The sequence below is a fragment of the Sinohyriopsis cumingii genome, chromosome 15, assembly GCF_028554795.1.
Source record: "Sinohyriopsis cumingii isolate HCF-2022 chromosome 15, ASM2855479v2, whole genome shotgun sequence".
Taxonomy (NCBI): Eukaryota; Metazoa; Mollusca; class Bivalvia; order Unionida; family Unionidae; genus Sinohyriopsis; species Sinohyriopsis cumingii.
This window is the reverse complement of record NC_142975.1, coordinates 75,469,778-75,602,443: the sequence shown is the minus strand read 5'-3', so window position 1 is coordinate 75,602,443 and position 132,666 is coordinate 75,469,778. Positions and strand designations below refer to the sequence as shown.

General features: G+C 35.1%; 2 protein-coding genes across 2 annotated transcripts; both read right to left on the bottom strand.

The window, feature by feature from the left end:
* Positions 1–51,162: 51,162 nt before the first annotated feature.
* LOC149782093 (uncharacterized) lies at positions 51,163–93,792 on the bottom strand. Its single transcript, XM_089935062.1, has 7 exons — positions 93,526–93,792; positions 80,259–80,773; positions 76,451–76,545; positions 75,971–76,111; positions 74,880–75,161; positions 62,251–62,485; positions 51,163–60,543 (listed from the first exon to the last, which is right to left on the bottom strand). The coding sequence occupies exons 1-7, from the start codon at positions 93,609–93,611 to the stop codon at positions 58,004–58,006; spliced, it is 3,894 nt and encodes a 1,297-aa protein (XP_089791188.1). The 5' UTR covers positions 93,612–93,792; the 3' UTR covers positions 51,163–58,003.
* Positions 93,793–102,775: 8,983 nt separating this feature from the next.
* Positions 102,776–128,717, bottom strand: LOC149782092 (uncharacterized). The gene is made up of 8 exons (XM_089933527.1): positions 128,606–128,717; positions 124,852–124,999; positions 124,056–124,149; positions 122,587–122,705; positions 114,799–114,941; positions 114,425–114,470; positions 110,681–110,832; positions 102,776–106,685 (listed from the first exon to the last, which is right to left on the bottom strand). The coding sequence occupies exons 1-8, from the start codon at positions 128,614–128,616 to the stop codon at positions 106,565–106,567; spliced, it is 834 nt and encodes a 277-aa protein (XP_089789653.1). The 5' UTR covers positions 128,617–128,717; the 3' UTR covers positions 102,776–106,564.
* Between the last annotated feature and the right edge of the window lie 3,949 nt (positions 128,718–132,666).

Below are 132,666 nucleotides of genomic sequence, written 5' to 3'. Positions count from 1 at the left end.
CGAACGAACAGTGACGAAACAAAAGACTAAGACAAGCAAAGAGCATACTTTTAGATATGGTACATTACAGCCAACGCACTTCTTGTTGCGTGACAATTTCTCGGATCCTATATAAAACTATGTACTATTCATGTGTTTTGATTTAGCCAGCCATTATCAAATTGATTTTCATAACCACATACGCGGCAAATCCAATGTTTGATTGCTATGAAACTAGTATCGTTACATGCCCTCATTTCTTGTTCATATTTTTTAATGTGTTTTAAATTTCACATTAATAGGACTTATATCACAATTTTATGGTAGGTTATGTTATGCTTTTTATGTAAACATGTATAAACTAGTAAATTGTCCTTTGGAATATACAGTATGGCAACGTGTTAATTACTTGGTATGTATACCACTATGTCGGCTATTGCTGCGCGTCAGGTAAAACTGCGCAAACGATACGTCATTTTTTGTTCATGAGGCTGTATGCAGAGGCCAATGTCTTATCAGTTTAATTGATATAACTTGGGGTGTGTTTATTCCTGCTACATTTAATCTTATTAGGTCTCCGAGTAAGCAAGTCCGACTTGCCTTATTTATATATTAATTTTTAAAAATTTGTGTGTTATATGAAAAAATACATTTTGAAATATGCTCCACAAAATTGTCTTTGTGTATTAAACACATTTCTGCCACTATCCAGCATCCCATACTCTTCTTCCAATAGCTTAATAAGTTTAGAAAACGATCAACGAAAGCCGGAAATGATTTGACACGCCATTCTCGCATGTTTCTTTGCATTTAGACCATTATCGCGCATAATTCATGATAGTTACACTAAAACTATACAGCTTTTTCATCTGCTGGGTTACGCAAATCTCACACATCCCAGAACTTAAGCTAATAAGAAAAATGTAATTATTAATAACCACAATATAATAATCAACTTAAAAAATCAATGTTAGTATGTGTTTATTATTATTAGCTGAAGCATTAAACTAGTATATGAATTGCAATACACGCTGTTAATATTAAATTTTGTTACTTTACGAACTGTCACCAAAAAGCGCAGGTTCCAGCTTCCTTTAGTTTGATGTTGTAGCACTTGCAGAAAAGAAAGTACATCTTAATTTATTATATAACTAATATTAAATGTCACAGATACGAATTATACATACACAACTAATATACACTATGGTATATACAATATAACTGAAGTGCGTTTCGGTGTTTCTATTGTGTTCCGGCGTTTCGGTGCGTTCCGGTGTTTCTATGCACCCGTTGATTACAAATAAAATAGCTGGACCTACCTTTGTTCACAGGTACTCGACGCGAGCTTAATGTTGAGAAGAAAGAAAAAACATTAACCTAAAGTATAAAATCATACATACTGACAAAATACCTTAGATTAACCCATGAACCGTTCTGACATAGGACCCTCTCTATCATTATATATAAGAGAGAAGGTACGGAACTTCCAAATACTTCATTCCAACCATGACCCTCGATTTCCTTCTGCTATTTCCATTTTTTAAGGCACACGACCACACTGTATGGCTTGTTTTACTCATGAGATATTTTCCTATTCATCAAGCCATTATTGACTTTTCTGCGTTGTACCAAACTGAAGTTAAGGGCTCTGAAACGTGCGATTTTCGCGAATATTTACTCTGAGACAAGTCCGAGCTCATGTGATAATAAGGATAACCTTTTGAGCCAGTCATATTTCAGCGTTGACGTGTGTGCCGCATAGTTTATCTATTTTGAAAATAATGGAGTCGCATGTATACAATGTCTGTGCAGGGAAAAAGACAATGTCTAATTATTGCATGGAACAGGATTCCTAAAGTTGAATTGAGTTAATGGTAAGTAAAAACTTACTTTTGCATCTACCACTGTTCTGTCTTTCAAGAAGGGATGCATCTTAGAGTTGTAAACATAGTACCTGTAGCTCTTTTCACCGGTTTTCACATGTGCACGCACAGTTGTATTCTAATCTAGCAAAAGCGTTTTCTTGGTCAAAAAGTACCATAGCACCTCTCTGACCTGTTTCAATCATGTAATCAATTACTGCTCTTATATTTAGAATGTTGTTTTGAATATCGCTACCCTTTCCACCACAAGTTTGATATATGTTTATGATTTTCCCTATTCCCTTTTTTACTCGATTCGCTAAGATCCTACTTAAAATTTTGTAATCCAGATTTAGGAGGGAGATGGGCCTCCAGTTTTTAAGATCTTCTTTGTCTCCCTTCCCTTTGTACATAATAGTTATAATACCCTCCCTCATAGTTTTTTTTTATTGTATCATTTTGTAAGAAAATATTGTTGTATAGTATTTCTAGGATCGGCGATAACTCACCTTGGAATCTTTGACAGAATTCCTCGGTGAGTCCATCTCCACCTGGCGCTTTTTCTTTAGCTAATTGTTTAATTGTTGTATTAATTTCTTCTGTCGAGATGAGATCGCCACATATGTCCCTTTGTTCTGTTGATATCATCTCGCACGGTGGGTATCTATCTACGGTATTGTTCTCAATTTGTTGCGTAGTTTATAGGTCTTTGTAATACTGTAGGACACATTCCATAACGTCATTCTTTTCTCTTAGTTCTTCAGTGTTATCATTTTTATTTTCCAGTTTCTTTCACACACACACCACTTTCCTTATTTCCTCCCATTTTGTATAATCCTTCAGCTCTTTTATATAATTGTGTGAATTTTCCTGCTCTAATGCTCCTTCCTTTATTTTCCTCTTCTATTTCTTTCAACCTTTTTTAATATTTCTGTTTTTCCTCTGTATTAGTTTGTTCTAATTGTGACTTAATTATCTGTTTTCCATACTGATTAATTATTTCCTTCTTCTTGAATAGGCAATTGCGTTTTCTTTAATGACATATTTGAATTTATCCCATTCTTCAATTATGTTTACATGTTTGAATCTGAAATTTGTTATATCCCTCTTTGTCATTTCTATATATTCTCTTTCTTTTTGGTATTTTATTGTTAATCTTCCATATCCCTTTCCCCCACTGACTCCCTTTTTTAATTAATACTTCTAATATTATTGTATTGTGGTCCGATATTTTAAATTTTAATATTTCCGCTTTTTTGTATTGGTTTTTTTCCCCGTAATTTGTGACGAAAAATGTATCTAACCTGCTTACTTTGTATCCATATTAATATGTGTATTCCGTTCTTAAAAGATTTATTCTTCTATATAAACCTACTAGTTTATTCTTAGATATTAAATTTTCCATCTCTTTTTTAATTTTTATGTCGTTTGGAGTAAACTACCCCGTTCTATCTATACTTTCTCCCACCCAATTAAAGTCACCTCCTATAATTAAATTATCGATAGAAAAGTTATTTAAATATTTATCTAAGTTTTCTATAAAATCTCTTCTTTTGTTCCTTTTCACAAGGACGTAAATATTTATTAGATGAGTTTTCTCAAACGATATATGTTTCATCCTTCCTCTAAAATCTATCCCTTCGTCCTTTTTTTCCCACGTCCAGTTCCGTTTATTTTTAATTATTACTGCTAAACACACACACCCCCACATCATCTTGTACAAAGTCATTTAGTTCTCTTTCTATCGTACTTTGCATTTCTTTGGTTAGTTTATTGTGAGTTTTTTGTAAAAATATTATATTTTATTCAGTTAGTTTTATCAAGTTCTTAACTTTATCATCATTTATCCCATTTGTATTTACGGAAGCTGTACGGAAGTTCATACCCTCCATTTTCCTTCCAACCAGTTTGCCGAATTGCTTTATACTTTTTTTCCGTTTTGTTTATAGTTATATTCAAGAATTATCTTTTAAGTTTGAGGGCACTGACCCTCTAAATTGATTTAGCTTATCTGGTAGTTCATTTGTGGTTTCTGGTTCAGATCCCAACTCTTTCTCAGTTTCACTATCTGATTCCGGCTCCTGTTCCATTTCACTGTCCATTCCCGTTTCCACGTCTGTTGTTTTGTCCGTTCCAATTTGTTCGATTTTCTTCATTTTCTGTTTAATAGTCGGTGTTTCTTTTTTCACTGATGTATTTTCAGGAGGTTTTGTCCTCTCCCAGAACTGAGTCAGAAAGTGTATAGTGCTGGTGTTCCACATGGTGCAAGTTTTGGTCCAATTGCTCTTGAGAAACCAAAACTAAATTTGGTATATCTTGCTTAATTATGGACATTTTCAAAACAGTAAAAACCTAATTGTAATTCATGATAAGGCCTGTCAGACAATATGTTTGAAATTTAAACATATTGATAAATTAAATTTTAATGGAAATTTAAATAAACAAAAAAATTAAAAACAAAATATTATTGAAAATTAAATTTGCATACAAGTTTTAAAATTCAGTTTGACAAATCTTAAGCAGCAAAGATTACTAATGAATGGTGTTTAAAACAAATTGTAGTGTGGGTCTGTACAACTGATTAAATTTTACCCAGGGTTGTTGAAGCAAGATAGCTCATAGTGATTTTGACAGCAAATTGCAATGTGCTTGTCCAGATGCATATAGGTGTACACACTAAAGAAATAATGACAGGTGCTATGATCCAATTTATTGTGTCAGGTACTTAGGCAGTTGTTTATATAACTAATAGCGCACTCAAATTTCAAATTCTGATGGGACCACTACCACGTTTTTATAGCAAAAATGATACTCCATTTCAATGTCGATAGCTACAAAAGGCGACAATGTGATAGAAAAATACAGCTTCTAGGTGAGGCTCTACCTTACTGAATAATGGTGCTGATCTCTCTCGTGAAGACCTAAGCCATGTCTTTGAGGTGCTATATATCAGTTTGGTAATATGAACTAATACTGGTCACTTATGGCAGTACACTGCACATGTCCTTATGAAACCTTGCTATAGCCACCGGACAGCTCGAGGGCTTCCAAGCTGATCCAGCTCTAACACTTTGTTCCAGATACCAGGCTAGAACTGTACGTCAAGGAGTGCAGACCTACCTTTGTCTCTAACCGAAAGCACAGCACAGTACAATGCCGCCTAAACAAGCAAGAAGGATATAGTTCAAAAGACGCAAAAGTAATTATTGCTGGATTACCAGTAATTACCATATTACGTGATTTATTTTCCTTCCTGCACTTTTGTCACCTTTTTCATTTTTCATATTTTTTCATATTTTTTGTATGCATTTTTCGTCAAATTTGTATTTTTGAAATTTACTTGGTTGATTTGTCAGTTTGTCTGCTGACAAATTAGAATCTGGTGATACATTTACAGTGATAGTAGAAACTGGGAATTCTCTCATCGTGATTTGCAACTTAGTTGTTAAAATAGTGTCAGATCATACTTGTACACACAAATACACAGGGAATACTACTCAGTATAAATAGAAGTACCAACTGAGGGTATTAGGCCTAACCATCCTAGTGGAACGAAGCTACAAAAAATTACTTCGCTACCAGATTTGAGGGTAGTGATGGATGTCAAAAACTAGTGGCATACCACCCCCAGGGATACCGAGCTATTGATTTTGGGGATGTAACAAATTGCCCCAAGCAATCAGAAAAACTGATGACCTTAAAAACCTTAGGAGCCCCAATAGAGGACATATATGGGCTACAAAATGCAGGGCGAAACAAGTACGTCTTGTACCCAAAAAGTATGATACCCCTGTAATAAAAGACGCAGAGATTGAAGTGATGGGGATAAAAGCCAAAGTAGACAGAACAGAAACAATTATAAGGGAAGTAGAACCTAAGGTGGTTGATGTTAGTGTCACCGTCTTGCCCCTTGAGATAGATACAAAGGAAATTGTTACAAAAATAGAACACAAACAAAACACTAAAGTCAGAGCGCATAGAATGACTACAGTTTGGGGTTTAGAAAAATAAAATCCGGGGTCAGAGTTTTAACTATTTTGAAAGAGGACGCAAAGAAGATCCCTACATTTTTCTATGTGATGGGTTTCCTCTTACGCACATGGTACAGAGGATGTGAAAATGATAGAATTTGCCCAAGGTGTAAACAGGTGGGGCATGATCCAAGAAATTTTAAAAATCCAGTAGTGGCCGCTACTTATGCCAGTAAAGTAGCCAACATAGTATAGACCGCAGATCAAGAAATCCCTACTGCAGATCGAAACCTACAAACTCAAGTAGGTCAGTTGATTGGTCAAGTTAGGATAGAAAATGAAACACAAGATCAAAATGGAAAGGAAAGGGAGCCAGGCTTAGAAGAAGAGAACGAGTCAAGTGCCTCAATGGTTGAAACTAGCAAGCCAAGTATAAACCTAATGGGGATCAAAGGGGATGAGAATTCTCAACATGAGCAAGGGTGGAGGGACTACCTTAGTCCGAATAAGACTGGGAGTGCCCCTACGCCAATAAGAGGAGGGCACATTGCCATAAGAAACAGGTTTAAAATCCTGGAGGAAGAAGGTTCAATAGTTCAATTTGGTAATGAGCAAGAATCAGAAATTAAGCCACTGTCAGATACCCCATTGACCTCAACCCCTAGTTTAAAAAAAGAAAAATAGATCCAAATCAAGTTCATCACAGATAAGTGAGGACACGAAAGTGTAGTTTGATACAGCGCACGACAAAAACGTGGCACATATGTTACAACACAAAAAAGAGACAAGAAAAAGACGAAGAGAGCGAAGACAAACATACAAAGGAGGAAGAAGAAACGGGCGAGAGCGACGAAGATGACGGAATGGAAACGGAAACAGGACTGGAGACAGTGGAAACGACGATGATATGGATAAAATAGACTCAGACAAGACGGACACAAATGAAACAAATGAAAATAATACAAATGAAGAAACGGGAGGGGGGGGGGCCAGTGCCCCCAAAAATCACTGAATAAATGCCCTTTAAAAGATAAATAAAGAATAAAATAGAACCTACTAATAAAGTAAAAATGCGGCGACCTGGTGGACAGAAGGAAAAATATGGAGGGAAAAAACTTCCGTATAATTTCAACAAACCTAAAAGGAGCAAGCAGGGAAAAAATTAGTAAACTAAAAAATGTAGGGAATTATGATATACTATTTGTACAAGAATCACACAACAATTTATAAAAGAATTGGCAACTTTTGTGAAGAAGAACTTAATGGAGTGTTAATCCTTAGTGAGTATAAAGGGGAATGTAACAAGATAACCGGGTGGGATATTTCGGATTAACAACAGAACACGTTTTGACGACACAGATATATGGTTTAATGTGGCGATTTATATGAATAGTGGATGATGAAGATGTGTGCGTATTTATAATCCAAATATTGGATCTATTTAACATAAAAAACGCACAGTTTCAAAGATGAAAAAAATATACAAATAAATTTAGTTCAGTAACCCTAAAATACAGGATAAATGATTTCACAAATGATTCAATAATGGAAAGATGAATATAGTTCACTCAAATAGTAAACAATGTAAGCGTTTACACATAGTAAAAAAAATGTATTCGCTCAGGTAGCGAAATTATGTCACTAAACAAGAACGGATATACAATCTATCCTTCCAGTCCTGAATAATACACTGGGTCTTACTAACCCAAAATTAGCATACAGCTAAAAATACATGTGTGGAGATGCACTCCGTCACCCGTGCACCATATCCGCTCCACAGCTCCTCGGAATCAATTTCACAACCACTATAGACTCCGGACCCTCGGAATACTATGATCACTTGAAACATTAGACCCTCCGGACACTTGAAATATTAGACCCTCCGGACCCCCTGGTCTTTTGACGGCTCTACAGGTGGGTCACCTTAGTCCCTCTGGACACTCCGGACGCTAGACATTAGACGCTCCGGCACCTTAAACGCTCCGGACACACGGACGTTTCTACCCTCGGACAACACCGGACACCCCGGATATTCCTACCATCAAAACCCCACTCACACTCAGCTGAAAATATACCCGATACAGTGTACTACACTTGATACAGACATAACGTAAGGACGTTATACATGGTAAAAAAGATTATATTATTATGGCAATTACAAAACAGAGGTTCAATAGTAAACCTAATCCTGCTTGATAAGACAATAGTAAACAATTCTTTTAAAAATGTAGCTTTACATTACCAATATAAGTCCTGCACTACGTCGCAACAAGAATAAAAAATGCACGCATCATGGTATGTAAAGAAAACTATAACAAACATGCAAAGGCAAATATGGTAATACACTAGTTATCACTTAAAACCCAAAAATTACCTACCCCTACAGCTGGAGTTGTGCGAATCCTTTTAGCAGGCCGCTTGCTGACAAAACCATTACTATTGTAAAGGTCCTTTACATGTAGTAACGTATTTATACCTTTAGAATTTTCGTTATTCTTTATCAAAAGCACCTTGCACGTGTGGCACAGGACGAATCGTACTCACGATTTCGAAATACATAGACCATATTATAATCACCCTGGGGTATCGTTGTACAGAGAAAAGAAACGAAACCCGAGTACATGTATTTAATTAACAACATTTACACCATTCCGTGACAGGGAAGACAAAAGAGGAGGAGTAGCTACCTTAATTAAAAATAAAAAAGGAATAAATTGGGAGAGGATATATGAAGGAACAAATCTTGCGGGAAGGATGCTACACATCCTAACAAAAAATATTCACTACATAAATATATATATATGCCGCAAACAAATACAAGAAAAAAAGTTTTATAGATAACCTTTTTAAGTTCCTAAAAAAATTCTCAGTCGAAAACATTTTTTTTTTTTTTGGTGGGGGGGGGGACTTCAACTGGGTGGGGGATGAAATTGATTGGGTAGGGAAACTAACAACTATTGACACTAGATTTAAACCGGTAATGGAACACTTTTTGAGCAAACACACACTAGTAGATGTGTACAGAAGACTGGATATACTAAAAAGGGAGTTTACTTTTGAGTATAAAGGAGATAAAGGTAGTAGACTGGACAAGTTTTACTGTAACAACTTTGATAATAAAGTACATGTAAAAGCAGGAATCAAGAACATAAAAGTGTCTGATCACAAATTAATTTATCTAGAAATAATTGAAAAAGAAAACCATAAATGAGGAAAAGGTCGTGGAAAATGAACAACAAAATTTTAGAAGAAAAAGAATTTGTAGAGGAAATAAAAGCAATTATAAAAGACTTTACCAATAAAGGAAATAAGGATATTATTATTAAAATATTTTTAAAAAGAAAGCCATCAGATACTCGTCTATAAGGAGAGAAAAACAAAAAATGATGAAAGAATTTATAAAAAGAAGACTAGAGAAAAATCTAATTGAAGATGAGAAACAAAAACTAAATGATAGACTAAACATAATCCTAAATGAGGACAAGAATGGGAGATAAATTAGAGCGGGAAAATTTACAAAAATATATGAAAAGGCAGAAGGGCTATATAAAAGAGAAGAATTAAGGAAAGGAGAGAAGGGGAAAAACATGTAGAAATTTTAGGGATGGGGAGAGAATAATATCTGGGGAATCATAAATTTTAGATTACATCAGGGAATTTTATAGTAACCTGTACAAATCACAAGAAATCGAAGAAGATATTATAGACAATTATTTAGACGGAAAACATAAACTCCTATGTGATGATTTGATCTCCACACAAAAAATTAAACAGACTATAAACCAACTATCTAAGAAGAAATCCCCAAGTAGTGACGGACTAACTGCGGAATTCTATCAAAAATTCCAAAGTGAGTTGTCGCCCATTCTAGAATGGTTATATAATAACATACACTTACGAAATGAAACAATGACTAAATGAAAGAGGGAGGGAATCATTACATCAATGTACAAAGGGAAGGGGGAGAAGCAGAATTTAAAAAATTGGAGACCCATCTCCCTCCTAAATATAGATTATAAAATTTAAGTAAAGTTCTAGCTAATAGAGTTAAAAAAGGAAAGGGTAAAATAATTAATTATAATCAGACATGCGGGGCGGAAGGTAGAGACATACAAAATAATATTCTAAGCATAGGAACCATTATTGATTACTTACAAGAAAAGGTGCTATGGTAACTTTCTGACCAAGAAAATGCCTTTGACAGATTGGAACAAAACTATGTACAAAAGTACCAGAGAAATTTGGTTTTGGAAAAAATTTCAAAACGTGGACTAAAATCCTGCACAAAGAAATCACTGCAAAAGTACAGGTAAATGGCGCTACCACAGGAGAATTTGACATTAAAATATCGGTGAGGCAAGGTTGCCCACTATCAATGCTATTATACGTAATAGCAATTGAAATTCTGAGCATAAAAATAAGGATAAGCAAAAGTATAGATGGTATCCAATTCCCAAATATAAGGGAAAATATAAAAATGCTCCAACACGCTTATTATTGTACAAACTTCATAAGAGACCCAAACTCATTTAAGCACCTCTAAAAGGAATATGAGAAATTCGGTAAAGCATCAGGGTAAAAAAAAAATATCAACCATGATAAAACTGAAATATCAAAAATCGGCAACTGGCGGGGGAATCACCCCTGACTATCCCCGCTTTTAATAAAAGATCGAGTGAAAGCATTAGGGATTTTTGAGGTAAAAGGACAGGAACAAGAAAACTGCAAAAATATAGGAAACAAAGTAGAAAAGAATGTAGATATCTGGGCGCTTACGCCACTTTGTCTAATGGAGCGAGCCCAAGTGACCAAAACTTATATCCATGCGAACATTAATTTTATTTTAAAATCCATAGATATAAACAACAAAAAACTATATAAAATAGACAACAATATTATAAACTATATATGGAATTTTAAGACACGCTATGTCAATAAAAACACACTGTATAGAGCAAAGGAAAGGGATGGGGGCCTAGGATTATCGAACCCGATATTAATTAAATGTGTAAATTGTATAAATAGATTTTAAAAATTAAGCTCAGAACCAAATTCGGCCTAGGACGGGTTATACATATACTGGTTTGGGTTTACAATGCGAAATAGGGTATATATCTATAAGAATAATAAACTAATGAAAAAGCTGGAAATACCAAACAAATTTAAGTATATTAAAGACTTTTTAATTAAATACAGGTATGAGAGGGAACTATGGGAACAAGATGAAAAACTGATCTATAAATGGTTAAGGGAACAAAATACAAAATGGTGGAGCGAGAAAATATACATATAAATTTGGATAGAGCATGGGGGCACTGGGCAAAACTAGGTTCCCTAAAAACTCAAAACCTCTGCTTCAAATACATGCACAATGCGTGGTTGACAGGAGAGGTGGCAATACGACGGCATATGATCAGAGTATCGCCAAAATGTCAACTGTGTAAAAAAAAAGAACCCTTTTCTAAAATACATACAATGGTGCTATGTGAAAAGACGCAAAAGTATAGGATAGAAGTCATTTTGGAAATAAAAATAAGAGAAAGCTACCGGAGGAACCATATACTCTATCTAGATGGAAATTTTGATTTTAAAAAAACTTATATAAAATAACAAATTACATAACGGCTACTATGATGGCCTGTGGGCAGGTTGTCACAATAGGTCGATAGTGTGCCAGGGCTACCTAACAGGGGAGGGGGTGGGAAAGAGACACTGGTATAGCGCCCAAGTAGGGGCGCTACGCAAATGCGGACCAGGGCCACGATCCCACCTATCTACCCTGGAGGGAACAAAGAAAATATAAGTGCCATAAACAAAAATTAAATATTAGCATAGAAACGAAAGTCTCTCTTCAAGCTAAACTATAATATAATATAATATATAATTTAATGAATACTCTATTAAGTAATACTTTCCTTACTTCTCCATTTCCACTAAAGAGTGATGGGACAGGGCACCTATGTGGGATTAGTACGAGGTAATGACGTGTGAGGCTATATCACATGGCGCCACGCGAAGTGGACCGGCCCATGAAAGACCTAAGAAAAACATCCCACATAGAACACAAACATACACATACAAACATAACATAAATAGAGCGATTAGGAACCCTTTCTAACCCTTCTAACTTTATGTATTTCCTCTGAACAACTATACAGCTCCCGTACTATATAGTTAAATAAAAAGAATTTGGAACATTTTTGCTAATAACCTAAATTAAGAGCGGGCGAAACTCAAGTCTGGTGATATACGACTAAATAAAAAAAGTATGGACCCATCTCACTTTAAGAACAAATTATACGAGGAGTGACACACGTGATGACACACATAAAACAATAGGTTTTCTTTTTCTAATCATAATTAATGCACCACTCACTCGTCGAAATTCGAAATTATACTTATATTCTATATAATAATAATATAGGTCAGTATGACAACTTGGGTGATTGAAGAATACTGCTGTCCGGACACGAAAACTATATATAGCACTCACACAATATAGCAAAACACACATAGCAAACATGGGACTTAGGAGACCTCTAGCAAAGGTCACAAATAAATTCTAGGAAGGGATTTCGAATAAGGTGAAGGAAACCTAGCTCGGATGAACAACCCTATAGAAAACACTAGGAAACTATAAATACCCCATCAAAAATTTAATCAGAGAAATTTTGGATCGAAATTATTTAAATATAACAAACAACACACATTCGGGGGATACATTTATACATAAAACACTTTTGGGGGGCGTTGGAAATTGAAGGGAGGGGCATATGTCTGGTGACCCACCCCCACCCCCGTCCAAAAAGAAAAGAACTGAAAAGATGTAACATGTTTCACTTAATTCTAGAAAACAGTAAGATGTAGGTAAATAAAGTTAAAATGTGTTAGATATGGTGATTTCAAAATAACATTACGGTTGCAAGCATGGGAAAAAAATATTACACTTGACAGAGAGACACTCAGAAATGTGAAGCAATTGCCATGTATTAAAGTGATAAATTCATCCTAAAAATATATGAGGTTTCTAGAAGCATATTTAGCCATTTACAGGTTAAATAACTAATCAGGTAGACTATGTATCACAAAGTTTAAGGCAACGTTCTAACGGAGAGGTTTGATCATTGGTGCAAACATTAGTACATACCAGTATAGAGGAAAGTCAAGTGACAATGTACTAAATTAAAATATATTACTTTCAGCAATATTATTCATGAGGAAAATAACAATTCTGGATATTGCAAGTGAATACAGCCAAATGTGGCTACACAGATCAATTATAGTACACGTACCAATAGATCCTATATCATCAACTAAATGTGAAAGTCTGATCTCCAAAACTTGTAAACAACGATGTGGGACATCTACAATGTACTTGTTAAGATCAAATGTGCAAACATAATTCAAATGATCTGTTTGAACATTTATAGTATATTTTTAACAGTGTTGGTTACTAATTATTAAGCTCGATGATTCAGTGGAATCAGATATCAGTTCATGCTACAATGCCACACTCTGTCAAAGTACTAAATTGAAATATGTTACCATACATAGGCATAGTCATGATGAAAATAACATTTTGGGATATTTTCAATGCACACAGCCAGAAATGTGCCTAACAGATTCACTATAGGTACACTGTACAATGTCAGCCTATATGATTTACTGAACGTGAACTTTTGATCCCAGACATTCTAAAATATAATGGATCTTTTTTCATGTGGGATTGTAACCATGTTAAGATCAGTTGTACAAAGTATAATTCAAATAATCTGTTTGAATATTTCTTATGTAAGCTTTCGAGTGTCAGTTAATAAATATTATTAGCAATAAATAAAGCATAAAGCAAGATGGATCATTAAAATTCCCATAATATAATATGTGCCATAATGCCGCACTACAGAAATCAATATCTTAACCAAACTGAACAATAAAATGGAATGCACTTTGCCTTCAACTTGCATAATTTTGCTGTTTTCTTACATCTAAGGGTAAATATACCTGGGGAAAGTATATTTTATCCCTTTGACTTGTATTTCATTCTCTGACAGTTTAAAATGTTTCAGTAGAGAACTTGATCAGGTTCTAGTATAAAGTTTTCATCTCTGTCCTCTCACTAAATACCCTATAACTATGTTTATAAACAATTAATGAAGGCTATACAAGCTGATATGTGTTAATCTGGAAGTCACCCCATCATAAACACATAAATTAATTGCTTGGACCCCTAATAAATAATTTGAATGACCAATACAAAATAGAATTTTGTTTTCAAGTATCTTAAATTTATTTTAAGGTCTCATTTTGACTTACAAAGATATTTTCTATGACAAAATTTGACAAATATTCATCATTGGAACTTGTATATGGTGTGGGAATACATACATACATTTAAATTAATTATATGTATTACCATATATTTTAATTCCTTTATTTATATCCATATGAATACTTGTACGATTAAGTCCATTGTAAATGTGTGTCCACACCCTGGTCCATGCAAAATATTGCCAGTCATGAAAACAATGCTTGCTCTGTATTTCTCCTGTTTTCTTGAAAGAATCACATTTATTTTCAGAAAATTGTATCTTGCTATCCCTCTTGTATTCCTCCATTGTTGATGTATATTCCTCATTAAAGAATAGATATACATGTCCAATCATCATAAAAATAAGGAAAGGTGACACAATTTTGCAAGAATTAATAGAAGTACAACAAAACTCTCAGGTTATGTAATCCAACCCCCAACTCCAAATTTTAAATTAGTCTTGGCAGAATTTCCTGCATTTGAAACAAATGCAAACTATTAGTTATTCATTCAAAGCTGCTGGAAGTGATTTAGTATAAAAAGAGTTATTGCCCTTTTAGCTGACAGAACTGTCAACAGCTGCAGGAATGACAATTCTGATGCATATTTCACAAATGGGCAATAACTTTAAATGACTTGCAATAAGTTGTTTCTGTTATAGTAACAATTATGGTTTGCAAACCAGGCAAAAAGACATAGAATGTACATTATTTTACATTTGTAAACCAGACCAAATGCGACAAAACATACATCATCACATGGACACTTTGTAGGTTCAATGCCATTTTTCAGCACATGGTTGGCTATACATGGTGGCCAGTATACTTGGTGGAGGAAGATATGGGCAAAACTCTAGGAAGAACCACCGACCCATGAGAACAAATGGGCAAGCTTTCTCACATACCGATGTTGATCAAGCTGAGATTGAAATTCATGCAAGGCATGTGCATGATATGTAAATGCAAGTGCTTTAGAACATCCAGTCACCTGAGGTCCCTTTTATGGATACAAATGTTTGTTGTTACAAATGGTGTTTATAATTATTCATTATAGTTAAATATACTTTTATTACATCACAAAGTAATGAAAATATTTTTTTAATGATTTAGGAACGTACATACATTATTATAAATTAATTACTAGAGCATACTGCTGATATGTAAGTGCTGATAAAATTAGACAGAGGTAAATCAAACCAGCTGATTACTGACATATACAACACACAACAAGTTATCATAGTAAAACAAACCACATGATTATTGATATATACATCACAGATCAAGTTATCATAACAAAATAAACTAGCTGATTATTGATATATACATCACAGTTATTACAGTTTACAAGGGACTATTCAGAAATAAAAAAACTGTGATTATGGGAAAAGATATCGTATTACTTTCGTCTGTGCATTAAAACATCAGCGACCTGTACATTACCTGGATTTCTAGGTGGATTGACGGAATTTCCATACAGGTATTTAAAAATAATAATGTATATACTCATTTATAAGTTGAGTCAAACTGCAAACTGTACAGAGCTAGATTTGCAGTTGTATCATGTGCTGGCAATCTGGGTCTATGAAGTTTGTTAGAATTAATCCGTAGAACAAACAACATAGACCCTAATCTGCCTGTGCAGTACAAGATAGCAGATCAGGGTCTATGTTGTTTGTAGTTGGACTTCACTAGTAAGCTAATATATATGGTAATTGAAACTTTTTTTATTCATCTACCCATGATAGTAAATCTTAATCATCAAATGCATTCATCAAGAAAATTACCTTAAATCATGTTACAATGTAAGTCAACAAATTCCACATAAAATACAATGATGAGTAAATCAGTATCAAAAACGAAGAATTTCAAGTCTGAATCTATGGTGTTATTTCTTATCAAGCACTGAACTGAGAAAAAATCTTGAGGGCCCCGAGTGGCCGAGTGATCTAAAGCGCTCTCCGTTACGGATCATTTCCATCTCAGCTCTGTCTGCATGGGTTCGAGTCTCTGATTCAGCCACCATTAATACTGACCGCCATATATAGCCTATTTTTTGCTAAAAAATGGCATTAAACCCTACAACAACAACAACAAAAACTCTTTAAATAAATTTTAAAAAGATGTCTAACAATAATTTTCCAGCATATTAATTTGCTTACATTATGATATGTGCTGCAATACTGAGGTCACATACATATTGTAATACATATCTTGCTCTAATTTATATATTACAATCCTCTTGTAGACCGTTCTGATGGCCTAGTGGTTAGAGTGTCCACCTCAGATGCAGGAGGTTGCAGGTTCGAACCCCGGCAAAGTCATACCGAAGACTTATAAAAAATGGTACTACCGGCTGTCTCACTAGGCGCTCATCATTAAAAGGCTAGTGTTAGGACTGGTAGGCCTGGTGTCAGGATAATGTGACTGGGTGAGACATCATGCTACATGTCTGTGGCATGACTGCCCTGTGTTAGACACCGCTATATGTTGCCACACAGCAGACATCATAGCGATGTGACTGATAAATTGTCAAAAACTATCTTATAAATCTAAATCACACATACAATCTTTTTGAAACTGAAAATGAGCCTTATATCAACACTACAATTCGTTAATACTAGCAAATGTTCTCCAAAAATTTGATTGCATTATATTCCAGTGTTAAAGCTGTTCATAACATCACAAAGCTATAAAAAAATGACACTTGATTCTGCACAGCAGGGAAAATAAAAACCAATCGTTTAGCAAATCTAATATTCGGAATTCATTTCTTGGGTATCTTTTGGGAGGTTTTGCAAAACACAGACATGTTTTGGGGTACCATAATGAGTTTAGTCCAACAACAAACAATATAAAGCCTGATCTGCCATTGCATAATTCACTGACAGATTAGGATTTATGCTGATTGCTCTACTGATTGCTCCAGCAAACTGTAAAGACTCATATCTGCTGGCACGTGATATGATGGTAGATCTGGATCTATGCAGTTTACAGTTGGACTCAACTTATAAACAAGTATAGATATGGTACTTATATTTGTGGATTGGGGGAAGGGTGGTGTCCTATTATTTTCAAAGCAGGATCTTTCTTCATTGGGTCTTTGAATTTGTAGTTTCTAGCAACTTCATAACCCACAAAATCAATACCACAAAGATAATAATTAATTTATATACTTTCCAAGCAACTTTCAAACATTTCATAAAGTCATGGTACCCAATTTCTATATGTGTTTATATACGTACTGTAATGATGTAATTGTGATTTTAAAATATAAAGACGTCATCCATTTCTTTCAAAATATTTTGTGCCTGAAGAAGCGTACAGTAAATGTGAAACTAGCTGCACATAATTATCAGCGTTTCTGTTGTTATTTTATCCCAATTCCCAATATATGTATTGTGATATATGAGAGTTGGAATGATATGATATATAAAAACTACCATAACGATAATGATATGTGATACACTCATTTCTCATATTATTGTGGATCCCCACATCTTATGGTAATTATTTCTGTTCTAAAACGATCATCATTTCATTTGCTGATTGTTTATAGCTGAAGTTGTATTATTAAACAGTGTTTGATCTGAACTAATAATCAAGTTTCTCAGTAATGTTTCCTTTTCAGGTACATTTATAACAAAAAGAAAAACCAAAAACAACAAGAGAAAAGGTTACAAAAATGTACTTTCCCCTTCTCTTTACTCCCATCCAAATACAAGGTCATTTCACATCAGAGGTTGAATCATGACCAATTTAGCTGAATGAATTTTACTAGCTGATTATGGATTCTTGCGCTGCAACCCTAGTCACATGTTTGCCCTTGTTTACAAAAGAATGGAAGACATAAAAGTGTCACTGAGCTGTAACATTCAAGTAGTCCTTGAATGCTGTAATTGTTGATGATATTTTATATTGTCATAATTGATACAGTGTGACCCCGCTATAACGCGCTCCGTTATAACACGAATTGTGCACACAAAAAATATCCTTCTTAAAAAGTACGACAAAAACGTAACAAGTTTATTATCATTCTGGGGAAGAGATCGCGTATGAATAATACAAGACAATCGTGGCTTGGCTACTCAAAATTTATGTATTTTTGTCGTACACGAAAAAGCATTTTTTTTCCTTCTTAAAAGTACCAAAAATGATGCATAAAATGTTTATTCTGGGATCTCGTAGGCATTTGCCAATGTCACAAACTTTTGTTTTTCCTTGTTGGCTGCAAAACATACCATGTGGTGATTTTTTCTTGCGATATTGTTGGCTGATTAAACTTTTATATACAACCATTGGTTTGGAGTGCAGAAATTCAGAAGCCCTATGAATGGAAGCCGCAAACTGGATATAAAATGCACTGAAATGTATTTAATGTTACATAAACAAATTCTTTGTCCACATTGACAAGCCATCTAAACAGTGCATCGTTGTATTGTTTTATCATAATCCGCTTATCTTGACATCTAGCATGAGTTCTGTATGTTGTGAAATATCCACTTTTTTGTTGTTGACATTTCTGGTAAAGGAGATCAACCAGATGAGGCATTGTCTTGTAATTTATCTTTCATCGGATTTTCGGCTGCTCGCTAGTAATTAATATATGTACAAAGACTGACATTTGTATATTGTTGGTAAGTAAAATTCCTCTTCTTTTCACTCAGAATTAAATCCTTCAAAACACTCACATTTTCTGTAATAATCCTTGTCATCGGAACACCTGCGTCTCTACCGTCCGTTGACCCTTGGTTAATTTTCAGACACATGCGCGGAAGGCAGCATCACACTGCTACCACAAATGTAAAAAAAAAAACATACATCTTATTGGATTCCTCAATAGGCATCGAGGGGCAGTAACTACAATAGTCCAAACAACGGCAAATTCCTTTTTAAACATGTACCAAGATAAAATAGTTTGCTGAAATTTCAAAGGAAACAGATTACCTCTGAAGCACCGATTGTTATGAGGAGAAAAAAACGTACTCAGAAAATGGAAAAAATACCAGTCTCAACCATGCAATACAGTTATTTGAATAACACAATAAGAAATGGGCATTTGGTTGGTTCTCCAAAGCTGTGCTTTAGCGGTGACTTCAATAGCGCATGCAGCTTCGTCAAAGAAAGCCGACTATAATCTTTCAATAAAAACAAAGAACTATTCTTCAAAGGAAGTCAGTACCAAACTTAAATAAAAGTGATGGAATGTGATAGATTTTTGCATTTTCCAACATGACTGGAACATGTTAACTGTGCTGTGAAAGTTTCCTTTTGTAGGGAAAAAGTCTATGCTTACGAACGCTACCAACGGCGGCTTAAAATGCAAACTAACTTTTACCGACTTGGAACGTACGGAAAAGTAAATGTGCTTTGCCATTCATTACGTGACTGTGATATGTTTTTCTACTGAATTCAGACCAATATGACCTGTTACAAAATTACTGAATATTTTACAGGAGTGTGTGTGCATATTTTCGATGGAATCCTTGTGGATTCAATGTCTATGATGAGGTTTGCGGGTGAGTACACGGTGTTGACACTCTATTCATGCTATACATTACACATTAATATATAAACAGGATTCACGTATATGTACCAATTCATGGTTCTCTAAATAAAGTAAACTATTATATATGATGTCTTCTCTGTTTTCACTACAGATGTATTTCTCATTTAATATGCGTCAATTTAAGATAGTAACTCTCCCGATGAAGCACATACTTTACCGCCCGTATTTATTACCTACACCCACCCCACAATATTTTTGGGGTACATTTTCTTCAGCTAACTGACCTGGTTGCTTATAACACAGTTCGGTCTATAACGCGGTCAGGTTCTATGGCTCCCAACTACCATGTTATAGCGGGGTCACACTGTAATATGCCAAAACAAATTATACATATATTATATATATATAATTCATATTAATACACAGTCAAACTGAAACGAAAATATATAATAGGCAATTAAATCTAACATAATTTAATATTTAACAACAAAGAGAAGAGAAAAAAGCATGAAAATGGATAACTTATGAAACATCATGATATGTGCATTTAGAAAATACAGGATTTATCCCTTAACAGCATGATCTTAGCAGAAATGAAGATTCTATCATATACAGAAATTTAAAGAGGACAAAAATTTTAAAAATTTGTAAATAGAAAACATTTAGCTACTGGAAAGAAACAACATCTATTTAAAAAATGTGTATGTTGACAAATAATAGAAATATATTTAAGAACCGAAGACAAGAGAGTTTATTACTTGTCAGCAGATAATTTTAAAATGACATCTTATCCCACTGGATAAGTATGATATATTGCTATAAAAAGATTGAGTACAGTGGACTGAACTTTCTTTCAGGCGCCTCCATTACCTTCCTGAAGCCTAACTGGACATAAAACTTCATCGATTCATAAAGACTGTAGTGTATTTAATTATATGTATACTTTGACATTTATTGGCATTCCTAATTTTCTACAGATGAGTATGCATTGTGTATCATTCATGACATACTTGGCTCCTGTATAGTGATTATATAATTTTCAACCAGAAAATCTGATTCTAGTTTTAGATGGTGGTAGATATTGAATGTTCCAATGAACATTATTCTTCACGAAATTATCGTCATATTCAACATGTACTGTACACAAAATTTGTTCATTTGCTGTTTTCATTTTAAAAAATGCCCTGTCAAGTTATCAGCTGATGGCCAGGTAACAACTTGTATTTTCAGGATAGGATGCATCGTGACTTATACTCTTCGGGAAGGTCACTTTCCACAAATGCTGAATGTTCTGGCAATTTGGGAATCCCATCCAAGATCTGTAGATTTGGCACCATACTAAAACCCCTGCTGATAGATTGTATATTTTATTAGATAACAAGTACAGTGATCCCCCTTGAAAGGGCCCCCTCTCTTGAGAGAGGCCACCCCTTTTAAGGCTATTTTATCAGACACCAACAATGTACATTTTATTCATTTTTAATCCATCATAAAATGCAGCTTCTAAAAAATAGGCAACTTTTCACAACCAAATTGTCAGCATAGTAAGCCAAACGAAACTCTTACCAAGAAATTTCGTTTTTCTTGAGATACACCTTTAATTAGCTAAATCATAAGAACTTTCAAAGTGAACTTAATTTAAAAGACTTCAGCTCTAACATTAATCTACATTATCTGGCCTTAATCTATGGTGTGGCTGGATGTACAGATAGATATGCAAAAGATACAGAGGTAATTGGTTTATTGAGCTTCCACTATGGTGCGCTTGACAAAAATTCAAGAATAATTGCCTCCCCTGAAGCAAATGTCATCTTGCAACCATAACCTTTGCATTATGGCCCATCATGTTGTGCTTATGTAATAATATTCAACTTGTATAAACAGAAGAAAGTGGACATATTTAACCTCTATGTAGCTTGTAGCAATCTCCAGTTACAACTGCAGATACTAATTATCATGCATAATTTTTTTTTTATTCCTGACACCATTGATGTACCCATGTAAAAGTGGTACTGGGAGAAGGGGTGTATGTCATGATATTATATCTGAATCATGAAATGAATTGGTTGAGGGGTTAGAGAAACAGTAGTGCTGTTTCCATTTTAATTTTTGACCCCATGGCCCCAACCAATGCTCTGCACAATTAACAAATTACTCAGATTATTAAGTAAAGTAAATTTGTGTACTCCACAGATGGAGCTTCAGCTGCAAATCAAATACTCATAATATAGATTATTAATATTCAAGTAGTAAACTCAATCTGGACTGTGTGCTGGCCATTTGACCAAATGTTTGAATTTTGAAAAAGATTTTCCCTCTACAACATGTTCATGTGCCTACACAAAGACATAAAAACTTGAACCAAACCAAACAAGTATTAAACAGTCTCATAAACTTCTAATTTCTAATTTTCTTTATCAAAACCTTTAATGCAATTTCCAGCATAAAATGGTAATATTTTTTTTCAGAGACACTCAGGTGTCCAGGATGATGCCAGACCCTTAAAACTAGAGTCCCTCAAACATACTGATGCTCACTTGGCCGAAAAGAATTTCCAGGAATCCAAGACAGTTCTAATTTTTCTGTTCTTTTTACATTTTATAACTGTTGAGTATTCAAACCATCTCGTTATAACTCTTAAGTATTCAAACCATCTCATATGTTCTTGAGAAACTCCAATATACTAAATCTGGCAAAGAAATATTTGTTTACAATTTTCAAGTTAACATATTCATACGATACATGTTAGTGCATGACACAATTCTCTATCATTGCCTTTGACCCTGAATCTGATATCACGGATAGAAGATCAATGTACTTATCTCAGTGTCAAGATATACCACATGCTAAGTTTTCTTAAATATATAATTAAATTTAAAAGAGTTAAATGAGGAAAAAAACAATAACTCTTTAACTAAGTAGCATCATTAAAATGGATACCTCAGATATATTCACAACTGGATTAGGGCCATTTCATTCAAACATACATCGTATCCAAAGATGGCAGAAGTCTAAAAATATACCATGGTACTCTGATTACTCTAAGAGTCCTTGTGAAAAAGATAAAAAAAAATTCTTACACTACATCTATAGGAGACTACTCCAGATTGAAAGCGCTTTTTCTCTGTGTATGAATTTTTCCTAGAAGTGCTCCTAGATAAAATTCCATTAATAAAATGAAAGCTGTCTTAAAGACCGCAAATATTAAGCCAGGAAAGATATTTAAAAAAACCTGAGCCAAAACCTTGGACCTTAAAATCAATATCAGCATGCTGACTTTTACCTTGTTCATGGAATGTAACTACATTCACTTGCATCTGTACAAGTCAATGTGTTCATTAGTTCAGTAAGTACATAAATGCGAACATCTACCTATGACTTGAACCCAAGGTCATTTAGGATTGGTTTCAAACCTCTTTCACAAAAGAGTGGATATGTTGAGTGGATATGTTGCTGGTCAGTGGATAAGTTGATTTATTGAAAACCCTATGTTAATACAATCAACCGTGCTAAAGTAGCAGCCATGTCAAGTTTTTCAGCGTAAACGTAGCAGCCATTTCTTTTATTGGATCGGCATTATTTTAACATAAAAATAAACTTTATCTTGCAAGACAGAAGAGGTTTTCTTTTTGAAGAAAATAGGAGAAGTAAGTGTTAAGAAATTTTTCAAATACTAGATCACATTAGTGTGATTTTCATCAGAACTAATTACATACAGTGAGATTATAATTTCTAGTGAAAATCCAATGCTGATACAACTATATATTCAAGAAAAGTAGTGAAAATGAGATTTTCAAGACGGTCATGTTGAAGTCTGATTAGCACCATTTTTATTTAGTTAAAACATGATATCATAAAAAGTCATTGTGTGAAAACCCAAAAGTGTTATTACCATAATTTAAGAAGAAGTAGGAATAACAAGGTTTTCAAAATGGCTACTATAGTGTTGTATTCATGGGGTTGTAACTGTTGCTTTCATTATCATCATCTTTATTATTATTATTATTATTATTATTATTATTTTGAACACCAGAGTTACCTCCACCACCACCACTATAATTATCATCTACATCTTCATCATGATCATCATCACATAACATTTAATAAGTTACCATGGAAACGAGAATGAACCCAGATCTGCCGGGTCATTGTGGGTCAGATTTAACTCCTCCACTCTAATGAGCTGTTTCAGAATTCTCTTGAAGTTGGATTTTTGGTAGCCATGTGACAAATCTTGGTATGGAAAATTGGCAAACTGTGGGCAAAAACAATTATACAGTAAGTACGTACACATTAAACATCATGTACAATTAAACAATTTTGATATTTGGTACACCCTGTTGTGCAATACCTTGAAATTTGTTTAACTGTAATATTCTATTCTGTCACATGACAAAGTAATATTAACCTAAATGGGTAAGATGAACAGTATAGTCGTGTTATGTGTATGTCTTTATATCGTTTTACTGCATGTCAACACAATACTGCCCTATATGGTACCATTTAAATAATTCTCAAAAATTAAGGATAAAGAATTGGAAAAAATTAAGTCATGTTAAATGAAACATTGTTTCCTTTTTCATAATCTTCTTAAATGTACAATTGTCTATTTTTATACATATTTGCAAATAAAAGCTCACAGATGAGGTGTGAAGGAAATAAAGAACTAACATTTTTTTCTAGGAGATCTTTGTTATAAATATGTATTGTTATTTCCCCAATAAATTAAAGGAAATAAAATAATTGTTTTTGATTTTAAAATCTACAATTTTCCTAAGGGAATTTTAAAAAATACCGAACTATCATTATTCTAATCCTTTTTAGAGGCAATATACAAATTCACATTCTCTCACATTCAAAATGATTAAATTGATTTTTTTCATTCTTAATTACATAAAAAAACTGATACATTAATGTGCAAAACCAACTATTACTTTCTTCTCTCGCAAATTAACAGTATATGACATATTTACATCTTATGATACGAACAGGCTTTTAAATGTATCATTATAAGATGTCTCATATCTATTAAGACTTATAATATCTATTTTGATGTATCATATCATTTAGATTTGTCATATCGATTTAGATATATCATATATATTTAGATTTATCATATATATTTTGATGTATCTTATCTATTTAGATTTATCGTATCTATTTAGATTTATCATATCTATTTTGATGTATCATATCTATTTAGATTTATCATATCTATTTTGATGTATCGTATCTATTTAGATTTATCATATCTATTTAGATGTATCGTATCTATTTAGATTTATCATATCTACTCAGATGTATCATATCATGCCAGATTAAGGCCTTTCAGGACTGTAAGCATTGAAAATATTATGTTGCCCCCGCCCCCCCCCCCCCCCCCCATCAAAACGTGAAACACAAAAGAACAAATATTAAAAGCTAAAACGGTGGAAAAATACCAGTGTTACCATCATTCCAAATCAAAATACTCGCACATGCAGATCGAAATGGTCATACATATTTAATTCAGATTTAACATCAACAATTAGATTTTTTTCTGGTGCGCCTGTTGGGTTTGTGCTCTAAGCACATGGTTAGTGTGCTTGATGGGTAATCTGACAATAATGTGCCTTCACAAATCAATGGAGATAGGATAGGAAAGGTTAGCAACCATGGACGTTTGACTGAAAGACGAAGCTAACAGTCTTTCATTTTGTTTGGAGACCTGAAATATGGTCAATAACTGAACATTATGACCTTCTACATACACTAATGAGTGACACATGCAGTGTAAAAATTATACAGTTTGCTTCCTGAAAAAGGGAAATTTATGTAGAAGCTGTTGCATTACAAGTCGTTATTACAAACAATAATCTCCAATATAATTAAAAATTATCAGTTATTTACTGTAATGTATGCTATTTGGTTCATTTCTTCTCAATCACCTTGACAGTTGCCCATTTTTCCAAGTTATTTCTGTGTTTCGTCTTTTCGCTGCCTTCTTTGCAGTGATGAATGGATGTGCCATCTTCATTCACCATATCAAACTCTGTATCTTCTTCACCTGAGGAGAAACAAAAATGATTATAAACTGTAACACTAGTAAGAAAACCTTAACTATAATGTCTTCTAATAAAAATTACTTCCAGTTTTTGGAAAAGGATTTACCCGTGTTGTATAATTATATATATATATATATATATATATATATATATATATATATATATATATATATATATATATATATATATATATATATATATATATATATATATATATATATATATATATTAATATATATTAGAGTCATTAAGAAATTAATGGTTTTTCACATGCTCTTGCCGATCTCTGGAAGAACTGGGTATTTTTTTTTGTTTACTGACACCTGCAGAACCTTGACAGCTGTTCAGAAAGAAAAGCAGGACAATTTCCATGTCTGTTCCTTTATGTATTACTTAATGTCCAGTATCTTGCAGTCACGTCCTTCTCCTCTTTTATCAATAGCATTGGAATGCATATTCCTCTAATCTTCTTCAAAAAACAGTAAACAACTTCATGGTGGAACATTACTCTGTGTCTTTAACAACATAGTTTCGACATGAAAGCAGATAGAAATAGTACCGGTGTGACAGACAAGCAAATTAAGTGGCTTGGATGTTTGACCTCACACTCATTAAGACTACATTTAAATAGCATATATAATTTATAATTTATAATAACGATCTCTGTTTGGATGACGTACATATTAGGTCAGTTTTTTGCAGTCCATTGCTGTGTCTGTTAACTTCATTCCTCTTTCCAGGTTTAGTAGATCAAAAGCCCGCAATTCCTTAGGGAAATATTCCAGAAATTCCCTAAAGGGTTCATAAATTGCCTCTGAGATGTTATATGGGTTCTATGGTGTGTAAAAGTGACAACCTATTTTGGTGGATTATACACTTTTCTCACTCACATGGATTTGGTTCAGTTACTTAATAGTCACGTAGTTGCTGCTGAGACAATGGTTTCTCTTAGATAAACTATTGTCACGTGTAAATATATTGTCCCGTGTCACACATTCATGTATCAATGAATTGATGGTATTATTTGTTACACTATTATACACACCTATTGTATATTTTTAGACACAAAATACAAGGAGTGAAATGCATTTGTTACAATTTTGTGCTCAAACAGTTTCGAAAAATCTGGTGGTATTAACATGTTACGTTACTTGCTGCTATCATCTACAATACTTAATACTTAAATCAGTAATTGGTCGGTGATCACCGTTGAGCATTTTTAATTATTTTCATTGTTTGTTGCCTTTCTCTATCATTATATGGTATTTATATCTATACTGAATAAATTACATCGGTCAGTAATCGAGTTAAGGGTCTACCTGACTAGAGACATTTATTTTGTAAACAAGGTAATGCATAGCTAATATTCCGCTATGATTATAGATTAAATATTCAGAGCATTGGAGCTAAAAATGTTTATTTGTATGTGAGTTTAGGACATTGGGAGTTTACTTGGAAATTCATGTTCTTGTTGATAACTTAAAATATTCTAGAAGCAAGTTGTTTCCTAATTTTATGGGAAATCGAACTACATCCTGATTCTGTTATTACGTCGAGGCTTTTATATTAATGATGTTGACCTCCAAATTATCTGACTCAAACCTTAACGCTCGAGGTAAAATTAGTCTTCTTATTGCGTTCAGCTTTGTTTTTAAAGAAAATTTAAATTATGCACTGGAATTACAAAGTGCTCATTCATACTTCTTTAACTAAATCACCATTTTGGGATCGTTGTGAACTCATTCAACGATATTTTGGATTGTATCATTGGGATACATCAAGACTTTTGGAACATTAGCTTATTTGAGGCTATTTGCACATCAGCACCTTCAAAATTTTAATTTATTCGAAAAACCACTGAAATTCATTAGGAATTCTGTTGATTTCGACTTGTGATATAACTATTATGACTATTTGGGATTTAATTCACAATAATTGAATCTTTTTCCCAATTTTCACTTTTGTATTCTACGAAACAAATTATTTGTCTAATGTTACTAAACTTGTTGGTTTTCGCTCTTTTCTGTTACTTTGTTAAAGACTATATATTCGTAATATCATGGACTTGCATTATAAACTCATTCAGATATTTTTTCAGTTTAGGGTCATACTTAGGTTTGTGCATTAGCGGTTTAAGCCTTAATTTGTTATTGAACGTTTTCTGAAATCAGAACTCCAAAGTAATTGTAACATTAATTTGTCTTTAAAAACAGAAATAAATAGATAAGTAAATAAATTCATAAATAAAATTTCTTCCGTTATTTTTGGCAAAATACGTTTTTGCATTGCTTGTTTCATTACACACTCGTCATGTTTGTTTGTCAGATTCCGTGTTCAAATTTAGTTACAATAACTATTTACTAAACATACTGTCTTGTGAAATTCATTGATGAAATTATCTTATGTCAGCCATTTACTATATATCCTGGGATGCAGGAGTAATGGTCTGGAGTGATTGATTGCACTATTTTACATCGACTGTCTAGTTTTAGTAACATTTTACTGTTTATTCCATGAGCGGTGGAAGTGTCTACGTGTGGTGAAGACGCGTGCACATGTAGAAATGGTATGCAATAATTGGCTTGAATCCAATCCAATTTTAATTTTATTGACGTAAGCGTACAAGTGCTCCAAAATGTAAATGTGGATATTTTTATAGTGAATATCTACGCACTGTTTGTTGTCCAAGATAGCACACGCAGCAAATCATTTTTATTGTCTTGAAATAGTTATTTCAGTTAGCCAGTGCGTACGACACAAGCGCGAATTGCCGATCTCTTTGCATAACAGCATAGTAATTTTACAAAATATTAACATTCGGTCTATATGAATTGAATGAGATGTCTGTGCTAATTTCTCCCTATTATCTTTCTTGATAATACTCCTGGTGTTTCCAACCTTTTCCTCAAAGCAAATATACGGACTCTGGTCACAATTATTACTTTGGGGTTAGTACTCACCAATGTAGTCCCAGTATTTCTTCTCTAATTTTTGTGGTGATACAAGAGTTAGATTTCGGCATTCGTGATAAACTTTAAAAGGTAATTGTATATTCTTTTTACTTTGAGCACAATGGTGTGGCTGTCTGTCTGTATTGCGGCGACAGTACACAGTTAGCAATGAGGCACTGATACTGATTCAAAAGATAAATATGTGACACTTTGCAAGTTTTCTTATATAGAGTTTAGCCTAAAAAATACCATATAACCTATGACAACAATTTCACCGCGAGTTCATTTTCAAGAGAATTTTAAATTAACATAATATTTATTAGGATATGGACACACTGGAAGGTTCATTACAAAGAAACAAATGTATAGACAGTGAAGGAAAAATAAATGTGATCTCAATCTTGTAAGTGCCGTATCCATCAAAATGTAAAATGGTATCACAAGCTTATTAATAAATCTGACACATGAAATTTCTATATGTTGTGTATCTTGACTTTAATAATAGAACCATGCATATATAAATTTTTTAAAAAAAAAGACATTCAGTGAATTTTTAAATGGTGGATATTTGTGAGTTCTGCCAGAGACAATATCTTTCAAGACAGAATGAGGCCTTTATTCAAAACACATCCAGACATCATTCTAGCTGATATTGTGACTATGGGTCATTTATAATATATATTTTGGTCCAAGCAGTTAAGTTATGCGTTGTTTATGATGGGGTGGCTATATGAGTACTTCCAAGGTTGTCTACTAACTCATTTTAAACTGACAAAGAATGCAAGATGTCAAAAGAAATGTTGATCAAAGGATAAATCATTATTTAACCAACTCCACCTACCGTTAGACGTACGAAAACAACAAAATTAAGTAACTTTAAAACCAAATGCTTTCCCTTTTATTGTTCTCATTGATTAAGAAATTGATTTACAAAGTGCGGCATAGTGGCATAAGCTGATATTCCGTTTCTATTTTACTTCATGTGTTATTAATTACAAATAATAATTGTTAACCTACTCTGTAAATATTGCAATGAAATCACAACTGTCCTCTTCCATGTCACGTAAGAGGTGTGATCTTCTCCATTCTGGTCTTATTAAAAAAGCTATCAGCAGCAATGATATATATATATATATATATATATATATATATATATATATATATATATATATATATATATATATATATATAATTTACTTTCTATGGTGGTGCATATTACATAAAAAATAATGAATATAATAGTAACATAAAACCAGATCATATCAGATACTAGTTACACTTCCCTCTTCTTGGCTGTCACGAGTATTGCCCTCAGCAGTCAAATGGTTTAATCAGTACGTACATCGAATGTTTAATATATGTTATTAATACAAAAACTTATCACATAACACTTTGTATATAGAAACTCTATTCATATAGAAAAGTTATGATTAAAAAAGGGTCACTTATTGTCGTATAACATAGAAGTGGCTTCCGAATGATCGACCGGCGGGCATCGAGTATAGCTTTTGTTTCCAACTGTCATAATTCCGGCCAAAACCTTGGCGCGAAACATGCATTTTAGACCTTTTCGTCTGTTGCTGAATATTTTGCATGACGAGCACGCTCCTTTGCTGAAGAGAGTTCCAAATCTATCTCCGGCGAGTCCGAAATCAAAGTTCTCGCTGCAAATTTGCTCAGTGACCATTGACATTGTGCTATGGAACAGATCAAATTCATTGACACACCCAGGACCGTACCGCATCTCAAGCTTTCTCTTTGTTTTGTAAAATTCGATTATTAATAAAATACGGGCGGTAAATGTATTATTTCATTGAAACATATATTAATATTTCCTTAAACTTGATGCAAAGATTATATAAATGATTAAAAATATTATCAGAGAAAAAAGTTTCAAGTCTTGTATCTGAACCACAAAATGAAAATATGCCGTTTTCACAATCAGGGCCTGACTTTACGCTAGAAACATGAGGTTTATGAACTTGTTCTGATTCCACCAGAACCAAAGTTATGAAAGTAAGGTCTTTGCATGTTCTTAAACATAAAATCCACCTGGGATCAAATAAGAAAAATCAACTCATTGACTACTCGACCTGTTCTACTTTGAGAGATGTATAAAATAGTTCAGAGGGCAAGCGGTAAAAATCAATTACTTTCAACGGGTGTTAATTGGAAGACGCAACAAAGACTATAGATATACAAGGCATAGCCAAATATCCGGTGTCATTTCAAAGCAAGGAGATTTAAACGTTCACAAACTCTATCTAAATTATGTTGTTTCATTTCAGCGTGTAATTACCAAAATGACATCTCAACAGATTTTGGTCAAACTGACCTATGACCTCTGCCTTCGAAACTCTCCAAAGCATAAGGAGAAAGATTGACTAACGGTGATCGAGCTGTCAATAAATGTATTCAAATTGCACCAGATAAATAAAGAATCGTTTTTATGAAGTAAGTTCAATAAATTTTAAGACTAAGTGTGAGCATCAATCAGCGTAATTCAGGAATTTGGAACGGAAACCAACTTTATGTTTGATTATATGGATAGACTGTGGATGAGTCATACGTCTAAAAGCTGCTTGAGAGGCCCCGAGTGGCCAAGTGATCTAAAGCGCTCATCGTAACAGATCGCTGACATCTGATATATATTTGCGTGGGTTTGAGTTTCGGGCGTGGCCAATGCTGGTACGTGAAAAAGCCTGCCAGTAGCTTCCCGTGGACTGGTGATTCTTCCCAGGGTTTAACCGAGTTCTTTCTTCACCATTTATACCAGCCGCCATGCATAGGTTAGCTTGTGCTGAAAAATGGCCTTACATCCAAAACAGCAACATAAAGTTGTCTAACGCTCAACTTGACACCCATTCTACCTTAACGGCATATATGTATATCCTCAATGATGTCTCATACACTATATTCATATTTTAAGATAATACTTTGTGGCAGGTTGAAATCTAATGACGCTGTAAAACTAGACACAATCTGTTTCAGACGCGTTTCAGGGACAATTAAACATGCGACGAACAATAAAGCCTAAAGGGGAATTTAACGTGGAAAGGGCTTATTGCTTCAAAAAGGATTCTTGGAGTCAGAAGGGTTTCTAGGGTCAAAAGGAAATGTATGTATGCAGAGACACATACATAAACGAACAAACACAACGACAAAGACATACATAAAACATAAATGGCAAACAAAAGTTTCTCTTCATAGATATTTGAATGGCCTTAAAAGGGTCTTTTATTTATTTGTTAGCCCAATCTTGTTTAAATAATTGGCATCTCATTGGTCTTATTGTCTCCCTTATCTTACGTCTCACGGGATCTCCATACAGAAAGACCCTGTTCAGACAATTATCTCTCAACATATATTCATCTCTTGAATAGTGCTATATCGTTAATTCTCATAATTACACAGTGCCTTTACATACATTGGGTAGTACGGGTTGAACAGCGTCCCAGAAACAGTCGTAGAAGATTCAACGTTAGTCCACATCTTGACTGTGGTTGAGAACAGATGAAACCGCGACTACTAATATCTTGGATTATAGTCGCGTGCGCCATTCGGCATATGCAACTCGTTAGTTGTACACGTTTGAGCACTTCTTAATTTCTGCGATTAACCGCTATTAGTGCAATGCAAAAAGCAACCGGAAGCAGAGGAGCCTCAAAGGCCCCGCCAAGGTCCCCGTCACAGCGACATCATCCATCGTTGTCTTCTGGTGGTGGTCAGCATCCCCGTCCTCTCTCACTCCAGGCTGTCACCAAGTACATCAGCAGCAGTGGTTTTAAAATTCATGTTTCAGATCAATGCCCAGTTCCCTGTTTAATTGGGCTGTTCCTATGATATTTGCCAAATATGTGATTGTCACATTCGATTCAAATATTTCTAAGTTGTGAATTTTCCTATCTTATGTTAGTGCTTTTAATTTCGTGTAATGTGCGTACTTAAATTTTCCGAAACGTTTGTCACATCATGTAGGCTGAAGTAGCCTTTTTTCTTATGAAATCTCAAACCGGGTGTAATATTTATCAAGTTGGAATTTAGACTAATCAGTCTTTTTCAGGGCCAGCGGCTTGTTTGTCTAAAGAGGGCTTTCGTGGGTCGGAATGAAAGCCATATGTTGTAAACTTGTGTGTGTGTGTGTGTGTGTGCTATATTTTTTGGGGTAGGGGAAGGGGTAGGTGTGTGTGCTAAATTTTGTGTGGATGCTATAGATATTTATGTTCGTGTTTCTGTTAGTTTTTACATACATTCCGACAACACACATTCAAGCATACTTTCTCGCATACATACGTGGATTGTCTTGATGGGGGAAGGATGTCGGTATTGGCCAAGATTTTGTTTCGGGATGGCAGTTCTTTTCAGACTATGAGGAGGTTTCTGTCAGGTGGTATTTTCTTTCTTCTCTTCCTTTAGGCCTTCATCTTACTTCTTGCTGTGATTGTTTGGTGCTTCTGTCCGATGTTGAATCCTTTTCCTGCTCTTCTTTATTTCAGCTCTTTTCTTCTTTTCCCGTGCCCGTTAGCGTTTTTGGTCTTCTTCTAGTCTTCTGATCTTCTTTAGTACTGTCGTGCTTGATATGAAATGTCTGTGTCTAGGAGGGGTTGTTGTTTAATTTCCCCCTTGATCACATGGCTAGTTAAATGTTATTATGTTTAATTTAGCTTTTATCGCTTTTTGTTTTGTTATTTTATTTACAGGCTTAAAATGTTTTGTTAAGACATATCTTTGCCGAATACTCGAGTCGCTAAAACTCGTCAAAGACATCTGATCTTATTTATTCCTTAAATTTAGGTATGTTAGCCTGTCTACTAGTTATGTTAAGTTTGGACATATTTTGTTTCGATTATTTTTCTAGCATGTGGATAGAGTAATTTATGTGATGTTATTTTCAGACTAAATCTAATTTGATAAGACAGATATCTCTGCCGAATACTCGGGTCGCTAAGACATGTCAAAGACATCTGATCTTACTGTTCCTTATATTTAGTTTGTTAGCCTGTCTCCTAGTTGTAAATAATTGAATGGTATTTATTTAGAGTGGCAGGTAATTATATTTTTTAGTTCAGTTTTTTGGTGTACTGGTTTCAACTTTGTGCAAGACATATCTATATTTCTAGTAGTACCTTAAGCTAAATTTGTCCCCTTTTGCCTGTTTTGTTAATGAACACCAGTATGTTGTTATAGGTCTTTACTATGTTATTTGTTGTGTTCGATATTTCAATTAGTCTAGAAGTAGTTTTTCCAATTATTTTTCTCTGGTATTACAAAGTGCTCAATAATATTCTTGGACAGGGCTATTAACTTGGAATTATAGTGAATTCAAACAAGGATATATTGGTTTATATTATTGTGATTCATCGAAAGACTGTCGGCACATCATAACACTTCAGGCACTTCTTACTTTACATGTCGAGACTACAGGAACATCAATGATGTAATGTATTTAGGAGATGTTTCTATGATATATCAATTTGTATTATTTCTTATTTCGATCAAAGCGGTTGTATATCTTCACTCATCCGTATTTTTGTAGAAAATTGAATGAGCATGAAACTCTAAAGTTCAATAAAGAAATATAACACAGCGTGTGAGTGCGTTTGTATTTGGTGTAAACCGAGGAAGTTCATGAGATTACACACTAACGTACCGAAGACACACATCCAACCGAGGACGTGCTCTGTTGGAAAAATGGAAAAAGCTGGCTTCTCCCAACTATTTTAGTCTAGAATAACGGAAAATACTGATTTGTAGGAAGGTCCCCCTCTTTGTACTTGTTCTCGTTTATGGGGTGTATCTTTCTTCCAAAGCTGGCGACACTATGTCCTCGATTGCCCGGTGGAAAACTTATAGAGATATCTCTGCTATCAAATTACACATTGCGAAAACGTACTATTTCCCGTTAGATCCGTTTATAAGATACCAACTACTTAGCTGAACTTTACGAAGATAAGCTGGTGCATATAACAGTCCTGGTATTCTGTATTATTATATCATGCATGTGAGACTATAGTAATGGGAAACTCACGATACATTCATACCATACACGTCCAATACAGGCGAAGAAATCTACGACATGTACAAAAGAATTACATCAAAATGCTGTTGGAAATAAGCATGAATTCATTGCAGGGTTGTACCGAAATTGCTAATTATCCGACCCATCTGTGAAGTTAAAACGTCCTGTTTGTGGCAAGATTTAACACACGTGAAGCTATAGAAAAGACATCCTTGATATGCAAAATGTATTTTATGATTATTAAATGAGCTATATCCGCCCCATTTCATCATTTACCTACTTAGCATTCGAACAGGAGAGAACAGATGTGAATCAAGTGAAAAATCCCGTTAAGGTGAGATCGAAGTATCACTAACCGAGTTTGGAAGTTACATTCACAGAACTTCAGTAAATATATAGAAAGATAAATATATTATACAGAGGTCAAACATTTATCGTCAAGATGATCAGTCCCAAAATGAAACATTTAATTACAGCAAGATGTTTTTCATTATCACACTCTTAAGACCTGCGACTAAACGTGCAAGCAATCATACACTGTTGAATGCATTCAATGTTCTTTTAAATGTATATACTTGCTTCAGTTGGTGATTTAATGACTTTGCTTAACATATCATGAATTATATTTGTATCGATATTTCTGTTGTAAACGAAATCTTATTAAAACAACACTCAACATGTAAAAACAAGGCTTCAATCTATCTTGTTTTCCCAAATTTAAATAAGTTTTTAACAAACGCCAAAACGCTCAGGATGTTCTACTGGGCTATCTTGCATTTCTAACTTAACGGAACATTTATTTAGAGCTGCATTAGACTGTAATATTCTTACTGATTTTGTCTTTTTTCAGTATGTCTTATACAGAAGGCGACGCGAAAAATAAAACTGTTTAAAACTTCCAATCAGCGATACAAAACACCTTTATGTGGTACCTTGAATTAGCAACTGTATAAACTAAGTGATATGGAAAGGGAATCAAGAGAGTATTGTACCATTAAAGTATACTCTTGTTCACTCATGGCTCCAAAACAATAAAACATGATAAACTGTTTGTAAAAAGGTATTAGAAAATTATCCCCATCCAATAACTCTATACATACGTGTACTCTTATAGAACTATGTTCTTCATTTCTGCACTTACTGAACTTTAAAGCTATTTAGGATGTTTCAATTCAGTTAACATAGATGAGTTGTTGATGTTGTTATCGATGTTTTAGTCTATAAATATTCTTTGTATTGAGGTTGAGACAAAACACTTTACAGATTACAACATAAATAATATTGCATGCATCAATGATTTATTCTGCCAAAGTAACTTGAAAAATACAAAGTCTCCGTGAAATACACAATATGGGTAACACAAACATTCGTTCTTATTTTCAACATTACATCTGCACATGCCCGAGAGAGAGAGAGAGAGAGAGAGAGATGGGGGATTCGTACGCGTATTATGCAACTAAGATATTACTCTCTTTTGTCAAAAAGCGAATAGTCATTGCCGATTAGGTGAGTTTTCTGCTATGAATGCTCAACTCCAGCCAAATAGTATTGTTACAAGCCAGGGGTATTTGCTTGACCGAGAAGTGTCAAACCCTAGCGCGATTCCGCTAGTAGTCATACGTTTCCACCAAATTTCCAAGACTTCTATACAACTTCAGCTGTAAATTAGAAAGTCCGACTTGTCCATTCTATACATAAATTTTTCGCTAATCATTGCAAGACCACAGATCTCAAAACATGCCAAATATATGTCAACCGCACATCTGCATGGTTTCTCTTCATCAACTTTCCGTACCGTCAGCAGTTCACGCCATAGAAACGATACAACTATCTCCTAACACAGGGAACTATTTTTACTGCGCCACCTTAGGCCTGTCATGGTTTCAAGGCACATTCGCCAGTACAACTGCATCACATTTGCTACCATGGCGACATAAACGGTATCTGCCGAGTCCCTTCTTGTTTATTCCTTTGTGTAATTTACCGGTCTCCCACCATAAATACTGCCACTACAGTCACACCACCAATGTGTACCATTAGGTTTTAACAGAAACTATATTATTCCAGGGGCACTCATGTGGTTTTGACCTGAATTCAGTAAAAGTCAATCATGGAATCATGGAAACTCATTAACACTTCACTGCGTGATGTTTGCTCCTACTAAATGGATAATTATTTCGGGCTAAGCTATATTTCCATTGCACCGAGTTCGAATAATCAAACAAGTAATCACACAAATCTAAGAATTCCTTAAAACGGGGCGCTATAACCAAATGCGCATAGTCCAACTTTATTACAATATGATCTCCAAAGCTGTGGATTAGTCCGAAGCGTGTTATGTCGTACTAAGGTCTAATTCCAGGACAATCAGTCAATCAATAAATTCATCAGTCAGTCAAATAATAGTGTAATTGCCCTAAAGAACAGTTGTAGATGAAACCCTTATGGATGTTACAGTTACTTAATACTAATATGTGATTTGGATGTGATTTTAACATAACTTTAACAATCTTTCAGTCATATCGCTACGATGTCTGCAGTGTGGCAGTTTACAGAGATGTCGAGCAGTGGGGCATCATGCCGCAGACATGTAGCATGATGTCCTATGCAGTCACATTATTCTGACAACAGACCGACCAGTCCTAACACGAACCTCTTAATGCTGGGTGCCTAGGGAGGCACCTGTTAGTACCATTTTCATGCCTTTGTTATGACTCGGCCTTGGTTCGAACCCGCAACCTTCCGCATCCGAGGTGGACGCTCTAACCACTAGGCCACCAGAGCGGTCGTATTGGTTGTTAAGATTTGGACTAGATATGCAAAAATGTCTTCGTTTGTTATAATGTACCAATGTCCACGGTCTACGTGATTTTGTCAAATAGTGTGCGTCCTTAGTTTGCATGGATTATAAAAAATGTTTGTGTAAACGTGTGCGTCCTCGCTTGCATTGCTAAATTTCATATTCCTTAGAATTGATAATACAGTTCCCTTCTTCATATAGTATCATTTGCTATTAATTTACTGCCTCAAACTGTATTTCTTTTCGCTCTAACATCGGCAGAACAAATGTCCTCGGTACGCGGTTCAATACGCGAGTCCTCGATATCCACCAAATACAAGAATGTGCGTGGTTATGCGAGCAATCCAGACCACAGCTTCTATCGCTGCCGTGTTTGGAAACCCCTTCAAAGTGCCACTGCATTTCGAGCCCCTACATGACAATGCAATACTACCATATACGCTTTTCAGGCCACTTCGAGCTGCCATTTGACCACGGCACGGTAATTCAGAGCATTAATAAGGTGGCAAGTTTCGCCATCAGCGTTGTTTCTCTGGAGTAAGACATTGTGACCCACAGAGAACGAGCATGCATGATTAATCAGCAGTACACGGGAAATGTGACCAATAATTAGTACACAATAGTGCTGCGGAATCATTAAGACGGTGATGAATAAAAACAATAACATGTGAAACATAAGCCTGGTAAAAGTAAAGAAGATAAAAGAAGGCTATAGATTTCCTCCTCGAGGATATGATATAGCAAGGAGTCCTGCATTTGGGCGTCATGTGGACAATTTATTTATACACCCCCTTATTAACCGTCTTGGTGATGATCCAGGGCACTAAAACTTTACACACTCCACGGGTAAGGAAGACACTTCCAAAATGCGAGCAAAGGCATAACGCTGCAAGCTGGAAGGACAACCAAGGTGGCAGATGTTCTAAACATTTGCTTACACATCATCATGGATCGAAACGCTCATCATACAAAAATGGCAAATTTGTGTCGGTCATCTAGTAGCCAGCACAAGTATGATACTCACATTGGGCTAATAACAGCCATGCTGCGCCATGAGAAACGGTTAGCATGGCTGCAGTAGCAAGAGTACGTTTGGTTGCAAATTGTCCCAATTGATAATTAAGGACCACTTTTGATGTTAACAGTATTTGTGATCAATCCTACGGCTTTGTTCTGTTTGACCTGACCTGTGCACTCGATAAAAGGTTTTAAAACCCATACCCTTTTCTTCTAATCAGCAATCTCATATTTCCTTCTGTCATGCTGCATAATGAAAAGCCTTTATTTCCTCGTTTATGTCAGCCGCCACGCGGGCGTCAGTTTATGAGTCACAACTCAAAAGTTCAACGCCGTTGCCCATAATTTTCATCAGCAGACCATGTGGATACCTATCTTTTACTTATGCTAGCTCGCAGAAAACACATAATGTGGTGGCTGATCACTGGTCGAATTTGTGGGTCCTGGAACAACAAAAGTAAATATATGCCAATCTCTTTCGTTTACAGGTCTTGGGGCGATGAACAGTAAAGAGATAGCAAAGACCTTTGCCGATACGAGACTTAGTCTTGGGCTAGAATGCTTCGCTGTGGTAGTCTCTACATGGACCGTACAAAGCAGAAGTAACTTTTCTGCCTATATATAACAGTGAAAGTCTTAAGATAAATTTGAAAATAAGCATCTAAACCTCTATTCGAATATCAAGCGTGGCCATTATATTCGGTGCTAGCAATCACTGCAGTTGGTATGATTACATACAGACATGTCGTGTTTGGAAAGAAACAATCATATTACATTACAAGCATAACTGACGTTTCTTATGTTAGCAAAACCGACAAAGGATGGATGTATCATCAAAACAGAAGACGGATGTGTAAGCAGAAAAATATGAGGAAATTACACAGGTCACCAAAGACTTATCGAGGTGATAAAATAACGCCAAGCTGAGTAGCAAAAGTGGATACTGCTGACATACGCTGTTAAAATACAAAACAGCAGACGATGCTCGTAATTAAAAATCCTCCTTGTCAAGATATCACAGGAATTTCATGTGGGATGGAATAATGGGAATGTGTAGATAACCATCCAGGAGGTCTATATAGACTATCGATTCGTTAGCATTTCTGGCCTAAGCTGACTGTTTCACTTTGAAACACTCATCCTAAATAAACTGGTTGAATGGGAGAAAGATTGATAAGGCAAAAATCTCCCCCCTTAATAAAACAAGAAAATCGAGTATTGAGTGTTTCACGCCCTCTCTACTCTTAACTGGCTTAGAAGGGTGTATATCTTTTCATGTGGAACCAAAGCAAACACTACCTGAAATGCTTGCGAACCCAGACCAAACCTATCTTATGTTGTGTGGTTCCCTCTTGGCCTTGTGCTGGCGTCTGTGCTGCACCTTTTCCATCCTTTATTGGGAAATTAGAAGATCAAATATTTTCTGCATCTCCTAGAGCATCTGCAAATGGGAGAATTCTCGTGTTTGAATGCCAGCAAGGTTTTGGACGTAGATCTGGTGGGCAGAAGGCTGTAAACTGCAATTACTGCCTTCGTAAATATCCACACACATTATCTTCCATCACCTACCGACCGCTCTGGTGGCCTAAGTGGTTAGAGCATTTGCCTCAGATTCTGGAAGTCGCGGGTTCAACCCCCGGCTGAGTCGTATCAAAGACTTATATAAATGGTACTAGCAACTTCCTCGTTTGGCACTCAGCATTAAGTGGTTAGTGTTAGGACTGGCTGGCCTGGTGTCAAGACAATGTGAATGGGTGGGACATGATGCTACATGTCTGTGGCATGATGCTCCAGTGCCAGACATCACTATAAACTGCTAAACTGCAGGCACGGTAGCGATATGACTAAAATTGTTAAAACTACGCTAAAGATATAAATCACACACACATACACACACCTGCCCGGCATGGGACAGTGATGGGGACATTAATTAGGAAGATGGCAATGACACAACAGAGGTCTACTCGAACTCATTAGATTACAGTATAATTGACAGTTGATCACCCCATTTCTATTGGCGGGGTGAGACAGGACTGATTGTCCCCTTCTCTCTCGCAGAGAAGCGAATCGTAATCCCTTCTCAGAACGGCAGTGGAGTGATGAATGTCAGCACACCCTCCCTTGCCCTTTCAATAAGATAGAGGAAGTGGGGCAGGAAGGGTCTTCAGATAGTCTGCTCAGCAGTCAATAGGCACATGGAGAACTCGTGAGGAAATGAGAATGTCCAGACTCTACGCTTGCCCCCCCCCCCTCCATATGAATTGATGGGAAAGGGGAAAAAAATAAGAGATATCGATCCAGTTTCTTTCCTACAGGTGGCAGGTCAGTCTCTAATCCTGGTTGGGGAAGGGCAATATCCAGTACTGGTGGAAATAAATGCCCGGTGACTAATATTTGACTGGCCTGGTAACTGATGCTTGGTGCCTGATGCCCAGTATCTGCTGAATTTCTTGGTGCCTGGTAACAGGTGAACTGTGGTTCAACATGGTGTCAACATATGACTAAAAATTTTAAAAAAATTAAATGACTGAGACAAAAGTCAAACACAATACGAAAAAGGATAGGACTCATCCAAACGATGGCAAGACATGTAGATTAGCAGAAAGTTAGAGTGCCCAGTGAAGGATTTTGCTACATGAAGTCCAATGAAAAGAAAGACAACATACTGAATGAACAGGACTTGGATTACATTGCTTTTGTTTCATATGGCAGTTGCAAACTAGATGAGTGAAATTTACACTGGACGAGTGACTGGCACCAGACATAGAGAAATATGTCGATCAGGGTCAGGGTTTTGGAGATTCATAAGTGAATTTTGTAGGCTATTGTGTTGTAAATAAACAAGGCTCATTAGATCAATATAGAAGGTTATTTTCCATTAGGTAATAGTTGTTTATAGAAAATGCTAATTGTGACCCGAGGTAAAGCAGAGAACTATATTATCTTGTGACTGAGGATTTTACCAGTCGTGCTTTAACATCTAGTACTTTTAAGCTGCATTATGTTGTGACCAGTTTGGTCTGAAATTTATTTTCTTCAAATTATTCAAGTGATTTATTTTATCTGGAAATACACAAATGCTCTGATAAAATTCTTGGATAAAAACATTGACTGGAATTTATACTGAATTCAAACCTGAAATAATATTTCTGTGATTGAAGAAGAGACTGTTGACACATCAGTATTTCGTGGGCTATAACAGACACGACATAACCTTCAGTTTTGGATCTCTTTGGGATATGAAGTGAGTTTAACTCAGGACATTTTATTACTAGGACTTGTGTCTTTAATTTCTTGGATTATTTTTGGATTTAATTTGCAATACCTAAGTTCTTTTTTCTCATTTTTCACTTTGTATTCTATGGAAATATATTATTTGTTAAATTTTACAAACCCTGTTGTCTTCACTCTTTTCTGTTACTTGTTTTAAGAGCAGACACGTAACAGTAGCACTGAACATGTGAGGGTCATTTTTTAAGCCACACATATCACCTTGTGTTAAATGGTAGATGGGGAGTGTCAATGGCAATTTTATATAATGACAACAAAGAGTTCATGGTGTCAGTCTTATATGCTGGAGCTTTTGACTCCTTCTCTAGGTTTTATAGGGGGCCCCCGAGTTGCGGAGTGGTCTAATGCGCTCTCCATTACGGATCATTGCCATCTCAGCTCTGTCTGCGTGGGTTCAAGTCTCTGACTCAGCCAATGTGGTATGTGAGAAAGCTTACCAGTAGCTTCTCGAGGGTCGGTGGTTCTTTCCAGGGATTTCACAGGTTCTTCCTCCACCATTAATACTGTCCGCCATGTATAGCCTATCGTGTGCTATAAAATGGCGTTAAACCCTACAACAACTACAACTAAGTTTTATATTCATCTTTGATTTCTGCTCTTCACTCTTGCCATAGGGCTTTGGAGCATTTTGTATACTGTCAATTTCCTTTTGCCGAACAAAATATTGCTCATTACTAATTGGTCCCATACCAATGTATATCACTGACAGAAATAATGTTGAATATATGCTTTACACTGCAGAATACATGACCAACATTTTGGTATCAGCCCTAATGGCCAAGTCAATACAGTATATATTAATTTAAACATCATGAGGGGATTAAAATCCCAAATGAGGTTAAGCAATAATGAACACATCAGTGACTCAATCAGAAGTATTTCTAAATTCACCCAACATGGAAATATAATTCAAGGAAGATCTGAATTTATTTTTTAAATGTCTTTATTTATTCTCAATATTTATATCAGCAAATGAATGTTTTCCAACTAAATGCATTTGCTGCAAAAATTCTAACTCTTTTCAAGGGCTGCTGAGCATTTATAAGCACTTTTCCATGGTTTTTGGAGTCAACATCATATTTAAGTGCCTTTCAAAGCTACCAAATTTCAGACATTTTTCAAAACTATACAAACCTCTTATTCTCCTATTCAGCTTGGCAAATTGTCAACCCATTTGCCTGGTATCATCACTTTAAACACACATACACACACATTGCAGGTCAACAAAAGATTCTTATTACAATATACATGACATGTAAATTAAGTCATACTGTTCAAACTTTGAATATTAAAAATCCTATAGCAAATTACAGAGTTGTACAAAAGTGAAATAGATTAACTTAAAAATGTTGATATATCTACCAGATGTTGGATATGAAAGTGGTCCAAGATATAAGACAGGCATATCCTCCAAACATCAATGACATTTTCAGTGAATCGATTGTTTTTTCCCCACATTCTCTAATATTTACGTTTTAAAAAAATTAAAATTGCCAATTTCAGGAGAATAAAAATGAGTAACTCTTTATAACATCAAACTATATGTGCTTCAAGCGGTACAGATTGCTTCAAGTTCTAATATGTCACCAGCAGTTTGTTATTGTAAGTAAAATGTTCTTCAGTCGTGAACAACAAAAGATCAGGACATAAAGTATATTGATTTTTTTGAAACATTTCATCCATTAATAATTTACTAAAGCATCAATTCTTATCCTCTAAATTGTAAGATCCCCTCCCCCCAGTCTCACATTCATTCTCTGAATTATGACATGTACATCTCAAATTACTGAAAGATATTTTATGATGAACTTGAATCTGGCACTTTTCTGACCCTGTTTTCCATACTTTTAATGAAATAATCTCAGGAGGAAATATTTTCTAAATGATTGATTATCCACTATGCAATCACTCTATGAAGACTGCTATCTAACAAAGCTATCTGGTTGTCTCAAATTTCAACAGTAATTTTGTTCATCACCTGCATTGCACAAACATTAATATAATCATTAAAGAACTGCAACATGGTTTAGAAGACACTGAATAGTATCTAATATGAAATTTTAAAAAATACATTTTTTTAATTTACATTTGGTTTTGTATAAAAACAAAGAAATTATTTAGCCATGCAGCATTTCATAAAAGAGATAACATATCTCGACTGACTGCCTTTACCAATTACTTTGAAAGAAAAACAATTTTAATTAAATTTATGTTTCTACTGTTCAAAATCCAGTAAAACATATATGTTACAATAGGAATTCAATTTAGAATTTTGTATAATTTTCAAATGAAGTCTTTGAATAATCCAAGTAGCCAGGTATACGTTTGTAAACAAATGAAAAAATTACTTCCATTTGTACTATGTATATTTAAATGGAACCACCCTTAGCTAAACATGAATGGTTATTACCGAGTGTAATGAACCTTGTTCAAATCACACATAAAATATCATGTGATGTAAATTAATCAAGAAACTGAATATATCACCGAGTACCTGTAACAGGAATAACATATTGCTCATATAAATTTATTTAAGACACAATCTATTGTTATTTATACTGTTGATTCCACTGGAGCAATTAGAGCTAAAATAATATGATCTGTCATTAAACTTATGTTATCACACAGTCATATTAACTTCAGCTTCACCAAAGTTACACAATCTTGAGAACAAGCTACATACTCAAACAGGTTTTGTTTTCTTCATTTCAGTCATACTACTGGTTAAAGGTATTTCCACGTGTGAATCTTATTGTGAAAAAAAGACTTCGGAATCCATGGGTACCATGTATGTTTAAATGGAACCACCCTTAGCTAAAAGCAAATGGTTATTTCAGAGTGTAATGAATCTCATTCAAATCACACATCAAATATCACGTGATGTAAATTAATCAAGAAACAGAACATATCACTGAGTACATGTAACATGAATAAAATACTGCCCATATCAATTTATTAAGACATAACCTTTGACTCAATATAAAATTTATTTATATAATGTTTTATATCATAGAAATTAGATCTTAAATAATATGATGTGTCAGTCAAATTATACAACCACTCAGGGCTGTTCCAGTAAATCATATACCCCCCGGGGGGAAGGCACTTTCAAATTCAACCAACCCACAACAGAAGCAATTTAAAAAAATTATGATCCACCGTCAGATGTGTTTTAATCGAGAAACACTGGCCCCTACAGAAGTACATTTTTTTTACATAATTTCTGGCTATGGGTTAGTGGGCGGTAGAAGCGATTTTAATATTGGGTTGGGGACAGAAGCGATTTAAATGACAGCTGGCTGGAGGTAATCTACTGAATTAATATACATCATATAATCTACTGCATATTTTTATTTGTATTCATTCATTATAATCAGTCTTTTGTCCTTTTGTTTGTTTGTCTGTCAGCCAAGTATGTCTCTGATACTGTGAAATCACAGACTTTCGTGGTGGCTTATTATTTGTACATGTCATTGATCAGTCCCTTAATACCAACTAATTTAACATCCATGAATACAGATTTTATAATAGATATTTCTATTCTAATACAGAAATCATGAATTTGTATCCTTACTAAACTCTGTGTTTCCTAAAGTGATCAATATGTCTTGCTATTTTTCTTTGTTCTCTGGCATGCTGCTTTTGATTAGAATAATAGTTAAATCTTGTATTGCTTTAAATGTGTGGTCAGATTCTATGATTCATTGTTATTATTTTTTCCAATAAATGTTTTGGTAAACTTATATGATTTGTCAGAAAAAAAAAAACAATGATGCCTGTGGAAGTGATGTTGCATCATTTGTCTACTTTTACACTATATCATTTCTTGTAAGAACATCTTTTTCAGTTACCGATGTCTTATTTTTACGCCTTGTTGCAAGACTAATATAAAGTTATAAAAAAGTATAGCAAGTCAAACATTTGTGTATCATAGATTTAAAAAAATGGATGAAAGTCAAAGAATCATTTTTCCCAGAACACTCATAAAATCAATGTTATTGCAGTTAATTGTATTATCAACAGCATAATCATCACTGATGGCCTAGCAGTAACATTCTGCACTTTCAATCCAGTTGTCACAGGTTCCATCTCCCACTTCTAGTCTTTCATATGAGACTTATACTTATGACCTGAGGGGCTTTCATGGCAGAGTGGTATAAGATGCTTGTCATGTGATTACTTGCCTCCAATATGTAAATGAGAATGTTGCCAGTTACTTGTGGAAGGTCAGTGGTTCTACATAAGTGGTGTTTGGTGTCTCAAAAGGACTTGGATTTTCTTCTGCAGTAAAACTGGCTGCCATATACAGATTCACTTCATCCGAAAATGGTGCAAAGGCCATAATGATCTAATGAAACCCCGGAGATCTCATGTCTAAATGACTTCAGCTGTTGGAGATAAACGCAAATCAACAGAGGCTCCATGTGCCCAAGTGTACTAAGGTGCTTGCTTTTACATCACTTAAACTTAAACGTCTTACAGAGTGAGTTTGTGTCCCAGATCAACCAATTTAGGTTGGTGGTCTTTTGGGGTTCTTCCTCCACCTAATATATTGTAAAAAAAAATCACCAAAAAAACCAAAATCAAACCATACTGAATCAACCAACTAATCAACCGTGGCAACAGCAGCAAAGGTACTAGTCAATCATTTTTGCCACAGCTATACGAGTTTATAACTTTTGACTAAAGTAATTTTTGTAGACCTTAGAATATCGTCGAATATCGTCAATTATGCCTTTCTGACAGTTACCTAAAAGTCATCATCAGTAGGTGCAAATGGATTTTTCATGGTGAGCATATGAGATGGAAAGGTCTTGAGCAATTCTGCATCACACACTGCCGAAAGGTTTACATTTTAGCTCACTTATATTTTCTCTTAACAATGTTCATTGTTCCAGCTAGAACTGTTATAACTTATTCAAGATATATTCACCAATATCTGATGATATGCATCTGTAATAAATATTTGTAACAAAGTATGAGAATGCATCAATGTTTTTCAATGATGCATTTGAATTGGGCAACAACCACAATCAACAAACCAAGAAATAAAAGTATTCACTCTCTCAGGCAGAAGTAGGGTATAATCATAATCTGCCAAAAGTTTTTTAATTTTTTAAATTTGTCAAGTATTTTTTCCAACCATACTGATTCAGTGGACATATCACCAGAATGGACAGAAACAGACCAGAAGGTTAAAATCAATTTGATACAGCTTTTAAGTAGCTAAATTCATATTGGTTTCGTTAACTGTACACCCTTTATTGTCTTCCTTCTGATGAAATTTCTTACTGAAGTCAGGAAAATGTTGCACACATAAAAAAGAGACACACTTCTACTCATTATTGTTTTTATTATACTTCTCCAATCCAGCCTGTTCTTATGATCTTCTCCCCCCACATACTGTTTGTCTTGTTTATGATATGTATCTAAATTTCTCTTTCCCTACTACTAATTACTATACAAATGTTCTGTGAATATGCATATCAGTGTGAAACACAATGGGGAGACTAAATCCAAGATTGAAAACCTCTACATTTCTGGATGTATTCTGCTTGGATTCCATATTTCTGCACAAAACTCAAGAGTTCAGGACTCTGCACTAATTCAGTTCCCACTGTAAATTTGTGCAAACACCACAATATTAAAATTCAGTAACTTAAAATTTTTAGTGCTCATGATCAAATTTATATCAGTATAGACACATCTATGACGACAGCTTTTGTGAAGAAAAAAAAAACATAACAGCCGCACCATTTTCTGGATCTATACAAATTTGAAATGTGTGCTTTTAATACTGCACCAAAGAGTCAGCTGCTGATTTCAGTAACGAGTCATCCAAACTCGGGTCTGTAAAGGGATGGAAATTATGTTAATAAAACAATGTCCCTCACTTTTTTTCAGTTACAAGTAGGACAAGCTCTCAAAAGATTGTTTTTACTAAAACTCACTTTCATTATCAACCAATTCAGGGACAGTCAAACACATATATACTCTATTTTATCTTCAATGATTCTTAGTATGGTACTTGTTCTTTCACATCTATAGTAATGCGAGTCCTTGAACAACTCTCAATGGTTGTAAGCCTTTTTCGACCATGCTGAATGGACACACTGTAAGTTAATGTTCAAGCAACAGAAATACCATGGGATAACCAGAGACCAATAAAATTGAATAGTCAAGTTATCTCCTCTGCATGGATGCTGCCAGGATTTCAGGATGTATTCTAAGTCTTGTGTGTGTGTGATCTCCAATGAGGAAGTGGTGGTGGTGGAATAGCCATTGTTAAATATCTCCCTAACACTTAAATATCTGTCACTCTTTCTTACTGTTCCACTCTGTTACAGCTCTATTGAAATCAAACTTCTCGAAGAGATGTCATCTCTAGTTGTATAGCGATTATTACTGTGATGTCATTGGGCATGGTCACGTGGTTGTGGTGGGGTCTTGGTTGGGATGGCATAAAGACTATAGGCTTACTCCATATTTGACAGCTAATTATGATGTTGTCAAAAGAATTCAAAAATTTCTAGCAATTCAGTTGGACTCGGATACTTGATTCATAGTCAATGAACAGGTTCTAAAATGTATTTATTTTGGAGCTCATATGTTCCTCCATCACATTCAAGTTTTGGATATACCAAAGGTGAAATTGGTACAGTTGCATCCTAAACTACTATCGTGGCTACTTCAAATGTTATTTAATGTGAGACTTTAATGCAATAACTCGTAGCTTCATTGATTTTTGGGTTAAAAAAAATTAATTTCTTCTCAAACAACTCAATTTGGTGCAGATTACATTGTTTTCTAATGATACGGTGAGAATTCTTGATGTGTAAAAATTGCACAAGAAATGAACATTAGATCAGAAAATTACTACCACCGGGAAAATACTGATAGGAATATACAGAAATAACGATATAATTATTTAAGTAGAATATGTGGTGACAATACGAGCGCTAGTTCTACAACTTTGTGCAAAATACATCTTGTACAACTATTCTGTTGTTTCTAACAGCACTGTAATATGGCAATAATTTCTGTCAACTTTTTACTTTAGCCCATTGCTAATTAATAGTTTTAGATTTCACATCACTAAGCACATTTTACCTTTTGACAATAACACATTATTACAAATATTTAGATTGCAAGAAAATAGAAGTTACAATTTTATTAAAAGCACTGGTACCAGTAAGACTAAAGGAGATGGTAAAAAAAAAGAATCATGATGAACAGATTAGTAGTGTAGTAAAGAATCCATCTATCAGACAGACATCAAGTATTTTTTCATCAATTTCATCATCAGTTAATGATACTGCTTAAAAATCCATTTTGCAATACAAATACCAATCAATGGCTTGGAACTAAGTGCCAAAAGGTCTGCAGAAAATTTCACCATGATCAAAATATACATATGAAGAACCGAACACAAACAGGACAAATTTTTATCCATCTTGTTTTGAGTTTACACAGATCAGTCAGTCTCTTATGTTTAATGTCATTTAAATTTTGCACATAGTGAGCATGTACATCATTTGGTCATACATCTGCATGATATAAATGTTTGTCTTTCTCTTCTTTTGTTGCTCAGTGGTTCTGCCAACTTGAGATCTACACAAACTTAATTATGTTGTATGGGGATTCTCTGATGTTCCCTATGAGCATTAATCTGTTAATTGTTTCTGAATTTAATATGATCCTCCTCTTCAGTGTACAAATATTATTCTGTGCTGTGAACTTCTTTCATTGTCTGCTGTCTGAAACGCATATGCATAACTAGCTTGAACAAGTTACTGTTCTTTATGATTGTGCAATTTGTAACATCTCACGTGTATGGCCCCATGGGTATTCTCTCTTGGATATCTCTGTCCCAAAATGAAAAGTTTTGAACCAGAGGTCTCGTTAGGATTTTAAAACTAAGAGTCCATGGCTCCCATTTTGGTAAAAATATGAGTCCCATCAGGAAAAGTTGCAGTCCCCTCTCAGAAAACTATGCCAATTATAAGAACTATTGGTTGCCATAGAGTTTAATTTCTACACTTTAAAACACTGACATAGCTCTTGCTTGTCCATCAGAGTGGGTTTGAATTTTTTCGATCCAAGGAAGGTCTTATTCAAAGCACTAAGCTAGGCATCACACACTTTCTTACACTTGGCTAATGTCTCTTTCAAACTATCAGTTCTAGCAACTTTAGCCCTCTCCTGAATCTCACAATCTTCGTCAGTTTGCCGTTGAACCCCAAAATACTCATTCAAGTCTATGTCTCAACATGTCATGATTCCGAGGTCACGTGCACTGCTTATTCTGTTACACTCGGAAATGAACACGAGAATGAAAGCTAAAGTTGTTTATTTGATGTACTGTTATAAATGACCACATGTACATCTCTGGGTATTTCTGCCTCTGAATTCAAGCACTGTAAATATCAGTAGATTTTCCCACCCAGCTGCCAGTCAAAGCCTTTGATCTCGCCACTTAGCTACTGCAGCATGTTCTTTTGATGTATTCTTATAATGGTGACGATGGGGGTAGGGGGGCTTTCAAACCACTAAATTATGTCATTGTAAATATCATCACAGCTAACTGATCAACACATTTTCCCACTACATAGGCGACTGAAGCAGGACTGCCAAGTCTTTGAATTTTACCGCCCACCTAAATAAAAAAAATTGGTGTCCAAATACGCGTGATTATAAGCGTTTCCGAGACCTCTGTCAGTTTTCACTAACATGAACCCTGCCAAAGATTCACTTCCTTGAATCAGTGTTTTGCTGCCTCTTATGCCAGATTTTTCTTTTCCATAATGCTGTATTAGAGTTTTAAGTCCAACATTCCCATAGTCTGCTTGTTTAGACATGGGTATATTTAATAAATGTAACCGGTATATTGTCCATCCAACACGTACATCGGACTTGCACTCAACATCAATTTTAGGCTCAAAATCACACACTGGTATTTCCAGTGACATTTTTCCAATGCCCAACAGACCGATATACAAGAAATTCATTGTCATCATAGCTATCACCAGCCAGTATTTGCCGACGAAAACTTCGTCTGAAAACATACCGTGTTGTGATTCAACCATTTTGGTTTCCTGTGTGGCCCTTATTGGAAACACGCATTTGTAAAACTTCCACGATGAAAGTAAGGCTAAAACTCCATAAAATGCTACGTTCCAGAGCCAAAGAACGAATCAAATTTAGTTTAACAGCCATTCATGTCGAACCGAAGTATCCAGATATCTGGATGTCGCATCAAGCGCTGTGAGACAGCTGCGGCAGCGCAAATTACGTCGCGAAATGCACTTTTAAAGTTAAATTTTAAAGTTTAATAAAAATTGCATACTGCGCAAAGCACATTTTTTTTAAATCCATGGCGTTGACGTAATTTGCCGAACGCATATCACTGCTTTAAAAGTACGCGAACTCGTACAAATTACGTGCACTCGCGTGTACTGGCATCATTTTCTGACCCAATGTTTTATTCACGTTAGACCGCTAGGAGGGGGTAGATGCGATTTTAAATATATATTCGTTTATTTTTTTATCTTCTTTCTGACAACCCCACCAGCGATTTCTCATTTTGTTAGCACAACCCACAACAGAAGTGATTTTCCTAACCAACCTTCCACTGTCAGAATCAAAATAGTTCGAAACACATCCTCCTACAGAAGTTTTTTTGAAGTGCCGTCCCCGGGGGGAGGGGGGGATATATGTTTAACTGGAACAGCCCTCACTAATAGTAGCTTCAGCTTCATCAAAGTTATACAATCTTGCAAACAGAAAACATACTCAAACAGGATTTTTTTCTTCATTTCAGTTACATCACTGGTTCAAGGTAAATTCAACATGGAAATCTTATTTTATCAACTGTCATTATTATATCCCACCTAAGCATATCTGCCAACGTTTTAAACAGTGTTGGGAGGTTTTGAGACTCACAAAGTGTTTTTAAGTTTCAGGTCAAGCAACCCCAAAAGGTAATGTGATATAATTGATAAAAAGGTTATCTGCACATACAAGCCTATAGAAAATGACCTGAAATTCAAATTTGAATAGGAGAAAATAAAACGTTTTCTTTGAAGCATTAACAGACTTTCAAACTGAAATTGGTAGACTTGGGGACCGACCATTTAATTTTTGAAGAATTTTCTTTTGAAAATGGGGCCCTGAATGGCTAAGTGGTCAAGAGCATTCGCCTTTAGTGATCACTGCCATCTGTCTGTATGGGTTCAAGTCTCAGGCTCGACCAATGTCGGTATGTGAGAAAACTACCTGTAGCTTCCTGTAGGTCGGTGGTTCATACCAGGGTTTTCCTGTGTTCTTCCTCCACCAGTTATACTGGCCGCCGTGTATAAAGCATCTTGTGCTAAGAAATGGCATAAAACAAATAACTTTTAATCCAAGATTATTTTTCTTTTATCTAACGACAATGTATTTTATTAAACTAATAATGGATTGAATTAGTTCTATTTACCTATATATCAGAGGAAGAACATTTCTTTCAACCTGTGTAGAGGCCAGAATTATTTTCTTCAAAAATGGAACAGTTGCACCCCTCCCCCATTAAATGGTCTGTTCCTTAGCATTGTCAAATATCACTGCAAATACATGTAAAAAGTCAAATAATTACAATCATAGACATGAAATCGAATTAAGGCACCAAGATCCTGATATCAAAATCCACTTAACAGTGGAATAGCATCTTCACTAGGTGCATTCTTTACTGCTCTGAATAGCTCAGCTTGGGCTATAAAGGGGATGCAAGTGTTGTGGAGTGGGATTTGGAAAATGGCAGTATACAGCTTAAACTAACCATGTGTTGTACATCAAAAGAGGAAGAGAAGAACAAACTTGACAGGTTGTATGGAACTCTGACGAAAGACAATTGTTTTACTTTTCAGATTTTAAGCCAGCATGTGTATATGAAAATAAGATTATGGTGGCACAGCTTCTTCTGGCAATGAAGCCTGGAATCTATTACATTTTAAATCTTGCAACGACACTAAATGAAGATTACTATGTTTAACTATTAGCCACATGTGACGTCTAGCATCACATTAGCACTGGTGGATGGAGAAACAACCTGAAGCCATCTATTATTAACCTTACATCAAAGTAAACACATTACTAATAAATTTCTGTCAGTCAGAGTCGGGTTGTCCATTTGGGCACAAGCTCTGTGAAGAACTTTGTTGACCACAGCTTGATTTAGGTTGTCTCAGGCTTCTGGTTGCTATATTTGTTCACTCTTGTGTATGAGTCAGTTGCAATTTGAAAACATTTTTGTATATAGAGTGTTTGAGATTGATTAGATGTAATGACAATAATATAACCCAGAAATTTTTGTCTAATTTTACTCATGAGCTTGCCGACAAGTTTATAGCATCCTCATGCAAAGATATATTTCTAGGTAAAAACCTGTAACATTTATCATGTTAAATTTTATGTCTAACCTACAATCTAGACATATATTTACAGCATACAAAGTTTGTTAATGCATTATGTTATGGATTTAGTCATTATCATCACCTAGTAATCTATATGTGACTTAACTGAACATCTTTCTACTATGCATGAGTGCACAAGGGACAGCAATGTGTATTTCCATTGTGTCTGGAGCTCTATCAAATAACTCAGTATGTGTTATGAGTGAATTTCTTTTTGCTATACATCTGTTATTGTTGTTGTTGCTGCTGAATTTTATAACAGCTGTCAGGCACAGCTGAAGCTATCAAAATTAATAATTACCATCATGACAATCATAATCCATGTAGTTTTAACAATATAATAAAATAACCATCATCATATTAAGATTCCTCTTAACAACAGAAAACAATAACGATCATCATAATCCATGTCCTTTATCATTATCATACTAGAACCGTCATCATAATTCATGTCAAACAATATCATACAATAACCATCATCATAATCCATATTCCTTATCAATATCATACAATAACCATCATCATAATCCATATCCCTTATCAATATCATACAATAACCATCATGATAATCCATATCCCTTATCAATATCATACAATAACCATCATCATAATCCATGTCAAACAATATCATACAATAACCATCATCATAATCCATGTCAAATAATATCATACTAGAACCATCATAATCCATGTCAAACAATATCATACAATAACCATCATCATAATCCATGTCAAACAGTATCATACAATAACCATTATCATAATCCATGTCAAACAGTATCATACAATAACCATCATCATAATCCATGTCAAATAATATCATACTAGAACCATCATCATAATCCATGTCAAACAATATCATACAATAACCATCATCATAATTCATGTCAAACAATATCATACATTAACCATCATCATAATCCATGTCAAACAATATCCTAAGATAACCATCATCATAATCCATGTTACTTATCAATATCATACACTAACCATCTTCATAATCCATGTCAAACAATATCATACAAGAACCATCATCATAATCCATGCCCCTTATCAATATCATACAATAACCATTATCATAATCCAAGTCAAACAATATCATACAATAACCATCATCATAATCTATATCCCTTATCAATATCATACAATAACCATCATCATATTAAGATTCCTCTTAATAGAAAACAATAACAATCATCATAATCCATGTCCTTTATCATTATCATACTAGAACCATCATCATAATCCATGTCAAACAATTTCATACAATAACCATCATCATAATCCACGTCAAGCAATATCATACAATAACTATCATCATAATCCACGTCAAATATCATACAATAACCATCATAATCCACGTCAAACAATATCCTAAGATAACCATCATCATAATCCATGTTACCTATCAATATCATACAATAAACATCTTTATAATCAATGTCAAACAATATCATACAAGAACCATCATCATAATCCATGCCCCTTATCAATATAATACAATAACCATCATCATAATCCATGTCAAACAATATCATACAATATACATCATCATAATCCATGTCCCTTATCAATATCATACAAGATTGATCATCATAATTCATGTCCCTTATCAATATCATACACTAACCATCTTCATAATCCAAGTCAAACAATATCCGAAAATAACCATCATCATAAACCATGTCTCTTATCAATATCATAAAAGAACCATCATTATAATCAGTGTCCTATTAACAATATCATACAATAACCAACATCAGAAACCATATCTTCTAAAAATATCATACAATAACCACCAGGCTCCCCCATCTGTGTTTTGAGTTGGCAATTGTCTCTCTTTTTCACTGCCAACCCAAGCACTTTTTTCACCCATGGTTTAAAAACAATTCATAAACTTGATTTGTACATCTAACTGAGCTGGTTATACCCAGTACTTTGAAGTGCTTAATACATTATAAATAGTAATCAATATAATATATATAATGTTTAAAACTAAGTGTCCTCTTAAAAATATCATACAATGACATCATCATAAATAGCTTATTCATTACTATTGCATTCACAACTTTCACAGCAATCCATACCAAATTAAAAGATGAGTTTCATTCACAACTTTCACAGCAATCTGCACCAAATTACAAGAGGAGTTGCATTCACAACTTTCACAGCAATCCATACAAACTGCAAGAGGAGTTGCATTCACAACTTTCACAGCAATCCCTGCAAATTACAAGAGGAGTTGCATTCACAACTTTCACAGCAATCCATACTAAAAGATAAGTTTCATTCACAACTTTCACTGTGACAGCAATCCATACCAAATTGCAAGAGGAGTTTCATTCACAACTTTCACAGCAATCTGCACCAAATTGCAAGAAAAGTTGCATTCACAACTTTCAGAGCAATCCATACCAAAAGACAAGTTTCATTCACAACTTTCACTGTAACAGCAATCCATACCAAATTGCAAGATAAGTTGCATTCACAACTTTCACAGCAATCCATACCAAATTACAAGATGAGTTTCGTTCACAACTTTCACAGCAATCCATATCAAAAGACAAGTTTCATTCACAACTTTCACAGCAATCCATATCAAATTACAAGATGAGTTGCATTCACAACTTTCACAGCAATCCATACAAATTACAAGAGGAGTTGCAATCACAACTTTCACAGCAATCCATACAAATTGCAAGATGAGTTTCATTCACAACTTTCACAGCAATCCATACCAAAAGACAAGAGTTGCATTCACAACTTTCACAGCAATCCATACAAATTGCAAGATGAGTTGCATTCACAATTTTCACAGCAATCCATACCAAATTGCAAAACAAGTTGCATTTGCAAGATTCTGGCTTAGAGTGCACTACACTGCAGAACAAAAAATGCAATAACTCTAAAAAAAAATTGCAAGGGGACAGTAATATGGCAATATGTGCATTTTTTACTGATATCGATAATGTGTACAAAATGTATTGGCAATCCACTGTAAACCATGAAACAATCTGCAATCAATATTCCCACTGCTAAAGATCCTTCTAAAAAGGGCAGTAACTCTAAAAATATCACAATATGATTTGTTAATGTCTTGAGATGATAACCACAAGATTAATGAAATTCAACAGTCATCCATTAAAGACTGCAAGACTAGTTGTGTTTACAAGATTCAGTTTTCCACTTCAATCAGGTGCAAGACAAAAAGGGCAATAACTCTAACACAACTTGTGGAAGGAGTAATTTCTTGATATGTGCTACTTCAAATCATGACCATAATGTGCTAAAAATATTATGGCAATCAACTAAAATCTACCAGAAATGATGTGTTCATAAAATTATGTTCTACTCAACAGCAGGCCTCCCAAGTAAACCATATTCACTGATAATGGCTGATAATAATTTTTAGAAATTAGAAATAAGCCAGTTTCTTCCTTTAAACAGCCAAGCATTGATACAATCTCAGATATTCTCGATTGCATGATTTTCAAATTAGCTGCCATGGTGGCCATATTGGATGTTAAGATCATTTTTATTTAGAACTGTGTAAAGATCATTAGACGTCTTCTGGTGAATATGCCATATCAATATTTTAATCCATCTAGGAAAAGTAGCTATAACAAGCTTTTCAAACTGGCAACCATTTTGGATTTTAAGATTAGCAACATGTAGACATTATTAGATGTCTTCTGTGAATATACTACATCTATATTATCATCCATCTAGGAAGTGTAGCTATAACAAGATTCTGAAGATGGGTTGGACATCAGATTTAGCACTATTTTCATTTAGAACCAATTATACATTACATTAGGTCCTCTGATGAAAAATCAATGTCAATATAACCGTCCATCCCGAAACAACAGCAACACAGATTTTCAAGCTTGCCACTGTGTAATCTTCATACTGAATGTCTGAGCCACACAACTGATACAGGGCCAACTAGACATTGTGCGAAGTCTTTGGGTGAAAACTCAATGCTGATATGACTTTCCTTTCAGTAGGGATAGCACAACAATTTGAATGTCAGATTAGCACTATCTTCACTAAGGTCTTTTCATGAAAACCCATGTTGGTATGAAGTAGCGATAACAAGGTTTTAAGGATGGCAAATGTGGTGGCCAAACTGGATGTTCATGGAACATCATTTTCAATTGGTACCAACTAGATAACAAATATCCTTGTAAAAACCCAATGTCAATATGACTTTTCATTGTGTAGAGTAAATCAAAAATTGTCAAGATGGCTACAATATTGCCATACTGAATGTCTGAGTGGTACCATTTTCATTTCAGGCCAGCTAGACATCATAGGAAGTCTCTTTGTGAAAACCATATGTTTATACGACCATCCATTCAGGTGAAGTAGCGATATGATATTCACACAAATACAACACTAAAATAAAACTAATGAAAAACACAAATCAAGATGTTTAGAAAATATAAGCCAATGGAAAAGGTTTAACTGAACCAGTTGTGTAAATTTTCTATGAATGTGACCCCAAGGTCAAAGAATCAATTGTCTTTGGTACATAAATCATTCTTGCCAAGTATAAACTAAGTCCACTGAGTAATTTAGGAAATGAACAACTGAGCATACTGCTGCCATCAGTGCCCAAAAAGCGACTGCTGTATCACACTTTACCCTGAACATGAACTCTATAAATGTTGCAGAAACAAAGTGATTTGTCCATATGTGCATCTTCAGCAATCATATTATTTACCAAATTTCATGGCAATCCAACAAAACCTGCAAAGCTAGTTGAGCCAATGAGATTATGTGATGTCTGGGTGCACACATGAATTACTCTACATCCCCCCCAAGTCTAGTTGGGGTATAACAAAACTCCAATTTGGGGCAGTGTTGGAAGCTTTGATCTAATATTTTTGTACATTCACTTGACATTGTGACCCAAATATGCACATATTTGAGATTTTTTAGAGTCTTCAGATCAAGTACACCATCATGTATTGTGACATCTGTTAGTGTTAGACTCTCCAGATGAGTACAGCCACTGATACTGCTACACAGAGATCTACCACACTCCTCAGACATGGTTACATTTGCCATGTACAAGAAGGTCAGGCTAGTCAGGGAACTCAGGTCAAACACACCATCATGCAGATTTATGTTGTTGTTCAGGACCAGTTTATCCAGGTGAGTACAGGCACTGATACTACTACATAGTGATCTACTACACTCTTCAGACAGAATTACATTATATAGGCTAAGGTAGGTCAGGTTAGTCAGGGTACTTAGGTCAAGTACACCATGTAGCGAGCTGTAGTCCAGAGACAATATCTTCATTTGAGTACAGTCACTAATACTAGTACACATGAATCTCCTACACTCCTCAGTCATGGTTACACAGAACTCATAGATGTGGGTCAGGTTAGTCAGCATACTCAGATCAAGCTCACCATCACATAGTGTCAGGTTTGTAAGGATTAGATTCTCCAGGTGAGTACAGGTACTAATAATACTACATAGTGATCTACTAGACTCTGCTGACACGCTTGCGCCTGACACACTCAAATAGGTCAGGTTAGTCAGTGTGCTCATGTCAGGCACACCAGACACCGTTATGTCTTTTACAGACAGTCTGAGGGAAGTCAGGTTAGTCATGTCAAGTACTCCATTATACCAGATACCTATCATACGTAGAGACTTTGCAAAGCAGGATCTAAATTTGATATCAGTTTTAGAACTAATAATAATATCAGATATTTCTATAGGCGTCTGCTCATTCATTTCATTAACAAACTTCTTGTACATGTCATTCAGATTGTTAATTACTTGATCATGTGATCCTTCCCTGTACTGACTAACCAGGGTGCCCTTATCACACACCTCACATATCCTAGTGAAAGCCTTATGGGCCTGAGTAGCATTGAGACCACTGATAAAAATAAAAAGGTTCTCATATCTGCGGACATCATTTAGTGTTGCAAGAGATTTGAGAAATTTCTGGAACGCATCTTCATTCTGAACCAAATGGATGGAAGCTAAGTATTCCTGAATTGACATATGAAGAAACGTAACAGAAACATTCTTCTCCAGTGGAGAGAAGAAGTCAACTTCGGACATTATTCCACAGTCCAACAGGACCCTGAGCTTTACTACAGAATTTTCTCCAAGCTCCTTAAGCAATTCCTTCTTCTGTATCACAACAGATGGACCATTATTGACCTCTGATAGGAAATGGTAGGCTGCCTTACATGCACTGCTCAAATGTGTCTCCCAAAATATTTTTACATGCAGGCCCAAGCTTTCCTCATTTGACATGGTGACAGTAGAGTTATTTCCTGTTTTTTCAACACACCTTCTAATAAGAAAGTTAATTATCTGACTGTACAAGTCTTTGTTTTTCTCAGGAAGAGATTTTTTTCTGTACCATATGTGTGCAAGAAACAAGAGGAGAAGAGGTATACTTTTAAAGGATGCTATGATTGCTTCTTCCTTCCGGGATAAATATTTATGTGGCATCTCTCCATCCATACTACTATTCATGCCAATCACCTTTTTAACGAATTTCAGGGCATTAGTCATACTAAACCCCTGGATTTCTAAAAGCAAGTCATAATGAGATAGCGGCTTTAAACCAAGACTGGAAATTTTCCAAGGTCTCATTACCATCAAAACAGATATTCCAGGGTATAGGTCTCTCTTAAATACATGAGCTAAAAAATCAGGTGTGTGTCCAATTTCATCCAAACCATCAAATATTATCAAGATTTTTTCTGACTGATCATTCAAAAGCTTGGACAGTTTGTTTTGAATTCCATTTCTTTCCTGTTCCTCTTCTCTTTTTAAACACTGGTTGCATAGAACAGCTGTAAGTTTTGTTTCATTTGAAACTGCAGGTGAATTAATGTAAAACAAAAGATCAAACTTCATAAGAACATTTTCATCAGTTATGACATCAGAGGAGTCATGGGTTGATGGTTCTGTCACATGTGAAGAGTCACATACTGACGATCCTTTCACATCCATGCTAGTTCCAATCTTCTTGTTTTCATGTAATTTGCACCATGTATTGACAATTTTCCTACAAAATGTAGACTTCCCACTACCAGAGAGACCTGTCAAAATTGTTCTCTTTCTCCATCCAAACATTTGTTCGTATGTGGTAACTTTTTTTGCTTGCCACACTTTCTTTTCCATCCAGCTTTCTCTATTTGAGCTCCTGATAGCATGTGCATTCTCTTTGTCTTCACATTTCATCACAACCTCAGTATACAAGTATTCTAGTGGAACTACTTCTTCTTTCTCATCAATTGAAAATGGAATGACTCTGAAGGACTTGTATCTGTGCAGGAGCTCATTACGCAGACTTTCCATTTCTAAACCAGAAAAAAAGTAAAATATACTCAGAAATGTGAAATACTGAATAAATGTATCTCCATAAAATAACAACCTGACTTTAAGTTTCCTGAAGTAACAAAAATCAACTATGATCATTGAGCAACTCTATCAAATTTGTTTTATCGCAGACAGGCATTAGAAAGAAGGAATATAAAGTCAAACCTGATGTAACAGACACCTCTATATAAAGAGACATGCTTAATAAGAACAATATTTATAAACCCACATTGTTAAGTGTATATACATATTTCACTTCATAGAATGAACACTCGTTCATAACAAAGTTAAGTGCTTTTGGCACACAGGAATAGCTCAATTTCCTTATTTCATCTGACCATCGATCATTATGTGTCAATGATTGCAATCAAAAGAAAATTAATTCTTATGAACTTTAACTGAAATGTCTGTATAAGACTAGCAAGATACATGCCTCACCATAAAAAATTACCTGTACAGAAAAATGAAGCAAGGTGCAAAAGATGGACAGATAATACATTAACGCTTTATGCCTCAACTACATTTGTGGTGGCACAAAAGAAGTAAGGAGGCAATAATTCATCTTCTAATCTAAGTACCTAAAATGAAAAAGGAGTGAAAATCAGGTTGATATTCTTCAATAAGAATTTCCAAGAATCTAAAATCAGTAGCTTCTTTTTAAATGTGGAGTGCTGAAGCAGTTTGGTGGACATAACATTTGTCACTATTTTCCTTTAGGACCAACTAGACAAGTCTTTTTGATGAAAAACCCATGTTAATTTGACTATCTATACAGAAGAGGTAGACATATCAAGACTTTAAAGATGGCTCCTAAACTGGTCATACTGACCAGTCTTTCATGAAATCTACATGTTCATATATGACCACTCATCAAGAAGTAACAATGACAAGATTTCCAAGCTGGTCATCATTATGGCCATATTGAATGTTAGATCAGCACCATATTTATTCAGAACCAAATAGGCATCATAATAGGTCTTTTAGTGAAAACACAATGTTAATGCAAACATCAGTTCAAGAGGAGTAGCAATAACAAAGTTTTCAAAATGACAACTATATATGTCATCAAATCACCATCATTTTCATGCAGGACTACTCTCAGTCAGGTGCTGTGGTGTGTCCTTGGGTAAAACACACAAACAATCTACTTGTGCTGTAAAACACCAAATGAAACCAACTAGACATCATCAACAATTTTATTTTAGCAAAAATCCCAAAGTAGCAATAATACATTTTTTTTTTTAAATGGCCACCATCACAGCCTTATCGGATGTCATATCAGCACCATGTTCATGTAGGACCAACTAGGCATCATAGTCCTTTAGTAAAACTTCATGTTGATATGACCATCTGTTTAGGAGTAGTTAGAGATAGCAAAATTGTCCAAATTGTTACTGTGCTGGCCATAATGGAGGCTTAAAGGGCACTATTTTCATTTAAGACCTACTAAACCTTGGGATGAATGTGTTTGTATAATGTGTTGGCCATCCTTCAAGTTGATTTAGGAAGAGTAGCAATAACAAACTTGTGCTGAAGAACGCTACACAAAAGTCCGATGCACAAGGTTTTCCTGTCTACAAACAGTATCACTAATAATAGCCCAAAGTGAGTTAGCCAATGTGCCTGTTTATCATTGCAGTTACTATTACAGCATGCAAATCAATAACAGTTTGTACAACATGAATTACCTTCTGTGACAGTTGGATGTTTCGTATCCATCTTCACTTCAATTTCTGCAAATTTTCTTTTTATTCCTTTAATTTCTCTTCTCATATAAGTCATCTTTTTCTCAGTTTCCTGTTGTTTAGATTGAAGATTGGAAATAGTTTTCTCAATTTCTTTTATATTTTCTGAGATATTCTTGTCATCTATGTCAGGGTTGTTTGCAAGGAAAGCTTTAATCTTTTGATAAAATTCTGACAGCTGCAACAGAAAAAAAAATATTTTGTCTTAATTATAAACAAATTTATGACAATCATACATGACAAATCAGAGTTTATTATAAAGGCAAGTGGTATTGAAGATACAGCTTCCTTTCAAATGCATTTAAACTCTATCCAAATGCAAAAGTGATTTCTATGAATTGAAATTTTCATCAGCCATCTAAATGAAATCCCCGATACACATGTATTTCTTTTGTGTACCTCAAGTAACATACACATTTTGACTTTGCTGCATTGAAATCTTGAATATTTTATGTCTCCTGATGAGATAGTATTACAGACCTGCCAACCCTGATGAGTCCGTCTCAGTAAGGCAGTTGATTTTTTTCCGTAAGATTGACCACTTTTCAGTAAGGTGTAACAAAATATGAATAACTGCTATTGCAAAGCTGGAAAACGTAATTAAAACTTTGATGCATCGGCGATAAACCTTATGTTCAACTGAAACGTTTGTAAATTATGCATAGACTTTATTTACCACTAGTACAGTTGCACAAACTCTAGTTCCAAACCCTATGCAGCTCAATGGCTTGTTGCTATCTCTAAGCTTGACATAATTCTTGGAAATTCTATTCTATTTCACATGACAATGGCAATCATATCTCCTGCCATAAGTCATACTCTGATTGGCACATGATGTCCAATAAACGTAATTGTGTCCTTCCCAGCTTTTATTCACAAAAATCTAAATACTCCTTTTTATTCTTCTGTGTTGATTATTAACACTTTTCTCGATGCTTAATTTACCTTTCGTCTTAAAACATGCATCTCTTTCTGGACACCATTTTTAAAAATTCTATAATCAACAGTTTGATCATGCAGACGTTTCACATGACCAAACAGGTGCAATTAAATGCATCTGGGGTGCTGCTGTAAAGTTAGTCTGGTTCCCTGACTAATTTCACTAATTCTAAGATGAAACCCGGATCCAAATAAAACACGGATGAACCAATTATCCGGATTTTGTGGTAACGATCATTTTTCCGTAGTTTTTGCTAGTATCCCATAAGTCTGTATTTTAAGGGTAATTTTCGTAAGATGGCAAAATCATAAGAGTTGGCAGGTCTGGTATTATGAACATAATAATAATTTTTCACTAGTATTAGGGGATGACACTACACTGCAAACCCTACTTCAAAATTACATTGATCATGTGACCTTTAACCTTTCAGCCATTACTTTTAGGGTATGTTCACTGACCCATTTTAACATTAGATGCAAAGCCAATTAATGCATCTTTAATGTCACCACTTTACCATTGTCCCTGTGACCTTTAACCTTTTACAATTTCACTCTTTACTTCTGAGGAATGTTCAATGACCTTTTGTCAAATCAAATGCAAAAGCAATATGCATATTTTAGTCTCATGAGCTTTATTTTATTATTTACAACTTAAAAATTTCAGTTTGGCTAGTTCAATATTATTAAAAATATCCATGACATCATTTTATGGGATCACATTCAAAGCATGAACACAAGCAAATTTGGGATACCTGAAAAATGTATAGTAAAAGTCATTAGCATATAAAAGTAATGCGATTTTGATACAACAGTAACGAATGGCAAAACTGACATGAAAGAAATCCTTGCACTAAAATTGCTTGTGTACCAATCAAATGGCTACGTATATAGTTACACAGCTTAATAATAACCTCATTAAAATCTCAAAATGTATATAACCAAATTTAAACAAGACTTTATCCAGATAATAGGAGCCAACATAAATATCATTAGTTAGGAAGACAAACTATATCTGCAATTTCATACAGGATAATGAATGCTAAAACAGTATATAGATTTTCCTAACACTGCATATCAGCCTACATGCAGAATATCCGCAAGTGTATGATACTTGAGGCAGGGACAAGAAGAAAAGAAAGAGAAGGATTCAGTTGATAAAATTAAATAAAACAGAACAGTTTTCAATTATTTAGTGGACTGTCAGGTATTATGACAAAATAGACTATTTTCCTTGCTATTTTTAGGCTAGGCAATGTACAAAGAAAAGGAAGAATGTTCAGTATAGAGATAATGTAATTCAGTTTGATCTAATTGTTTCTAAGCGTAGGGATCATGATATCATTCCAGAGACTTGTCACTCTTTCTAAATATGAAAATTAAATTCAATGTTGTGGGCATTGCACCTTAATGGAATGCAGTATACCGTATTTGCCAGCCTATAAGATGATGCAGAGTATAAGTGAGCAAATTTGGCAAATTTTCCATCCTTCATCCATACATAAATCAATGCTGAGTATAAGACAAGGCCAGAGCAATACCTCGGATTGTGTTTTTCACTTCGTTCCACACAGCATCGCAAATTTTGTCCCATCTGTAACTAGTAACCTTTCCAGTCAAGACCATTAAATGTAGCTAAAAGTACTTAATTTCCTTCACATGAAGCATTGTAAATGTATTATCCACTTTAAGCTACATATAACGATGCTGACCCATAAATTTATTGAGTTACAGATATGATAAAACTCGGGATGCTGTGTGGAATTAAATTATAATAACTTCGGTTTCATAAATATTAAAAGTATCACTTTACCAGCAATAGGGAATTTGCATCATGAATGCTAAAATGCTTTTGGGGGGGGGGGGTGTGGTGGTGGTGGAGAAAAGATAAGAGAAAGATGGATGTATATGTATTCCATCACATTTTTCTTCTTGCACCTTGTGATCCAAATAAAGAGAGAGAAAGTTCAGCTCTTCATGAGATTTTTGTTTTTTTACCTTAAGACAGAAAGCATAATAAATGAAACAGTGTGTGTGATGTGATTTTGATTTTTGACGTAGCTTTAACAATTTTTCAGTCATGTCGCTACGATGTTTGCAATGTGCCAGTTTATAATGATGTCTAGCGCTGGGGCATCATGCCGCAGACATGTAGCATGATGTCCCACCCAGTCACATTATCCTGACACCAGGCTGACCAGTCCTAACACTAACTTCTTAATGCTGACTGCCAAGCAAGGCAGCTGTTAGTACCATTTTTGTAAGTCTCTGGTATGACTCGGCCGGGGATTGAACCCACGACCTACTGCATCTGAGGCGGACGCTCTAACCACTAGGCCACCGGAGTGGTTAATAAATGAAACAGTAAAGGCAAACTAAGAAAATACATACCATACTCCTTCAGGTTTTAAATATTCACATTAGTTATATTCATAGTCTCCATTAGGTTAAATAACAAGAATGACCATTTTGCATGCTAATTTTCTTTGCAAGTATAACGACCTCTCCATTCCCAACAAATAAGATTTTGTTTAAAGTGCATGTATTCTTCCTGAACCTAGGCAGCAATTGTTTTTAATCTTTGCTCATGCAAGATGTACTTTCAACTGCTGTCGGTTCCATTGCCAAGTTCAAAAATGTCACTGGCTGAGAAATTGACACTAGTAACCACCTGGCATTTCCTTTTATTATGTGGTACAGTATCCATAATACCCATGGGTAGCCTCATTTCCCTATTGGTAGCCTCACTAGTCTGATCTGGTCTGCCGAATCTTGAACTCAAACAGGTGTTTACTTGGAATGACTGTGGCATACGTTTTATTTGATCATTAAGTGCAAGAAGAAAATTGTGAGAGAATATGTCTTTGTCATGGTTATTCATCTTCTAACTTGTTCTAACTCACATTTATGAAATCAAATTTAAACAACATATATGAAAAGCAACATACATTATGGTGCATGCTGCTTTTGCGCAATTACATCTATGCTAATTTTTAATACTGACAATCATGTAATTGCTTAATACTCAACGTGGGATCATATATTTTTTCATACACGATCTCTTCCCCAAAATGAAATGTTTTACATATTATTTTTTGTACTCTTGGTGAATTATTTTCCATACGAAAAATACAATAAACCAATTCGGATGACATAATCCATATATAAGTCAATTCGGAGTATAAGACAAAGCAAAGATTTTCTGATAATAAAGTATTGTCTTATAGGACGGCGAATATGGTAATTTGTATGATTGTCATTGCAAGAAATAAAAGAGATGTTTATGTAATATGCTTTCATTACCTGAAAATAATCTTAATCCAAATTCATATATATTTGTTAGAAGAATATTTGTTGTTTTAGGCATTTTTTTAAATGGCAATTTTCCCAATTACACATTCCTGATTCATACATATTACTGTAGAAATTGTCTTGAAAGACCACCTCTTCTGCCATAAAATAAATGTCTCTCAATACAGGTGGTCTCTTGTAACAGGTCATAACACTATATAATCAAAACATCTGTGCATGGAGATCCTGGTCTCCCAAAACTGGTGGTTTCTCAAGACATGCTACACATTATAACAAAGGATTAAAAATGTGCAAAAGCAAATTTTTCTAGTATATTACGTTTTGCAGAGAATACTTGCAGGATCACATTAACACTGAGAATATATGACTGCTGCCTAACAAATCCAGCCTTACAAGAAGATATCATGTAAATGGCCGTAGCTCTTGCCCATTACCTCCCCTTGCCACTATTTATTGTCACTAGAGTTTAAAGGAGACCAGAAACCAATGGAAATATAGAATAATAATAACAGTACTATAGCAGAAAACCTTATTCTGAAGTATCATCTGCGACCGTAATGGCAATATTTAAATATTGGCCTATCTTCTAAGAGCTGAATTTCCGTGACCTCGTATGCAAAATTTCCACGCCTATTCGGTTACTTTCGGGATGTGATGTCATAGTAGCGACTCCAGCAGCCCAACTGGGAGTTGCCAGAGTAAAAGACAATATCGTTTTGTGTTGCTTACGGGTGTAATAGAACATTAATGAAAGCCTGTTGACATTTAAAAAAATCTTTTCCTAAAGATAAAGGCATAATGGGTACATTATTACAAACGAGTCGATTTCAAAGCAACACCATACAGCACTATGTGCTCGTTACATTTCTCAAAGGAATGTTACGAGAGGATCATGAAAAAATAGCAGCTCAAAGATACATAAATGCTAGGTCTAGACTAAAAGTTGGCACTGTTCCAGACATACCTTTGGACATTTTAAATCCTGGGAAAAGTGTTAAATGTGTGAGTTACGAAAATAGGCAGAAGGATGAGTAAGTGACCACAAAATGCAACAATCAATCCACATATCTTTTATCTAAAAACAGCAGTGCTAAAAACAAATCTGATAGCCCGACACCCTGGGTCCCTTCTGGTTTTAGTTCCAGCCCATCCTGTATTCAAAGTGAGGTGCCCGTCAGGCTTGTCAAAACAAAAATTGTTTGCCTTAGGAAACTTTGATTGCACTGGTGAAATGAGTAAATGTATTTTCAAGATGTTGACATACATGCCTTAACACGGCACAATCTAAATCAAATCACCACTGTCCTAGGCGAAATTTAGATTTGATTTTAATCAAATGGAAGCTTTGCTAAAAATAAGATTCTAAACTTGTCGTGTTTCGAGAAAACAATTTTCAGTAATCTTATAAAAATACAAAAATTTATTTAAAAAATGCATTACATACATGTAGTATGCATAAACGGTAATCTGTAATAATTGGAACTGACATAAAACTATTCCTTGGGCAGCTTAAAAAGCAGCGATTAAAAAAAAAAGAGGTCAACGTTTCACATTAACTGTCTGACAATACAATGGGGGGGGGACTATTGACCCCCCCCCCGCCCCAATGTGCGACCGCCCATTTGACGTGCCTTTTCTCCCTGTGATACGCCTTATTATTCCCCCATGACAAGCCCCTTTTGCATATTCTGGTCAGTTCTGGCTAAATTGCAAAATAGCTAAAGTTTTGATTTAAGTACGCAAACGATAAAGCCGGTGTGACTAATGAATATAATCCTTATCCTTGCATTGATCTTGTGAGAAGGACTGCCTTTCGGACATACTTCAATGAAACCATGTTCGACAGTGTGTGTATGCGTAAGCACCAGCAATTGATTACCAAATAAACGATGCCTATTTTGTTGTTACTTACGATGCCATGGACCTCATTTTAACAGTTCAAATCTGCAGTCACAAGTTACCGTACTTGTGGCAACTGTTTTACTCACGTTTTATGCACCACCTTATTTCCTAAGGTTTAAGTCTTAATGCATGTAACACTGTTTGCTGAATAAAATATTTATTCAGAATTAGGTCTTTAGGGCCACATATGCTGCATGCTATCTTTTGTTTTATTCCTTGTAATTTAATCATGATAATTAAACTTTTCATATACAGTAGAGGAATGTCAGGTGTTAACTGGCCGAGTTTCTTTGGCGGAAATGGAGATGTGATTTTGTTTGCAGAGAAAATTTCAAAGTGATCATTCATTTAAGTTAATAGGTGACAATTTTATTCTTTAAAATTATTTTAATACTATAGTACTGTTGTAGTTGTTTAAAAAATCTGAAATTTACTTGAATAAGGTTTAATCTTCACATTCTATTTACTGAAGAAGAAAAAAAGAAGAAAAAAACTTGTATGATATTAATTATTTCGCCCTGTGCCGGTTTAGACGTGTGTGCATGTGATTTGAATTTTTAACGTAGCTTTAACAATTTTTCAGTCATATCGCTACAATGTCTGCAGTGTGGCAGTTTAGACTGTGGATTGCACACGTTATGTTTAAAAATGGTTTGGGGTTGGGGTTTTCTTCTGACAAATGAAAATTGACAGACATAATGTAATAATCGGGACTTCACTGCGCAAAATTGAGAGATATTATGAGATCGGGAGGTAGATGAGGAAATACCCCCAAAATGGGGAGGTTTTTCTCCTGGCTTGAGAGTTGACAGGTATGAACTGTCCGGGCTTGTGGAATTTCATTCAGGACTTAAGTTTATTTAAGTCACCAGCCCGGGGCCTGTGCCTAACAAATTTCTTTTAGCACTTACCAGTATAGTATATAAACTATCATATCAGACTGCAGATTCAACTTTTGAATGTGCAACCCAAATGTGGTCTCCTGTCTGCCTCGCTCGCCAATGTTTATGTTTGTATTCAAGGACTGGCTAGTATAGCGTCATGGTACCACGTGATCTGTCGTCTCATCAAAACTCGGAAAAACTTGGCAATTTACGGAATCGTGGTATCTTTCACGCAATATAATCACTACCTGCTTATGATATTTAATTTATAAACATTGCAGTCGAATTAAAATCTGTAGAGAATTATATAAGTAAAAGGAAAATTTTGATTTCTAGTCTCCTTTAAGCTGAATGAATGCAAATGAGGATGCTCACATAGCGGTGGCTGGCTGAAAGGGTTTTTCAAGTAATATGATGAGTAATTATTCTCAGAGAAACATAATTTACTAGAAATCTTTGCTTTCTCCTTTGAATAGTTTCCCAGATCAAACTGAAATTAGGAAAATAGATAACAGGAGGATTGAATGCTGAGCATCCTACCTTTATCTCTTGACTCCTTCGAGGCAAGAAAGATTGGATTCCCCATGTGAATGATAACCAGCTTGCATACTCAAAGCAATACAGTTTATGGTCAGATGATGAGTGACTAATATACCTGGTTATGATGATTGCTACTGCCAAATTGCACTGGCAAATCTTGCAAAGCCTGTGCTGGTTTAACTGGGTCTTGTGGTCATCTGGAACACAGCCAGGTGACCCACAGATTCAGGTTTTGTGTCTGCGAAGCTAGATCCTGAGATAAAAGCCCAAGAAAGTTGACTGTGTGCCAACCGACAGCTTCTATGACCTCTTGGTAAAAAATATTGCACTAGAAATGTATGGCTTGTGCAGACTGCTATGATTTAATAATTGGAAATCCTCCCACTTTCCCACCTTCATGTGGAGAGGGAGTCATTTGTGGTTACCATGACTTACTTGTCTGTGTGCGTGAAGGTGAGAACAGGATTTTGCATGACCTTTGCTCTTGAATCTATTTAATAGACAATAGGGAGTGTACAGTAACTTACTGACTGCCTACAAATGGTAATCAGTTCTTTGCTACAGACCCGAATGTGTTGTTGATATTGTTATGGGGCTTAACAACATTTTTCAGCACAAGATAGGCCAGTATAACTAATGGAGTAAGAACCAGTGAAGAACTACAGACCCAAGGAAGCTGCTTGCAAGCTTTCTCATTTCTCCACATTAGACAAGCACAAGACACGAACCAGCACTGACAAAGAGATGGTAGTGATTTGTAATGTTGAACACTTTAGACCACTCCCCGCTTCAGTAATGTGATGAAGATGCCCTAACCATCCGACCTGAACGATAGTTCGGGTCAAGTGAAAGGGCATGTAATTCACTCAGCTGCATGCTGAAACAAAAGCTATTTTGTGGGTCCAGAACTGTTGAGGTGGGTAATTTGGGCTCCACCTTGACACAAAAAAGTCCCCCCCCCTTCCCCAAAACCATGTGCACACATCTACTGAAAACTTGGTGGATGAAGTTATCATTCTGTCTGAATCATCTGACCCTTTCTGGAAAGTCAGCCTGGACATTAAGTCTTACACGAATGTGCTTTACATGCATGTCGGTCAGCACCAATGTAGAAACTGCCAAACCAGCAAGCTCAGCTCAGTCAATATGGTTTCCCTGTTTGAGGTAAGTATCCACTACAGAGTTGTCCAACACAATCAAGACTGATTTTCCGCAGAGTTGGTCCTCCAGAATTGAAAGGCATTTATGATAGCCTTCATTTCAAGGATGATAACATGAAGAGGCAGTTCCCCAAGACCCACTTGAAACGATCCAGCAAAATACTGGTAAATATAATTTCCCTTTAGGGATTCTCCAGTGTATTTCCTCTCAAGAGGGGCCCCGAATGGCCGAGTGGTCTAAAGCGCTCTCCGTTACGGATCACTGCCATCTCACCTCTGTCTGCATGGGTTCGAGTCTCAGATTCAGCCAATGTGGGTATGTGAGAAATCTTGCCAGTAGCTTCTCGTGGGTCGGTGGTTCTTTCCAGGGTTTTCACGGGTTCTTCCTCCACCATTAATACTGGCCATCATGTATAGCCTATCTTGTGCTGAAAAATGGCATTAAACCCTACAACAACAACAACAACAACAACAACAAATTTCCTCTCAAGAGACAACAGTGATCACACCACTGACAGGAATGCTCATATCTTTTCATGATACCAACGTTTTGGTTGAGTGGAATGGAAAACTAGCACAACTAAACCATCTAAGTCATTTGTAATAAGTGCATATAAAGAAAGCACAGCAGGAACAAATCAACTGATGCAACAGAACTTGTTGTTGTTGTTGTTGGGTTTAACACCAATTTTCAGCACACGATACATGGCGGCCAGTATTAATGGTGGAGGAAGAACCCGGTGAAAACCCTTGAAAGAACAACCAACTCGCGAGAAGCTACTGGCAAGCTTTCTGACATACCCACACTGGCTGAATTTGAGACTCGAACTGACGCAGACAGAGGTGAGATGGCAGTGATCCATAGCGGACAGCGCTTTAGACCACTCGGCCACTCGATGCCCCAACTGATGCAATGAATAACACAGGAAGTTACATGAACTCTCTCAAATTCATATCCTCCTGGAAATGGACTTTACTAGTCTGACGATCCATCTGATGCGGACATGAGGGTGATGATTAAGAATGAAAATGGTTATAAACTCCATACCCAGGTGGACATAATAATGGTACGGGTGAAGGTCAGACTTTCCCCCCAATTCATAAGCAAGCTAAGATGATACAAAAGGGATCTGAGATCATTTCTGTCATTGAGAAGAATAGAACTTACCAAATGTTTTTGGAAGATATTATCCAGGTACACCAGTGTTGTTTTAGAGAAAGTCGACTAGAGGAGGGTGACAATGCAGTCCTCAATTTCGGTAAAGACCCAAGGGCTGGTGTTTAGACCAAACTGGAGAACTTGCAATTGGTAAACTTTGTTACAGTAAGCAATGCGAAGAAATTTTTACTATGGTGAATAGGGACATGAAAGTATGCATCGGTTAAATCAAGATAGCATCTTTGACTCTTCAGTTGTATAAATCTCGCTGTCTACATCTTGAACCTCTGCAGCAGAATGAACTGACTGAGGTGTCTCATGTCTGTGATCAGCTTCAATCTGCCAATGGCCTTTCTGATAAAGAACAACCATGAAATGAACCCTGGAGATTGTGGTTTTCATGCAATTTCATTTGAAGATAAGCAACCATGTGTCCTACTGAAGAATATCATCCTTCCAACCTGATGGCACTTGTATTAGAAGAGGAGCAAAAAAACATAGTGGGTTGGATAAGCATAATTTAATGACCCTCTAAAATAACTTGGAACATCCATTTGTTGTTGCAGGATGATCCAGTGTGATTGAAACTACAAGAGTCTGGTCCGCCACCACCACCAAAAGGGTAAACTGTCTTTGGAAGGTGGGGGGTGGCAAGACATTGGCACCGTGTAAGACAGGAAGCTTAGGAGTGGAGAAGCTAGGTTTCTTACCTCTCCTGTATGGGTGCCTCCAAGATTGGTTTGGTTGTTGTCTCCTAGCATAAGGCTGAGACCTGAATGGCACTTGTAAGATCCCTTTTCCTTGGTTCACCTATTGTCTCTCTGTTGTGGCAGGGACAACTTGCTTTTAAATGAAGTTGCAGGTGGGGCAGAGTTGGAAGATTAGTTCTTGAGCTGCCTGCCTTCAAATTTCTTCAATTTTGCCCCAAAACAGTCTTCCTTAAAACCAGGAGATGCAGTTTCTGTGACACAGAACACTATCATGACTCTGTATCAAGTAAAGACTGGAACAGACAGTCATTGCATTTGTCACTGAATGACAACCTGACCTGTTAACTACCTCAGTGATTCAGGTTGTAATGTGTCCCACAAAGCTTGCAGAGCATTATATATTCACATGGACATGGATACTTAAAACAGTGCTGGCCTTGCAATGGTTTTCTCCTCCTCTAATTACCTTTGGTTAGCATCTAAAACACTGCAAATCAAATGACTTCGGACCATAATGCACTCATGCTGCAAGGGGAAGATGTATATTCTGTAAAGCAAAAGCATGACTCATGCATGTCTTTCCTAGCTTTAAACATTTGTATTTGTTGCATTCAGTTGATATGTTTCACTAAAATGACAAAAAGTATCAAAGAAGATAAATTAACACCACAGCATGTAATTAATTTGCTAAAGAATACCCATTATTAACAGAAGGAGCAATCAAATGGAAGTGTGCATGAAAGTTCGAATAACAATATGCAATAATGATTTCATTTAGCATCAAGCAGTCTTAAAACAAGGCCAAGTCTGAGAAAGTGACCAGCTTCCAAAACATTTTTGTTTTAAAAATTCAAAGTAAACAATAACATATACCACCTGTTTGGGATTAAATCCATCTAACCTCAGCCTTAGGCAACAGCTGCATTCCCAAGAGTGGCCATGTAACTTCTAATCACATAAATGTTTGGTTTCACTGCCTTTAATATTCATTGAAAAATGTGTAAGGGCTGTTCCATTTAAACATACATGGTACACAGGGAAGGCAGTTTTTTAAATATATATGCCATGCTATTTTGACTTCACAAAGTTCATATTAAAACTATACAAAATTTTAAATTGCATCTATGGGTGAGTACCCCGCTTTAAAAGTACCTTCTCTGGGCCCCATGTATTTTTTTAATGGAACAGCCCTAATTCAATTAGCTTTAATACCATTCATTTTAGCCATTTATGAATCCAAATTTTTTTTTAAAACAAATAATTTAATAATATTTTAGTCTTCACTGACAAAGTCAAATAAAAAATATACGGAGTCATGCTAACACAATGGTTTGTATTAGTCTAAATCATACAAGTCCTGAGATACCTGCATTACACAAAATAAATCCCAAATAAAATCCTCTATGTAAAGTTAGAATTCACGAACATTTGTCTTGGTTTGGCAGGAAATGTCTCATACGATGTTGTTGTGCAGAAACAAAGCTTAAAATCTAGCAACACCTGAGAGTGGCATGGGGCAAGAAATGAACAAGAGTTATTGACCTTTATCAACTTGTAGATAAGATAAATTTCATCTTCTTAATATGGGGGCCCCGAGTGGCCGAGTGGTCTAAAGCGCTCACCGTTACGGATCACTGCCATCTCACTTCTGCGTCGGTTCGAGTCTCAGATTCGGCTAGTGTGGTTATGTGAGGAAGCTTGCCAGTAGCTTCTCGTGGGTCGTTGGTTCTTTCCAGGGGTTTTCTGGGTTCTTCCTCCACCATTAATACTGGTCGCCATGTATAGCCTATCTTGCGCTGAAAAATGGTGTTAAACCCTACAACAACAAAAAATCTTTTTAATATGGCTGGCATTGAGAGGTAGCATTCATATATTCCTAATGATCATGTGAAAGTATTCAAAGGAAAATTACAAATTTTACTCTTAACTTTCACACATGTATGTCTTATTTTAATTTTGTATGAGCTACCTGCTCAACTTGTGATTTTATCCCTTGAATGTCAGTTTCCATGGTAACCACTTTTCCTCTATTCTCCATGGTGTTCTCCTTGACATCCTGCATCTCCTGCCTCTGTTGAGTCTGTGCAGTTTCAACAGAACTTAAACTGATTTTAACTTTCTCAAGGTCATCAGTGAATTCTTGCTGAACATCATGTAAAGAATCCATGCTTCCTTTGACAAACGACACAAGACTACGCAGTGCTCTCACTTCTGTCTCTCGGAAGTTGATATCGATATCTTCTCTTTTTGCCTTAATAACAAATATGTTAACAAAAATGAAACATAAATTTGAAAAACAAAATCAATGAAATTTTATTATAACGGATGTACATATCTTGTCTCTATGCAATTATATGACACTGAAGAGACAACATTAATTTTTTCATTAGCAACCTAATTCATTACTTTTCAATGTATTGATTATGGAAATATCGTTAGCATCATTTGTAACTGTTGCTCAACTTTCCTAATTCTTTATAATATCTATTTGTCCCATCCTATACCAACAATGCATCACTTTTGCTGGGTGGAAAGGGCAATAAGTCTAAGGGTTTATATGCCTTGGAAGTACATCAGTAAAGACTAGAAATGAGTTCATAGCATTTCAACAGACAATGTGCTGCATTCGTATTTTTTAATGCATATTGTTACTAAAATCACTTAACTGTGAAAAGTCAACTTCATACCAATAATGCACTCATAAAGATGCATCCACAAAACTGTTTGAATTGGATCGAAAAATTTACCCACAGCAATTAGAAAGAGACAATATTTTAGTTCTCATAAAAACACATACACTGACCTTCTAACTGAGGAGAACATGTTAGCAAAATAAACTGTGCAGAAAAAATGAAGTTCCCAAACACATGACCATTTATTTCTATACCTAAATTAACAGCTCAAAAATTCTTCCTCCAATAATCACATATGAAGAAAGCACAAACATGAAAAAGAATTTTAGAATATATACAAAATTAAATTAAAAAAAATCAATCATGAACCAATAATTTATATCATATTTCTTTCTAAAACTAAAATTTTATAGAGTGTAAAAATCACCTTCTGCAATTCTGTCAGAACATCTCCATGTATACTTAGATGAGACAGAAGCTGAACCATTTGGTCAATGCAATTGTTCTTCTTGAAGTCCGGAACTCTCAGGTCACCAGAGTGCATTAGTTCATTCCGAATGTCTATCAGCTGAAAGGGAAACGCAGAATTAACAGGCTTATGTCACAGTATCTTTTGTTACTTAAAGCAGTTCCAAAAATAAAGGCAGCAAGTAGTGGTAGTTGCCAAGTAATATTGGTAATTCAAACTGTAAAGTGTTGAATTTCAAACTGTACTGAGCCTTAAGGTTGAATGCATTAAGCATTAAAATTTTATCACATTTAAGCCAGAAGTGTTTGTGAACGGTCACTTCAACATTTCTTCTTCCCTCCCCCATGTCAGTGTTAAAACTTAAAAGGCTAGAATTTATGACTGAGGTTCGACCAGAGCATTGCTACGTTGTCCTGAGAAAGTAAACAGTTGAGCTACCAACCATAACTGTTTGATAGGAACCATTGTCAAATTATCATTTTCAAAGGGATATTGATAGGCCTGTACTTCACAGATTCTATGCTGTCTGAGACCTGACAAAAGAAATTGTTATCTTGGGAAAAATTAAGGAACCACTGCTTATGATTGGCCAGTGTAAATTGAAGCGTACAAAAATTCTTTAGCTTTAAAATTCCTGACAGGAGTAGTTCGGCTCTGAGAAAGCCTGAAAGAATAGTGCTTTCCTCGTTAAACAAGATAAGTGGACCAGGTGGCTGTCTTGTAAGGAAAGACAGGATTTAGTGCTAGGACGCACAATTTCTAAAAAGAGAACAGCATTAAGGTGAGCTTTAATTTTCCTCGTAATTAGTTTTTTGATTGTTTGTTTTATGCAAATGTGTTTGATATGACTAGGATTCATATTATGTATAGTTTATTAAATTTCACAGAAATCTGTTGTTGCGAGAGTTGTTATGCAATTTATCTCTTTAATCTTACAGTTACTACTTCATTGATAATACTGACAATTGCATGCTATCCAAGTTTTCATATGTGTAGGATTTCATAGGGTTACATGAAATAATTTTCTTGGTCTGTTATGACGCTTTTGATTATCATGAGTTAACGATAATCGCACATTTATATCTGATTTTGTAATGATTAAATAATCTTGTAAGTTAGGGATTGCTGTGAGCTAGAATTTTGTGAATTTTATGCAATAGTAATTGAGCAAGTGATAGCATAGGTAAAGAGATATGGTAATGTTCGATATACCGCTAACATGGTAATTATGGCCTGTGGAATTTGATGTATGTGTAGAAAGTGATACATACAGAGATTTAGGGGTCATTTTGTCCTTTAAGGAACAGCATTTTATGGAGAGATTGCACAGTCCGAAGACAGTGATGAATTCAGAATAAAAGACTAGGAAGTCCAGGAAGGGGGTGAAGCGTAGAGAATAGGAAGGCTCAAGGAAACAGGAAGACGATACATGGTCAAGGGAGGAAGGTGATGCAATTAGTCATGGACATTGCGCTCTTTCCGCCACTCATTAATATAATGAAATAAATCCAAATTTGACAATATTAAATTCTGTTGACATAACTTTGAGTGAACTGAAATTGCCGCTATTAATGTTTTGATTAATTTTGTTATTTTTATTGTCTAATGGGGCTTGTATTGCATTATTTCTTCCCAATATTTATGCTCTGTCCTCTATTGAAATTCTATCCTTCCACTCCCACCAGGCTGTAATAGTGTCTTCATGATAAAATAAACCTTCAATACCTAAAGTCTGATAGATGAAACCTGCTGACAATGGAACTGGGTCATTTTACCAAATATCAATTTTGTTTGCATTTCTTTCGCATTCCATTTGCATTTCAATCTCAGCAACATTTCATCTATTTCATCATTTTTCTGTTACGATTTCAGGAATGCATTCACATTTTGCATTTATTACTTCCATTTATAGTTTCTGAAGTTCAATATACAGTTCTGGGAGTCAAAGGATATTAACTAAGGCTCTGTATCATCTCTGATTAGAATGACACAAAATATAAACCAACTACAAGTGTAAAAGCATTGTTTGTACAGTATGTGACAACAAATTGTATTTCATTTCTTATTTTGTCTTGTTGACATATATATATATATATATATATATATATATATATATATATATATATATATAAATTATAAACATACAACCACTGATGTCAATGGCATTTGCCTTTATCTGCTTAAACAAGAAAAGTGTTATGGCTTGTAAGTGGTGTAAAGTTTGTCAGTGTAAAGATGTGATTATCTGTCAACAGCAGCTTAAAAATAATCACAAATCCAATCAAGAAATCCACGCAACATTTTGGTTCTGTTTTCACATGATTCTTGATTCTGAATTTTGCATTCTTGAAAATGCATTCATCATATAATTTATATTCACTCTGCATTTCACTTCAAATGCTTCTATTTGCATGCTACTGGCGTTCATTCCATATTGAATTTCCAGTTCACTGATAAAACTACCAATTCTGGGTCTGAATGACCCTGCGCTTCATATCACTAAAAAGGTACAAAAAGTAGGGTATAGAATACATGCACTGTCTATATAATGCTGAATATGTATTATGTACACCATCTTAGAAAAATAGAAACCAACGGGAGGAATCTCCTTTCACTTTTATTTCCACTACTAAAACCATATGTAGAGTGCAACCAGATGAGAAAAAATCTGTATTATGTACACCATCTAAGAACTTCAATGACAAAATCCAAAAGGAGGAACCTAATTTCATTTTTACTTTCAATGTATAATCAACATATAAGGAGCCACAAACATTATTGTGTCATAAAAAGATAACTGTTTAACAATGATACCAAATTTTGGATACAAGTACTCCAAGTGGCAGAACCTACTCAGTGTCCAGTATTGGAAAATGCAAATTCTAATTCCACTACCTCTAGCCAGCATGGTTCCCATGCTTTTTTCATGGAAAAATTTCCAGTTCTTTTCCATGATGCAATTCACTTTTTCAAGGTTCACATATGACCATTACTGAATGGAATTAATGAACATTTTAGCTTAGAAAACAAGCATTTTTCAAATCAAAAGATGTTTTTATTTCAAGACACTCTCATAACATCTGAATCAGACATATGACCATTTGAAAATTCATATATATATATTTGCACGCTCAATCACTTGAATTTACAGAATAAAAATGTTATATTTTGCTTAGCTAAACTGCAGTATACTAGTATGCGGAAACAATAATAGAATGAATAACCAAAATAAGTAATTGTAAATCAAAACAGCAATGTCTCAAGTAGAATATCTTTTAACTAACACAGCATTTTATAATTACATAAAAAATATATAAGGCTTTGGTACATGCACGTCTTGAAATGTATATTCATGATATGCAAGGTAAACATTTCCTATCACAGTAACAAAAAACAACAAAGGTAAATTATTAAAATCTTACCTTATGAAGAACAAACATTTCAGCACTAAGTTAATCTATGCCAATAAAGCCCCAAACATGTTTCAAATGACCTAAACTTCTCAAGATCATTTTGTCAAAAATCCATCATTTAAAAAGATGAAATTACAAAACCGTTCATTTAAATTTAGACAAAAAGACCTTCAAAACTGTATTAAAAAAGGATTGAATTTTATGCAAAATCCACTTGCATCTGCTTGTAACTACGACCCAAACCTGTACTGATCCTCACTGGACTCATATAATTTCCTAATAATTACCTAACATAACATAAAAGAGATGACACTTCTCCCATTTCTCATGTAACCTATTTAAGAAATGACACAGATATTTCAAGCTACCTGCTGTCACATAGCATAATTATTTAGCACCAATGTTTAACACCAATATTCAGCTCAGATATTCAACATTTTAGACTATATCAAATTTGACTTATTGTTCTATCTATATGGAATGGAAACCCATTTTCCAACGTTACTGCTGGACTTGGCCGTGATTGCTAAAATTCACCACAAAGACAGTGAGTGGCCACGGTTACTATTGACAATGTTTAGCACTCTATTCCCTCTACAAACTACCAAATAATAAGCTTTTTCACAATAGATTTGTGATAACTTTTTATATCAAAATGGTGACAATAAGCTTCATAATTTTCTTTCTTAAACTCTCCAATATCATGTGTCGTTATTATGGATTTTAACTGTAAATGTATATCTATTCACTTGCCGTGATTGTTAAGAAAGAACATAAATTCTGCAAGACAAAATGTTATATATGACTTAATAGTTCAGAGATGGTACTTTAACTTACATCAGAGATAATATTTGTATTTGGTATCTTCCGAGTAAACCAAACACAATATTTTAAAAGTGACAGAATTGCAGGTGCATCAAAATCCTGTGGGAGGCTCTTTGTTTTCTCTTGGCCTTTGGGCATATATACTTTTGCCACCTCATATGCATCTGTTGGCCACCTGGTGATATCAGCGTTCTTCCAATTAATGTTTCGATTTTGTGGGTCAGTATGGTTTGCTAAAATCTCAGAAAGCCATCGGTCACATATCTTATTTTGGCATTTCATTGTCCATGATCCTCTGATATATTTTATATCTTGCCATGTACACATGTTGCACTGGTTCTGAACTGAAGGTCCAAGAATGGCAGACACTGTGTGATGGACGTCGGCATGGAGATTATTAACCTCTGTATCGATGTAATCATGGAGACCTTCTTTGAACAGGATTAAAGCCAGGTTACATTTGATCCAATTTTTGTACTCATTATCATCAAACCTGGATGGTGTACTCATGGCTGTCAATGTTCTGAAAAGAATAGTAAGAAAACTTTTACATACTTTTTGCAAGGATGCCTTTAAAATGCTCTTTGCTATACATATTTTTTTGTGGAACATACATTTATATCCTTTCTCTTATAAGTAAACATATATAGCAAACAAGTTTTGATAACTGGCATGATTGGACACAACTGTAGATAAATCCTGATATTGAAGACAGTACTACTAATATGGAGAATGCCCACTGATGACTGCTACTAAATGATGAGGAGTGGAAACTGAATGTAAACAATACCTCATTAAAATATGGTCAACATACTGTGAAAGAAACATGCATGGTGAAATGTAACCTAAATAATGATTAAGAAATACCTTTAAACCTGATAAATCACCTGAAAGTCAAACTCCGACTCATAAGGAAATCACAATGTCAATATTCTGAATAGTCGCATTTTCTCACATCTATATTTCCATTCATTGTCATTCAAGTACTATTGGAAGCATAACATATTATATTGCATGCTGATAAAGAACATGGTATAGAACAGGATTCACATAGAATCAATCAACATACCCAAATTTCATTTACATGCAAAAGCAATACTTACTGTACACATATCACTTTCTTGATAAATATTTTGAGATAATCTGAAGAAAATCACACCCACATTCATTTGATTTTATGTCTGAATCTCCCAATTAATATACAAGACTCCTAAAAGGATTTACATGTAATTAGATTTGGATGATTAGGTTCATGGTGTTGTAAATGCGACCTGGCAGGGTGCTGGATTATTAAATAATAAAGTATTCAATGCATGGTTTGACTTTGTTTTATTGCACAGCAAAACAAGTCATTTGGTGGCAAAGGAATAAAATAGAGCAACAGGAACACAAACACACCACTGTAGCTGAAATGGGTTATCTAATGGTAGGATTCAAACCCGCATACTTTCAGTGCAAAGTCTGACATGCTAACCACTGACCCATTATGACTTCTACCTCCATCAGTCACCTCCTATGTCATGAAAGCACAAGCATCAGTTTTATTGTACATGAAGATTCCAGCGCCTTAGGTTGTTGCAGAATAGAAACTGAGTGGGTTTTGGATTAAATGAATAACACAAACACAACGTGTGAAAGATGGAAATTTATGAAATGAATTAATAAAGAAAAATATATGGTGTACAAAATACAATGATTCTCTCAAGCTCTCAACACACAATTGATCCAATCACTCTACACAAACATTCACACATTGAAAATAAACCAAAAATATGAAGTCAATATGAAATACAGATTCAAGAAACCGCATGGACTGCAGATACGTTTCAAATAATATTTTGCACTGTAAGAGATTCACATAATCTCCTGGAATACAACTAAGATTCAAAATAATTTCATGAACATGAAAATGTATCCAACTGAAACAACAATTGGAACAAACGTATGCTTCTTGACCCTTGTACAGTCGTACGATTCATAAACTGATGAGCCACACAGTTTCACCTATTCCTTGGATTGGCCCACACTTTTATCGGCCGCTCGCATCTTTCATGGATCCACCACATGTACAATCATACATATACACACGTACAGACAGCATACAGCACCCTTGAATTAGCTACGTCTACATTCGTGGCTCCACCACACAGTGGCATCGCTAGAGGGGTATGGACCACACCGGGCGACGCCATCTCAGAGGGGTGACATCAAAATGAAAAATTGCAAATTTTACAGATCACACACTGCTTGGTCTAGTCGGATTTCATAAGCGGATAACCGATCATAGTTAAATACATGACTAGCAGGCACAGCAGTGGCGTTCACAGTTGCTAGGGGGATGCAGGGGGTGCGGACTGCACCGGGTGACACCATTAGAGGGGGTGACACCAAAACGACATTACTAAGGATTCTGTATGGTCTGTTACGGAAGGAGGAATATAGGGGTAACACCATGAGCTACCGCACTGGGTGACACCAACCCGAGTGACGCCACTGCCACATGTACAGACATATGTACATACATACATACATACATACATACGTATCGACAGCACGCAGCCCTAAATACTCTGGAAACTCCAGACAGCTCTAAACAGCTACAGTCAGCCCTATGGCTGGAAAACACAATGGAGAATGTACACTCCTTGATGAGATCCAAAACGACCAGTGTGTCTGTTAGAAATTGATCATCCTTAAATCCATTGGAGAGTGAGTAATAGTTATGCTTTTAATGTGCCTCGTCGCAAGTAATTTCCAACGAGATACATGTTAGTACAGTCGCTTACCTGGAAAAACACTTATTCACCCTAGATAACGTTGTACACATGTACAATGAAAAATAGTCAAATAGTTCTAAGGCAAAACCAAGTTGTTTTTTTGCCTAATTCTGTGACATATGTGATTACCAAGATTGACACAGAAAATAATTATTGACTTTAATAAGATTATTAACATTGATGAATAATTCTATTTGTTATATACTTTAGTACAAAATATAGAAAATTACTAGTAAAATATTTTTCCATTCCTATATTTTCACATCAGAAAAAATTATGTTTGTATTTTCATCATGTGAAATTATAAGTCTTCTTCCATTGTTGCAATTCAGCTTTTGGATTACTATTTTGTTACAAGAGTTACTCATTTTGCTTATGGTTACAACTCAATGGTCTGAAAATAAAAAATAGAGTGAGAAGCAATAAGCTTTTGTAAAATTCAACAAATAATTTATGTCCCTAGAATACAAAGTGAAAATGTAAAAAATAACTTATGGTATTGTGAATTGAATCCCAAATAATCTCAGAATTATTAATACAAGTCCTAAAGATTAAAATTACGAATGAATTTTGGTGGTATCCCAAAATAAACGTTGATGTGCCTGTGGTGGCTTGTGTCATAGTGATGGGTCAGCAGTCTTCTGCTGAATCACAATAATAGAATCCATGAATATATCCTAATCTGTATTTCACATTAAATCCAAGTCTCTATGTCCAAGAATGTTATTTGTTATTAGTTTGTATTTCTGGAGAAGAATAACTTGAATTAAATGATTTGAATAAATAAAGTCCAGCCCAAATGAACTTCAGGACAAAACAATAATACAACTGATTCTGCTCAGATCTTACAACACGAATAAATAATTTTTTTCCAGTAACAAGATTTATATTCCTTTACATGACTTTGATCACAATTAGCAGTTTCTAAATAAAACTTTTACCTAATGGAAAATTTAATTCTAGAAGGTTCCTAATGTTTACAATATAAAATCTAAGTTATAATTAGAAGGCCTGTTACTAAAATTATAATAAAGAACATGGTAAATATTTACAATGTCATTGACTTACACCAAGATAAATATGTTTACTTCTGTTAATAATGATCCTAATATTAAATCCATACTCATACAAAAAAATATTAGCTTATGTATTAGTTGTTTACAGAATATAAAAAAATCAATGATTCAGGTCAGGTAGAAAATGAACCAGATTTTGGATAAGTCAAGTACAAAATAGAACTTTACATAACCCATAACTGATCATGAAATAAAAGAAAAACTGACAAACACTGCAAATTAAATATACATAATATTATTGTAACTCACTGTGGCTTATATGCAGCACATATTTTTGGAATAAGAACTAGAATTGAGATACACGAATTCAAATGGGGTGATATTTATATCAGACAAGAGCTTTCAGGTAAAGAATATCTCATTTATACACAATGCCAGACAAAAACTCAACCTGGGACAAGTCCCTGAAATGTACGAAAGGTGAAACTCAGGGCGTATTCTATTGCAGATAGTTTGGCTCAATGTCCAGTGGCACTGTATAAACGTTTTAAATCCAAGTGACTCAAGGAGATGCAGCAGTTGGACATTCCATTTCTCCTGACCGTTGAACACACTGGCACCATGCTGTAACCAGACAAGGTACAAAATGATGCCAATGGGAATCAACATTGCATATTCAATAATGAAAGTAATGAAAAACCATCTTCATCCTACAGGAAAGAAATTTATGCCATACAGGTATAATTGTGTGTAACCCAAACTGTCCGCATAAATCTTGAACTACATATTTTTCTTCTAGATCGAATTACTTCAAAAATATATTAAACAGTTTAAACAAGTAATTGGGTTAGTGTTTACTGTATTGGAAGACATCTCAATATTTTTTACTGTGTAACAATAAAAATAATATTAAACAAACACAAAATAAATAGTGAATTAAAGAGGACTACTTGATTATCATATTTTATATACTTTTAAATCTAACTTTCTGTACAACTTAAACTATTGTGGGTGGCCAATTGAGAAAAAATGCATTGCAACCATAATCAGGATTCGAACTTGCATCTTTAGATTGGAAAATCTGATGTTTTTATTACTTGTGTTTATTTTTCTAAGAATTTATTTAAAATATTTAGTTACAGTAATGGAGAAGAAATGCAGTAATGGTCATATCAGCCCCTCACCCGAAAATCAATATCATCACGGGTGAAGGGCTGATTTATTGGCCTAAATGATGTCTAGCACTGGGGCATAAGCATGTAGCATGAAGTCCCATCCAGTCACATTATCTTGACACCAGGCCAACCAGTCCTAACACTAACTTCTTAATGCTGAGCGCTTAGCAAGCAGCTGTTAGTACCATCTTTTTTAAGTCTTTGGTATGACTCAGCCGGTGTCAGAACCCACGACCTCCCACATCCGAGGCAGATGCTCTAAACACTAGGCCACCGGAGCGGTCGATTGTGTTAGTTAATGAAATTATATATATGAAACAAACACAAAGAAAAATCATAAAAAGCAATATGTTTGTCAAAAGGAGAGAGAGAGTTGTTAAATCTTGTAATTGTTTTCATTAAAACATGTTTTAAATCTATAGTACATTGGTTATGTGTTTGCATGTGTCAAAATATCAACAGACACTTTGCCATTTATTATCAAATATCATTATTAAATATCATCATCATCATTCTGATTGGTTTTAAACCTGCAGTGTATCCCCCAGGGGTGTAAAATTGAGGGTACAAAAAAACCCTAGGTGTCAAAACTGGGGGTCAAATAAAAAATGTGGGGGTCAAAAATGTACTGACAAATTTTCATATGACTCGTACTTTTTCAGCTTGAAATAGGATACTGCAACTTGCACAACATTCTCTCTCTTTCTCTAGTCATACAAATATACCAACATGCACAATTAACAAACAAATGCATTGTCCATTCAAAGAATAATTTTATTAGTTCATTTTTCTTTTAAAGTCATACTTTTAACAGTCTCCTCAACAATATTATAGCCCAACACATTACATATAAGCCAATACAAAAAGCCAAATAAATCTTTTTAACCAGATGGGAGTTAATTTAATGCCTTTCATCAAATGTGTACTATCATAGGTTTCATTGTACTTCGTCCTAGAACACATTTATCAAAATATCAAGGAGGATACTGATTCATCTTCTTTCTAATAAGTTACACTTGAACTTTAAGATCTTTCTTTTATTGCAGTAAAAGTTAAAAACCAACAAAATCTGCAATGACCCGCTGACTTTTTAATCCAAATAATGCATCTGTCTCTGCAAGTTTACTGATTTCTATATTGTGAAATAATGTCTTAGGTTATAATGTGTTCTCCAGATATCTTATGGCGAACGAGGGTATATTTTTATAAATTCTAAAATCCTGTCACGAAAGGATTATTCACTTTTGCAGTCTTTGCAATCACGCGATTAGAAGTCACACCGGTAATCATAATGAATATTCCAGTCAAGGGAATAATTTTCTCCATTTTTCATTAAAGTTAGATCGACAGTTACTCTTTTGTGCTCTGCTTCTTTCACTTTCTTCTCTAATGCTTTTTAGTGCATGATGTTTTAATCTAGCGATCACTTTCTAGTGCAACAAGCCTTGATGTTAAATATCTAGAACAGCTTGCTGAGCTCGATGGAAATCGCAAGAAGCTCGCGAGATTAGAGGAAGCTACTCCATCATAACATTGCCTATGCTAGTCTGGTTCGTTATTTTATATGTTCCCTGCGTTGCACTTTGCTATACGAATAGAGGAGTGCAAGGCAGGGAACAAACAAAGCGGAGAACAAGTCAATGCCTATACGCGAAGTATATACGATGCCATCCATCGTCCAATGCATTGGGTATTAAATAAATCATGATCACATTATGAAAATCCTTTGCGTCAAAAAAACGCACAGTAACAAAATGTGTGCGTCAATTTTCTCCAGCGTGCGTCCCTGACGCACAAATGTGCGTAAAGGGAAACACTGAAACCTGGCCCTCTGAAGGAAGAGTTATACAGCATACCATGTTCCATTTCATAGAATATCACCAAGTGCTCAAATAAACAACAAAGACAACATACAGTGTATCCCCCAAGGGTGTAAAATTGAGGGTAAAAAAAGAAACCTTGGTGTCAGAACTGGGGGTCAAATAAAAAATGTGAGGGTCAAAAATATGACAAATTTTCATCTGATCAGTACTTTTTCAGCTTGACAAAGTATACTGCAACTTGCCCAATATACTCTCTCTCTCTAAAAATACAAATAAACCAACATGCACAATTAATAAACAAATGCACTATCCAATCAAAGAATAATTTTATTTAGTTTAAAGTCATACTTTTAATAGTCTCCTTATAATCTATTTGTAGCAGTATTATAGACCAACACATTACATATAAGCCAATACAAAAAGCCAACTAAACCTTTTAAACCAAATGGCAGTTAATTTACTGCCTGTCATAAAATGTGTACTATCATCGGTTTCATTTTACTTTGTCCTAGAACACATTTATCCAAGAATCAAAGAAGCTAATGATTCATCTTCTTTTTAATAAGTTATACCTGAACTTTTAGATCTTTCTTTTATTGCAGCAAAGTTAAAAACCAACAAAATCTGCAATGACCCTTGGCTTTGTAATACAAATAATGCTTTTGTCTCTGCAAGTTTACTGATTTCTTTGTTGTGAAAGAATGTCTTGAGTGATAATGTGTTTTTCAGATATCTTGTTTTGAACAAGGACAGATTTTTTAAAATTGTTACACCCTGTCATGAAAGGATTATTCACTTTTGGAGTCGTCGCAATCACGCGATCAGAATTCACACTGGTAATCTCAATGGATGTGCAGTATTCCAGTCAAGGGAATTATTTTCTCCATTTTTCACTAAAGTTAATCCACTTTTACTCTTTTGTGTTTTGCTTCTTTCACTTTCTTGGCTAATGATTCTTAGTGCACGCCGTTTTAATCTGGAGATCACTTTCTATTGCACTGAGGTTAAACATCTGGATGACATCTTGCTGAGCTCGATCGAAATTGCGAGAAAGCTCACGAGATTAGGCGAAGCTACTCCATCATAACATTGCCTATGCTAGTCTGGTTCCACTTTTCGTATGCTCCAAGCGCTGCACTCTGCTGTATGAATAGTGGAGTGCAACCACAGGGAGCATAAGAAGCAGAGAATAAGACTGTGCCTATGCTCAAAGTAAAATATTGTTCATGATCAAGATTTTGCTAATTCCAAATTTTTCTTTTCTTTGCTCATAATCATTTGCAAAACTAAAGAGAAAAGGATATCCAATGAATTATTAGAAGGAAAATTTGTTCCTGATTTTCATTTATGGAGTAAACATCAGGAACAGATGTCTAAAAGTAAGTATATAAACAAGTGTAAATTTATTTACATGTTTTATTTGAAATTTTATTGTAAATTTACTCTGATAAAGATAACAGTCAGCTATTATTATCATAATTTTAGCTAGAAGAATGTTGCTAAATCCTCAAATGTAAATATAATGGCTTTAATAAAACAATGATGTAATGATAATTTTTATTATTTTAATATCATTGTATTCATTATTTCAATGGATCTTATAACATGTTAAATATAAATATGTTAAGTCGTGCGAGAAGGGTGTTCTCCTTTGCAGGAAGAACACATAATAATAATAATAATAATAATGAGGACTTTGTATAGCGACTAATCTTTAGAAGCTCTAAGCGCTTTACAACATTAGACAACACCTATAAGATAAAAAATATGATATGATTACAAAAACAAACACCATGAAATTAGAAAACAAAAAAACATGCTGAGAATATTTAAGATAAGAAACATTATTAGGTCTTTAAGTTTGTTCCTGCAGTCGAAATAAGTGGGTTTTGAGAGCACTGTCTTTGTGTCTAAGTTCAATGGGCAATTCATTCCACACTGCAGCGCCCTGGTATGCAAAAGAACGCTATCCATATGACTTTGTTTTCATAGTGGGAATAATGAGTATGCGATTGTCAGTAGAGGAGCGTAAGTATCTTGCTGTTGTGTACACATGGGTGAGGTCGGATAGGTATGTTGGACTAGAGACCAACAGTGAAACGTAGCACAGAGAACACATTTTGTGTTTGATTCTGGATCGACTGGATAGCCAGTGTAGGGTACAGAGCAGAGGGGAAAATGGTTACTTAGTAATAATAATAATAATAATGAGGACTTTGTATAGCGCCTAATCTTTAGAAGCTCTAAGCGCTTTTCAACTTTAGACAACACCTATCAAATAAGAAACATAATAATATTATTACAAAAACAACCAACATGAAATTAGAAAAACATTAAAAAAATAAAAACCATGCTGGGAATATTTTAGGCAGGAAACATTATTAGGTTGTTAAGTTTGTTCTTGCTGTCTAAATGAGTGAGTTTTGAGAGCCCTCTTGAATGTGATCTCTGTCTTTGTGTCTAAGTTCAATGGGCAATTCATTCCACGTTGCTGGGTCCTGGTATGCAAAAGAACGCTGTCCATATGACTTTGTTTTCATACTTGGAATAATGAGTATACGATTGTCAGAAGAGGAGCGTAAGTATCTTGCTGGTGTGTACACATGAGTGAGGTCAGATAGGTATGTTGGACTAGAGTCCGACAGTGAAATGTAGCACATAGAACAAATTTTGTGTTTGATTCTGGATCGAATGGATAGCCAGTGTAGGGCACAGAACAGTGGGGAGGTGTGCTCTGATCATGGCACTCTAAGTATGATCCGAGCAGCTGTGTTTTGAACTTTTTGAAGTTTCTGTAGTAGATATTGAGATGAACCAGACAGAATTGAGTTACAATAGTCCAGTCTTGAAAGTGCTAATGAACACACAAGTGTTTTAGTGGCATCAACTGAAAGATATTTGCGAATTGAGCTGATGTGTCTCAGCTCAAGATATGCAGCCTTGCATATGTTCATGACATGTTGGTGCAATGTGAGTACTGTCCAGAGTAACACCTAGGTTTTGTACTGACTGTGTGAACTTAATGTTGGCATTCCTGATATTTATTGTTTTAGGTAAAGGATGTGAATGAGAAAGTCTTTGTGTTCTGATCAGAATGGCCTCGGTTTTATCATCATTCATCTGCAGCTTGTTACATATCATCCATGATTTAACATCAGAAATGCACCTCTCTACACCTTGGATGGTAGTAGGGCGTAACCGATTAGCATTTTTCTACTGATTTCCGATTCCGGATTTTGGGCATGAAATTTTTCCGATTCCGGATACGATTCAATTAATCGGAAATGCTAAATTAAAAGGTTTTTCAAATTAACTTTTTAAACCATGTTACACACGTTTTGCATATCACACCGATGTCACAAGGGGAAGGATATGGCAGGACTATAGCAAAATGCGACGAAGTTCAAAGCCACAAAGAATCCATGAATTTTTTTATTTTTTTGCCAGTTCCGACCCATTTTTTGTTCAACAATTAGTTGATCTTGCCGTCAGGCTTTTATTTTCCCACCTTGATCATTTATGTCGGCAAGCGGCCAGTTCCATCCTGTACTTTATTCAACAATTAGTTGATCTTGCCGCCATGCTTTAATGTCGCGGTCAAATAAAAATAAAACAGGCTTTTGTTTGGTCCTATAAAGTTGGCCTCTTGCGGAATCATTTTCTTTTAATACCTCATTAGCATGTGTCAATGTATTCAATATTATGCCTTCATTATTGAGGATGTTGACATAAACGGGTAGGACTGTATTATATATTTTAATAAATTTAAATCTTTCGGTCTAACTCAAGTATTATCGTTTCACCCCGTTGTGTTGACCATATTGGACTTTTTTGACTTCTTATTTAACTTTATTAACGCGCTATCGAATGACACGCAGTGTTAGACACGGTGCTATAGAAATTCAACTTTATTATTTTTATTATCCGAATCGGTCGTTCCTGCCTTGTCCGACTCCGATTAATCGGAAGTTCATACTATCCGGTGGAATCCGATTTCCGGATCAAAAGTCGGTTATGCCCTAGATGGTAGCATCAACTTCAGTTGGGTGGCTAGATCTGTATATTTGCATGTCATTAGCGTACAATTGATGAGACACTGGATGATATCTATGACACTTGAGAGCGACTGAGTGTACAGAATGAAGAGAACGGGTCCAAGAACAGACCCCTTTGGAACAGCAAAACATAGATCAACTGGGTTGGAGTATATTAAATTTGCAGATACAATTTGTTTCCTGTTGACCGAATAGGACTTGAACCACAGTAAGGCTGCATCATGAATGCCAAATACATGCTGGAGACGGTGAAGTAATATATCATGGTCTATTGTGTCAAATGCTGCAGACAAATCAAGGAGGGTGAGCACTGTGATCTTGCCGCTATCCAATGCAGAATGTCATTAACTACTTTTAAAAGAGTAGTTTCAGTACTGTGGCAAGGGTGATAAGCAGATTGTACATTGCTAAAAAGACTGTCCGAATTTAGATGAGATACAAGCTGGGATAAAACAACCTTTTCTAAGATTTTTGAAATAAATGGGAGATTAGAAACTAGGCAGTAGTTCTTTAAATCGTTATGGTCTAGTGTTGGTTTCTTCAGCAGAGGCTTTACAATGGCAGTTTTGAAAAATGATGGGAATTCCCCAGATGAGAGAGAGGTATTAATAATATCAGTTAGTGAAGGCAATACTGGATCTAAGCACTCAAGCAGCAGTGATGTTGGAATTGGATCAAGTTCACATGACTTTAGTGCACTCTTTATCACGATTGTAGGTACGAAATCCATACAGACAGGTTCAAATGCTGCTAATGGTTGCCGCTCAAATTCTGTATCACAACTGTATAGTGACAAGTCAATTGAAATTGTGGTGTCAAGCTTATCTCTAATGGTTTGTGCTTTGTCACGGAAAAAATTTGCAAACATGTCCGGAAGGTCGACTGGAGAGAAGGTAGTTGGAAGTAGTGTTGATTTGTTCCTTGACATTAGCTTGTTAGTAATCTCGAAAAGCTCTTTGCAGCTGGAACTTTCCATGATCTTAGTGGTGTAGTGGGCTGATATCGCTGCATGGATTATATTTGTGACGTTCTTCTTAGCGACTTCATAGATTTGCTTATGAATAGTGAGTCTGGTGGAAAGCCACAGCCTCTCAGCTTTACAGCGGTCTCTTTTAGCAGTGCGAAGCTGGTCCCTAACACTGCTATACCATGGAGAACACCTTTTAATTGATACTCTGCACTTGGTAGCTGGGGCATGTTTGTCAAGTAATGAACACAGAGAGTTATCGAGTTGTTCTGCGGTAGGAGGTAAGCTAGTCCTACCTGTGTAGTGTGTTTTGATGTCGACTAACATCATTACGAAATTAATTTTTCAGGAATATTTCACACAAATGACAACTAAAATAATGACGCTTTTCTACAAAGTAAAGTTATAATGTTTTAGTCAGACTTTACTTACTATGATGCCTTTTCTCTAATAAATTCAAATTCTCACAAAAGAAATGGACCCGTTTTCAAGTTTCTTTGGCCTACTTTTCAGTTGGCTGGAAAGCGATGAAAGCCGAGAATGCCGAAATCGGATCAAGTTGAAACATTATTTTTTAACGAAACAAATAAAATATATATTATGCCTATTGGAACTGTAAGCAACGGTTCGTTTCGTTCAAGAAATATATCCCAAACATCAACCTACTTGAACTTACTTCGGCATACCTCAACTACCGTCGCATTGCAACAAATTCAAATGTATGTTGGTAGAACATGAAAATGCACCCATTTGCTAGTGTCATATTTTCATTCCACCAGGATGAAAAGAGCACAGTAAGTATATTAATTACACATAAATTGGTGGAAAAATGTCGATATAGGCTGCCAAACGTGTGAGATGTTTCTGAAACTTTGATTACTCATTCCCATGTCAACGACATCGGAACACACTATACAAGGCTGTTATTTGGATATTAAGACATAGCACCTCAACAAAATCAAAATGTGCTATGTCTTACATGTAGGACTAGAAGTAAGCAAGTTGTTAGGTTAGCCTGGATGTCGTGCATTAATTTGGTTCTATTTATCATATGGAGGTTTCTCTTGGTAGCAGATAAAGGTGGAGGGTTAGGGACTGATATGTCAAGATGGCATATAATGCAGAGGTGATTTGATGCAAGGTCATTGGATACCATGGAGGACCGCAGAATGTTATCATGAGGTCTATGAAGAATCCAGTCTAAAATGTGACCATGTTTATGGGTGGGTAAGTTAACTGACGGTTTGAGGTTGAAAACATTAATGGAATATAGGAGTTTTGATGTATTTGAGTTTCCAGGACAGTCAAAGTGAAAGCTGAAATCTTCAAGAACAATTAGGTTGCCACCTATCGAATTTCCATAGTCCAAGAGATTCGGAAACTGCTCCAAAAAGGAAGAATCAGCCAGTTTATTTTTTCTACTAGGACTAGGAGGGCGGTATAGGCAGAAAAAAGTACTGACCTTTGCTCCAGTGTGAGTGTGGTTTGGACTAGTTCAAAGGATGTGTGGTCGAAATTGAATGTTGTGTAGTTCAGACGTTTTGTCATGGAGTTCTTTGTGATGACAGCAATTCCACTATTTTGTACATGTATGATTTGTCGGTAAACTGCAAACAACGATGTGAGTGCCAGGCATGTTCTGAAGTTTAAAAAGATCCCTCTCCTGTACCATATATCAGTTATATAAAATACTTTTTAGTCACCTCAATAAAACCGGTTACACTCAACATCTGGCGCCATTATTTTTATATAAAAAAAAAATTAAATAAAGGATAGACTGGTCCGCTAACTGAAGATAAGTTAGTCTGGTTCCCTCCTTGGTATGCTCCCCTGCACAGTCAGGTGAACTCCAACGCCATATTATCACGTGATGAAAACAAATAGCCTGGTATGGAGAGATTTCGTTAATCTAACCGTGGCACATTTATTCCTTTAATATTCTGCTTGTTAGTGACACAATGCGAACTTTGCTAATACTTTCGATTTGAACTACAGCAGTCGTTATCTTGTGTTCAAGCTTAAACAGCAAATCGGCGACGTAGGTATTTTTACAAATATTTGTACAATTTGGCGACGACGAAGTATAGGATACACACAACACTATTTTGTTAATATTGCACGTTTCCCACAATGTCATCTCAAAAATTCCTTTTCCAATCGATTCACTGATAAATTTTACGTCGAAATTGATATGAGGTTATGCACAGCAGCTTTTAATTTTGGCAAACATTAAGACGAAAATATCTTCCCTATTTTACCTGAGCCGAAGGTAACGATTGTTTTGCAAATATTGCATATTTCACACTGCGTCATCTAAAATTTTCTATTTGCAATGAATTCCTTGACCAAATTTACATAAATGTGTATACATCGTTTTCCATGACAGCCCAAATTTTGTCAAATATTAGGATCGATATATCAACCCTCTTCTACGAAGGGCCGAAAATGAAAATATTGCACATTTTGACTGCATCATGTACGTCATTCCATTTACTGTTGTTTACTTATTACTTGGTATTATTGGTATAAGGTGATAGATGACGTCCTTAATTGGCCAAAGGTTAATATCAAATCCCTTCAATGAAGGGGTGGGTGGGTTGGCAGGGGGAAATGTTACCAAAAACTAAATATTTTAGACAGCGTCCTCTCAATGTTCCATTTTAAATCAATTATTTGATCAATTTTACATTGATATTGATGTATCGTTCAGCATGACAACCCACAATTTGCGAAAGATTAAGACCAAAATACCAGCCAACATAGCATCCCCTACAATATGGGGTGGGGGTGAAGGATCCTCAAATACCATCAGACAAACTTTATTGGGAGTGATCAATAAGTCTTTGAGAGAGGAGAAGCCAAATTTCTTGCTACACCACTTACATTGATATTGATATATTAGTGTAGATATATTCTATTCATTAGGCAAGGCACATTAATTGCCTCCACATGATACAAAGTTAATGTGCTGCTGTGTTGCAAGATTTCCAAAACACACCATGAACTGCATTCAAGTTTCATTCAAATGCTTCCATGAGACGTTGAAATCAAAATCGTCTTGGCACGGGTTTAATTTGTACAAAATATGGATAGAATTTATCCACACTGAGCGTGTTTTCATGAACCTACCCGTATGCTTGTTTACCTAGTTCCAAGGACTTAAGACAACAGTCGATGTCAACTGAAGGCTTCCTAAACTTGTAAACACTTCAAATAATTCTCCTCTAAGCACATTATGACCACACAAGAGAAATCTCTAAGTTCACACTTGTATGTTCTGTGGTTTCGCGTTTGCTTGAGTCATTAGTAAGCTTTTCGAATGCAAATACCAGTAGTTCACGAGTGCAAGACACAACCCCAAACACATAATACAACTAATGAATCCTATTTCAAATTACTAAATATGTATACCTACCAATATCCTACCCCCTTCTTACACATAGTCCGTCATTTATCTCTCTTGAGCTTTATATATCAGGCACCAAAAGAACACTTATTCTCTTGCTGGGTTAGAATAACACCAATGCACGCCTAAAGAGCTTTTAATCTGTATTAACTAAGTGGCAACCAATTACATGCTGAACTGGAAATAAGGAATAAACAGACCACTGGATGTGAATAAGGAATAAGTATCCAAATGTGAAATCTACTGGTTACTTATTCCTTACTGAATCGGGAATAAAGAATAAGTAACCAACTTGACATCAAGATGGTTACTTATTCCTTATTCTTTATTCCCGATTGAATAAGGCATAAGTAACCAGTTACCGATTGAATAAGGAATAAATAACCAGTTGCTTATTCACGATTCACTGCTCCGGTGGCCTAGTGGTTAGAGCGTCCGCCTCGGATGCGGGAGGTCGTGGGTTCGATCCCCGGCCGAGTCATACCAGAAACTTAAAAAATGGTACTAACAGCTGCCTCGCTTGGCGTTCAGCATTAAGAGGTTAGTGTTAGGACTGGTCGGCCTGGTGTCAGGATAATGTGACTGGGTGGGACATCATGCTACATGTCTGCGGCATGATGCCCCAGTGCTAGACATCACTATAAACTGACACATTGCAGACATCGTAGCGATATGACTAAAAAATTGTTAAAGCTACGTTAAAAATCAAAATCACTTTACACATCACATTCACGATTCAACTATTTCTACATACATTTGGTTACTTATTCCTTATTTACATCCAGTTGGGTATTCATTCTTTATTTACAGTTCAATAAGTAGTTGGTTATAGCTTACTTACCGAAGATTAAAAGCCCTTCAGGGCATGCATTGGTGTTGTTCAAACCCAGCCAGAGAAACAAAAGTGTTCTTTGGCGCCAACTATATAAAGCCGACTCGAGACAAATCACGGACTATGTATTGGAAGGGGTTAGGATATTGGTGAATATACATAATTAGTCATTTGAGATAGGATTAATTAGTTGTGTTTGGGAGGATTAATTGGTTGTGTTAGGTGTTTGGATGGTGTGCTGATGTGCATGGCGCGAACTATTAGTATTCGGATTAGCTTACTGATGACTCAAGTAAACGTGAAACCACAAAAAAAAAATAAACATACAAGTGTGAAATTGGAGATTTATCTTTTGTGGACATAATGTACTTAGAAAAGAACAATTTCAAGTATCTACGGGCTTAGGAAGCTTTCACTTGTCATCCTCAGTTGTCTTGATGTCCTTGGAACTTGGTAAACAAGCATACTGGTAGGTGTATGAAACACGCTCAGTTTGGATCAAATCTATCAATACTTCGTACGAATTAAACCTGTACCTAAACGATGTTGATTGCAACATCTGATGCACAGTTTCTATTCAGGAATTTGTTCCAAGAGAAACCAAAGGCATTTAAAAAAAAATTATTTTGTCCAATTTCCAGAAATTGGAGCTACATATAGAGAGGGGGCGAGAGTACAATACATGCCGCAAGAAGAGTATACCTTACTTATACAGGTGGGCCAATACGTCTCGTCTTTAAAGAAAATTAGTCGACCCAATTTCTTTGAATACGGAGATTAATATATGATAGTTGTAACAAAGTCCATATCTGGTTCCCTGTAGTTCACTACTAAATATATGATAGTTGTAACAAAGTCCATATCTGGTTCCCTGTAGTTCACTACTAAAGTGATTTTGACATTTATTATTGCACCATATCTTCTAAACAGAGAAATATTTGACTCAAAAAAGCAGTTCTGACGGTTTGTGTCAAATGCAGAAAACAGATTCCAGGCAAACTTTGCGATGCTTGAACCCTAACTCAGAAAATTTTTATTTAAATTCCTTTTTGAAAGTCCGTAAAGAGTGACCGATCTCGACAGTATGAAACCTTAGAAGAAAATTCGTTGAGACCATTTTGACGAATTCGTGGTTAGATGAAAGAGGTCGGGTACAACACATGCGATCAGAAGATTATACGTTACGTATATAGTTTTGCCTTTATGTTTCCTCTTTAATGAGTTCTGACAATGGACCTTCTCTGAGATTTTATCTCTGAACAATATAGCCCACCCACGAAGGAAGTCCTGACGAATATCGTCCATAAGAAACAACGATGGGTACCGGGTATTAACAACACTAAAATGTTGATAGGTTGTATCAAAATATTGCAATAATTGAACCGCTACCTAGAGGATTTTGATTACACTGCCTCTTGGATATTATCTAAATAACAGTAGGAAACAGTGGAAAAGACTCGTCGAGCCAATTTCGAGAAATTCTCGGTTAGATAAACTTAGTAGAGCATAACACATGACGTAAGACTATATATATTACGTTAACATTTGGGCTAATAAATCCCCACTTTATAAAGTTTTTACACAGACCCATCTTTGATATTGCATATAGCTCTCCATTTTAAGGATTTCATAGATTTTAGTGATCACTTGTTTGATTTTGGGACGTAGGTGTCCTCAGTCCGACTAATTAGCCATTTTCTTGGGTCAAACGTCACAGATGGCAGTGTTGTTGAGATTCCAGGATGGCATGGTTTAATTTCATGTCAGAGTCCCACAAGTGTCCCTGGAGCTGAGAAGTCCCTATAAAATCCTAACAGTGTGGAATGATTATGTTAGTCCATGTGCAGTATTTGTGATGGCTGACTGGTAAATTATACAATAGGGTAATTGAGAAGTTACGGTTCCGTTGTCTGGAGACGGCTTATGTTGTTCTTATGATGGTAGATATGATACAACGTTACAGGCGAAATGAGGCTTAAAAGAATGGTTTGACTGGTCTCGTGTAGCGCAGGTAAAATAATTCGTGTATTTGGTCTTTGAGTTGTATATTTTCAAGGCGTGAAATAATACCGCTACGTTACTTAAATGTAAGAAGGAGAGACCATGTAGTTGTGCAGTTGTGGAGAAAACAGAGAAATAAGGGGCGCTTTAGTGGGTACCGGCTATAAAAAACACGTGAATGTTAATAAACTGTATCAATAGTTTTGTACTCATGGAACCCTTACTTAGAGGATTTTGATTTCAACGCCTCTTATACAGTATCGAAATAAGGCCCCTTTCTAACAGCAGAAAATGTTTAAGTAAAAATTCGTCGATCCGATTTCGAAAAACTCGAGACTAAATAAAGGAAGTCGAGCAGAACACATATAGGTACTGAAGTAAATCTTTTGGAGTGGGTCTAACGGTGGTGGCTGTGAAATCATTTTTTCTGTAACGGGGACAACCTTTTACCGAATCGCCTTAACGGGTGTAAACTCAATTGTTCGTATCTTTTCATTCCTTATTGCTTATTTGACTGATGGAAGATGCATTATTCATTCGCGTGATCGCTCTGCAGCCTGAGACCGAGCACATTGAAGACTCATTAACAACTCGTGCCTACTAATATTCGAATAACCGTTGAGTAAGTGTGCTGGTAAATGGTTCCACGTTGGCCCAGTCATGACGTATATTAATATGTCATATACGAACAAGCATCTTATGCGATGTTAACATCTCAGCAACAGAGACAAGAAATCGTGTACATGGATCCACTACAAACAACTGTGGTTTTGTTTGCGGCGAGCGGGCTTTAAAACAAATTAAGTCCTATTGCGATGATAACTGAATCTTTAGATAATAACGACTGCGCTTTTATATATGTTAGTAACAACTACGACGATATATGATGCGTAATTGATATTTGGAAATGATCCCGATTTCACACACACAGTCATGTGGAAGAAACAAAAGATCAGCCTTATGAAATTCGCTAGGTGTTCTTACATGAAACCATCCGCTTTCCTTGGTGAAGGTAGGTACATTTGACACAATGCATGTTTGGCCAGCAATGCTCAAGGTATCCCATGGGTGGAATTTTTTGCACATGGTAGATCTTTCCAAGGAGAACTTCATAATACAACTGTGCATTAAGAGACAGACCTAATATTTAAATATGACAGTCGTACGTCGATTTGTGACACCCATGAGTGCTATTAACGCGAGAAAACCCATCCACATAAAAAGACACGGATCTGGCCTTAGCAATATTATCAGGGATTATTTACATGTTCACCTATTATGCTCGCGACCTTGTATTCACGCACTGCACGATCGGTAACTAAATTGCAGTGCGAATCGGTAACAGCATCAACAACGTTGCTGCGAATTTGGTTGAAAAACGTCCGAGATCTCATAAAAAAATTAACGAAACTACAACCAAATGTTGAACAGAAACCGTTTATATTGCCATCAATTGAAACAATGCCAGCCCCGGTTAAACAACCTATCGCATGCTGAAAAATGGCGTTAAACCCTAGAACAACAACAACCACAACTTATCGCTGAATCAGAGAATGCAAATCTGGCTATAGGAAGCGGATTACGATTGTGGACGGCAAAGTCTCTTGACTTCAAACCAGCTTTGTGCCGGGGAGAAATGAGAGAGGTCAACAAATACTTTATGTACTTGAACATCTTCAGCTGTAAATGTATGCGAGTTATTCATCGATTTCTTGTGTACAAGTTATAACTATTGTACTACCACGCTTTATTTGTATATTTTCTATGTAGCTTCGGCTTACCTAGTATAATGCAAATATTTTATGTTCTTGTTTGTGACTTAGCAAGAGAATTATATTAGCAATATGTAGATGCAATTTTAAGAAATGTTTATTTCTGTAGGATTCCTTTCGCGCAAGGGTAGGTTTACTTCTGAACCTGTGTATTGTTTTGTAATTATTGTGCTGATAATGTAATCTGTATAACTTACTGTATACAATGTAATTTCGTTTTATCATACATGTCCGTGTCATGCATAGCACAGAGTGTTATATGTATTTTTCATCTGATCGGAATGGCAGCTGTAAAGCTGATCGGAGTCGACATAGTACCCACTATAGAGCTAAGCACATAAGTTGACCATAGCAGCTGTAAAGCTGAACCACAGCAGCGGTTGAGCTGAGCTAACAGTGTTGCTGGTCCAGTAGCAGGTGATCAGACACTGCTGACCGATTGGTGGGCGCTGATTGCTGATTGACCCAGGAATTGAATGGTGGTTGGTGACTACCTGTAATACTTACTGTTTGATTTACTAGTGTGACTGGTAGCCAAGTGTGCTGGTGACGAGTGTATAACTGCATACATGTAATCTTTTAGCCATGGACTAATTTGAGGGGGAGGGGGCAAATATATATATATATATATATATATATATATATATATATATATATATATATATATATCCCTTTGATTTAGGCTTTGCACCATTGCACACACACACACACACACACACACACGGATCAAGATAAAACAGGTTTCATACTTTTTGGGGTAAGGGAGAATCAATTACAATTTGCAAACACCCTCCACCTAAAACTACCCTCTCACTTTAATCGCTCGTAATTTAGGTATACTTATGGCAAGAGTGCAGGGTTGACAACAAATAATCTAGCATTTTAAAATTAATAAACTTTTTACCCTTGCTCGTTCTCACTTTTGAAAAGCTCCTCTCGGGTTACGTGTTGTTAGGCCTGTCGTATCCCTTGATTTTTGTTGATCTGGTGTGCATGTACTCTGGTTTATTTGGTGAGAAAACACACTTGAAACTGCATTTGGCAGGAGTCGTCTAATGGTCTTAATCCCAAATGACTGTTCCATTTCAGAGGCGGGATCAAAATCATCTTCTCTGAAGTGGTCACTACAGACAACCTGATTATCTCGCCTGTCACCAGTCGGCTCAGTCCAGTCTTTTCATATCGTTTGTATCTGCTTAATCCATTGTTTCCTTGAGACAGGATTAGTAGGAAATGAGTGAAAACTCACTCCTTCTCGTGTTGTATTGCTACAACCTCCAACAATACATCTTTTTACCATTTTTTTCCACACACGGTTCCACTTGTTAAATGTAATTACAATGAAAATCGGAAAGCTGTGTTCCCTACACTTTATCACATCTGCTTTGCCTTACAGAAATTACTGAGCGTGAAATCAGCTAGGAGCATTTTGCCTCCAACAATATAAATCGACATTCTGTAGTCATTATTTTCATTAATGAGGTATATGACATAATACCTATACAAATTGCTTCGTGATTTATAATATAAACGGAAGTCGTGTGAGTGCACTAGTACACATTTAACACAAGTGATAGTTACAATTTGCCACATTTACCATCTGGAGTATGTCATGAGTCTTTGAAATATGCAGTACTTTATATTACTTTAGTAGTCTGAGAATCTTTTCAAAAAAGAAAAGTTACAATTTACATGAAGTCATCAAGTCTTTATGAAATGAACATATTATCTCTGCAAATCAAATTCCATTGATATTGTGAAATGTCTTTTAATCCCAATGATAATTTCAGGGCAGCAGTTTTCCTCATATATATTTTGGCAACTCCTGAATAGGTACAAGTTTGCTAACTAGCTTTTTGCCAGCAATATGTAGCCATTATTGTGTTGATGTGATTTTAAACCCTATGCATACATAAGAAAGTCCACAAACTACTGTGAAAATTATGGATAGTGAATGATGCATTTACAAAGGACTCATGGCATCAAACTAATTCTTATCAATATTAAAAACAGCTAACTTTTCACATCAAAGTTTAGTATCGTAACATTACTTAAAGATTACAATTAGTTGACCTCATTATCTAAAGCAAAGAATAGCTCAAAATTATCCTTCCACAAAAATCTTAATTATTAATTTATACTTAAAATACATATATTTACTTTTAGCTATCATGGCACATAATAACAAAGACATAACATTCTTACAGTACTTAATATTCAAATTAGAATTATTACATCATGGTAAAATCTTTTCACAGTTAGAGCTTTTAGACAATTAATCCAGTTTTATTTCCCTAAAAATTAATGCGACACTGTTGCAAATATCTTGATAAGTTGTCTGTTATGGTCTAAGAGGAGCATGTCCAGCCATTACAAAAATAAAGAAAGGTGACACACGTTTGCAAGAACTAATAGAAGTACAACAAAGTCTCAAGTTATTTCATCAAGAAATAAATTTTAAATTAGTCTTAACTGAATGTGTTTCAGATGCAAGCCAGAAGTTATTCATTCAATGCTACAGTAAATGATTCAGTATACAAAGAGTTATTGCCCATTTTGCTCACAGAACTGTCAACAACTGCAGGAATGACAATTTTGATGTATATTTCAAAAGGGGCAATAACTTTAAATGGCTTGCAATAGGTTGTCTCTGTTATGGTAACATTTTATGGTAGCAAAACATATAAAAAGAGATAGAATGTGCATGATTTTATAGTTTATAAACCAGACAATTCAATAAAACATACATCATCACTTGGACACCATAACTTTGTAGATTAAATGCCATTTTTCAGCACATGGATGGCTGCACATGGTAGCCAGTATATTTGGTGGAGGAAGAAGCAGGTAAAACTCTAGGAAGAACCTCCAATCGATGAGAACCTACTGGCAAGCTTTCTCGCATACCCATGTTGGTTCAGCCAAGATGGAATTTATGCACAGGTGAGATGTGTGAATGATCGGTAAACGTACCTTAGAACACCCAGCCACCCGAGATCCCTTGTATGAATCCCAATGTTTGTTTTTAACAAATGGTGTTTACAAATATTCGTTATATTTAAATATACTTATATTACATCACACAGTAATGAAAATATTTTTTACATGATTTAGGAATGTACATGAATTACACTGCATTATTATAAATTAATTACTACAACATGAGTTGAGAACTGTTGGTATGTTAGTGCTGATACAAGTATACAGAGGTAAAACAAACCACCTGATTATTGATATGTACATCACAGATCAAGTTATCACAGCAAAACAAACTGCATGAGTATTGATATATACAACATAGAACCAGTTATCACAGTTAAACAACCCACCTGATTATTGATACATACATCACATATTAAATAATTACATTCTACAAGAGAGGCCACACATAAGGAACTGTGATTTTTGGAACTGATATTGTATTACATACATCTGTACAATAAACCATCAACTACCTGTACATTATCTGGATTCCTAAGTGGGTTAATGGATTTTCCACACAGGCATTTAAAAATAGTAAATATACTCACTGATAAGGGCTGTTCCATAAATAAAAAAATACATGGGACCCAGGGTCAGGCACTTTTAAAGTGGAGTACTCATCAATAGATGCAATTGAAATGTTCTTATATTTTAATATGAACTCTGTGAAATCAAAGTACCCTGGCATATATTTTTTAAAAACTTCCTTCCATGGGTACCACGTATGTTTAAATAGAACAGCCTAAGTTGATTCAAACTGTGAACTTCACAGACCCAGATCTGCAGATGCATAACGTGCTGGCAATCTGGATCAAAGTAGTTTATTAGGATTAATCAGTAGAACAAACAACATAGACCCTGTATAAGATGGCAGATCAGGGTCTATGTTGTTTGTAGTTGTACTTCACTTCTAAGCAAGCATATATGGTAGATGACATTTTTTTTTTATACACCTACCCATGATAGTAAATCTCAATCACCTACTGCATTCATCAAGAAAATTATATGAAATCACGTTACAATGTAAGTAAACAAATTCTACAAAAACTACAATGATGAGAAAGCCAGTATCAAAACCGAAGAATATTTCAAGTCTGAATCTATTGTGTTATTTCTTATCAAGCACTGTAATGACTAAAATGCTTCAAATAAATTTTAAAAAAGATGTCTAACATGGATTTACCATCATATTAATTTGATTACGTCTTGATATGTACTGCTATACTGAGGTCACATACATATTGTAATATATATCTTGCTCTAATTTCTTTATTACAATCTTTTAAGAAAATTAGCCTTACATGAACACTAAAATTCATTACTGTTAGCAAACGGTCTCCAACAACTTAATTACATTACATTAAATTTTTAAAGCTATTAATAACACGATAAAGCTCAATAAAACACTTTATTCTATACAGCAAGGATGAAAAAAGCAATCATTTAGCAAATCTAATATCTAGAATTAATTTCCTGGGTCTCTTTTACGAGGATTTGGAAACAATTGGCATGTTTTGTATAAGATAAACGCTTTCTAATTAGTCCAACTGCAAAAAGAAAAAACCCATAAAATCTGATCTGCCATTACATAATGCACAGGTAGATCAGCATCCAATGTTTGTTCTACTGATTACTCCAACAAACTGTCAAGACTCATATCTGCTGGCACATAACATGATGGTGGATCTGGATCTGTGCCATTAGCAGTTGGACTTAAATTTATATACAAGTATAGATATAATACTTATAATTGTGGATTGGGGAATGGGGTGGCCTATTATTTTTCATAAAAAGATCTTTGTTCATTGAGTTTTTAGAATTTGTAGTTTCTATCAACCACATAATCCACAAAACCAGTACCACAAAGATAATAGTGAATTTATATACTTCATTTCCAAGTGAATTTCAAACACTTCATATAACCATGGTACTCAAGTTTTATATGTTCTTCTATATGTAGTGCGATACAGGAGATGTGGAATAATATGATATATAAATACTGCCATAAAGATAATGATATTTGTGATATACTTATTTCTCATATTATTGTGGGTCCCCAAATCGTATGGTATTTATTTCTGTTCTAAAATGAACATCATTCCATTTGCTGATTGTTTATAGCTGTAGTTGTATTATTAAAGAGTGTTTGATCTTAACTAATAATAAAGTTTCTCAGTAATGTTTCCTTTTAAGGTAAATTTACAACAACAAAAGAAAACAAGAGAAAATGCCACAAATATGTACTTTCCCTTTCTATTTGCTCCCATCCAAATACAAAGTCCCTACTTTTCACATAAATGGCTGAATCATGCCCCATTTAGCTGAATACATTTTACTAGCTGATAATGGATTCTTATGCTGCTATCCTAGTCACATGTTTGCCCTTGTTTACAAAAATATGGAAGACAGAAAAGGGTCGCTGAGCTCTAACTTGCAAAATGTCTTTGAATGTTGCAATTGCTGATGATATTTGATACTGTCATAATTGATGATATGCCAAAAAAGGATACTTACATTATATCTTAATTCATATTAATACACAAAACTTAAATCAAGATATATAATAGGTAATTAAATCTAACATAATTTAATATTTAACAACAAAGAGAAAGCGAAAAAACAAATGAAAACGGATGAGTTATGAAACATAATGATAGCTGCATTTAGAATGTACAGGATTTATCCCTTAACAGCATGGCCTTAGGAGATGTGAAGATTCTATCAAAAACATAAATTTAAAAAGGACAAAAATTAAAAAATTCTGTAACTAAAAAACGTTTAACTACTGGAATGATACAACATCTATTAAAATAAAGTGTGTGTTGACAATAATAGAAATATATATGAGAACAGAAGACTAGAAAAGTGAAAAGTTGCTGATATAAGCAAGAGAGTTTATAACTTGCCAGCCGATGATTTTTACAATGCTGGGGAAAATGACATCTATTCCCACTGGATTTTCAAGATTTACTGCTATAAAAGGATTGAGTACAGAGGACTGATCTTGATTTCAGGTGCCTGCATTTAATTTACCTCTCCAAACTGGGCATAAAACTTCATTGATTCATATAGATTGTAGTGTAAGTACATTTATAATTTGACATTTATTGGCATTTCCAGTTTTCTACAGATTCAATGTGCATCATTCATGACATACATGGCTCCTGTATAGCGATTAAATAATTTTCCACTAGAAAATAAGAATCTAGTTTTAGATGGTGGTTGATACTGAGTGTTCCAATGGAGATTATTCTTCATAAAATTACCATCATTTTCAACATGTACTGGAAACTGATGATAATTAAACAGGTAACTTTGATTAGAAGGCAAATTACCATTTCTTATTAATGATTCATTTCTTTACAAGTAGTAGCTAAAATATCAGACTGTATTGCCATATTGTTACAGCTTTAGGATACAACAGGGAAGGAGTGTTCATTTGCTGTTTTAATCTTAAAAAAACGCCCTGTCAAGTTATCAGCTGATGACCAGGTAACAACTTGTATTTTCAGGATATGATGCATCGTGACTTATTCTCTTCGGGAAGGTCACTTTCCACAAACACTGAATCTTCTGGCAATCTGGGAATCCCATCCAAGATCTGCAGATTTGGCACCATGCTAAAAACCCTGTTGATAGATTGTATATTTTATTAGATAACAAGTAAAGTGGCCCCCTTGAAAGGATCCCTTCTCTTGAGAGAGGCCACCCCTGTCAAAGACTATTTTATCAGACACCAACAATGTATATTTTTGTTTGTTTTAAATGCATCATAAAATGCAACCCCTAAAAAACAGGCAACTTTTCACAGCCAAATTGTCAGCATAGTAAGCCAAACGAAACTCTTATCAAGAAATTTAGTTTTTCTTAAGACACACCTTTTATTTAGGTAAATCATAAGAACTTTCAAAGCAAACTTAATTTAAAAGACTTCAACTCTAACATTAATCTACATTGTCTGGCTTTAATCTATGGTCTGAATGGATGTACAGATAGATATATGCACAAAGATACAGAGGTAATTGGTTTACTGAGCTTCCACTATGGTGCGCTTGACAAAAATTAAGGAATAATTGCCTCCCCTGAAACATCTGCATTATGGCCAATCATACTGTGCTTATGTAATAATATTCAACTTGTATAAACAAAAGAAAGTGGACATATTTAACTTCTATGTAGCTTTTAGCAATCTCCAGTTACAACTGCAAATACTAATTATCATGCAGAAAAAGGTTTATTCTTGACCCCATTGATGTACCCATTGTACGAGTGGTACTGAGAGAAGGGGTGTATGGGGTTAGAGAAACTGGAGCGATGATAAAACTTTAACTAAAATGTATCTTCATTATAATTTTTCACCCCCCTGACCCCACCCAATACTCTACACAATTAACAAATTACTCAAATTATTAAGTAAATTAAATTTGTGTATTCCACAGATGGGGCTTCAACTGAAAATTAAATACTCATAATATAAATTATTAATATTCAAGTAGTAAACTCAGTCTGGACTGTGTGCTGGCCATTTGACCAAATTTTTAAATTTTGAAAAAGACTTTTCACCTACAGCATGTTCATGTACGCATGCAAAAATATAAAAACATTCTCAAAAACTACTAATTTCTAACTTTTCTTTATCAAAATATTTACTGCAGTTTCCATCATAAAATGATAATAATTTTTTTCTGAGACACTCCGCTATCTAGGATGATGCCTGTCCCTCAAAAACACTGATGCTCACATGACTGCAAAGAATTTCCAGGAATCCATGACAGTTTTAATTTTTCTGTTCTTTTTACATATTGCAACTGTTGAGTATTCAAACCATCTCATAGTTCTTGAGAAACTCCAATATGCTAAATCTGGCAAAGAAATATATGTTACAATGTTCAAGCTAACATGTTCATAAGATACACGTTAGTGCAGGACACAATTCTCTGTCACTGCTTTTGACCCTGAATCTAATATCATGAACAGAAGATCACTGAACTTACCTCAGTGTCAAAATACACCAACATGCTAAGTTTTTTTAAAGCTATAATTAAAATAAACAAAGTTTAATGAGGAAATAAATATAAACTTAGTAGCTAAGTGGCATCATTAAAATGGAAACTTCAGATATATCCACGAACTGGATTAGGGCCATTCTATTCAAACATACAAACTCTGATTACTCTAAGTGTCCTTGTGAAAATTATACAAAATTTCATAGACTGCACCAAAGGGAGACTACTCCAGATTGAAAGTGCCTTTTTTAATGGAAGTGCTCCTAGATAAGATTTCTATCATATAAAAAAATCAGAGCTGTCTTAAAGGCCACACATATTAAGCCAGGAATGATTTTAAAAAAATCTGAGCCAAAACCTTGGACCCTAAAATCAATGTCAGACTGCAGACTTTTACCTTGTTCATTGGAATGTAACTACATTCGCTTGCAACTGTACATCACTGTGTTCATTAGTTCAGTAAGTACATAAATGCAAACAATGACCTTTGACCTGAACCCAAGGACAATTAGGATTGGTTTCAAACCTCTTTCACAAAAGAGTGGATATGTTGTTGGTCAGTTCTTCACCATTTTTATTCGGAAACAGTTAGTATCGTCATGATTCATAAAATGCAGTGACAAAAGGATTGGAGGTGGTCAATATGACGTCATGCTGTATGTCCGATGAACAACATTCATAGCCGGCTACATCAGGCTATAGTGATTTAGTGAAAACCCTATGTTAATACAACCAACCATGCTCAAGTAACAGCCATGTAAAGTGTTTTAGCGTAAACATCATAGCAGCTATTTATTTTATTGGATCGGCATCATTTTAACAAAAAAACAAACTGTATGTTGCAGGACATAAGAGTTTTTCTTTTTGAAGAATATAGGTACATCCATTTGTTCACAAGAAGTAACTGTTTGGAAATGTTTCAAATATTAGGAGATCAAATTAGTGTCATTTTCATCTAGAACTAATTACATAGATTACTTTTTAAGCAAAAATCGAATGCTAATACAACAATATATTCAAGAAAAGCAGTGATAAGGAGATTTTCAACATGGTCACCAAGACCATCATGTTGAAGTCAGATTAGCACCATTTTTATTCAGTAAAAACAAGTCATTTAGTAAAAATCCCTAGCTGATATTAACGTAAGTTAAAGAGAAGTAGGTTTTCAAAATGGCTACCATGGTGGCCATGTTCACAGTCCGACTGGCACTATATTAAGTCTTTAGGTGAAAACTTCTTGTCATTATGCATTGCTATCAGAAGAAACAATAACAAGAGTTTTAAGATGGTCAAAAAATGGCAGCAACAATGGACAACTAATCATCAACATTTTTATTTTTTTACTAAATACATATTATATGATGTCAGTAAGAACCCTCCATCCATTCTGGGGATGGTGCAATAATGAAATTTTCAAGCAACCTACCATGGTGACCATGATGGAGGTCTGATCAGCATTAACAAACAATTACATATCACATGAGTCTTTAAGTTCAAACCCAATGGAAATACAACCATCCACTCATAAAAGTAATGATAACAAGGTTTTCAAGATGGCCACCTACTAGCCATGCTGTAGTCAGATTGGTACCATTTTCATTTACAAGTAAATAGCCATGCTAAGAAGTCTTTTAATGAAAACCCCATGTCGATATGGACATCCATCAAGGGAAAGTAGCAATAACAAGATTTTCAAGATGGCCACCATTCTGCATGTAAGATCAGCACCATTTCCAGTTCATACCAACTATACATGACAAGATGTCTGTTCGTGAAAAACCCATATCACTATGGCCATCCGTTGAGGCAAAGTACTAATGGAATTTCAAGATGGTCACCATGGCAACCATGTTGAAGGCAGATATACACCATTATCATGTAGTGTGGTTTATTATATCAAATGTAATGATTGTGAGAAAGATTACATTGGGGAACAGGCAGAGTGTTAGAAACCAGGATTAAGGAACACAGTAGAGAGTCACTGGTCATACATGAACAATGTAGCAATATGGGACATTCCATCCTTCCCAATCAAACCAAGGTGATCACATGTGAGGACAATATATGGAAAAGGAAGGTGAAGGTGGCGATCAAAATAAGACAGTGGAGGCCAACACTAAACAGGGATATGGAGCTTGAAATAACACTCATCTAAACCAGTCTCCTTATATCACATGACCATTGTAGGTCACATGATCAACATTAGTCGCTGATGTAGGCAATGTGATATTGCCGACAATATTGAACTCTTGAGATAGTAATGCTCTGGGTATGGATAATTACTAATGATCATATTCTGGAGAAGGTGTAATGAAAAGATTTTCAATATGTCTATTATGGTGACCATATTAAATGTCAGATCAGCACCATTTTCTTTTAAGACCAACTAGACATCATAAGTATTTTATTGACATCCCATATGAGCACAACCTTCCCTTCTGAGGGAAGACAAATACTATTTTTATGTTACATGTCCAAGTGGATAAGAAACACTTTGGTTATAACTATATTGTCACTTTTTTATCATTGCCAGGATGGTCAAACAATAACTGCAGGCAAAGCACATCCCGCATTGTTATGAAAAACCTGACAGATCTAAACTCTCAATGTATGTTTACCTCTGCCTATAGTTAACAAGGTAGGTGATTGGATTTCTCCTCAGGTATAGCTCTTCCAGTGGTGTACTAGAGTATCTCTCCAGACCAATGAAATCATGGATGTCATTATCTTCAACAAACAGGTGTTTGATTCTGGGAGTGCTGGGTAAGTCCTGGAAACAACAATAGCACTTCAGCATCTGATTCATCATCTTTTTTAAAATTATTATCATTTTTTTAAAAAGAAGAAAACAATTCAGAACTTAGAATTCAATGTTACTGTATCTTAATTGCATATTGTTGATGTCATGTTGTATCCGCCTTCAAGTCAGAGAACTATTACTTCAGAAGGAAATGAACTGAAGTTCCCTGCTGCACCTTTATTTATATTACACTTTAAAAACACTGAAAATCGAATAAATAAATCTGGATTTTTTAAAATATTCTTATTCATCTTTTTCTTTCTTTTTTGCGCCCTCACATGCATTGCAAATATTTTCTGAGGGTATTTTTAAAAGAGGCCTAGAAGCATTGCTTTAAGTCCTGTTTTATTTTTCAATACACCTGAATATTGCTGTTTAATCATGCAGAACGATGAGAAGGTAAATTATTAATTTTCAAAAAAATATGATATCCAATTATAAAAGACTACAAGATTTTACATTAAAATTTGTTCAGAATCACTTTAATCAAAATACATGGGGGTGGGTATTTGTAACTCCAGAAATAAATCTAATAATATGTAAATATTTCTGACAAGATCAAGGTATATTAAAGAAAGTTTCATCTAATCATTATTTCTCACCTTGCTACTATATTAATTATGAAATAAATAAAGCATAATAACCTCAATGTAAAGCTACATCGTAAAGATACTAAATATTACTTTGAATGAGACAAAAGATTCCATTGGGTCAATTAGTTCAGTTGGAAGCTGCCTTTCATACAGGAGAAAAAGATTTGATTCCCACATTTATGGTGGGGTCCAGTCCCCATGAAGGGCCTGCATTTTAACTTTGTCTCTTCTGGTCTACAGCACTTTATTTAAGCCAAGTTTCAAATACTGCCTTGCTTCATATAAGGCTTCTTCCATCAAAGATTGGTAGGCCTGATAAGAGGGGATAAATATACCAGGCATAAACCTGAAAAGAGGACTGGAAAAAATTTAAATTGCATTAATTTTAGTTATATATATATAAGTATAGATAATTGCCCTTGTTGAACTGATGAGGGCAGGATTTTATTCTGTCAGGAATATTTCAATGGGCAATCCATCATGTTCCATAGTTAATGCTAGAAACCAGTAAACACGATTTTCTTTTGAGGGGTTTTAGCAAATTCTGACTATGAAGAGACTGCAACATCTGGAAACTAACGATAACTTTGGAGAAGATGAATATCATCATCTCTCAAAGAGGGGGATTTTGGAGATGATATGAAAGTTAGCATTTTGGAGACTACCCGATACAGATGTCATCTTATTTTAAATATCTTAGTTGTGCAATGCTGCCTAAAAGCGCGTGGCATATGCATCAAAAGTCTAAATCAGCATCAGCAGTCTAGCATATGCATCACAAGTCTAAATCAGCATCAGCAGTCTAGCATAAGCATTACAAGTCTAAATCAGCATCAGCAGATAAGGAACTTTATAGTCTGAAGTCTAGTGCAAATAGTGCATCACAAGTCTAAATCAGCATTAGCAGTCTAGCATATGCATCACAAGTCTAAATCAGCATCAGCAGATAAGGAACTTTATAGTCTGAAGTCTAGTGTAAATAGTGCATCACAAGTCTAAATCAGCATCAGCAGTCTAGCATATGCATCACAAGTCTAAATCAGCATCAGCAGATAAGGAACTTTATAGTCTGAAGTCTTTTTTAAATAGTTTTGGTAAACTGTCAACAACAAAAATCTGGGTTTTTTGTGCTGCTTTTATTAGACAGCAACAAACCTCAAAATATAATTATTCTCTTCCTTACCCTCCGACAAGTACATACTAGTACTAAACCAGTTGAACTAGAATCATTGCTCAGCATCAGAAAGGGAGACCTAACTATACAAACCAAGTACTAAACCAGTCAAACTAGAATCATTGCTCAGCATCAGAAAGGGAGTCCTAACTAGTACACACCTAGTACTAAACCAGTCAAACTAGAATCATTGCTCAGCATCAGAAAGGGAGTCCAAACTAGAACACACCAAGTACTAAACCAGTCAAACTAGAATGATTGCTCAGCATCAGGAAGGGAGTCCTAACTAGTATACACCAAGTTCTAGATCAGTCAAACTAGAATGATTGCTCAGCATCAGGAAGGGAGTCCTAACTAGTAAACAACAAGTACTAAACCAGTCAAACTAGAATGATTGCTCAGCATCAGGAAGGTAGTTCTAACTAGTACACACCAAGTTCTAAATCAAGTCAAACTAGAATGATTGCTCAGCATCAGAAAGGGAGTCCTAACTAGTACACACCAAGTACTAAACCACTCAAACTAGAATCATTGCTCAGCATCAGAATGGGAGTCCTAACTAGTACACACCAAGTTCTAAATCAGTCAAACTAGAATGACTGCTCAACATCAGGAAGGGAGTCCTAACTAGTACATACTAGTACAACACCAGTCAAACTAGAATGATTGCTCAGCATCAGGAAGGAAGTCCTAACTAGTACACACCAAGTTCTAAATCAGTCAAGCTAGAATGATTGCTCAGCATCAGAAAGGGAGTCCTAACTAGTACACACCAAGTACTAAACCAGTCAAACTAGAATGATTGCTCAGCATCAGGAAGGGAGTCCTAACTAGTACACACCAAGTTCTAAATCAGTCAAACTAGAATGATTGCCCAGCATCAGGAAGGGAGTCCTAACTAGTACATACTAGTACAACACCAGTCAAACTAGAATGATTGCTCAGCATCAGGAAGGGAGTCCTGACTAGTACACACAAAGTTCTAAATCAGTCAAACTAGAATGATTGCTCAGCATCAGGAAGGGAGTCCTAAGTAGTACAAACCAAGTACTAAACCAGTCAAACTAGAATCATTGCTCAGCATCAGAAAGGGAGTCCTAACTAGTACACACCAAGTACTAAACCAGTCAAACTGGAATCATTGTTCAGCATCAGGAAGGGAGTCCTAACTAGCACACACCAAGTACTAAACCCGTCAAACTAGAATCATTGCTCAGCATCAGGAAGGGAGTCCTAATTAATACACACCAAGTACTAAACCAGTCAAACTTGAATCATGGCCCGGCATCAGGAAGGGAGTTCTAACTAGTACACACCAAGTACTAAATCAGTCAAACTGGAATCACTGCTCAGTATCAATAAGGGAGTCCTAACTAGTACACACCAAGTACTAAATCAGTCAAACTGGAATCATTGCTCAGCATCAGGAAGGGAGTCCTAACTAGAACACACCAAGTACTAAACCAGTCGAACTAGAATCATTGCTCAGCATCAGAAAGGGAGTCCTAACTAGTACACACCAAGTACTAAACCAGTCAAACTAGAATCGCTGCTCAGCATCAGAAAGGGAGTCCTAACTAGTGCACACCATGTACTTTATCAGTCAAACTGGAGTAGGTACGGTCCTGACTAGTACATACCAAGTACCAAAACAGTCAAATAAGAGAAGTTTCTTGACAAACAGGAGGGATCACCGTTCCTCAGCTAGAGATTAAAAGTTATCTTTGACCTTTAACAATGAATGGGTACAATTTGTTACTATAAATACCAGTGATGTAAGATTCTATAAACTCACCTTAAATGACAGAAGGTGATTGTTGTTGAGGTTCAATGTTTCACAGCTGCAAAGAAATATAAAGATCATTTGTTTAATGCATGTATTATAATCTCGGAATCTGTGTGTGTTGTGATTCTATGCAACAGTCACAAAATCGTAGAACATGAAAGTAAAAACTGAAACTAATATTTATTATCATGCGAAAATAACTGGAATGAATATGAGTCTACATTTATGGGGATGTAATTGTTGCTTTCATTATCATAATCTTTATTATTATTATTATTATTGTTATCATCATTTTGAACACCAGAGTTACCTCCACCATCACCACTATAATTATCATCTACATCTTCATCATGATTATCATCATATAATGTTTAATAAGTTACCATGGAAACGAGAAGGATCCCAGATCTGCCAGGTCATTGTGGGTCAGATTTAACTCCTCCACTCTAATGAGCTGTTTCAGAATTCTCTTGAAGTTGGACTTTTGGTAGCCATGTGACAAATCTTGGTATGGAAAATTGGCAAACTGTGGGCAAAAACAATTATACAGTAAGTACGTACACATAAAAGATCATGTACAATTAAATAATTTTGATATTTGGTACACCCTGTTGTGCAATACCTTGAAATTTGCTTAACTGTAATATTCTATTCTGTCACATGACAAAGTAATATTAACCTAAATATGTAAGATGAATAGTATAGTCATGTTATGTGAATGTCTTTATATCATTTTACTGCATTTCAGCACAATACTACCCTATATGGTACCATTTAAAGGGTTCTCAAAAATTAGGGATAAAGAATTGGAAAAAATTGAATCATGTTAAATGAAATATTGTTTACTTTTTTATAATCTTCTTAAATGCACAATTGTCTATATTTATGAATATTTGCAAATAAAAGCTCACAGATAAGGTGTAAAGGAAGTAAAGAATTAAAAAAATTCAGGAGATCTTTGTTATATATCCTTTGGGGGAAATTACAATATATATATATATATATATATATATATTAGGGCCTAACCGGAAATCACCTAGTACATTTGCCTCGGCCGAATATCCCATTTTTCGGTACTATTCTGAAGTATTCGCTTTGGCAAATAATACGTGCACAAATGGTTACAAGTAAAATAATTCAATAAATATCGAACTTTTAAAAAAAAGTTTTTTAATACATAATAATTTAGTTAAAAATAAATTATAATTACACAAACAGTTAACATTCCATTGGACTTCATGAATCATGATTGATGATAATTTATTTAACTCAATTTCCTTTAGTAATTTCACTAGCTTTCCCCAGGTGGCATAAGTTTTCTGCTTCCGGTAAATATTTGAGTGTAGAGGCGCCATTTGTAAAAAAATCTTAACAAAATTTAATTATTACGTATTCAAAATAAAATTAATAAATAATAAATATATAAATTAAAATACTCATTGAAAAATGTCTACTCCGAAATTAAGTAGCAAGATTTTGAACTTTTTCGCTATAAATGCTGTGGATGAATTGAAGGCAAATTGTGATGTCTGCAATAAAAGGCTAACACAAGGCGGCAAAAATGCTCGTTTGTATGGAACTTCAGCTCTAATAAATCACCTTCGATCCTTCCATCACTCTGAGTATGACGAATATACCAGATCCACAGAGAGCCACAAAAGAAAGAGAGATGATGAAGAAGATTTAAAGAGGAAACACTCAAAGCAAGGTAACCTCAATTACTTTATAGAGAAAATGACACCATTCAGACAAAATGATCCATGCTAGCATGCAATAACTAAATCAATAGGAGAAATGATAACAGTTGATATGCAACCGTTTTGTTTGGTTGACGATATTGGTATATATGGCAACCCCTAGACTTTCCCCATGGTTTCAGACTAAAATTTTTTGTCTTATAGGCGAGATATACAGTACAGGAAAAGTTTAGGCTTCGCATACAATAATGAAACGGTACTCTCCGGAGTCGCATCTACTACTCAGTTCGTGCCTGGATCTGGCAAATATAGTACATCCAAATACTCGGATTCGGTACTCTGTGAAAATTATCTACTCGGTTAGGCCCTAATATATATATATATATATATATATATATATATATATATATATATATATATATATATATATATATATATATATATATATATATATATATATTTTTATTTACCCAAAGGAAATAAAATAATTGTTTCTGATTTTGAAATCTACAAATTTCCCAAGTGAATTTTGGAAAATACTGAACTATCATTATTCTAATCCTTTTCAGGGGCAATATACAAATTCTCACACTCTCCCATTCAAATGGTTAAAGTGATTGTTTTCATTCTTAATTACATAAAAACCTGATACATTAATGTGTAAAGTTGACTATTACTTTCTTCTCTTGCAAATTAATATTCGTCTGTTATAAATATATGACATATTTACATCTTATCATATGAACAGGCTTTTAGATGTATCATATCTATTTAGATGTATCATATCTATTTAGATTTATCATATCTATTTAGATTATCATATCTATTTAGATGTATCATATCTATTTAGATTTATCATCATTTAGATGCATCATATCTATTTAGATTTATCATATCCATTTAGATGTGTTCTATCTATTTAGATGTATTCTATTTATTTAGATGTGTTCTATCTACTTAGATGTATTCTATTTATTTAGATGTATCATATCTATTTAGATGCATTCTATCTATTTAGATGTATCATATCTATTTAGATGATATTCTATCTATTTAGATGTATCATATCTTTAGATGTATCAGATCTATTTAGATGTATTATATCTAATTAGATTTATTATATCTATTTAGATGCAATGTACTATATCTATTTAGATGTATCATATCTATTTAGATGATATTCTATCTATTTAGATGTATCATATCTTTTAGATGTATCAGATTTATTTAGATGTATCATATCTATTTAGATTTATCATATCTATTTATATGATATTTTATCTATTTAGAGGTATCATATCTTTTAGATGTATCAGATCTATTTAGATGTATCATATCTATTTAGATGTATCATATCTAATTAGATGATATTCTATCTATTTCGATGTATCATATCTATTTAGATTTATCAGATCTATTTCGATGTTTCATATCTATTTAGATTTATAATATCTATTTAGATGTATCATATCTATTTAGATGCATTATATCTATTTAGATGTATCAGATCTATTTAGATGTATCATATCTATTTAGATGCATTATATCTATTTAGATGTATCATATCTAATTAGATGATATTCTATCTATTTTGATGTATCATATCTATTTAGATGTATCAGATCTATTTCGATGTATCATATCTATTTAGATTTATAATATCTATTTAGATGTAGCATATCTATTTAGATGCATTATATCTATTTAGATGTATCATATCTAATTAGATGATATTCTATCTATTTTGATGTATCATATCTATTTAGATGTATCAGATCTATTTCGATGTATCATATCTATTTAGATTTATAATATCTATTTAGATGTAGCATATCTATTTAGATGCATTATATCTATTTAGATGTATCATATCTAATTAGATGATATTCTATCTATTTCGATGTATCATATCTATTTAGATGTATCAGATCTATTTAGATGTATCATATCTATTTAGATGTATCATATCTATTTAAATGTATCATATCTATTTAGATGTATCATATCTAGATGCAATGTACCAGATCTATTTAGATTTATAATATCTATTTAGATGTACCATATCTAATTAGATGTATCTATCTGATCTATTTCTCACATCGAATTCAATTTTATATTCATCTCAGACACTAATATCTCACATTATTATTCCATGACAAACATAAAAATATCATTTCCAGCAAACTGATTTTTGATCAAGAAATTATTAAGTAAAAACAGATATCACCCAATTTCTTCAGGGAATATAAGTACAGACCAATATCACCCAATTTCTATTGGGAATACAAGTACAGACCAATAGCACCCAATTTCTACAGGGAATACAAGTACAGACCAATAGCATCCATTTTCTACAGAGAATATAATTAGAGACCAATAGCACCCAATTTCTACAGAGAATATAAGTACAGACCAATAGCACCCAATTGCTTCAGGGAATACAAGTACAGACCAATATTACCCAATTTCTAAAGGGAATACAAGTACAGACCAATATCACCCAATTTCTATAGGGAATACAAGTACAGACCAATATCACCCAATTTCTATTGGGAATATAAGTACAGACCAATAGCACCTAATTTCTATAGGGAATACAAGTACAGACTAATAGCATCTATTTTCTACAGAGAATGTAAGTAGAGACCAATAGCACCCAATTTCTACAGAGAATATCAGTACAGACCGATAGCACCCAATATTCTATAGGGAATACAAGTAAAGACCAATATCACCCATTTTCTATAGGGAATTAAGTACAGACCAATATCACGTAATTTCTATAGGGAATATAAGTACAGACCAATATCACACAATTTCTATTGGGAATACAAGTACAGACCAATAGTATCTATTTTCTACAGAGAATATAAGTAGAGACCAATAGCAACCAATTTCTACAGAGAAGGTAAGTACAGACCAATATCACCCAATTTCTACAGAGAATATAAGTACAGACCAATAAGCACCAAATTTACTACAGGGAACAATTTGCAACAAATCAATCTACACATTTTCAGTCTTTTGATATGCAGATTTCTAAGAACAACACATATTTCAACATGTCAGAAGATAAATTGTCTTATTTTTTATTATTTCAACTGAATTTAAAAAATGAATCAAAGAACTTTTCCATGAAAGCATCCAGATGCACACATGCGACAATACCCAAACATAGAATCTGAAATTTCTATCAGCATATGGGCCCAACTTTCCTAATAGTGTAATATATTTTATGTTTTAATGGTCACTTTTAATTACATAGGTTTCATTGGCAAATATAATCAAGAACCTTCCTCATTTTAAATGTACGAATTAAGAATTGACATTTATAAGATCAACTGGTATCTTTGTGTCACGTATCTATGCAAGTATGTATTAGTGTTTAATTGCACTTCTGCACAATGATGGCTCTGCAGTACCAACTAAATGGAAAGTTCTAAAACTGTAAAATGAATTATACCAAAAAATGTTATAGAAATAAACCATTCTAAATAAAAGTACACAGGAAGTACAAGAAGATAAAAGATAAAAATGTTAAAAGTCTGTAATAATGAGATGGATGTGTTATGGACTGAATCAATCCAAATATATGTACATCCTGTTACAGTTACAACTTTGTGAAGATTTGAATTTTGACGTACAGAAAATTTAAAGTTAAATGCATTTAGCAATTAAATTTATTGCAGTTAATCCAGGAAAGTCTTTGTGAAGGGTCACTCTGAACTTTCGTCATTCATCTCCCCCCATGTAAGTGTAAACTTCAAAGGAACAACATTTCCGACCCAGTGAAATTGACAGGGTATCTAAAAACTGTCTTTAGAAGTAAACATTTGAGCTACCAACCCTAATCACTTGGTAGCAACCTATGTCCACTTATATTTTCAAGGGGAAAATTGTCATACACAGATTCTGAGCTGTCTAAATCTGATGAAAGAAATGATTTCTTTGGGAAAGTATATGGGCCCTTTCCTACAATTGGGTAGAATAAATTAGGGTGTACACTTTAGAGCAATCTGACTTTAAAGTGATGACCATAGTGTAAATTCTTTTGTCTAGGAACTTCCTAGAAGAGGAAACTCTGTCTCGACACCATAGAAACGTAAAGATTAGTGCATCCTCGTGAAACAAGAAAGTTGGTCATCGTGTAAAAGGAAAGGCATGGTTAGTGCTAGGACACACAAGTCCTGAGAAAATACAGCGACGAGGTATGCAATTTTAGTTTCATGTAATATTTTCTTATTTGATTACTTGTGTTTGCTATCACTAGATTTCTATACTATGTATCATTTATTCAATTCATGGAAATGTGTTGATGTTAGAGTTGTTACGGAACTTACTTTATTCAATTTCATGGAAATATGTTGATGCTAGAGTTATTATGCAATTCATTTTATTCAATTTCATGGAAAGTGTTGTTGCTAGAATTGTTATGCAATTTACCTTTTTAACTATACAGTTATTAGTTCACTGGCAGAATTTATTGCATGCGATCCAAATGTTCATATGTGTAAGATTTCATATGGTTATATGAAATAACTTCCTTTGTTGTTAGGACGATTCAGACCATTGTGCGTTAACTATAATTACCTAATTATATTTGATTCTGTAATGCTTGGATAACCTTGTAGTTAAGGAATGCTGTGAGTTACATTTCTTTTGAATTTCATGCAATAGTGATCAAACATGTAGTAGCATATGTAAATTAATACATTAATACTTAGTAGTCACGTGGTAATTTAAGACTTGCCGCTGGAAAGCGAGGTCAATGTCCTACCGTACTAAGTCAGAATTTACTCGGTGTGTGGATAGCCACAGGTTCTGAATAACGATTAAGTGAATTATAGTATGTGCTTCTGAACATAAAGTATGCAGTATTATGGGGTAAATTTGTCCTGTAAGGAACAGCTTTCGGAGAGAAGGACAAGACAGTCCGAAGACAGGAGTACAGGGAAAGAAAGAAAGAGGGATGAGGTCAGAGTGAAAGAACCAGGAAGTCCATGAAGGGGCAGAACCTAGTATTTGGAAGGATGAACTAGGAAATGTTGATATACTGCCAAAGTGAATGAAGGTGATGCAATCAATCGTGGATATTGCACTCTTTCACCTCTCGTTATGATGATGTGATAAATCCAAAATTGGACACACCTGTTAAATTCTACTTATATAATCTAACTTGAATTTGAATTACCATTTTAATTTGTTCTGATTAAATTTGCTTTTTTCTTGTCAAAGGGGGCTCATATTGTTTTTTTTCTGCCCAGTATTCTCGCTCAGTTCTCTGTTGAAATTCCACTCTTCTTTCACTCCCACCAGGCTATAATATTGAGGGAAGTCACCTTCTCGATAACGCAGCCAAACCCAATTAACCACCCCTCTTTTAAGAGAGCGATGTTACAAACTTCAAAAACATTTTAAGAATATGTTTAAAAATCAAGTTTTTGATATGCATGGGTTAGTTGTGCTGAGTTTGCTGAATGATATTAGCCTAGAAGGAATGATACAGCAAATATGTTCACAAGACTGCATGAAAGAAATGTTAAGCACACAAAAATCTAACTTCCATTATTTAATAATTTATAAATGTACACATTCACTTTAATGTAAAAAAAAAATAACATTACAATAAAAGAAATAAATTTAAAAAATTGTATTTTTAGGAATAATTTCATGAAAAAAGTCAATGTTTTACAAACAAAATAACATGCAAGCTATTGAATATTACAATGTACTCCAAATAAACACTAACCTAACACAGACTGCAGCAGCAGAAATTAAAATGGCTGCCATTATGCACTGATTGAACAGTGATCTCATGTCAAGAATATAGTGCAGAAATTAGGTAATTCATAACCCGAGCTGTTACTTTTCTTAGTGCTACAATGAAGATATCCCATAAGCACTGAAAATATTATGGTGTGCACCCCCCCTTCAAACTGTGAAACTACAAAAAATCATATTAAAATGTAATAAGGTGGGAAAATACCAGTGTTGCCATAATTCCAAATCAAAATACTCACACATGAAGATCGAAATGGTCATATATAATTTGATCAGTTTTAACATCAACAATTAATTTGAATTTTTTTTATGGTGCTCCTCTTGGGCTTGTGCCCAAAGCACATGGTTAGTGTGCTTAATGAGTAATCTGGCAATAATGTGCCCTCAGAAATCAATGGAGATAGGATAGGAAAGGTTAGCAACCATGGACGTTTGACTGAAAGACAAAGCTAACAGTCTTTCAATTTGTTTGGAGACCTGAAATATAGTCAATAACTGGACATTATGACCTTCTACATACACTAATGAGTGACACATGCAGTGTAAAAATTATACAGTTTGTTGCCTGAAAAAGGGAAATTTATGTAGAAACTGTTGCATTACATCATTATTACAACCCAATAATCTCCAATCAAATTAGAAATTAGTTATTTACTAAAATGTATGCTATTTGGTTCATTTCTTCTAAATCACCTTGACAGTTGCCCATTTTTCCAAATTATTTCTGTGTTTGGTCTTTTCACTGCCTTCTTTGGAGTGATGAATGGATGTGCCATCTTCATTCACCATATCAAACTCTGGATTTTTTTGACCTGAGGAGAAGCAAAAATGATTATAAACTGTAACACTAGTAACAAAACCTTAACTAAAATGTCTTCTAATAAAAATTATCTCCAGTTTTCGGAAAAAGATTTACATGTGTTTTACAACGGAAGTACGAAGAGTTTGAAGGTGCATAATTTAATAAGGCAGGAGAAGGAGGTACCAATGAGAGAAGAATGTGAGGTACACTCATGTACAACTTTAGTCAAGAAAGGTAGTTCACTATGAACTGAAATTCTAAGTTTAAAAATGTGTGTGTGTGTGTAGTTTGGATTTTTAACATAGCTTTAACAGTTTTTCAGTCATACTGCTACACTATCTACAGTGTGGCAGTTTATAGTGATGTCTAGAATTGGGGCATCATGCCGCAGGCATGTAGCATGTTGTCCCTCCCAGTAACATTATCCTTACACCAGGCCAACCAGTCCTAACACTAACCTCTTAATGCTGAGCAGCAAGCGAGGCAGCTGTTAGTACCATTTTTATAAGTCTTTGACACTCTAACCACTAGGTGACCGGAACAGTCTTCTAAGTTTAAGAAATTCTTTCATCTAGATAATTCTTTTGTCCAAAGTTACATTAGGTAATTCCTCAGGTGACTTCCTTTCTCTATTTTACAATTCTCATCATCATTAGTCATCTATATTATATTACTTTAAACCATTTCAGCTTTTTAAAATGTTTATGAGTGAACATATCCAAACATGATATAAACGTTGTTGTTGTTGGTGTAGTGTTTAATGCCATTTTTCAGCACACGATAGGCTATACATGGTGGCCAGTATTAATGGCGGAGGAAGAACCTGGGAAAACCCTGGAAAGAACCACCGACCCATGAGAAGCTACTGGCAAGCTTTCTCACATACCGACATTGGCTGAAGCAGAGACTCGAACCCACACAGGCAGACATGAGATGACAGTGGTCTGTAACGGAGAGCGCTTTAGACCACTTGGCCACTCGGGGCCCCCTGATATAAAAGACAATGTCATGCTTTTATATAATGCAAAAGAACAATGTCTTAAGAATTTAAGTGTACATTATTAACATATTTTCAGCACAGTAGCTTTTTGCATATTTATTCAATAAAATCAACCATTTGTATCATGTGGTAAATGCAATATTACATTTGTGCTCATTTCATATGAAACTGACAAAATGAATAAATTTAAAGTTTTACATACTATGACTTTTTAAGACAAAAGATATTCCACCCATTTAATAATTTTTCTCTGAACAAGCACTCATGTAATATTCCCTATTTGTAAACATTTCATAAATTCATCCAAAATAACCAGCTATTTAAGATGATTTTGACCTGTATGAAACATCTATTACTCACCTCTTCTGATCCTGGGAGCTAGTAGTTCATCACCATGGGCACATGCTGACCTTAGGTCATGCCAAACAGAGTATTGTAGCTTGTACGATGGAAGCTGCAAAAGAGATAATTAATATGCTTATAAATACATACAAAGAATTTTTTTCTGTTTTGAAGCCCTAGATGCCCATACATTTGAACTTTCCCAGTTTTCCTCCTGAGATGACAGGTGTCTCCTGTCACTCATTGAAATATCTTGCATTATGAAAATTATTCATAAAATATATAGCAAATGACATTTTTCCTATTTATCACACCTTGCTTTGAATATACTGGAGGTATATTTCTGGTAAAGACTTTTTGTGATCATATGACTGTGAACTGGCTTACCATAACACTTTAATTGCTAATTTGACAGGCAAGTTAATACATTTTTACTTTTTCTACATTTTTTCCATAATCACCTCCCACTGATAAATTTGCAGCTATTCTAGGATGTGCAATTGTGGGATTTACACTTCCTTATAAAATACTGTTTTAAGGTCAAATGAATTCATATCAAACATTTGAAGCCCTCCACTTTTCAAATAGAGAAAATTAAAATGTTAATTCCACAGCATGGAATAGCTGGAACTAACTGAATCAGTTACAAAGTAACTGCGGAGTGCGGAGATACACCAAATGAGGCTACATGAGACAACTAACCGTCAATAAGGTCTTCTCTTCCTAACAGGTTTCATTTAAAATAATTTAAAAATTACATCTTAAAGTCTGAAAAGAATGTAATTAACTGAGGCATTATTTTTAAAACATTTACCTGTGGAAGGGTTGTCCACCTTTCTTTGTTTTCTGGCTGATACTGTGGGACAATGGAGAGCTGAACATTGGTTCCTCCGGTAAACGATGTTCCAAGAGTATTACCACTTCCTCCAGTCTCTCCTGTCTTCTGACTTACATTACTTGAACTTAAACAGGAAACAGAAATTCAAAACATGAACTGATATGAGACTGTAAGAGACAGTAACCCATCTGTAGCATACAGTTACAGATATGAAAATTGTGTGAAAACATGAAGAACCAAGAATATAGGATAATAGTTGAATTAGCTTAATTTGTGTGTGATTTGGATTTTTAATGTAGCTTTAACAATTTGTCAATCATATCGCTATGACGTCTGCAGTGTCACAATTTATACCAGTGTCTAGCACTGAGGCACCATGCCACAGACATATAACATCATGTCCCACCCGGCCACATTATCCTGACACCAGGCCAACCAGTCCTAATATTAGCCTCTTAACGCTGAGTGCCAAATGAGGCAAATAAAAGTACAATTTTTATGTCTTTGATATGACTCAGCCAGGGTTCAAACCTGTGACCTCCCAAAATTAAGACAGATGCTCTAACCAAATAGGTCACTGGAGCTATGATTCCCTGATGGTGATATATCATTATAAAACAGATTCCAGCTACTGCAAATCATAACATTTTAGGAAGTATCATGTTTTAGCAAGTTTAACAAGAAAACTAATTTATAGGAAATATAACAGTAATACTCAAGACTTAAGATAAAGAAATTATGTAAAGTTGCCATCTGAATATTACACATCTGATAGTCACTTGAAGAAAAAGATATACATGTACATGTATCTGTACATGACATTGAGAAAGAACTCATTTTTTGGTGACTAAAGACAATTAACATGGCAGTTCATATTCCTTCAACATACAAAATAAATCCCCAAATCTTGGCACTATTTTTCTAAACTGACATATGATAACATTCAAATGTTCCAGATATTGTGCAAGGATGCATTTCCCGAACTATCCAATGTTATTGCTTCTGAAATCTATTTCACATTTTCAGAATTTCATTAACAAATTTTAATCAGTTTATTTTTCTTTCTTATCAATGTCCAAATTCTATTTTTATGTAATAAACAAGTTTTCAAGAATACACATGCCAATTCTCTCAAGAGTAGATTTCACTATTTTTTAATACTTTATATAAGTCTTAGAAAATAGGTGTTACAGTAACCAACATAATTTTTGGTGTTTGTGTTATATGACAAACAATCAAAGTTAACAATCTTGTATTTCAGTTTGTACTTTTCCATTCTTATTTAACAAAATGATATAAAAAATACTAATGTGTTGTTATTATGGGTATTAAATATGGCTTGGCATTCACATTAATATGGAGACAAATATACAGATTTAAGCAGATTAAATTTTGATGAGAGGCTACCTCAAGGAGTATGAAAATCAAAACTTTTAAAATGTTATGTTTTTCTAAAGATCATTCAGATACAATAGTCATGACCGCTCTGGTGGCCTAGTGGTTAGAGCGTCCGCCTCGGATGCAGGAGGTCGTGGGTTCGATCCCCGGCCGAGTCATACCAGAGACTTAAAAAATGGTACTAACAGCTGCCTTGCTTGGCGTTCAGCATTAAGTGGTTAGTGTTAGGACTGGTCGGCCTGGTGTCAGGATAATGTGACTGGGTGGGACATCATGCTACATGTCTGCGGCATGATGCCCCAGTGCTAGACATCACTATAAACTGACACATTGCAGACATCGTAGCGATATGACTGAAAAATTGTTAAAGCTATGTTAAAAATCAAAAATCACATCACATCACATCACATCAATAGTCATGAAGATTTTATGTGTCTCTGTCTGCAGGTGTGTGTGGTATACTGCCATGAAAGTATAAGGATAAAATTACATAATGAACACTTGTTATTTCCAGTTAAGATGGGAACTAAGGTATTCAGCTTTGTAACCCATACAATAAAATTAATAATAAAACTACAAATTGTAATTTTAAACTGAGTGAAAATTTCTGAGTAAAACAGTATTTATGATAAGTAAATGGAAAATATGAGTACTTCTCATATCTTTTTTTGGATAATTTCTCCAAACTGTTACCATGGCAACTGGTATGTTAACACAAAACTAATGTCAAAAATAAATGATACTATCTCATACATGTAAAGACAATCAGAGAGAGAGCAGAATATAGCCCTTATTCAATAAAGTCCTTTCTATGCCAAAAGGCTGAATGAAATAACGTTTTATTCAGAACAACCTTGGTTGTTTCTGCAAAATATAAATATCCCTAAAATATAAATATCCCTTTGATATGTCAGCACAGTACTTTACAGAAAAAAGAAACATTTTGTTTGCTAAAACTTTCTCAACAAAAACGAAAATCATGTCTATTTAGACCACCATTGCTATTTCTATGATTGTATTGACTCTAGGACTGAGTGAGAAGTTACAAATGAAAAGCAGTTCCATTTGTCTTTTCAGTCAATCCTTGTTTCATAGAAAGCCATGGTGGTTTTAATGGGAGCTAACAGTGTAGATCAGAAGTATGAGTCATTGGATTTACATCAAAGTTGTAAATGATATGGTTTGTGACCTTGCAATGTAAAATGCTTCCTTTGCACAAGCAAAGAATTATGCTTGTACCCATGTTTGAAACGTTTCCAAGGTATCTTGTATTATCCAAAAGCACCCAGTCAGTGAATGCAATATGTCAGTCAGTACACATATGACAAACTGTGCTCACATCCCCTAGGTTTTGCATATTTCATAATAAAAGTTCCCTCTAACCTTCCAAACCATGTTATGGATAGTTGGACAGTTACTTTCTGGTACTGTTTCAAAGTGCATTCCATACTGACTATTATATGCTGATACGACAATCGTTTGACACATTTTATCTTTTTCTATACAAAATGAACTCACCTCCCAACCAAATATATCTGTCAAAACATCTAACACGGCCCAAGAAAGGTCACTGGAAATCTGAATTACCAATTCTATGTTAGTGACTGGGAAATTGTTGTTGTTGTAGGGTTTAACACCATTTTCAGCACATGATAGGCTATACATGGCGGCCAGTATTAATGGTGGAAGAAGAACCCGGGGAAAACCCCGGAAAGAACCACCGACCCACAAGAAGCTACTGGCAAGCTTTCTCAAATACCCACATTGGCTGAATCCGAGACTCGAACCTATGCAGACAGAGGTGAGATGGCAGTAATCCGTAACGGAGAGCACTTTAGACCACTCGGCTACTCGGGGCCCCGACTGGGAAATCTGTGCCAGAATCCGTGGATCTCATTGTGTGATTGGTCGGCAACTCTGTGCACGAAACTGCCATTTAAAACAATACAAGTAAAATAATATGTAGCATTTCTGTCATACCTTTACAGTGTGAGGAAAAGGATTTGTTATGCTCACGATGTCGTTTCTTCCTTGTTGCATTATGAATCAAAAGACTACACTATAGATGTTTTTAATGTCAAGCAAGCTTTAGTGTTATTGTTGTCTGTATGATGTACACCTTTCACATAATTGAAACTTTTTTATCAAGGCTAAAGGTTAATTCAGTGGACATGTACGTGAACTTTGCATCACTGCAGAAGGACGAACTCAGACACCAACCCACCCAAGAAAAGAAAAACAAAAAAAAAACTCGGAGAACTAAATTACATCAGACAGTCTTGTACTCTGTAAAGTACCACAACTATGTTATAGACAATCAACTGTAAGTTACCTGTCCGACATTTTCGACTAAATAATTATTTCAAAACTTAAAACAGCTGTATATTTCGATTGAAGTTTTGTTGTCAACTAAGCGGCCGCCATTTTCCCCCCAATAAACAATCACTACAACTGGACAGTGCGTAGGCGCCACTGCTCTGTAAAGGAAAACAGGTGGTAAGGGAATTATACGGATCTGTTGTTTCCCTACATATGCAAAAGTAAAATTGAATCTCATAAACTCATGCGATGATTTTACACAGAACAAAAATTGATAAATATATTTTTTTAAAGTTTCTTGTATAACTTTGTTTCACAGGATACATTTCGAGGCTTAATTTTTTAGTTCCAGGAGTTTTGGACGGTTGGTTGGCTGGTTGTTTGGTAGCAGGTAAATTCACAGGTGCTCGACGCGAGCTTGATGTTAAGAAAAAAATAATAATCTAAAGGAAAAAAATCATACAGAGTGACAAAAATACCTTAGATTACCCCCATGACCCGTTCTGACATAGGGCCCTCTCTATCATAATATATAAGAGACTAATTTTTTTTCCTTTAGATGATTTTTTTTCTTAACATCAAGCTCGCGTCGAGCACTTGTGGGTAAATTAGGTTACACTGGACCATTGTGAATTTTAACAAATAACGCAATCTTTTTCGGCTGCACGTATTAAATTAAAACATGGAAAAGGTTCGATACTTACCTATCATAGGACTCTCTCTCTCTCTCTCTCTCTCTCTCTCTCTCTCTCTCTCTCTCTCTCTCTTTACGTACTCTATATATCCTACAGGTTGAAAAGGATGTTCGTAAGTAGTACATATTATTGTAAACAGACCATGCCCTCATTTCTGTATCGTTAGTAGTTCGTGAATCACACGAGTCAGTGTTCGCGTTATTGTTATACATACCTTACTGCGCAAATGTACATGTTGACATTCCAAATTTGATTTGTCGGGTCTGTTCATTTGCATTATTTTACCTTGGCGAATCGGCTAATATGGGTATGTTAGAAAGCTTGACAGTATCTTCACGTGGATCGGTGGTTCATCCCGGGTTTTCGCTCCACCAATTGTACTAGCCGTCATGTATAGCAGCAGTAGTGAATGGGGATACCCTACGGACAATGGGAATTAGCATTAAAAACACCCCTGGGACACTCTACGGACAATGGAAATTTAACATGGCGAAAAATCGTGGGACACTCTACGGACAAGGGGAATTAACATGGGGAATAAATCGTGGGACACTCTACGGACAAGGGGAATTTAACATGGGAATAAATCGTGGGACACTCTACGGACAAGGGGAATTTAACATGGGATTTTTTTTTTAAAAATTTTTTAAAAAAAGGGGTAGGCAATGGAAAGGCTATCTCTTTTCGAGAAATATGGCCTGCCCTGAAAAGGGCCTTTGGGTTTTCTTCTGCTTCTAATTTCTTCTTTTCCTCCACCAACTTCTTATTTTATCTCCAACATTCTTTCTCTTCTTTTTTTTCTCCTCCTTCTCTTCTTTCTTCTCTTCCTCCTCTTCTTCTTTCTTCCTCTTCTCATTTTCTTCTTCTTTTTCAATTTTTTCGTTCCATGTTCTTATTCTTATCTTTTCCTCTTCATCCTCCTTCTCCTCCTTTATTTCCTTCATCACACAACTAATCTTGTCCTTTGCTTTTCTTAAGTTGTTAATTTCCATCTTTACACGATGGGGACTATAGGAATAATGGTCTTCAACCAGTCTTATTAGCATCTGTTCCATTATTCCTAAGTTGTCTAAAACGTCTTGCAAGGTTTGTATTTTGTCCATTTGGTTTGACGCCATCTTCTTTTTATTCTTTGCAGAATGGTTTGAACGACGAACACTGTGGGTTGTTATAGTGAAAGCGCGAACGTGAAGGAAAACATCCCCCTAAAAAACATAAAATGGATCTTACCTGGATCATGACCCAACAACGCGCGTACGTGAAGGAAAACATCCCCCTACTTTTTTCATATAATAAAACCCTAACTATACTCTTCACATACGCTAAGAAACCCATAATCTACTATTCACACAAACACACCTCAGCTCTTACTAACACAAACACACAAACACATACACTTCCACTATTAATAAAGAGTTAGTGTTTATTTTCACACTACTCTACCTACACACACACATTGGCAAATGGATCGTTATTTCTTTTCTAGAGTATTGGGTAGCCCTGAAAAGGGCTGTTTTTTGAACTCCTGATGCACCTATCTAATGGTTGCATCTTCCTGGCCTGGCGCCGCACACGCATCTTCTTCCCCAGTCTTCTTTCACCTTTCTTTTGGGGAGCGCAGAGGGAGGATGATTCGCTTCAACACCCCAATCCTCTGTTTCGGGAATATTGAACGACATCCTCTCTTCTCTTTTCTTTTCCTCTTCTTCCCTCTCTCTTCTCTCCTCCTCTTCTTTCTTCATTCTTGCTTCTTCTATGATAGCCTCCGCTGATAGTTCGTTTACTATGCGCCTGGCATATTCCAGGTGCATCTGGAGTTCTAACAGTTTCACTATTCTGCTATTCATTCTTCTGGCTGTGTTGATCAATCAACAAGGGTAGCTAGACTGCCCAGCGAGTTTCAATTTATAGTGAAAGCGCGGACGTGATGGAAAACATCCCCCTAATAACATAAAATTGATCTTACCTAGATCATGACCCAAAACAACGCGCGGACCTAAAAGAAACACTCGCTCACTTTTTTATGCTACCCATCACTATTGTAAAATTTTTATAAATCACTTCAATAGACTATCCACATACGCAAAGCAATCCAATCTAACCCAAAATATATACCTATAACAGACAAAAAAAACCAATCATCATTTTAATCTACTATCCACACCAACCTATTTTATCACTTACAAACACAATCACACAAACACACAAACTCATACCCTCACATTTTTTAAGAAAGAGTTAGTGTTTATTTTCACACTACTCTACCTACACACATTGGCAAATCGATCGTTATTTCTTTTCTAGAGTATTGGGTAGCCCTGAAAAGGGCTGTTTTTTTGTTTTGCTATGGCATTCTTTTTTAGTTTCTAAGAATGCAATGTCCTCTGAGGATAGACTTTCTGGCGATAGGTCTGCTTCTTCGGAAAGAGAAGAAGAACTCTTTGGTGTCGATACGACAATCGACAAAGCCTCTGTCAGGTTCATGTTGCTGCTGCTGCTGCTGCTGTTGCTGTTGTTGCTGCTGTTGCTGCTGTCTCTGAAGTCTGTACTTCTCTGTCCATTCTTCTTTCTCCCTGTTCATTTCTTCTCTGAAGAGCTCTTCTATCAGGTCTTCAGTGATTTTTAACATTCTCACATTCTCTATTTCTTCTGGCTTCGGTATCAGACTGTGTCTGACCCTATGCAAATTCACGTAGGCTTCGTTGAGCTTAGCTAGTTTGGAGCACATCTTCTTAGGAGGATGAGTCGACAATGGATGGTTAGACTGGGAACAAACCGGTTCTTAAAGTTAAAGCGCGGACGTGAAGGAAAACATCCCCCACACGGTTTTTCGAGCCGCAACGTTCATGAGAGGGATAGTAAGAAATGAAAGAGCATCAATCCAACATTCTTATAGCTAAACAAACCACAAAAGCATTTTTTCAAAACACAACATTTTTTATTCAAAAATCACTTAACACTAAACAACAACAACTCTAACATTTTTAAAAATAATCCAACACTATAACATCAAACATTTTTTTCAAATCACAAACATTTTTTTTCTCATTTTACAACCTACTTTAAACAGGGCTGACAACGTTGTGAATGAAATTGTGATTTCCACTGTTGGAAATCATTAGGCCATTGATGGACACTACGTTTCCTAGCTTGAGACAAAAGATAAGCATAATGGTCACAAAACCATCTATCTACTTTCACATCGTTTCTAGCAGAAGAACGAGGATCGAAATGAGTCACTAAATGTTCTAAGGAATAGCCCAGGCTGCGATGATGCAGAAAATACACACAGTACTGTCCACACACCAAGGAATCTGTGCCTTGTAATTTCACATTATTGAATCGGGTGGTTTGAGCATTTCTTCTCATAAAGTCGATG

Bases quoted from the DNA above. Each gene is read 5' to 3' on its own strand.
- LOC149782093 (XM_089935062.1), bottom strand. From the start codon at position 93,611: ATGACAAAACGTCTGAACTACACAACATTCAATTTCGACCACACATCC. The intron at 76,112-76,450 runs GTAGCTCAACTG...TTTCCCTTTCAG, and splicing joins CTATCAAACAGTTATGGTTG to CTGATAGACATTCGGAATGA. The intron at 60,544-62,250 runs GTAATTCATGTT...TTTCTGGTTTAG, and splicing joins ACATCCAACTGTCACAGAAG to AAATGGAAAGTCTGCGTAAT.
- LOC149782092 (XM_089933527.1), bottom strand. The intron at 114,942-122,586 runs GTGATTTAGAAG...TTTTGCCCACAG, and splicing joins AAAAATGGGCAACTGTCAAG to TTTGCCAATTTTCCATACCA. The intron at 110,833-114,424 runs GTGAGTTTATAG...TGTTGTTTCCAG, and splicing joins ATCACCTTCTGTCATTTAAG to GACTTACCCAGCACTCCCAG.